Source organism: Petaurus breviceps, unplaced genomic scaffold (genome assembly GCF_028583685.1).
Source record: "Petaurus breviceps papuanus isolate PSGF00001 unplaced genomic scaffold, PetGlider_PUasm1.0 174, whole genome shotgun sequence".
NCBI classification, from domain to species: Eukaryota; Metazoa; Chordata; class Mammalia; order Diprotodontia; family Petauridae; genus Petaurus; species Petaurus breviceps.
The window spans coordinates 50552265-50695557 of record NW_027185761.1 but is presented as its reverse complement, the minus strand read 5'-3'; the positions used below and the strand labels follow the sequence as shown (position 1 = coordinate 50695557).

The 143293-nt window shown below is 45.6% G+C and overlaps 2 protein-coding genes across 4 annotated transcripts in view; one reads left to right on the top strand and one right to left on the bottom strand.

Moving 5' to 3' along the window:
- The first annotated feature begins 39478 nt into the window (after positions 1-39478).
- On the top strand, positions 39479-137951 carry ATXN7 (ataxin 7). Of its 3 annotated transcripts, XM_069084186.1 has the most exons (12): positions 39479-39847; positions 40706-41044; positions 41214-41282; positions 74583-74687; positions 111535-111793; positions 113188-113450; positions 114317-114399; positions 121934-122214; positions 126969-127167; positions 127547-127668; positions 130523-131504; positions 133908-137951. In XM_069084186.1, the coding sequence occupies exons 2-12, from the start codon at positions 40717-40719 to the stop codon at positions 133923-133925; spliced, it is 2709 nt and encodes a 902-aa protein (XP_068940287.1). In that variant the 5' UTR covers positions 39479-39847; positions 40706-40716; the 3' UTR covers positions 133926-137951. The 3 variants fall into 3 exon arrangements, with proteins under 3 accessions (XP_068940287.1, XP_068940285.1, XP_068940288.1); XM_069084184.1 differs by having other exon boundaries at positions 130523-137951; XM_069084187.1 differs by lacking the exons at positions 39479-39847; positions 40706-41044; positions 41214-41282; positions 74583-74687 and adding an exon at positions 96853-97101.
- Positions 137952-143127: 5176 nt separating this feature from the next.
- PSMD6 (proteasome 26S subunit, non-ATPase 6) overlaps positions 143128-143293 on the bottom strand; it is an 8492-nt gene continuing 8326 nt past the window's right edge. Inside the window, exon 8 of the mRNA XM_069084183.1 lies at positions 143128-143293. This exon is cut by the window's right edge and continues 122 nt beyond it. The gene's annotated coding sequence lies outside the window, so the exon portion shown is untranslated.

The window sequence follows — 143293 nt, the reverse complement described above, 5'->3', positions numbered from 1 at the left end:
GGAACACTGGATAAGCAGCGACTAACGCAATATTCTCGTCTTCGAACTTAGCTGTTTATGTTTTGTCTTCTTGGAGGCTAATATCGGACCTATTGGTTCATCAGATGTAGTTTTAGGAAATCTGTGGAGTGAAAACTGAAGACTGAAAACAAAACTAAATTGTGCCCATGGGGCTGGCTTCACCGTATTGCCGGGGTCGGGCCACAATTGTTGAAAGTACTCTGTGTATCAGCAGAGGGAATGAAAGATGCTGCTGGAGTCTTAGCTTCTTAATGTTGTGAAAATTCATGACTGGGTTTGTGTCTTGTTGTTCTGTAGAATGCCTTTTAGGGTTTTGTACCCATTCTCTTGGTACAAAGTGCTTTGGCAGAAACAAACCTGTGAGACGGGGAATGCCAGCCTTATCCCAATTTTACAGCAAGGAGACTCGGATATGGAGGAGTTAAACATCGTCTGCCCAGATTTCACACATCTTAGTGAGTCTGGGACCTGGGACTTGGCATGACTAGAGTGTTTTCCATTGTGCCCTTTTGTAGACTGAATTTTAAAAAGTGATACATAAAAAGATGTTCATTGATCTGTCATCATCAGGGGTGTGGAACAAGATGCCTTTGCCTGACACTCTCAAGTAAAACAGACGGAGGTTAAAATATAATTGGGAAATACTTCACAAAATAAATAAAAATTCATTAAAACATAAGTAAAATCACATTATAAAACTTAAGTCAATATTTGCTTCTGCCCACAGGGATCTTTATATCCAGACGAGTAGAACCATTTTTATTCGACTTTGACACCATAATGAATCTCCATATAGAATAAAAGGGTTCTTGAAGACGCAATCAGCCAATCATTTATTCCAGGCACTGTGTTAAGTGATTAATATATGCTCTTGCATTTATTAAGCACCTGTTATGTAGCAGGCACTGTATTAGATGATTTGGGTACAAAGACAAAAGCCAAACGGTTCCTGCTCTCAGAGAACTTGCTTGTACTTGGGGAAGACATTACAGAGGTTTTTAAGCATGTGCAGAATAAAAAAGGAGTGAATTTTCAGATGGCTCAAGGAAGGGCACCATCAACTGAGAGGACCAGATAGAACTTCACATAAAAGATGGCACATGTTTGGAATGGAAATTCAAAATGCACTGTATTTTATCGATGGGGAAACCAGGTCCTAAGGAGGTCACCACACTGTGAGTTTGAACAGCTGACGTCTGGGGCTCTGGACTTCCCAGCCCTGGGCATGTCTAACTATTTCATGTCATCCACCAAAATGTGTGCTAACAATGCAGGTAGGACCCGAGATGTAGAAGGTACCTCGGAAGCCATCCAGGCCAGCCCCCCATATTTCACATATGAGGAAACTGAGGCCCAGGGAAGCCCTTTGACAGAGGTGGAGTTGGAACCCAGAGTGGCTGACTCTGAATTCATCAATCATTCCACTAGGACTTTTAAAAACCGAATTTATTGAACACAATTGAGCTGTTTCTTGATGGTTCAGAGTAGAGATCATGCAGGCTGTACTGCAGCAGGTAACTCGGTGCCCATTGAGGAGCCCACCAAGGTGCTGTTGGCTCTGTCCCTGGGGGTCCTGTCTGCCCTTTGTTATTGGAAAGAGAGAAGGTGAGAGCTGACCCCACATTTTACAGAGGAGGAAACTGAGGACCAGATATGTGACTGGCTTAAGGCCTCACTGCTTGTTGGGTGGCAAACTCAGGCCCACCCCCGTGTATGTCCCCCAGCTTCCCACTCCAACACTGTTCTTTCTTCCTCTGCCTCCTCCTCTCATGTTGCTTATATCAGACTGTCCTTCCCTGCTTTGAAATAATGCTAATCATTTACAGTGAGATAGTGCTTTATAGCTCTCAGGGAGGTTCCCACACACACATCTCCAGCAAGGGAATCTAGCCCAGCAGTGTGGTTATATCTGGGGAAACTGAGAATGAGCTAAGTGGCTTTGACTTGCTTGGGGTTACGAGGTGAGTAGGATCTTAAGATGGTGAACCTAGAGCTGGAAGGAACCATGGACCTCCTCTAGGCCAGCCCCATCTTTTTCCAGGGGAGGAAGCAGACCCAGAGCACTTGTGACATGCCCAAGGTCACATGAGCAGTAAGCTGGATTTGAATCCAGCTCCTGTGACTCTCCGTTCACTGAGATCCCAGAGTAGCTGAGCTCGGAGTAGAAGGCAGGTCTCCGGCCCCCAGACACAACTGCACAGTGTTCAGCTCTTATCAGAATCAAGGCTTTCTAGTTATGTACGTCCGGTCTCCAGGCCTCAGACTGGAAGGTTTAGAAAAAGGAGGCAAGGCTGTGATTATGCTTTTGGAGGTAACCAGGTAGATAATGACCAACTGCCTTCACCCAGGCCCCTCCTTGAAAAACAAAAATCCCATAATGTCTAATTTGAGAGCCAAGCCAGTGAGCACTTATTAAGCACTTGGTGAATGCCCACCAGGAGTGCCCCCTCTCCTGCTGGAGAGCCTCAGGCTGACCGAGCAGAGGCCAGGGGATCCTGTGCCATGTTATCTCCACCGTAAAATCCCTTTCTGCTTTTGACACAGAACCATTTGATAATACCAAGACTTTGTTGGAAAGAACTTTCTGGGTCTTAGGTGATTCTCTGGATGAGGGCTGCAGGGGCTCCGATGGAAGTAGGGTGGCTGAGGGGCTCCTGGCCTCTCTCCACATGATCTGGGGCTTGGGTTTCACTCAGCTTCCTGTCTCTCCCTCATGGCAATGTGCTACTTCAGTTCAGCTCAGCAAGCTGATGGGCCAGAAGAACAGAGGTGGAGGGGGTGAATTGGCAAGGAATACAGGGGGTCCCCAAAGCCTTACAGCAGTTCTAAGCTATGAAAGCTTAAGAGCTTTTGGGACACCCTGTATAAGATACATACAGAGAAGAAACATGACCTGTGAGGGCAGGCTTCTGCTGAGGAGGCCACCCCCCCCTACTCAACCACCCAGCACAGGCGCTGTCTTGAAAGAACGCCAGGAGTGTTGAGAGGCGGGGTACAGAGGGAGAGTATTCCAGGCCTAGGATTCCTCTGGTGGGAGGATGATGGGAAGTGACGTGTTGGCTGTGAGAACAGCACAGTCCTGGCTTGGGCTTGGAGTGTCTGTGGAGGGCACTGGCAGAGACTGAGAAGGCCAAGGATGGAGGGAGGGGCCTGTCTCTTGGAGCCTGAGTTGTCTGTCTAGGCCTCCTCCGTATATCACGTTGATCACAGTGACTGACATCTTTTTAAAAAATGCTTTTCCTCTTCCTCAAATTAAGTTGAACTCTTTGAAGCTAAAAGTCGAATGTTTTGTTACAAGCCCAACAGTTGTTAGGGACGTTGTGCTGTACCCTGAATAAAATGTGGTTCCACTGATTAGGTTAGAATATGTAGAAACTTGAGTTTTGCTGCTGTGTCTCTTGGTACTTTTACGTTTGCCATGATCATTGGGTGGCATTTAGTATTCTAGCTACAGGAACCAGATAGACCCTAATAGGTATAATTTAGGGTTCTTTTTAATAGCTGGTTGTTGGGGGAAGCGGGGAATGGTGGATAGAGTGCTGGAATTGGAGGTGGGGAGGCCTGAGTTTGAATCCTGAGTCAGGTGAATCATTGAACATTCTTCAGTTTCTCAATCTGTAAAATGGGCATAATAATAGCACCATCTCCCAGGGTTGTTGTGAGGATTTAACGACATGATGTATGTGGAGCTTTTGCAAGCTTTAAAGCGCTCTATAAAAGCCCTTTTTGGCCTGGAAGCCATAACTATGTTTCATCTGGATGTCAGTTAGAAGAGAGAGCATTCATCATTACATTAGGGCAATTTCAGATGAATCACTTGTTTATATTCAATGGCTTCTTGGAGCTAGTAAAGATATTTATGATTTTAAAGATTCTCTATTAAGATTTTTTCAGGGGCGGCCAGGTAGCACAGCAAGTAAGAGCACCGGCTCCAGTGTTGAGAAGACCTGGAGATCGAATCCCCGGCTCAGACACTTAGCACCCACCCAGAAACACCTGGCCGTGTAACCTTGAGCAAGTTACTTAACCCCAATTGCTTAGGGGCGGCCAGGTGGCTCAGCGAGTAAGAGCACCGGTTCCAGTGTTGGGACGACCTGGAGATCGAATCCTGGGCTCAGACACTCAGCACCACACCCAGAAATAACTGGCCGTGTAACCTTGAGCAAGTTACTTAACCCCAATTGCTTTAAAAAAAAAAAAAGATTTTTTCAGTGTCACAAAATGATTTCTATCTATCCAGCTATCATAGATAATGAAATAAGACTTGCTTGCTGTGAATCTGTGATCCAGTATTCAGATACTGTCTTTAAAGCTTAAGAATGAGAAACCAGTATGTGGAAACTAGCCATTCATATTGTGTTGTGGTCGTTAGGTCTTTGTGTGTATTTCATTCCTACGTTCCTACAGCTAACAGCCAAGCACCATTGACTTGCTTTCCACAGCTCTGGGGTCAGGTATTAATCAGCTCTAGGGAGGGTGGAAAGTTTTTATCTGCTACCATTTGGAGTGGAAGGAACACAAGTCGATTTTATCTGTGGCATCTTGGGCACATAACTGCATCTGATTATCTTCGAGACAGTGTTATACGAAAGGAAACCATTCTGTCCTTTACTTTTATGAGATGTAATTTTATTTGAAAAAGATGAATTTTCATTTTAAAGAGTCTACAGAAATTCAGCCCAAGGCTATCATGTGTAGCAAGAGATTTGAAAGACCAAACATTCATTTTTTAAGCCTTGAATTGACATAGTAATTGCTATTTTAATGACTGACATTTATTTAGCACTTGAAGGTTTATAAAGCACTTTTCCATGTGCTATGTCATTTGATCCTTACAGCAACACTCTACTTAATAATGAAAACAGAATATTATAGATCTACACTCTGAAAATTCTTAGCATGAATGAAGCTTGTAAAGATAGGATCGGACTTGGAATTTCAAGGAATATTAAAATTGTGCTGTCCAGACAAACTCAAAGCCTAGATTGTCTGATTTGGCCAGAGAATGAGAATAGTCTTGATGCTTGAAAACTAGCCATTAGACTAATGATGAATGGCAGCAAGAGGAAACCAAATGGGAACAGCTTTAATTTCGAGGCAGATTCCTGGCCTGGCTTGTTGGTGGCTTTACACTTCCCAGAAGAGGTTCTGCAGGAAGGTGTGAGAAGAGATCTGGCTTGGAATTTGAATAATATTCAGTAAGAAGTTACATAGCACATTGTCTGTAATCGGCAGAATCTGCCTCCTTTTCTGTCTCTGTGTTCCTTTGTGATTCTAGCTGGCGGCTCTGGAATGCCTGCAAGTTGCAGATATATTTGGCATAGCCTGCTTATTGACAGAAGATGCAGGCATTAGCATCAGCTGTAGAATTCCTCATTGCAGCTCCTAATCAAAGAGCCGTATACACACAGAGATTAGATATGTATGCAGTCACACAAAGAGAAAGAGAGACAGAGACCCAGAGACAGTGGCAGGCGCAGGTGGGAGGGGAGACAACATCCTGCCCTCCAGGTGGGTGGGACCTGCCCCACCAGGCGTGCTGCAGTGGCACCAGGAGAGCTCCAGAAAAGAAGCTCAAAGCAGATTATGACCTAAGCCTGCGCCTCTGCTCCTCAGGGGGGCAAAGGAAAAGGGTTAATCTGGTCCAGTCTGTTGAGAAGAGGCAGACAAACCCGCAGCCCGGGTTTCATCTTTTTCATCCTCTTCATCTGTTGCCTGAGCTGAGTAGAAAGATTATCCTGGAGCAAAATAAGGAAAGAAGGATCAACCCTCGGTAGCTGGAGGGTGATACCTGAGGACTCGCTCTTATTTTGGTCTCTTTGGCCGGTGGTGGGGCAGCAGGTGGGTGGAGTGCTGGCCTCCCACACTCACCAGCTGTGTGGCCATCCTGGGCAACTCACTTAGCCTCTATTTGCCATAACTCAATTGAGGATTATAATAGCGCCCACTTTCCAGGGTTGTTGTGAAGATCAATAAAATTCAAATGAAATTAGCATTAGTAAAAAGTGTAGAGCTCAGTGCCTGGGGGATAGTCGTCCCTGTATGAGGGTTTATTCCCTCTTTGCCCCCTCCCTCCCCTCATTCTCCTATCATCATCATCTCTGAGAAACCAGGAAAGAGAAGTGAAAAGAGAAAGAAGAGCGGAAACCAGGCTTCGTTTCCCTTGCAGAGATGAGACTGCTTGGGTTAGCACTGAGTGTGAAGGCAGGGCTGACTCTGAGTGGAAGCTGTTTGAGAGAGGGAAGCCGCGGGGCGGTAGGAGAAAGGGGCCACTGTGTGCAGGATTGTAAGTGCCTCCTTGAGGAGGGCTTGCTTTCCCTATCACGTGCAGTTTAGAAGTTGTCATTTATGCTTGATAGTCTCAAGTGGCTCTATGTGGTGCAGAGTGGGAATGAATTACTCAGTGAAGCTCTGTCTTTCAGAATAATCAGGATAGTGACTGCGCACATGCCAGGGAAGGAGATGGCTGATTTCCAAAGACCACAGTTGGATCACTTAGGTGAGAAGTATGTAATCATGGCAGCAGCTTTGAGAGGCTGGATCTGACTCCTGTGAATGGCCTACCCTTCGGGCCACTATTTCCTGGTGTGAACGTCAGTTATTGGGGGGCATCTAGGTCCCACAGTGGATAGAGCTCAGGCCCTGGAGTCAGGAGGACCCAAGTTCAAATCCAGCCTCAGATTTACTTACTATAGCTGAGTGACCCCGAGTAAGTCACTTAGCCCCCATTGCCTCCCCGCCAAAAGGAAGCAAACATCAGTTATTGGGAAGGGTAACAAAGATCACTATCAGTATCATCAGTGGGGATGGAGAGGACATTTGAATGATTATTCATTAACTGAATTCATTTTGGCCATTTCCCTGTCAACCTGAGTGATCTCATGTAAAAGAATGTTAAAGTCGGATGACCCATTATTTAAAAATTTTAGTAGACATACCTTTGGTGCTGTCACCATGTTTATAGATGTCAAACCACTCTCTTACCTTAGAAATACATTTAAAGAAGATGTGGTAGGAAGGCTAAGGTGTTAGCCTACTAGAGAGCTTTGGAAGAAATACAGCCTCTGATCCTAAGTGTGGGCCAATTAGTTTGGCACAAAGGAAAACCTCCTCTCCTGTCCCAGCCATCCTGCAGGCGCAGGCGGTAATCACAGTGGGAATTAGGTGAGCCTGTATAGCCCAGTGCAAATCCATTATCATTACTAGAAAGAGGGGAAACCCTGACCCCCTATCTGGAGTTCAGTAGCATCATCTTCATATCAGTAATGCTAGGGATTTGGCTCCCACTCCTCAAAGTAGTTAAATCTTTCAGCTAAGGATCTTATTGGTTCTCAGAAAGGCTGGAAATCACTGAGAGACCTTTACTTGGGGTGTTTTGTTGTTAGTCAGACCTAAACTGATCTATTATCTTTTCCATCAAGTCTTGGTTTCCTCATCTAAGATACTCAAATGAGATGCTGCATGTAGAGAACAACACTTTTGCAGACCTCGTACGTTATAGAAATGTCAGTTGTTATTGCAGGGATCAGCTGGTAGTTTTTTCTTTTTAAAGCAGCATCTGAAACCTCTTTAAGGTAGGTGGGAGTTGCCTGGGTCCCCTGTGTGCTGATTGACTCTCCTTCCTGGTGGTTATATATCTACTTCATTTCAGTCCCTTTGTAGCTCAGATAAGAGTTAATTGTATGTGCTAAATACACAGATACTTATGAATACTAATTTGTAATGAGCCTGAAAGGACAGAGTAGTGGGAATGACAAGTGGTACTGTGTCTGGCTGGGAGAAGAATTGGAGACATGAAACAGAAACCTAGGAAACAGTTTATCTGGAGCAGAAACTGGAGAGACTACTTTGGGGGGAGGTGATGTAGGATTTCTGGGTATAGAAACCTAAGTTGTGGATTGGTGGAGAAGACAGACTGTTATAAAGAAATGTCTCAGGAGGGAAGGGCCTGTAAGGGAAGGGGAAAGGATGGCAAAGGAAATGAGTGGAGGGCTGCCACAGGAGAGCCTCTGAGTGTCAGATTGCCTTGGCAAGGCAAGGCAAGGACTCCTCTTTTCTGGGTACATGTGAACACGACTTTGATGAAGTTGGTGGCTGATTCATACCCCTAAGCCATATACACTCTTGGAATATGCCTTTAAGTGTGGCTTCACGGGGATGTTCAGTACAAATGGGCGATCTGGAGAGAGAGACACCAGCAAGAGAGTGTAGGGACTTACCTTGATGTTGTCATTTCTGGGAAGAAGGGTTATATATCTCCATAGAAAGGCCCATAGGTTCAGCTCAATTGGACAAGCATTTTTTAAGCTCCAGCTATATTCCTGGCTCATTTCTGGCCCTAGGGCTTATTTCTGTATAGACAAGTGCCATCTTAAGCCCTCATCGCTCTCTTGAGTCCCATACCTGTAGCACCATTTGCCTGCTGAATATCCCTACCAGAATGTCCTATAGGCTTCTCGTACTCAATGTGTTTGCTCACAAGATCTGCTATCCCTTCCTTCCTAATCCCTCCAAAACTCAGCTCTTCCCCCAACTTTCTGTTTCTTCTGAGGGGTCTATTCACCTTCTAGTCACTAGGTTTTCACCTTCAGAGTTATCCTCAATTTTTCCTTACCATTCTTCCCATCTGATTGGTTCATAAGTCTGGTCCATTCAGCCCTACCACATCTGCCATATCTGTCCACTTCTCACCACTTACACCACAACCTTGCCAGTTCAGGCCCTCGTCCCCTCAGCTCTTACACCCAGACCTGGGCCCTCAGTGAATACTTGTTAAATTGAATTCAGTATAAGTCAACTGTGATGTGACAGCCAGAAATGCTAATGCAGTCTGGAATCCTAGCTTCCAGGAAAAGGAGGTGAAAGTGCTACTCTATTCTGTCCTTGGGAGACATTTGGAATATTTTGTTCAATTCTAAAGGACCCTGGGAAGCAGGAGGGGCTAGGTAGGGGAAAGGCCTCAATTTCATGTTTAGTGAGCATGGATTGAAGGGACATGAGTGTTGAATGTAAGTTAAAGAAGAGATGGGGTGGGGGTGGGGGTGCCTGCACTAAGTATTTGGAAGGTTGTCACGTGGAGGCTGAATCAGGTGAAAAGGTAGCCAGGGGGTTTCCTGTGGGTGTGGAAATGGTGTAGGGCCATGATGAGGATTCAGGAGAGAAATGGATGGAGCCGTCAAAATGGATTTGGGGGAATGAAGGGAAGGTTGGATGAGGAACCTAAAGTTATGAACCTGAATGGACTGGAAAGATGGTGGTGCCCTCAACAGAAGTGAGGAAGATAGGAAGGGGCAAGAATTTGGAGCAAAGGGGGGTTCTGTTCTGAATGTGCTGCGTTTCAGATGCCCGTTGGACACTCAGGAGGAGAGGCCCCCAAGGCATAGTAGGTGCTTATTAAATGCTTACTTAATTAACCTAGAGTTCATAAAAGCATTAAAGATGGAGATATAGAATGAATGAGCATGTATTAAGTACTTACAGTATGCCACAGACTTTGTTAAGTGCTTTGTTAAATGCTACTCTCAAGGAGTGTATTCTAACTGGTAAGACCACACTTATAGAGAGGGGTGATATTGAGGGATAGTTTGCTCTGGAAAGTTATTGGGTTGGTGAGTGGAGCCATAAGAGAATAGATTGACACACCCTTTCCAGGAGCAATGATAGACTTGATGGTTCTTAAAGTAGAAGAGAGGGGTGTGTGTGTCTGTGTGTATGTGTGTGTATGGTGTGTTGTGAGGGCCAGAGATAGAGGGTGACTAAGGCATCCAGTCTGAATATGGGCATCAAGGAACCCAGGACAGTAGTACTGTCTCTCAGGATCTGAGACTATCACTGAGAGAGAGGATATAGACCAGGGAGAGCTGGAGCCATCTCCTAGTCAGGCAGATTGTTAAATTTTCAGTGTGAACATTTACGCTTTCAGAAATCAGCAAGCTGCAGATCAGGGCTTGATTTATTCTCGTGTTGACTGGCCAGACTTAAAGTGATGAAGAAAAATGTTAATAAGTCAGATCAGACTTAAAGGTGTATCCGAAAAAGTTTTTTTGCCCTTAGCCAGTTGTTAAACATTTGCCATCATACCACTGACTATAGAGATAGGGGAGAGAAGTGGGTCAAGGCTGCTCCTTGGGTAGTTCCTTGAGAAGGCTAGAAATGGGAGCTGCAGAACCCACAGAATGACACAGAGAAGCTAACCTCCCGCTGAGAACAGCCCGGCAGGCCGGCAGGAATCGGCCAGCGCGATGTTCTGGGAGCCGAGCCCAGCACCATGCCGAGGCTTTAGCCCCAGGGCGGGCCTGACCAGCCGCCAGCCAGAGGGACTCCAGATCAGCAGCAGCTGTGGCCATTTCCAGATTTATCAATACATAGATGTGAAGGACAAGGTGAGAGGCCAGTGCAGTCTGGACTTTGGGACCCAGTAAGTGGGAGTGCGTGGCTTTTACCCCCGGGGCGAGAAACCGCTGAGACACCAGCACAGCCTGCCAGCGCCACGTGGCGGCTTCAGCTCCTGGCCTGCAGAGTGTAGGGGGACCAAGCACCAGTCTGAGGGGTAATCGCTCTTGCTTTAACCTGCTTGGATCTGGATTGCAGTCTAGGGTGGAGGTCCTGGGGTGTGTGTCCAGCTTGCCAGAGCGTGTGGAGACCTCAGAGAGGGCACCCATCTAATACCTCCGGCAGCTGAGAAAACCCCAGCGTTTGGGACGAAAACTCCCCTGTCTGGTGGCAGAGTCCTAGTGTGGCAAAAAGCCCAAAAGTCAAATAATTGAGTGGCAAAATGAGCAGGCAAAGGAAACAAAGCAGACAGAAGATTCCAACATTACACTCCTATTTTGGGGATAAGAAGGAGCAAGGCATGGAACAGGAGGAAAACAGTGAAGTCAGAACTCCTGTACCAAAAGCTTCAAAGGAAAATACAAGCTGGTTATAGGCCCTAGAGGACCTTAAGAAGCAGATAAGAGAAGTGGAGGAAAAATTGGGAAGAGAAATGAGAACAATGCAAGAAAATTATGAAATGAGAGTCAACAGCCTGACTGAAGAAAATAATACCTTAAAAAACAGACTGACTCAAATGGCAAAGGAGGCTCAAAAAGGCAATGAGGAGAAGAATGCCTTAAAAAGTCGAATTTGCCAGATGGAAAAAGAATCTCAAAAGCTCACTGAGGAGAATCATTGCTTCAGAATTAGATTGGAGCAAATGGAAGCTAATGACTTTATGAGAAATCAAGATGCTGTTAAACAGATCCAAACAAATGAAAGAATAGATGGCAATGTGAAATATCTCATGGGAAAAACCACTGACCTGGAAAATAGATCCAGGAGAGATAATTTAAAAAATATTGGACTACCTGAAAGCCATGGTCAAAGAGAGAAACTAGAAATCATCCTCCAAGAAATTCACAAGGAAAACTGCTCTGATGTTTTAGAACGAGAGGGCAAAATAAGAGGTTGAAAGAATCCACCGATCACCTCCTGAAAAAGATCCCCAAAAGAAAACTCCTAGGAATATTATAGCCAGGTTCCGGAATTCCCACATTAAGGAGAGAATATTACAAGCAGCCAGGAAGAAACAATTTGAATATTGTGGAAACACAATCAGGATAACCCAGGATCTGGCAGCTTCTACACTGAAGGATCGAAGGGCCTGGAATGTGATATTCCGGAGGTCAAAGGAGCTGGGATTAAAACCAAGAGTCACCTACCCAGCAAAACTGAGTATCATGTTTCAGGGGAAAATATGGTCATTCAGTGGAATAGAGGACTTTCAAGCATTCTTGCTGAAAAAAACAGAGTTGAATAGAAAATTTGATATTCAGATACAAGAAGCAAGAGAAGCATAAGGTAAACAAGGAAAAGAAATCATAAGGAACTTATCAAAGTTGAATATTTTTTTTTTAAAGCAATCGGGGTTGAGTGGCTTGCTCGGGGTTGCACGGCCAGTTGTTGTTTCTGGGTATGGTGCTGAGTGTCTGGGCCCGAATTTGTTCCGGGTCGTCCCGGCACTGGGGCCAGTGCTCTTGCTCGCTGAGCCACCTGGCCAAAGTTGAACTATTAACATTCCTACATGGAAAAACAATAATTGTAACTTAAGAAACTTTTCTCAGTAGTTGAAGGGATTAGAAATATATATATATATATATGTATACAAATACATATATATATATATGTCTTTATATGAAGGTATGTGGGCATATGAATACATATGTGAATGTGTATATACATTTACAGGTATACATAGATAGAGGGCACGGGACCAATTTAACAGGAAGGGATGATACTTAAAAGGTGAAATTAAGAGGTGAGAGGAATATAATGAGAGGAGATGGGGAGAGACAGAGTGGGGCAAACTATCTCATACAGAAGAGGCAAGGGAAAATGGTTACAATGGAGGGGAAGAATAGGAAGCCAAAAGGGAATGGGTCAACCTTATTCCTATTGAATCTGGCTTGAGGAGAGAGGGAAATACACACTAAATAGGGGATCTCACCCTCCAGGAGAATATGGGGGGAAGGGGATGTGAGGGGGGATGATGGAAGGGAGGGCAGGCTGGGGGGGAGGGAAGTTGGAAGCACCCACTTTTGAAAAGGGACAGGATCAAAGTAGAGAATAGAACAAGTGGGAGGTGGGATAGGAGGGAGGGAAATATAGTCAATCTTTTACAATACATCTGCTATGTTATTGTTTTGCATTAGCCGCACATGTACAACCTATACTGAACTGCTTGTCTCCCCAGTGGGGGTGTGTGGCAGGGGGGGAAGGGAATGAATCTGGAATTGAAAGTTTTAAAATCAAATATTTAAATATATATATGTGTGTGTGAGTATATATATATACTATTATTAATACCATCTTACATGTTATTAAGAAAAAAAAAAGATATACAGGCACTGAGGCATAGAGATCCACTGGAAAAGTTGAAACGGGTATGGGAGAAAATATGGGAGAGAGCAGATTGGAGGTGGGGATATCCTGTGGGACTGCTGTTTTGGGGGGATGGGTGGGGGAAAAACGGGGAGAAAATTTGTAACTCAAAATCTGGTGGAAACGAATGATGTAAATCAGAAGTTAATAAAGCATTAAAAAAAAGAGAGAGAAGGCTAGAAATGAATGGCTGAGGAGTGGTCAGGTGGAAGGAGGACAAGGACATAGATGTCATAGAAACAGAGTAGAGAAGAGTTATCCAGAGGAGATGGGGTTAAATGATGATGTTAAAAGCTAGAGATAGGAAGAATAAAGACCAGTTGGTAAACTTTGGGTTAAGCGGAGAGGTCTCAAGTCAGATTACCAGGAGCTAAGAAGTGAGTGGAAGGTGCAGGAGGGAAAGCAAGCAGTCCAAGAGTTGGACTGGGAAAGGCAGCAGGGAGGAAGCCAGAGATAAAGGAAACTGAGGAGTCAGAGAAGGGAGGTGATAGATGAGGCAAGTTCTGGAGGAGACAGGAGCAGATAGAGTAGAGGACCCCATTAGCACGGTGATAGCCCCTTTGGAGTTGGAGCCTGGACCAAAGGAAAGAACAGGAGACCACGTGAGGTTGATTTGAGATGGGCATTATGTTTAAGAGAGAGCCTGCTTATTGGTAAATGCAGTACTAGCCTGTCTGTAAACAGAGAAAAGAAACTAATCACCAGCCCATGGCCCTAGGACCCAGTGCAGATCTTCAGATACCATTGAGGCCCATGAAGCCAGTTATGAAGATAAATACTGGACACCATATTGATGCTAAGAACATAAGATTGGACCAGGGGCAGGCTGGCATGCCAGGTCTAGGGAATAATATAAACAAAAGACAGGTAAGAGTCATCTGGACTGTACACAACGTGGATCAGGCATGGAATAAGCACTTTTGTCTGCTGAATTAATCTAAAGATGAGGGGAAAGGGACAGTAAGCAACATAAGTGGTTAGAAAAGAGAATCATACAGAGTAAGGGAAGGGAAGTGACAGATGTTAGCCTTCTTGAACCCTTGCTCCCATTCCATTATATTGCCTCCAGGACCTTGTTCACCAGTCATTCCCTGTCCCTTCTCTGCAATCTCTCTTTACTGGTTTCTTTTCCTGTGCCTACAAACAATCCTCATGTCTCCCCTTTCCTTTCCTTTTTAAAATCATTTTTTATTTATTTCATTGGATATTTCCATGTTACATGTAAAAAAAATAACAACAATTTTTTAAAATGTTAAGTTCTAAATTCTCTCTGTCCCTCCTGCCCCTTCCCCCTCCCCCCCCTTTGAGAAGGCAAGCAATTTGACAACCATTATGTGAAGTCATGCAGAGCATACTTCCATATTAGCTAGGATGCAGAAGAAGACAGGGGCAGCTAGGTGGCACAGTCGGTGAAGTCTAGGGCCTACAGTCTGGAAGACTCATCTTCCTGGTCTCAAATTTGGCCTTAGGTACTTAGTAGCTGCATGACCCAGGCCAAGTCACTTAACCTGATCTGCCTCATTTTCTTCATCTGTAAAATGAACTGGATAAGAAAATGGCAAACCATTTCCCATAGCTTTGCCAAGAAGACCTCAGATGGGGTCTTAGAGTCAGACATGACTGAAGAATGAAGAACAAAAGAAAACAGTAAACCTAAAGAAAGTTAAAAAAAGACATATCTTCAACATTTATCAGCTCTCTCTCTGGAGGCGCATAGCCCTTTTCATCATTGGTCTTTTGTGTCATTGTCTGGATCCTAGCAGTTAAGTCTTTCACATCATTATAACATTGCTGTCTCTATGTACAATGACCTTGTCCAGCTCGCTGTACTCTGCATGAATTTGTATGGGTATTGCCATGTTTTTCTGAAACCATCGTCTTTTTTATTTTTTTGGAGAGGGGAAGGTAGGACAATTGGGGTTAAGTGACTTGCCCAAGGTCACATGGCTAGTTTTTTGTGTTACATGTCTGGATTTGAACCCAGGTCCTCCTGATTTCAGAGCCAGTGCTCTATTCACTGCGCCACCTAATGCCCCTCTCTTCATTCCTTATAGCACAAAAGCATTCCATCCCAATCATATACCACAACTTTTTCAACCATTCCCCAACTGATAGGCATTCCCTTGGTTTCTAATTCTTTGTCACCACAAAAAGAGTTGTTATAAATATTTTTGCACAAATTGTTCCTTTTCCCTTTTATTTCTTTGGGATACAGACCTACTAATGGTATTTCTGGTTCAAGTGGTATACAGTTTTATAGCCATAGTTCCAAATTGTTCTCCAGAATGGTTGAGCTAATTTACAACTCCATCAACAGTGAATTAGTGTAACAATTTTTCCACATCCCTTCTAGCATTTGTCATTTTCCTTCCCTGTCATGTTAACCAATCTGACAGGTAGGAGATGGTATATCAGAGTTTTAATTTGCATTCCTCTCATCAGTAGTGATTTAGAACATGTTTTCATGTGACTATTGATAGCTTCGATTTCTTAGAAAATTGTTTATTCATATCCTTTGACCATTTATCAGATGGGTAGTGGCTCTTATTTTTATGAATTTGTCTCAGTTCCCTATATATTTGATAAATGAGGCCCTTATTAGAGAAATTTGCTGTTAAATTTTTTTTCTGGCTTCCTGTTTTCCTTCTTATTTTGGCTGCATTGGTTTTGTCCGTACAAAAGCTTTTTAATGTAATCAGAATTATCTGTTTACTTCCTATAATGCTCTCAAGCTCTTGTTTGGTCATAAACTCTTCTCTTATCCATAGATCTGACAGGTGCATTTTCCCATGCTCACTTAATTTACTGATATCACCCTTTATGACTAAATCATTTATCCGTTTTGATTTTATCTTGGTGTATGGTGTGATATGTTGGCCTATGCCTGGTTTCTACCCAACTGCTTTCTAGTTTTCCCAGCAATTTTTGTCAAATAGTGACTTCTTATCCCAAAAGCTTTTATCTTTGGGTTTATCAAACACTAGATTTCTGTGGTCATTTCCTGCTTTGTATTGCATACCTAATCTATTCCACTGAATCACCATTTGTTAGTACCAGATGGTTTTGATGATTACTGCTTTTATATTATTAATATATTATTAATTATTAATATTAATAAAAATAATATATAATAATATAGTTTGGAATCTAGAACTGTTAGACTGCCTTCCTTAACATTTTTAACTGATGCCCTTGATATTCTTGACTTTTTGTTCTTCCAGATGAATTTAGTTACTATTTTTCTATCTCTAAAAATTAATTTTTTGGTGCTTTGATTGGCATGATACTGAATAAGCAAATTAACTTCGGTAGAATTGTCATTTTTATTATATTAGCTCAGCCTACCCATGAGCAATTGATATTTCTCCAGTTGTTTGGATTTGTCTTTATTTGTGTGGAAAGTGTTTTGTCATTGTGTTTTTATAATCCTTGGTTAGGTAGACTCCCAAGTATTTCATATTGTATATATTTATTTTATTTTATTTTATTGTATGTATGGGTATACCTGTATTTTTCTTCTTTTTTCATGCACTTTATAATTTTTTTTGGTCAGGTACCTTTTTTTAAAATTTGTTTGCTTTTAGTGTACAGGATTCAGTTCCACAATTCTTTGAGTTTCACATTTTGTCCCCCTCCCCACCATGGCATCATATAGTCAATTATAGGATCTGTAAATACTTTCACATTATACATTAGTCAGGTTATAAAGACGGATTGTATCAGATGGAATGAAAAATGGTAAAGAGGACATAAAACCAAACAATAAAAGGAAAAAGATCAGGTATTTTGCTTCCATCTGGATATAAACTCAGTTCTTTCTAGTTCTTTCTCTGGATGCACACACTTCTCTCCATCATGAATCTTTTGGGGTTGACTTATAACCCTGCATTGCTGAGAAGAGTCTAGTCTATCAAAGTTGGTCATCATACATACGTTGTGTCTGTAATTGTGTACAGATTTTTCCTGGTTCTACTCTTCTCACTCAGCATCAGTTCTTTTAAAGCCTCTCCAGGTAAATATGAAGTCCATCTGCTCCTTGTTTCTTATAGCACAATAGTATTCCATAACATGCATATACCACAACTTGTTCAGCCATTCCCCAATTGATGGGCACCAATTTTTTATTTTAATTTCCAATTTTTTGCTACCACAGAAAGAGCTGCTATAAACATTTTTGTACATGTGGGTCTTTCTCCCGTTTCTGTGATCTCTTTGGGATACAACCCTAGGAGTGGTATTGCTGGGTCAAAGGGTATGAAATTATTTATAGCCCTTTGGGCATAATTCCAGATTGCTCTCCAGAAAGGCAGGATCAGTTCACAACTCCACCAACAATGCATTAGTGTTCCAGTTTGCCCACATCCTCTCCAGCATTTGTCATTTTCCTGTTTTGTCATCTTAGCCAATCTGACTGGTGAGATGTGGTACCTCAGAGTTGTTTTGATTTGCATTTCTCTAATCAATAGTGAATTAGAGCATTTCTTCATGTGCTTATAGATATCTTTAATTTCTTTCTCTGAAAACTGCCTGTTCATATCCTTTGACCATTTATCAATTGGGGAATGACTTGTATTCTTATAAATTTGACTCAATTCTCTGTATATTTTAGAAATGAGTCCTTTGTCAGAGACATAGGTTGTAAAGATTCTTTCCCAATTTCCCACCTCCCTCTTAATCTTGGTTATATTGGTTTTGTTTGTACAGAAGCTTTTCAATTTCATGTAGTCAAAATTATCCATTTTACATTTTATAATATTCTCTAATTCTTGTTTAGTCATAAAGTCTTTCCCTCTCCACAAATCTGACAGGTAAACTATTCCTTGTTTTAGGAGACTGCTTACAGTATCAACCTTTATACCTAGATCATGCACCCATTTAGACTTGATTTTGGTATATGGTGTTAGATAATGGTCTATGCCCAGTTTCTGCCATACTATATTCCAGTTTTCCCAGCAGTTTTTGTCAAATAGTGAATTCTTATCCCAAAAACTAGGGTCTTGGGGTTTATCAAACAATAGATTACTATAGTCATTGACTTCTGAATCTCTTGTGCCTAATCTATTCCATTGATCCACTTCTATTCCTTAGCCAGTACCAAGTAGTTTTGATGACTGCTGCTTTATAATGCAGATTGAACTCTGGTATAGCTAGTCCACCTTCCCTAGCATTTCTTTTCATTAATTCCCTTGATATCCTGGACCGTTTATTCTTCCAAATGAATTTTGTTACTATTTTTTCTGGGTCTATAAAGTAGTTTTTTGGTAAATTGATTGGTATGGCACTAAATATAGAATTTAATTTAGGTAAAATTGTCATTTTTATTATATTAGCTTGACCCAGCCATGAGCAATTGATATTTTTCCACTTAGTTAGATCTGACTTTATTTGTGTGAAAAGTGTTTTGTAGTTGTGGTCATATAGGTCCTGGGTTTGTTTTGGCAGGTAGATTCCCAAATATTTTATAATGTCTATAGTAACTTTAAATGGGATTTCTCTTTCTATCTCTTGCCATTGAATTTCATTGGAAATATATAGGAATGCCGAGGATTTGCGTGGGTTTATTTTATATCCTGCAACTTTGCCAAATTTATTTATTGTCTCAAGTAGTTTTTTACTTGATTCTCCAGGATTCTCTAAGTATATCATCATATCATCTGCAAAGAGTGATAGCTTGGTCTCTTCTTTGCCTAATTTGATTCCTTTGATTTCTTTTTCTTCTCTAATTGCTACTGCTAACATTTCTAGTACCAGATTGAATAAGAGGGTTGATAGTGGACACCTTTGTTTCACCCCTGATCTTATGGGAAATGCTTCTAGCTTCTCCCCATTACATATAATACTTGCTGATGTCTTTAAATAGATGCTACCTATTATTTTAAGGAAGGCTCCATTTATTCCTATACTTTCTGATGTTTTTAATAGGAATGGATGTTGTATTTTATGAAAAGCCTTTTCGGCATCTATTGAGATGATCATGTGGTTTCTGCTAGTTTTATTGTTGATATGATCAATTATACTAATGGTTTTCCTAATATTAAACCATTCTTGCATTCCTGGCATAAATCCTACCTGATCAAAGTGTATTATTCTTGTGATAAGTTGCTGTAGTCTTTTTGCTAGTATTTTATTTAAAATTTCTGCATCTATATTCATGAGGGAGATTGGTTTATAATTTTCTTTCTCTGTTTCATCTCTTCCTGATTTAGGTATCAGGACCATATTTGCGTCATAAAAAGAATTTGGTAGGACTCCTTCTTCACCAATTTTCCCAAATAGTTTGTAGAGTATTGGAATCAATTGTTCTTTAAATGTTTGATAGAATTCACTAGTAAATCCATCTGGTGCTGTAGATTTTTTCCTAGGGAGTTGACTGATGGCTTGTTCAATTTCTATTTCTGAGATGTGGTTATTTAAGTAATTTACTTCCTCTTCAGTTAATCTGGGCAACTTGTATTTTTGTAAATATTCATCCATTTCCCTAAGATTGTCAAATTTATGTGCATACAATTGGGAAAAATAATTCCTAATTATTGTTTTGATTTCCTCTTCATTGGAGGTAGATTCACCCTTTTCACTTTTGATACTCATAATTTGGTTTTCTTCTTTCTTTTTTATCATATTGACTAAGGGTCTATCAATTTTGTTGTTTTTTTCATAAAACCAGCTCTTAGCTTTATTTATTAATTCAATAGTTTTCTTAATTTCAATTTTATTAATCTCTCCTTTGGTTTTCAATATTTCTAATTTAGTATTAAATCGGGGATTTTGAATTTGTTCTTTTTCTAGGTTTTTCGATTGCATGCCCAATTTGTTGAGTATACATTTATTTTAAATGGAATTTCTTTTTCTGTCTGTTGCTTTTGGGTTTTGTTGGTAGCATATGGAAGTGCTAATGATTTATGCGGATTTGTTTTCTATCCTGCAGCCTTGCTAAAGTTGTTAATTATTTCAAATAGTTTTTCATTTGACTCTCCTTTTCTTTATAGAAAAGTACATAAGCCAGCTCTGGACCCTGTTCTCTCCTCCCTCAGCTGTTACCTGATACCTGTGTCCCCCTTTCCTTTTACTCCCCACCTCCATGTCTTCCATGGCCTACCATCTGCTTCTCCCACCCCTTGAAACTCCTTTTCCACCCGACTCTATAGAAATGGCTGTCTTCCAGGTCTGTGGCCTTTCCTCAGGCCTCAGGAGCGTTCTGCAATATTCACCACTCCTGTTTTGCAGAAGAAATCCTGTGGAAAGAACCCAGGGTTCGTAGCCCTGGGCCAAGGGTTTCGAACCTGGTGCTTCCTTCTATGATCACTGTGGAGTCATTTAACCTCTTGGCCTCAGTTTCCTTCTTTGTAAAATGAGGGGACTGGATTTCAGCTCTGCCGTGTGTTGAGCATCACTGAGTGTGAGGCACCACTTATGTTTAGAAATGGGGACAGAACCCTTTCACTGACATAGAGAGTGCCCACAAGAGGGAATGAAATGGGGAGTCTTGGAAAATGGGCACCAAGAGCTTAAGCCAGCTGGCTGGGGCACAGGCAGCATCCCCACCTCTCATTGCCTTTTGTGGCCAGAGAAGTTAGTGATTAACTCGTGGTCACAGAGCTCATGTTAGGTGTGCCCTTTGACGCTGACCCTCCATGATCCATCTCCATACCTGGGCCCTGGCCTTCTGGAATACTCTGCCCCTTTACCTCCACCTCTTAAGTTACGCTGACTTCCTTCTGGACTTAGCTCAAACCCTGCCTTCTGCAGGAAGCCTGTCTGAAGCCTGCCCCAACCCTCCTACCTGCTAGGGCTTTCCCTTCTCATACTACCTTCCATCTACTCTGTTGATTTCTTGTGTGTATTTAGTTATTTATTGTCTCTTCCGTTAAAATGTAAGCTCCTAGAGGGCAGGGACTGGTTTTCATTTGGGGGGGGGGATGGTTTTTGTTGTTCCCCTTTCTTTTAGTACATAAGCTTAGCACAGAGCCTAGCACATAGTTTGTTGACTGACATGATAAAGAGTCAGTCAGGTCTTGAACCAAGTAAGGCCTTCCTCATTCTAAAGCTGCCCTTATATCTACAACAACACAGAGCCATTTTTTAACATTAGCCTATAAAAATATAATTAGGAAGGCAAAACTACTAAAAAAATAATTATTCAATTTAACAAACACCTATTACATCCCTACTATGATGAGTATAATATAAACACAAAAATTATATAGGCCCTCCTATCTTCAAAGAATTTTCCTTTTATTTAATATTCCATAGTCAAATGTAAATAATTTTAAATTATCTACTGTTTTGGAGTTTCTACTTTCTAGTATAGCTCACATAATTAATTATAATCTGATTGGTGGGGCTTAAGAAGGAACTGGTATTACATGTTATCAAGTATATTTGTTAGCTAAGTACATGAATTATTATTTCTAACAATGAAAAATATAAGAAATTCCAATGTTCCTGAGATCTTGAGGTTATGTCATGAAAAGACACCTAATGAATGATTAATTCATATCATAATGAATCTCTGCAAGATAGTAAACCTGATAAAATTATGTTAACCATAAAATCTCATACTTAAGATTTAAGGCATCAACACAAAGTGAATTTGTTTTTAAAAGGTAAGCAGAGTAGTCCTGTATGGTAGGTGTGGTTGGTGTAGAATTTTAACAGATTAAACAAGAGAAAGGTCCTAACCAACCTTCTTAGCATGGTGGCAAGGACAAATGTTTGTAATTCAAGTTGAAGCATCCTTCATAATGAGAAGTCTGGGGCAAAAAAAAAAAAAAAGATGGCCCCCTGCAGTTCTGAACATATACTGTATAAAACTGTATCTGGCATGACACGCAGCTCCATTTGTGAAGTCCTGACAGTTTGTTCACAGGGTCAGAAGAACGCTGTGTTTCCAAATGCCCTCCTGTGGAATTTCCTATTGGCATGATTTTTTTCCTGTGCTTCTGCACAGTAGCAGTCTCTTCAGCTGCATTTGCTGTCCTAGTTAATCAGAGGGTGGGAGAAGGGTGGGGGGAACCTCTCTCCTCTCCCCCTCCCACTTTCTGTTTCAGTGGGCATTGAAAATGTAGGTCAAATTGCATCACTGGAGAAAGGAATGAACAGGAAGGTATTTGGAAAGCAGTGCCATCCTTAGCCTGGGGTTCAGGCTGCAAACCTCGATTTCCAATTGGTGGTGGATCTGTATAGAGCCAGCATTGTAAATTAGAGATAGGAGGTCAGGAAGTCATATTCTCGAGCTGTTCCCAAGGATTGTTCATTTTTAATCAATGCTATGAGATCATTTTTTTTTTTGCCGTAGTGAAAATAACTCTTTGACTTTGCAAAAGCTTGTAAATGTGAATTAAGCCATGTATGTGTGTGCACGTATTGTCTCATATCTATTATTGACACGTTACAACAATTTATAACTAATTTATTCAGAAAAATGTTTGAATTGTGGAAACAACTGTCACGTGTCTTAAAAATAACAACAACAAACCCAGCTACTTTTGAGTAAGCACACAAGTCCCATAATGTAGTTTGCAAATAGCATCTAATCATGCTGTGTATAATCCTGATCAGCATACAGAAACCACAAAGTGTGTTTTCTATTTGTAATTTATGTCGTAAGTATTCTGTTTGACACTAATGTGGCTGTCTCCCTTAATTTTTAAAATGGTACAATCAATCTTAGAGACTTTAAGAAATGAGAACTCTAGCGTGAATTTTAAGAACTTTTTACACGCTGTATGCTGCCGGTTGTTTCTGATAGAACCATTTGCCTCATATTTCTATGATGTTGCGATCAATGAGAAATATTTTGGCAGAAAAAGGCACTTAAAAACACATCCATTCCCACCTTGTTTCCCTAAAGATAATTCAGTAGTTCAGTTCCACACAAAATGGAAACTCAAAACTGTGGAATATTTTGCATAGATTTCAGCATTATTAAAGGTTGTGTTTTGAGTTTTCCTATTTCCCATCAATTGCCATAAGATATATTGCTGTATATTCCAGAATATACACAGCTATTTCAAAAGAAAAGTGGGCCCCACTTTTGTTTCAGTGATTTCTAAAAAATATCCATTTCCTGACCCTTGAGTGTTTTATCCTTGATGTTGCTATGTTCGGACGAGTAAAAGTGTGCATTAACCTCGTTTCCTACTGTGGAGGAAGATGTGTGGAAATTAACAGTAAAATTGCTGCAGAAAATTCCCAACCCACTGAGAGTATAGACACTATTATTGAAAGGGGGGGGGGGGAGAGGAAAGCCCGAATGTTTATATACTCTAATTCTATGAAAATTAATTGGCACCAAGTCAGTGTTCATTTTAACAAGACTATAGAGAAGGAAAGATTTTTTGGATATTATTTAAGTGAGCAGCCGCTGGGATATTTACATTATTAAATTAGTGTGCAGATTGTGTGAAAGAAATTACCATATGTGATAAATGTTAAATATTACCAAGTGAATCCCATACACAGGATTCAACAGTTTTGGGTAGACAGAAACTGAGTCACAGGAAGGGAAAGGAAGGGAAGAAACAAAAGATTTTACGTTTCTCATTCATATCGTAGGGAGTTGTGTGCTAGCTAACAAAGCCTAGAAAATACTCAGAGAGCCCAGGGAAAGCATGTTAGTGTTTGGCTACAAATAATGCTACCATAGCTCGAGGGTGTCCCATGTGGCTAAACCTACAGAACAGAGAAAATAGAAGCCAGATCTCAAGATAGTGCTCTGTTACTGACTGCCATCAAGAGTGTGGACAGGCTACACAGACTCTTCAGTTTCTGTAATTGATGTGTTCCTGAAACACTGGGTATAAATTAGATTTTTGTGAATGGAATTATTTTCTCATTGGTGGCTGATGTTCATTTGGTGGTGGCTCTTAGTTTTAATTTGCTCTTCTCCCTATAAATAAACTCTTAAACCCACTAGGGGCAGTCATTCAGAGGAGTTCTTTTGTAAAGTGAAAAGACCCTCTGTAAATGTAATGCAAAATTAAGCCTGGTTTTAACTGATTTTCTCATATATGTTTGGGTAGCTTGTCTGTATTTGGCATAACTATTACAACAATCAGTTGCAAATACTTTAAATCTAATAACCCATTAAAAAAGTGTCTCTAATAAGTGGGATAACAAACTTTTTGGGGGGATGTGATTCTTATGGCCACTTAGAAATTGTATTGAACAATAACTGAAAAAGGAGAATTTTATGTAAGTTTTGCTGTTTCAGTGAATAGACATTTTTATGACATTTATTTTTGAAAGCTTTCCCTAATTAGCCCACATTGAGCTCCCAGGGAGGTAGTAAAGCTGAACTATACTCATTTAATCAATGCACCCATGAAGACTAGTTGGTGCCCACTGTGTGCAAGGTACAGTGGTGGTTCAGACCATAAGTTATATATATAGAAGAGGGAAAGAGACTTCTGGGTTGGAGGGTCTTAGGAAGTGTTATTTCATATGGAGGAGGAGGGCTCTTAAAGGCTGGGACAGCTTGGTCAAAATTCAGTTGTCTTTCAGTGTATTGTGTTACATAAAGAAGAAATAGATTCTTCAAATGATCCTGGGTCCAAATCCACCTCTCTGCTTGCTACCTGTGCGGACAAATCACTTAATCTCCCTGAGCACCTTCCTCTCTAAGGTGAAGGAATTGGACTGGAAGGCCTTGGAGGCCTGGGTCTTCTCAGATCTGGGATCCTCTGATCTTGTTCCTTATGCCAGCAGGATCCCCCTTCACTTAGTAAAGAAAACAGAATTACGTGAAACTCGCTATTGTTTATTTTAAGGAGGAGCTGTGATGCTTTGTCCCCAGGGCCCATTGGAGAGAACTTGGAAGATACCTTGGCATTGGAGAGGTTTTTAGCATCTTCTCCTCCCTTCTTCCTGCTAAGCAGAGGTCCCCACTGAGAAGGAAGGAGTCTGGAGGCTGATGGATTGGGTTTTTTCTTAGTCACATAGCCTTTCATTTGCTTTTTTTTTTTAAAGTAGTATTGGCCTAGGCCAGTCAAAAAACTGCAAGAATTGGGGGTCATGCCTTGGCAGAAGAGGCTTTCTGCTGTGGATGTGCTTGGAGTTATCATGAGTCAGCATCATCAGATCAAAAATTTAGAGCCTGAAGAGAAGGTGTAGTTATAAGTGACCTGCCCAAAGTCACATGGGTAGCAAGATGCAGAGCTGGAATTTGAACCCAAGTTCTCTGACTCCAAATCTAACCCACTTTCCATTACACCATGCTGAATCTTTTCCTCCCAAATTCACGTAAATCATCCTGTGTATCTCCCTAGCCAGTTGATAGAAGCTGTAAAATGTGAATGAGTGAGTACTCGTTTGCAAGTGTACCCTAAATGTGCTGGATTGGTCTCATCATTACCAGTGGGTGGACCCCAGTAGCTTGGGAGTGTGGAAAGTCTCCTGAATTGGGAGTCAGAGATCCCACTGTTGCTTCTTCCTATGTGGTGCTTGAGTTATTTCCCTGTCAAATAAGGGAGCTGGACTAGATGGCCCTTCTAGCTGCATGACCCTGTAATTTACACTATTTAATTCAGTTTAACAAACATTTAAGTACCCACTGCGTGCACTATACCAGTGGTGGAATGGTGTTTAGTCATCTATGGAGTCAGGAGTGGGAGGATTGGGAATCGATGGCCTGCTGGATCGTTCCTGAACTCATTGTGAATCTTGTGAAGTTTAGTGGGATGAGTATGGGGGCAGGGTTGGCATGTGGGTCCTCTGCTCGGGCGGACTTGCCTGCTTGCACTTGGCCAGGTTTGAAGAGGCTTCATCACACCTTTGTTAGTAGAGGGACTTTTGCAATTTGGTTTTTAGATGGCCTTGGGAAAGTTAATGGAGGGGTCCTGAGAAACTAACTAGAGAGGCCAGATTTCTTAGGGAGGAGGTGCTGTTCATGTTGGCCCTTGTACAATAGCCAGAAGGCCAACAATGTGTTCTGACTCCACTCTAACCTCAAGTGGCCTGTCCCAAGCAGGAGCTCCCTCCCTTCCCTGCGGCAGCCACTTGGCTCTTTTCTCCTGTTCTCAGGTATTTCAAATGGTCACTTGGGTTTCCACGAGGAAGAAAAGGAAAGGCAGAGAGTGATTCCTGCAGCCAGGCTGCCATGGCAGGCTGTTCCCCATTTAGGATTTCCTTCTTGGCTGAGTTTTGGGAGAGGCTGGGGGAGGAGAATTGGCAGTTTGTGAGGAGAATGAGAGGAGGAAAAAGGCGGGGCAAAGCAGAATAAATCAGATGGAACCTGTAGTAGCAGAGTCCCAGATAGCTCGACCGTCTAGCATCTTTAAACATCTTTGTTCTACAGAGGAACAGAATAGAAAGAAGTTAAAAAAAAACACAGCTAAAATTGGAGCCTTGAAAAAGATTGAGATAAAATGTTCAAATGAAGAAAAACTCTTCACATTTCCAAGGAAACAAATATTAAATAAAGCAGCATGGAAAGACAAGTGGACTGAAAGGTGGGGATGTGCCTGTTCTGGGCCTGGCTTGGCCCAGCTTGGCACTCTGCTCTGGGATGAGTTTAATTTCACACTCATTTTTTTATCAATACCTTGGATAGATGAAAACCTACTTGGTTGGAGTTGGAAGCTTCCTGAGAAATCATTGAGGCCAGTGCTGTTACCAACCCTAAAGATCCTTGCAGATAGCTCCTTGACTTAGAAAACCACACATTAACATACTCTATACTCTATTACATTTTTTATTCATGTTGTTAGTTATTTCCCAATTACAGTTTAATCTGGTTCAGGTCACACTTAGAGGCCCTTGGCATGTGTGTCGGGCCCCTATGGCCTTGTCCATTTTGCCCACAAGGTGTTAAGTGACTTACCAACAGCCACAGGAGAGTAAAAATGGCAAAAACAAGATTTGCTCTTGGGTTGATGTGAGGTATCTATTTCTTCTTAAAATAAACCACAGGAGAAGACGAAAGTCAGTTTGGACTAAATGCTCTCCCAATCTCAAAGCTTTCAGCTCTGCCATCCAGGGCCACTGGCCTCCAACAAGCCCCTCCAATCAGACTGCAGGCCTTTTCTCTGTCTCCCATACCCGGAATTCTCTCCTTCCTCATTTTTGCCTCCTGGCTTCCCTCAAGGCCCACCCAGCTAATATCCCACCAGTTGGGAAGCCTTTGTCAACCCTTTTATCCTAGGGCCTTGTAATTTATCCTATCTAGAGCTGGTTTTTATGTATTTCAGGTTGTCACCCTCTTTAGACTGTGAACTCCTTGAGAGCAGGGATTATTCCTTTACCTTCCTTTGTATCCCTAGAGCTTAGCACAGCACTTGGAACATAGTAGGCTCTTAATAAATATTGATTGACTGATTGGAGGAAAGTCCGTTGCTAGTAGAAAGCTCCTTCATTTGTATTCCTTTGGCTAACTTTGTATGCCTGGCTAAGCCAGTTAACCTGCACATAATTAACGTTGCTCAGATCTATAAAGGTAGTCTAGCCATTGAGAGCTCTCAGAGGGGTTGCAGTACTCCGGCACAGGTAAAGTCACCACCTAGAGACTTTAAGAATATGGAACATTCAAGGCATTTGTGTGTGCAGGCCTTTACTGCGTTCTAACTCCAGCACACATGTGTATATGCAGGTATATGTATGTGTGTATGGATACTGCCAAATCACGTACTTTTAAAAGGACCGCTCTCTTGGAATAGGAAGTTGACAGAATTAGTCATTCTGCAAAACAGGAGCAAGTTAACTGTAGCAAGATGATGTTTTTTGTCTTTTCTGTGCTCAGTCAGGGACGAGGAACCTTCACCCCTGAGCCATCAGTTTCATTTCATCCGACCAATAGGGCAAATAAAGATCAAGAGATGGTTTTATTCATGCCTGTGGTTCTGAATTTTCAGTGTGCCTTCCAAAGTCTTTGACAAGTAATATTATAAAAAGACATAAGATAGGGTTGTTAATCCATGAAAATGGGCTATTTTCTCTGTGAGATGAAATGAGACAGTAACTACTTTGCAGAGCAGAATGTTGAAAATGAAGGGGGAAAAGAATTTCAAGATGTACAGGCCTTCACATGTTCAGGATTAAAACATATAACACAATGTACCCGTGTTTGCCTTAAAACATTTTAAAGAAGACATTAGCATATAATCAAACCTACATTTGAAAATAAGTTATTTGTTCATCAAAGCTTTTGAAAGCACCCATTTGTATATCGACTATTTCTCCCCTTTGTATCTTTTTTCTCCTGTAACTGACTATAATATAGAAATGAAGAATATTTAAGGTATTTTCAATACTAATTAAGTAAAATTTTGTGAGTGGAATGTTTTATATTGAGAATCCTTTATATTTAAGTATATATTTATATATTATATTTATTATATATTTAGATTATTATATGCTATTATTATATATTTAAATATATATGTATACTCAAAGCTAAAACCTAAAGCCCTAGATTACTTTGCTTTTTAGTAATGGATCTTATTCCCTCCCCCCCCCCCCCCCATGGCTCTAAGTATATCAATTCATGGTTAGTTTTACTATTTGTTTTTCTAATGACTATAACAATTCTCTAAAAGTAGTGTTTCCATAAACTAGGTGAACAGGTTTAGTAAATGGTGAATTACTTTGAGGCAGAAACCTGTCTTGGATAAGGCTTTCATGGCATCTGAGATCTATTGATCTATTGACATTGGGAGAAAGGACTGGGGTGCTCTAACCAAACATAGAAAAGAGATCTAATGTTGTAAAATTGGGCAAGAGAAGAGATTAATCTGTTTCTTATGTCATTCAAACTCTGGTCTTCACTAAAGAGATGAGATCACCCTCAGTAGGAGGAGAGTTCATTTGAATGGTAGCATGTATTATTTATTATCTGTAATTTGTACTTTAATTTCAGTGACTACATAGCTGTAAAGTTTTTAGGGTGCTGAGACATGTATGTATCTAAATGAATTTTAGCCCAGTTCAGATAGATTAAAGGAGAGCATTTTCACTGGATTTGGGGCAAGAAAGTTGAACACTAAAATGGAAATCAGGCGATTTTAAAATATTTTTGAAGAGAGTTATGGAGGGAATGGTATGGAATTAAAAATCTGGGGAGAAAAAACCATCTGGAATTCTAAGGATTACAAGAAAGATTTTAAGTCGTATTGAATAGCATTTGGTATGCAAAATAAACCCAAGGGTTTTTTGGTTTTGTTTTGTTTTTTAATGATCTAAAAATAAACTTGATAGTCAAAATAGATTATTACAAATAACACATACAAATCGTGGCATGGAATTTTATCCACAGATCTTTGAAGGATATACATACATACACATATATGCATGTATACACGTACATAATGTACATGTGTGTATATGTATATATGTGCGTATATACATAAATATATATATTTCTGACTTGCTATTTAGGTGTTTATCAGGAGTGAAAAAAGAGTGCAGCTGTGGCTTCATTCTCATGTTTAACCCCCGCAGACTATAGGAAGGGAACCCTCCACAGAGCGGATTCCCTGTAAAAGAGCTGTTTTCCGTGTCTGGCAGTGCTAGAACTGTGTACTCTGACAACCTCGGCCCTGGGCTGCTGTCACTGGTGACGCTGAAATCTCTCTCTCTCCCTCTCTCTGCAGTAGGGCCTGTTTCCAGCCTGACAGCCATCTTAGTTGCTCACTTCAGACTTTTAATCCTAACCTTAATTGATTCTTGCATTCCCCCCACCCCCCCAAAAAAGTTGATTTTAATTATAACCTTTCACTTCCATTTTTCCTTTGTGTATATGTTATAGAAAGGGAACTTCCAGGCTTTCTAGTGATTTTGCAGAAGCATGATCACAGAGATTTAAAAAAAAAAATGAGTGCTTGTGAACTAAATGGTAAAGGGCAGAGGGGATTCTGTAAATAACAATCTTATTTTTTAAAAACCTCTGTTTCTAGCTGTTTGGTTTCATAGGAAAAAATGATCTGAATAGTCCTTTCAAATTGAGGGAAAACTCATTAGTGGCCAATTACTTACAATGATTTTAATCCCCAGGAGAGTTGCTTGATATACACATTGAATATTAACGAGTTCTCAGTTTACTATAAATATATCCAATTAAGATAATTGTAAAAATCAGATTGCATTTGGTATAAAACTGGTAAAGTGCTTTTAACAGTTTGACATTTCAGAGCAATTATTTTCATTCTGGAACATCTGGTAGCTAATAAGATTGTAGGTTTCCGATTAGCTTCATGGCACCAGTCATTCCCCCAGATCTTAGCAGAAGTCTTCAGCCGCCCCCAAAGATGATGGTCAGCTGGTGAGCCAATCAAGATGCCTAACCTCACTGTAAAGAAAAGGCAATGGCTAATTATGTGGCAGCGGTAACACTGACACTTAGTAGAATTTGAATTTTGCCAATAGGCAGTGTGTCTTTTATTTGTGAATTTATTTTTGCCCAGCATCCCAGTTTCCAAAGATGGTGTTATTCGGCCCTCAGCCATTGACTCCACTCCTTTTCACTAATAGTAGCAACGGTGAAGTGGCTAGAGCCTGGAAAGTCGATGTGGGAGGCAGAAGTGACAGCTCACTAGCACTACTCATATGACCATTCAGTCTCCCTCTTCTCACCCACAAAGATGATATCCAGTGTGAACTGTTATTGTCCGTCGTGCAACAGTATTGGATTCTCCAGAATCTGCTCACCTGGTGTGGAACAGGATGAATTCAGAGATCATCTCCATGCTCCTAGCTTGTTGCCAAAAGCACTTGGTCATCATCAATGTCCTGAAACTCATCTGGATTTTCCTTTCTTCAGGGCCAGTGGCCCCAGGCAAAACGGTGAAGTCAGCTGGTGTCCTCTTCCTCCTCCTTCCTTTGTTTCTTCATCCCTCTGTGCCCAGTGCTCTTATCAACACTTTGGGGATGAAAGCTTATCCTCTAAGTCACTAACATTTTAGTGTGGGTTAGTTTATTATATTATCCCTAAGTTATTGGCATTTAAAGAGGGATAGTAGAAGAGGAGCCAAAGCACTGAATCTTCTTTGGTAGAATTTCAGACAACAGAGTGACAAGGTAGATATTTGGGATATCAGGATGATTTTTCCCATGATATATAATACATACAAAGCATTTATTGAGAAGGTTCCCAGGGGCTTGCAGGGTGACAGATATAAGCAGTGATGAAGTTTTGTCACATTTATCGCTCTGGAGTCTTTTAATATCTATGATACTGAAGCAGGCTTTCTTCTTTCTCTTTCTCTCCACCTTTAAATAGTTCTTGTTTGAAGATGCTTTATGGGCAGAAAGGGTGAAAATTTTCTTGAGGAATTGGAGTTTATGGTTTATTCTGAGTTTACTCCCCAAAGAACTGGGGGGCCGATAGGTTAAAAGAATGCAGAATGATAAAAGGGGACTAGAACAAAGGCGTGAAGGAAGGACAGACATTGTGGATGCTTTGGGGTGCTTCAGCTGGGCAGCTTCTGTCCCATGGGCTGCCAGAAGCCAGGCCCTCGGGTTGGCAGCCACGGTCAAAAGGAAACTCTTCTAAGCATTCTAGATCGGTCCCCAGAGAAGAGAATCCACAGAGGAACCTACAAAATAGACTTTTTTTTCCCTGGAACTAAGCTCAAGAAGCATTTTTTTTAAGAGAAGGTGTAATTTGAGTTTCACTTCATGGAGAGAAGGGAAAGAGATGAGGAGGTTGTGAATTCTTCATTTTGACCTTGGGATAGACAGCTGGGCACTTGAGCTGTCGAACCAGCTTTAGGTGACAGAGGTAGGTGGGGAGAGGGAGCCTGGGAGGCCATGGGATCAGAGACATAGAGGTGGGAGAGATCCAGGAGAAACAGATGGGGGAAAATGGAGGGTGCTGTCACTAGACAGAATCGAGAAGAGCTTTCAGAAAGAAATGCCCAGAGGAGGCCTTTCAGTGAACTTCCACAAAGAGAGATGGAGTGCCACTTATGAGCAGAGAGCTGCAGTCATTGCTGGGCATGAAGCCTTGCCTTGCAAGCTATTTATCGAATGCCCATGTATTTGGGCACTGTGTGGAGGTGGGTGGAGATTGGGGGATAGGCAGGAAAACAGGGCACAGGTATTAGCCTCTTCTGTGCAAGGCCCTGCTGAGAGCAGAAAAGTTGATATAGGAGCCATACAGGACAGAGGACTGAGTAGAGAACAAGAAAGCGGTGTAGGGAAGGGGAGGAAGAGAAGAATGGCTTGGAGGACCTGGAAAGGACTGTAGACAGGCAGCAGGAGCCACCAAAAGGCTTGAGTTCCTGCTGTTTTTTAACTCTAGCAAGGCTGAGGTAGGAGCACACAGTGGTGCAGTTTTAGAGCTGATTAGCAATCTCATCCAAGGAGTTTCCCGATCAGATATCCATAATCCCAGTTCAGGCCTCTGTTTCTTTTTTCTTTTTGCAGGGGGAAGGTAGGGAAGTTGGGATTAAGTGACTTGCCCAAGGTCACACAGCTAGTAAGTGTTAAGTGTCTGAGGCTGGATTTGAGCTCAGGTCCTCCGGACTCCAGGGCCAGTGCTCTATTCAATGCCCCACCTAGATGCTCGCAGGCCTCTGTTTCATGGAGTAGAGAGTGGTCATAGGACCTGGTGTGCTGTCTCAGAATATTCTCCACTTAAATAGGTGGTAGTATCCAATTCCCTTGTAGCCCTTCCTCCGCAATAGTTTTAATGTACTTTTTTTTTTATAAGCAATCCGGGTTAAGTAACTTGCTCAAGGTTACATGGCCAGTTATTTCTCGGTGTGGTGCTAAGTATCTGCGCCCGGATTTGATCCCAGGTCATCCCGACTCTGGGGCCGGTGCTCTTACTCGCTGAGCCACCTGGCCGCCCCTAATGTACTTTCTAAAAGTAGTATGAGAAGTATCATAAAACCAAATTAGAGTTGTAACATTTAAAAAAAATAGATAACTGAGATAAAGAATATGGATAGAGATCTAGTCCAGCACAGTGGAAAGACTGCTAGATTTCCAGTGGAGAACTTGAGCTTTTTTCTGCACCCTCCCCATTCCCCATAAGTGACCCATGCTTACAAACAGTGTCTGGGCCTCCCCACTGCCCTCTGCCTCCCCTTCAGCTGCCATTGGAGCTGTTACTGGGCTCAGAAGTAGATAAAAGGAAGGGGTTTTAAAACACAGGAACAGCTTAAGAGAAATAATTTCCCAGGGCCCACCACAAGCAAGATGACATTAGGGGGCATTCCCTCCCTCTTGAAAAATACTTTCTCTTACACTACTTGATTTTGTAAAAAAATTTACTTTGTGCAGCTGTATGAAATTCTACCAGTTAGAAATTAATAGACATCCTTAGGCTAATAAACATTTTATTTAAAAATGCAGATGTCTCTGGAAGAATTGAGGCCATCAAGTCATTTACACGTTAATCTGAATAAGTCTGATTTGGTTGTTTCCTCCTAACACCTGATTTCTGCTGTATTGAGGGATTGACAATTTGCCCTGGAGAGCAGCACTGGAAGAGGCAGGAGTACGAGTAAAGGGACGCAGAGATTCGGGAGCACCAACCACTTTGTCCGGGTAGTACCTACCTGCATCGTACGCTGTACTGGTGAAGGCAGCTAAGAGACGGGAGTTGTTCACAGTGTTTGTTTTTTTCAGTCATGCCCAACTCTTGGTGACCCCATTTGTGGTTTTCTTGACAGAGATACTGGAGTGATTTGCCATCCACTTCTCCAGCTCATTTTACAGATGAGGAAACTGAGGCAAACAGGTTAAGTAACTTGCCCAGGTTCACACAACTAGTAAGTGTCTGAGGCCAGATTTGAACTCAGGAAGATGAGTCTTCCTGACTTCAGGCCTGATGCTTTGTGTACTGTGGCGCCACCTAGCTGTCCAAGAGATGGGAGAGGTGTATAAAAAAGGATAGCAGAAGAAGGTGTCAAAGACAAACATCAGCCATGTTCAAAATGTTGTTTTGAACCATTTCTTCACTTGGGAAAGGAAGATGGACATCTCAGCTTTGCTCTCCGAACTCACGTGCAGTTCAGCTCTGCTAGGGCTTATATAGGCCTCATGGACAAATGTGGGAGCATAACCACTTGTTAGAGCATTGTTTCTGTGAGGAAATGAATTCTAGATCCCATCCAGAAATGAATTTTTGGGCAATACTGTATCTGCAGGTTAGGGACTTTTATCACAGGGCACGCCTTTTTATCAATGTTGTAGGCTGCATTCTGAACAATTTCATTGGAAGACTTTTAAATTGTGAGGGGGATCAGATCTGGTTTGTTTTGACTTGGTCTATTCATATGGATCAGTACCAGGGCCAAGGGACTTTGCTTGAATAAAGGTTGCATTTCATCAATAAATATATTTATAATCACACTGAAAGCTTCATTATGGGAAACACGTTATAAGGTATTCTTAAAACACGGATTTAGATTTTCATTGAGATTAATTGCATTAGGCCCATAAGTGGATACTCATTTTCCTCGTCCAGCAGACTGAAGTTTTTTTCAGGCCTTCCATTCTAAGTCTTTCCTTTGCTGGACAAATGAGTTTGAAACAAAGCATAGTAAAAGGCCTATAGCTTTCGAGCCAGAAGAGACCTTAGCAGTTCTCTAGGCCAAGGCCCTCATTTTTTACAGATGAGGAAACTGAGACCCCAAGGTGAAGTCACTTGCCTAAGGTCACCTAGGGAAAGAAGTGACTGAACTTGAATCCGTCCTTCTTTCTGCTTTCCATCAGCCTCTTTTTCACCCCAAGGGGTCTGCACTCTTATCCCTGTAGATCCGTAGAACCACATGAATGTTAGATGTGGGCTGAAGAGCCTTTATTGTCTTTTGCTTCTTTAAAGTAGTTGTCTCCCTTTGTAAAAGCTGCAAACAACTTCTTGATATTGAAGTTATCTTTGGGGAATTATTGGGAAGCTGGGTGCCAGTGATCAAGAAAGGGGAAAAGGGAGGGCTTTGAATAATTGTAATTTGTTCATTTTGAAGAATGCACACTTGTTCAGGTTGGGTCATGAGAAAGATAATTATCCTTCCACTTTAAGTCCCCAGTTTCTCAGCTGACCTCATTCTTCCTAGCTTGGTGCCGTAGAGTCAGCACTCCTGGCCACTGAGCTGATGAATTCATTTTGCCACTACCCCTCTTCCCCCTTCTCCTGAAAACACAGCTATAGTCATGGCTCGTTGCAAAGAGGTTTCACTAGGGGGAGCATCATGTCATCAAGGCCAGCCTGCAGCCCAGGATACAGAACAAAATGATGATCTGCAGCAAGAGAAAACCATGGTAAACCATATGCTTAGGGGAGCAAGAAGACAGGCCAGAAAGGGCAGCGTTGGATTCACTCGTAGGTGGAGGCCTCGACTCCAGCCACATCCCTCTGTGCCATAAAGGCCTGGGTTTACATTTCTTACCATGCCTTGAGTTCTTTAGGTTGACTTGGCAAGGAGAGCCCGCTCTCATCGCCAGACTTGTAACAGGCAAGTTGGATGGACATTTTCGGACATGAAGATGTTGGATGTGGGTCAGATTTTTCTCTCGAAGATCAATCAGGTATTGATTCCTTGGAAAGTCTTGGCATTGCATTCATTCTTGCATCTTACCATACTACTGGTCTTTGAACAAGTTTTGTTAGTGAACCTGTAACATAAAGAATCCCCTTTGTACAGAGACATGTGATTTTTTTTTTAAAGCAATCGGGGTTAAGTAACTTGCTCAAGGTTACACGGCCAGTTATTTCTGGGTGTGGTGCGAAGTATCTGAGCCTGGATTTGATCCAGGTCATCCCGACACTGGAGCCGGTGCCCTTACTCGCTGAGCCACCTGGCCGCCCCTAAGCAATTGGGGTTAAGTAACTTGCTCAAGGTTACATGGCCAGGTGTTTCTGGGTGGATGCTAAGTGTCTGAGCCCGGATTTGATCCCCAGGTCATCCCGACACTGGAGCCGGTGCTCTTACTCGCTGTGCTACCTGGCTGCCCCAAGAGACACGTGATTCTTGGCTTAAAATGTGAACATCCCTAAATCTGGACGGTGAGGTAAGGCTGTATTTTCAGCAGATCCTTAGAAGGACTAAAAAGCTCAGAATTTGGCAGTGCTGGGGTGCAGAACATATCTCATGGTGCCAGTGACACAAAACCTTGTTGGTAGTGACAGCAGTTATTTCCATAGGACTCCTTGGATGAGTCTTGGTCCAGAGTTCTGGGCATGGACACATTATAATGGGCACAGTCAGAAGATAAACTTATCCTTAGATTAGTGTCGACACTCTGTGAGAACTTCAAGAATGAGAATGAAATCACATCAGTGGACATCTGCCCTTCATGCCTTGCAGGCATGCTACTGTGTGACAGTAAATTGAGTTAAATGAAGAAGAGAAATTATTATGCAGTCTTAAACCTATCCCTTGGTATGGTTTCCATTCTAGGGAATGGGGCTCATCAGTTTTCCTCCTTGCAGGCTTGAGGGCAAACACAAGTGTTCATTGCCACAAGTCTTTCCACAAATTCAATGTCTATTGTTCTGTCTTTGCTATGGGTTCTGTGTAAAATGCTCAAAAACCAAAACCCCCAGTTAGATACCGTGTTTCCCCGATAATAAGACCTATCCCGAAAATAAGCCCTCCCCTTACTGTGTAAGATTCCTCTAAAATAAGCCCTATTGAGATTGCTACTGTAGTGAATGTGATCCCCTGTGCTACACGAAACATTATGGTACCCTCTGTATGCACCGTCCCTTCCCCCCCCCCATGAAACGCACGCCGCGCTCCGAGCTGCATCCAATCAGAGCTGCAGCAGTGAGCGCGTCATCCTGTTCTTCCCCAGTGATTTGCTTATTGAATAAAGGTACATTTTTTTGTTCACATTTACCTGTTTATTAAAATTACTGTCAATGTTCATTAAAATAAGCCCTCCCTGAAAATAAGCCCTCTGGTGTTTTTCTGTCCAAAAAAAAATAATAAGACAGTGTCTTATTATTGGGGAAACACGGTAGCAGAATCTAGCTAACTTCTGTGAATAGTCTGAAGCCAAACCTGAACCTTATAAACCATCCCATGTAGTTCTTAGGAACGCTGCTGCGTGCAAGAGTGAGGAGCGCATTGGCAGAAACAATTAAGAATCAATGGTTCCCTTGTTCCCCTTCATTTGTGTTTTGAGGTCACCAAATAAGGATTAGTTGAAATTGTTAAATTTGCTATTATAGGCATTCAACAGAAACTAATAAAATTATTATTATTTACAACATACGGATGGCAAAAGTGTTGCTATGCTTAAGGTCCAGCCTTAACTTGAATATGTGTAGTGTATGATTTTCTTTGACAAATAGAGTAACCAATGAGGAATTAGGACAAATTACTTGCTTTTCTTCTTTAATTGACATTGATTTAGGGGATAATTCACTGATCCTTGACCCTAACACCCAAATGTGGAAAACGGAATATCAGCTAGTTGTGTCTGCTGTTTATATTTTACTGCCATAGAGAGCCTGTATTTGCCACTTCTACCTTGTTTTTTGACTTTGTTGTCTTATACATGAAAATATTTAAGGCATTTGTTACCATCCTTTGATATTACTGTGGTAGAAAATTAAACATGGTATTTGAAGGCAGCTCTAAATTAGTTTAATTTTTGATAACATTATTAAATGTGGAAGTGGAAAATTATCAATGTGCTTAAATCTAAAATGTAAGTAGAAAAAATAAGGCAAAATGAACATGAGAAAGTACTTAAGGAAGAAAATTTGCTGCTTCCAGGCCTTTGGTTATGCTTATAAACATCTGGGTTATCCAATCCAGCCCTTAGACAGCAGTATGGAATTTGTACTTTTCAACCTCTTAGGCAGCAGTAATAATGAGGGTGTGCACACTGCCTTTATATGGTTTCTTTTTTGACTTTTTTGATTTAGAAGAAAATTGTCAGCTCAGGAACTGAAATATAGCTCCTTATTATATGAGGGCATTTTAGAGCTTACTTGTATAAGAGAGATTAGGTTTATTCTGAGTAACTGTGTACAGGAGAACTAGGGCCCATGGGAGGAAATTATAGGGAAACACATTTGAGCTTAATTAAAGATGTTTATAATGATCATGAAGTTCAGAATCCTTCTCTCCCTCCCAAATCACCAGTTGTCCACACAAGTAGGGCTGACTGTCACCTGTCAGGAATGCTTTAGAGGGACTTTCTGGGTGTTTGGTACTAGACTGCCTGGCTTGGCTTTTGGGGGTGCCTCTAGAGATTCTAGTCAGTTTCCTGGTACTTAATTAGCTAATACACATGAACTGGTGGGTCAGCAGGATCTAGTCACCTGCCCACAGTGACTGGCTCTCTGTCATGCTAGCAGACTAGTTAAGAGGAATAATTCTAACTAAAGTGAAACACAATTTTGTAGTTTGTGGCGTGCCTATACACAGAATCCTGAATTCCTGGCTCAATGTTGGGAAAATGGCTCCTGGAACTAGGTGATTTTGAAGGCCCTTTGGGATTCTGCTCTATTCAGGAGGTCATCATGCCTCCCCATACATTTCGATCATGCCTGCCTCTTTGTGACCCCATTTACGATTTTCTTGGGAAATATACTGGAGTGGTTTGGCATTTCCTTCTCCAGCTAATTTTGCAGATGAGGAAACTGAGGCGAACTGGGTCAAGTGACTTTCCCAGGGTCACACAGCTAGTGTGTGAGGCCGAATTTGAACTCTAGGAGATTTTTCCCAACTCCAAGCCCTTGCGCAATGTGGCGCCACCTAGCTGTCTAACTCGTACATTATAACTTCTACATTGGGTTCTGGATTAGGAACTTGTTTTGCTTTCTTTAAATGATTCCCCTCCCCCCTCATTATGGCTTTTTGTTTTTAGGATTTATTTAAGGGCGGGAAAAGTGGCAGTAATTTCATTTTTTTGAACTTAGACTTGTTTGCAACCAGTCCAGGAAATCAATGAAAGCATTAAACCATTTATTCACCATTAACCCCCCCACACACACCACCAAAAAAACCAAAACAAAACACCACACTTTTTTGTTTAAAAAAAAAGTACCTGGCCAAAGTCTCGTATTTGGAGCTAACACAGCTGCCCCCCCCCGCGGAATCCCTTCGGTTAAAATCTGGGTTCAGTACAGTGTAATTTTTTTTCTTTTTGAAAGTGTTATGCTAGCATTGGATCGTTGGTAATACTATTTCAATGGAATCATTGTTTTTCTACTAAATCTCTTATTTAGTCTCTCCAAGTGGTATGATTGTTTTTCATTATTAACTCACTGATAAGCCCACACACTTTTATGCCTAGCAGAATGTGGAAATATAGACCCAAATGTGAGATTATGGGATTTAAAAAAGCAGCTGTGCAACCCAAGACCCGAGGGTCACCGCGGAGAAGTTCTGATGTGACTTTGGGCAATTCACACAACCTCAGTGGGCCTGTGTTTCTTGGTATCATAGGATGTGGAGTTGGAAGGGACCTGAGGGAGGAAGCCAGCATCTTCATCTTACAGATGGGGAAACTGAGCCCCAGGGTGATTAGGTGAGCCGAGCGCAGGACTCAAGCCGCGTGAAAACGCCCAGCTCTAAAAAGAGTCCTTCCTTCTCCAAATCCTATGGAAGCAGAGCCTGGGAACGATCCTTATTCACCCGGTACTTAGCCGAAGAATTAAAGTCTACCCGGGGCTTTTCGGTCCGAAAAGAAGGCAGAAAAGCCAGAGCCCCCAGATAGCACGCTTCTGACTCGAGCCTTCTTCGCTCCCGAGGCCCTCCCCAGCCCCGCAGATCGTTCCCACCCGCGTCCCGGCTCTGCGGGCCTCGGCGCCCCAGGCCTGGAAGGGGTTAAACGCCGTCCCGTCCTCTCGGCTCGGCTCTTCTCCCCGGTGCCTGTGCACATACAAAGACACAGTCTAACGTTTCGCTGGCTCGCATGTGACCAGCAGACGCGCAGGCATGTATCGGGAGCTCGCGTTTGAATTCTCGCCTTCCTTGCGCCCCTCGGGCGGTAACTCCCAGCGCCCAGAGTGAGTTGTCGGGGCTTCCCCAATTCACGCTTTTGACAGCTGGGACGCCCGCTGGCCGCGCTCGGCTCGCCCTGACGGCGACCCCCGGCCACTGGGGCTTCCTCCTCCCCCACCCCCCTGGGACAGGCCGGGTTTAAAGGGCCCAGAGCGGCACGCGCGGGGCTGACCCCGCTGACGGCCAGCGGGCGGGCGGGGGCGGAGGGATGGCCCCGTCGCGCCTCGCTTCCCTACTTCACCCTCCACTCCGGGGGCTTGACGTGCAAACTTCGCCCGAGCGGAGCGGGGCGGGGAGGGGAGGAGGAGGCGGCGGCGGCGGCGGCGGCGGGAGGTGCCTCTGCTTAAGGGAGCCGGCAGCGAGCGGGCGAACGGCGCCGGCCGGCCGGCCCACCGGACCGACGGAAGCCAGGGCCCGGGGCCCAGCCCGGGGATGAGCGCAGCGGCGGCCAGGCGAGCCATGGGGGCGGGGGGGCCGGGGGGGGGGGGGGCGGGCCGCGGGGGTCGGGGCCGGCGGGCGGCATCCGAGCCCGACCGGCCGGGAAGCGCGGGGCCGGGCCGCAGAGGCGGGCGGCCCGGCCCCGCGGCCCCTCTCGGGCAGGTTGATCCGAAACTGAAAGCAAACGCCGGGTGGGGGCGGGGGCGGCGAGGCGCGGGAGCGGGGGAGGGCCGCCCTTCCCGGACTTTGTGTCCCGCTCGCTCCCTCGCGCCCGGGTGCAGCCGCCGCCCCGGGGGGCTCGAGAGGGGGCGGGCGAGCGGCCATCGGGGGCAGCTGTCAGCGCGCCCCACCTGGCCGCCCCAACTCGGCAGCGCCTCCTTAAGAAGCCCCGCGACTCTTCCCCCCCTTTTTTTGTTACATTGTAGCAGCGGAAAGAATGTCGGAGAGGGCCGCGGATGACGTCAGAGGGGAGCCGCGCAGAGCGGCGGCGGCGGCGGGAGGAGCAGCGGCGGCCGCCAGGCAGCAGCACCAGCAGCAGCAGCAGCAGCCGCCCCAGCCGCGGCCGTCCCTCCAGCAGCAGCCGCCGCCGCCGCCGCCGCCGCAGCCGCGCCTCCGGCTGGCAGAGAGCGGCGGCAGCGGCGCCTCCACCTCCGCAGCCACAATGGCGACCGTCGGGGAGCGCAGGTCTCTGCCCAGTCCGGAGGCGATGGTCGGACAGCCGTGGAACCTCTGGGTAGAAGCTGCGAAACTTCCTGGGAAGGACGGTGAGGCTCCCCTCCTCCCCCACCCTCCTGCCTTCCGCCCTCCGGGCCGGCCCGGCCCCTGCCCCCGGGGGATGGTCGTCCCTACCCTGCCCGGGGATGGGCACCGGCTCGCCGCCCGCGCCCCTCCACTGACCGGCCGCTCTGGGCGCTGTGTTTTTCTGTCTCCTAGGGTCAGAATTGGAGGAAAGTTTGAAAGAGTTTGGGAAAAACCGCGAAGTAATGCGGCTGTGCCGAGAAGGTGAGTTCTTCCCAGGCTGGACTGCTTGAGATGAGTTTGGGGGCACAACAGCACCGTTCACCTGGCCGAGGAGCCCGGGTCCCCCCCTTTCCCCCCCCCCCCCCCCAGCCGAGATCCTGACTGGGGAGCTTGGAAAGGATGGGGGGCGGGGGCGGGGAAGGGGGCGGAGCCAGGGTGATTTAAAACTTGTTTCAAAGGTACTTCCTCCAACTTGAGAGCATCTTCCTACCCGCCGTGGTAAAGAGGGTAATTAGCCCTTGAGGACGGTCCGCTCAGGAAACTGGACGTCTCCCTGCATGTTTATGAAGGCGCTTACTTAGGAGCTGGGTGCATTTAAGCTCTCCGAAGGAAAGGTTCTTTTTCAGGGGGTGCGCAGCATTTACATAGGTCTGACCGGGGCAGGACCATCACCAAATGTCACACCTAGAGGTCCTGATTAGCTGAACACAAGTTAGTCTCAGTGCAGTCTTTTTTTTTTTTTTTTAGAAATAATTTCTAAACAAAGTTGGTGAAGCTAAAAAATCAGAATTGAAACTTTTTGGATTTGCACAAGTTCGGGCATCATTTGTCCTTATTTGCATTGCCAAAATCTATTTCTGTGCCTATAATTGGGTCTGAATCGAGTTATTATAGCAGTTTGCTATTTTTTGGTGATCTGTTTTTGAGCAGGTGCTCTATGGAATCTAAAGGACTCGAAGGTCAGCTTGAAGGCTCTCCTGGGTAGTCAATGTCCAGCAAGCAGTGTGGGGACTCCAGAGTTGCTTAAGCCCCTTCCTAAGCTTATGGCCGTGATTCTAGGCGCAGGCTCATGTTGAACTTTACAAAGCTATTAAAGGGATGAAGATAACGAAGGAAATATGCCCAGGAGGGTCGGGTCTCTAAACTTTGTGGTTTCTTTTTTCCCAGCAGATACATTTTATACTTTCTCACCTTGGAGCCAATTCTTTGGCTATATGCCTTGGTGGTTTTTTTTTTTTTCTTTAGGTCCCAGAGCCCCTTGCCTAGGAACATGAAGCACCACAATAAATGTATGCCATTTTTAAAGGCCTGTTGTCACTTTCCACTGCCTTGAGTTTTTATTTGTACTGCTGGTTGGGCCTTCCCGTTGGCCACTTGTGGAGTTTCTTGGCACACAGTAACCAAGTACTACCGGTGGCAATAGAGATTTTCCGATTGGAGTGTATCACAGAACAAATAAATTGATTTTGAAATGAGAAATTGCTGTTAGAAAAGAGAGGAGGAAGCCCAGCCCTCGTCAGAAATGTTGCAATAGGAATAATCAGTTGTTAGTCCGGTTTTGGTGCTGAATTGGCAGCCTGCCTCCATGTTAAAAATGTTAAAATCTTGTGGTGAATATTCCCTGGAGATCCATGAAAATGGGTAGATGTGTAGGAAATGCTGAAGTAGAGGACATGTCTTGGCTGCATGTATACGTTCTTAGGAAGGGAACCCTGTGTACACATCATTGGTAATAATCTCTTTGTAGAGTATGTGCCCGGGGTTGCTTTGGGATCCAGCTGGGAGGACTCATTTTTAGTGCCTTGTTTTTGATTCCTGTATTCTCGGTCTTGTTGCTTGCCCATTTTCAGAAGCTGGTTTATGTATCCCTAGTTTGTAGGTATCCTACTGTATACCATGACCAGGGTGTGATACATAGTAGGCACTCAATAAATGCTTTTCGAATTGAATTGAAAAGCATTCACCTTTAAATCAGCTGTAGCTGTTTTACTGCAAATGAACTGAAGGCCTAAGGTTTTATACCACCTTTTGTCAGGCATAACTGATTGTGCATGCTCCAAATAAACGGATGTATGTCCGCATTCCAAAGCCAAATATGAATGAATTTTAGGTTATCTTTTTTTTATTAATTTTACTTGTTCTCCTTCATTAATAGAGCATTGAGAATTGACTGTGTCTTTTCTAGAATGAAATAGAGTAAGCCCTATTATGCTTCCTGTCATTCCCAGTACTCTATTATTGGGTCTTCTGTAATTTGCCAGTTCAAGGCTAACTCTTTTAGTAATGATGAGGTGCCCAGAAAGAAGCCAAATCCCTGTTCTGAATCATCGAAGATCATTTCTGTTCAGGTCAGTTTTGTTGAGTGCATTTTAGTTCTTTGAAAACTGATAATCCTATGACATGTATACCTTAACTCGGTTAAGAAGAATATTGGATTAACTAGAACACTTCATTCCCTGACAACAACAGACTTTTCCTTTTTTTTTTTTTTTAATTTTCAGGCCTGCATCAGTCAATCAGTAAGTATCCATAAGGCATCCTCTCCTATTGCTTACCTTTGTGTTAGCCACCTGTAGGGGTAAAGACACATATAACACTAACTCTGCTCTCAGGGAGTTTGTAATCTATTTGAAAAGACAGCAGTGAAAGGCTAGTGATTAACAGTCTACAGTTATTTATTCAGTTGTGTGGCATGGATTGTGAAAGTTCAGAAAAAAATCACAAGATAGATAAGTCAGCAAGCATTTATTAAGCACCTACTGTGTGATGGACATCATGGGAAGCCCTGGAAATTACAAGAAAAGGGGAAAAAATTCCCTGCTCTCAAGGAGCTCAAAATCTCATGAAGGGTCCAATAGGAAAACAGCAAGGTGCAAACAAGCTAAATAGAAGAGATATTGGGGAGAAATCAGCAGAGGGAAGGCACCACCAGGAAAGGACTATTGTAGTAGGTAGCCAAGTCAGGCAAGTTTTCACAGAAGGGGTAGACTTTGATCTGGGATTTTGTGTATCATCTGGATAGGAAGATGAGAGAAGGTACCAGGGATGTCCCTGAAGAACATTAAAAATGGCTAAATGTCTCATTCTCCAAGACAATATATGAGCAGAAGGCAGGAGGTGATCGCCATTGGGTCCACCAAGAATTTTGCCAGAGAAGGAGGTTCCATTAGTATCAAAGTTCTGTTTTGTTAATTCACATTAGCCCTTGTCTCTGCTCCCTCCTGTTACACCCCCCCCCACACACACACACACCTTTGCACAGATAGTCCAGTGTGAGCTGTAGTAATCAGTTGGGTTGGGGAGGGGAGGTCATTCTGCTCCTCTTCTTGCAATGTTCAGATTTTTTTCACCTAGCCTTTATTTTGTACTGTAATCTTTAGTAGTGTATGATGGCAGTAATGATTTCTGTAGAAATTATCATGGTTTTATGTTTTTAAATGAATAACTTGAGCCTTTTTTAAAAACTAGGATAATTCATGAAATACTGAAATTTTACCCAAATTTTCCTTGCAGGCAGTTAATAGGAAGAACGTTAATTCTCGAATCTTAGAGCCAGGGAGCTTAGGCATAATCCGACTTACTCTTTGTGCATTTGAGGAAGCTCTCACAGAAGTGATTTAGCAGCCTTAGCTTTACAGGGAAGGGACCTTGGAAACGATGGAGTCCGGTCAGTTCACCAGGCCCCCTCAGGGCTGCATGTTGACTTAGAAAACCACATACTAGCATCTTCTCTGTTCTTTGGTACTTTTGCTTTACTACATATTTCCAAATTACATTTTAATTCTGTTCCCCTGGTCTCACTGGGGGTTACAGGCTCTCCGACTAATCCAGCCCCTTTACAGATGAGGAAAAATAGAGGGCCCAGGTTAAATCATTTGGCTAAGATTAACCAGGTGGAGGAGGAGGAGGGCCAGGATTTGAACCCAGTTTCACCAGTTCCAAATCTAGTGTTGGTGCTCCCTGAGCTAAGTCATGCCACTGTTTGTTGGCAGGTCTCGTGACCTGGTGGTCTTCTCAGGCCACCCTGCCTTTGTATCTTTCGTGAGTTGTTCATGGTGCTGTATCATTGAGAATGCACAGATCTCTCAAAATGAAAAGGAGGCATGACTCTGTTAGCTTAACAGTTACTTTTAAACTTCTCCTTTGGTTGGAATGTCCAGTTTTAACTCATTCCTCTGTTTTGGAAGGAAGACTAGAAGGGTTGAGTTGGCCCACTGGAGGGAGAGTGGTTTGACTTCCCAGCCCTCATCCATCCCCAGGCATAGATCCCACCTTGATGCCAGTTAAGAGCACAGCGCAGTCAGAGGCCCTCTTCAACCACTGGGGGCTTCCGTTTGCCTCGAAGGCTTATCGCTGTCTTGGCTCTACCCCCCCGAGCCTGGGCTTTCCTGTGGCATTGAGGCAGAAGGGTAGCAACCAAGTGAGAAATTCACATTTTAATTTGCCTGTTACAAATTAATAGGGACAGAATCAAGCCAAGGGCAAAGCCTAAGTGCCACTTAGTTGAACTCTGTAGGCAGCAAGTTAGAGCTAAAAAAAACCAGGGAGTCTATAGGTTGGTCGGCAACCTCGAGAAAGAGCATGGCTGGATGGGGCAGGATGGGGCTGCCGGGCGATGGAAGGTCAGCTCCTGGAGGCCTGGGCCTTGCCTTGTCTGTTCTTGTGCTTCTAGCACCTGTCCCTGCCATCCTCATGTCTTCTTTAAAGCACACCGAGAAGACTAAGCTCCTCCAGAACAGGGCCTGTCTTACCTTTCTCTGTAGCCACAGTGCCTGGAACATAGTAGGTGCTCAATAAGTGTTTGACCGACTGAATCCAGGTTGCCCTAACTCTGGGGCTTGCGCTCCCCTGCCTCCTTCCCTTTCTCTCCCCCTCCCTCCTTCCCCTTCTCCTCTCTCTGTCTCCCCCCCCCCCCCCCCCAATGTGTGTTGTTTTTAAAGATAGGCTGGTTGGCTTACATTTTTTAAAACAAGTTTAATTCTTTGAAGAGGGTAGTCAGTTAACTCCTTTATCTCAGGTGCTCATACACATTGCAGCCCAAGCCCTAGACAGTTGGTAATTATTGCAGTTCTCTGTCATTGACTGTATTTTCACTCCTCTCTGTGCCTGACCACCCATCAGGGAGTCTCGAGCATTCCTAGAGGGCACAAAGATTTCATTAATTGCTTAAAAAATCATTGACTACCTCTTGTTATTTTTTCCCCATCTGCATCATTCTTAAGTATTAGCATTTATTCCTTTTTTTTTTTTTATGAAAAAAGCCTGTGGAGGATGATAATTCTTTGGATGGGCAAATCCATCCCATCAACATCCCCCATGGTCCCAGGAATGGAATCCTGTGCAGTCTAATGTGTACCGTTTGTCATTCAGTAACTGGTCTAAGGTAAAACCTCCTGGGATTGTGAAAATTAAGATTACTTTGAGTACTACTTACATCTAATAATAATAAGAAAAAGTTCTGGATAGGTTTATGTTTGTAGTCTTTTTCTCTTTTGCCTTAATAGAAGTTTTGAAGAAGGTCTTGCCCTTCCACCGATGCCTCAGTGGGCTCTCCTTCATTCTCTGTCCTAGGGGAAGGTCTCCTGCTAACCTCCAGGGGCACAGAAGCACTTGTGCTCAGGCCCTGCTGCTGCCCCTTCACTCTGCTGTGTTTGCCTTGCCTTTCAGTGTTCACACCTCCATGGTTTGCTTCCTCACCCTCTCCTGTGTCCCAGCACAATATATGGGGGGGGGGGGAGTTGTCATTGATTCCTGGTGTTTTTAGTTTGCCAGCCCCATCCTGGAAATTAAACTTGAGGCATTTTTCCAAAAAAAAAAATGTAAAAGTAGAGATAACATGATCATAGATTTAGTCTTAGAAGGAACTTGAGAGGCCACTTTTCATCTTACAGATGAGGAAACTGAGTCCCACAGAGATTGTCACTGTGCAAAATCTCCCCAGTAGTACATAGCAAAGCTAAGGCTTAGATCTAGTTTGTTTTGGGGGGGGGTGGGGGCTGTTGGTTTTTTTTACCCTCAAAACCAGTGATTTTTCTGCTGGATTGGAGGGAGGGATAACCAATATGTATTTTTAAAAATAATTTTTATTGATATATCTTTTTTTGATATCTACCTTTATATCCCAACATATTTTTCCCTTCCCACAAAGCCAACCTCTGCAACAAAGAATAAAGAGAAAAAAAGCAGTTCACCAAAACTGCCCAAACATGTTAAGGGCATCTGACTTAGGAAGTGTCCCATACCCTTTGGCCCCTGCCCTCCAAACTGCAGAGAAGATATGGGCATCGGGTGCACAGAAGTAATTGATTAAAAGGGAAAAAAAAAATAGAATCAATGGAAGCTAATGTGTCGGCAGATGGCAGACAAAATCATTCAGGATTTGTAGCATTTGGAAAGTGTTTCTAAAGAGAAAGGGAGAAGGGGAATTTCTCTGCTTGAATAGCATTTTAGCAATGGATTACCTCTAATCACATTGATATTCAAAATTTACAGCATTTCAAAACTAAATGTAGCCAGTCTGATTATTAGAGTATTTTTTGATTGAAGTTCTGTGCAAAAAAATCAGGTTTTGAATTGAGCCGATTTTAACAGTGTCAGTACTCAGTACTTAGGGAAACAAGGCAAGGGTTCCATTTTTATTCATCCTGTACAGCAGGGATTACTGCAAATGAGCAGAGGAGGAAAGAGAAGGATGATTTTTTTAGCCACTCATAATTCAAAAGTAGATTAGGTGTTTTTTCTCTTTATCATAAAGACTCTTGTTAACTTACCAATTCAATAGTCCCATGTTTATCAATTAGGAATACATGTTAACAGAAAATCCAGAACTTTACAATCTTGGAGGAGGAAGGGCTGCGTCCTTACTGAAAAAGCCCATTCAGGCTTGTAGTGAGGAAAAAACTGCGTGAAACATTAGAATTCCTCTTTATGGAAATTACTGGGATATGAAAATGAATTGGATTAATAAACTGTTTTCTTCTTCCTGGGCGGGCTGCCCTGCTTCTGGAGGCTTGCAAGCAGAGATTGGCTGGCCGCTTGCTTGGGGGCAGGGGAGGTGTCAGAGGATTGCTGGTCAGGTACATGCAGGTTGGACTCAGTGTGGCCTCACATATCTTCCTGCTCTGAAATCCTCAGGTGTTATTTGACTCTGAGCTTCCTGAGGGCAGACACTGACTATCTTTTGCCTTTTTTTTTTTTTGGATGTTAGCCCAGTATCTGCCCGGCACATATTAGGCACTTAATAAACACATATTGAATTACTGACTGAATTCTTGATGGACAGTGAAAGAAGGTATCACTGTTTTCCTAATGATGCAGTGCAAACCATGAATGTGGATTTTCTTGTTTTTAAAAAAATGATTTTACTAATGCAGTTCATTTTTATATCCCAGTAATTTCCATAAATTCCCATAAATAGGAAGATAGGTGGCAAAGTGGGTAAGGTGCCAGGAGTCTGGAAGGCCTGAATTAATTCAAATTGGACCCCCTGGGAGACTCACTTAACTCCATTTACCTCAGTTTCCTCATCAGTAAAATGAGCTGGAGAAGAAAATAGCAAACCATTCCAGTATTTTTACCAAAAAAAAAAAAAAAACAAATGGGGCCATGAAGAGTCAGATATGACTGAAAAACAACAATTTCCATAAATACCTTCTTCCTTTTCCTCCCGGATTGAAACCTTTTAAATAAAGAAAAATAGTTAAGCAGAAACACCTGAAAGGACATAAAGACTAATGCCCCAGGAGCCTCCTGCTCCCTATGAAGAAGAGGGAAGTAGTTTCATTGTCTGTTCTCTGGGACCATGATTTGGTTCTTTGCTTTTATAAATCAAGTCAGGCTTCAGGCATAGGGATAGAACATTAGGTCTGGAGTCAGGGAGATACTGGGTCGCTGTGTGACCCTGTGCAAGATACTTCCCTGCTCCCTCAGTCTCCTCATCTGTGAAATGGGCATGATGATAGTACCTGCCTCGCAGGGTGGTTGTAAAGTGATGTGTGTAGAGCGTTTTATTAACCATAAAACACTGTAAGTGCAGGCTGGCCTTGCCGTTCCACCTCCTTCTTAGCCCTCTCTTCATTCACTTTGTAGTTATGGAACATATTATTCTTGTGGTCCTACTTTGCATTAGTTCATATGCAGGCTTCCCTTGTTTCTTCGAATTAATGAGCTGGAATTTCAAACCTTTTTTTTTGAGTCTGTTGGAAATGGGAAGTTGGCCCTTTTCATTTCCTCTTCAGCTCTTGTGTTTTGACCTAAGGGGAGTCATTTCATTTGCATTTGGGGGGTTTGGGGTTTGGGTTTTCTGAGGCTTCTTCTTGCAAATTCTTTTCAAGCCACTCTCCCTAAGAGTGAAAAGGTCAGTGTTCTGTGATTTCGTGGTGACAGGATGGGGTGAAAATGAGCCCAGGTAATTCAGGATTGGCCCATGATACAATTTCAGTCACTGCCGGGATTATTTTTCTGCTTTAGGCCTAGCTTGAGAATCAGATATTTTTTCAACTCAGCTGTCTGTATAGGTCTTATTACGTGGTATAGTTTTCTTTGGGCCCTGTGTGGGACTGAGATTAGGAGGACATGCTGCTCCCAATTTAGGGCTGTTCACACTTGGAGAAGAGGCAGCCAGATTCGCCATCGGCCTCAATAGTAGCAGCAGTGCTTGGGGGCCAGCAGGCGGCCTGGGCCCCTCTTCCTCCCTGCAGAGACCCCTCTCCTGGCAATCTCTGGACTAAGAGTTTAATCATCCTGATTGGTTACTGTATTGATATGTTTCCAATGGTTTTAGGCACATTGACAGGCCTACCAGGTGCCATGCAGCTGTGTGAGTAAAAAGAAGATGCATCATGTTGGGCACCTGGCCCCTGACTGGATTTACATTTCCAACGTGCAGCCCTTAGAGTGTTGGAATAAGGACCAGTGGACAACTAAGTGGCCCGATGGCTAGAGTCCTGGGCCTGCAGTCAGGAAGACTCAGACACTTAGTCACTTCACCCTGTCTGCCTCAGTTTCCTCACCTGTAAAATGAGCTGCAGAAGGAAATGATGTACCATTCACTTATCTTTGCTGAGAAAAATACTGAATGGGACATAGCTGAAGAAATACAGCAAATAAGGACGGAGGGGAACAGCCCATGTGGGGTCCCTTATAACTGCAAGTCACACGTAAATGTCAGTTATTTTTGTCATTCAGATAGAAGGTGCCTTTTTCACCTCAGATTTTCTTTTAGGGCTCAGCTCTGCCTATGGGGGGGTTCTGTGATTCTGAGTACACACACCTGACAGACAGTAACATGGAGAGTCAGGCATTAAGTTACACAGATGCTACATTTGCTAGTTTTTACATATTTTATGATCAAATCCCATAAATACTTGCAAGTTAGTAAATTGCTTATTTGATGAAATTCGGGAAAATAGGTGCTTAGAACTCATTTTGTTTGTTCTCTTATCAAGTCACCTGGATTGATGGCTGTCGGAATCCACCCTTTCATTGACATCAGACATTTTGGTTTTTGTTTTGCCTTTGTCTGGAGTACGTGGCAGGATGACTTCATTCTCTCTCCATTCTTTATTGAATGCTTTAAGGTATTCCTTCTTTCCAAGGTCTTGTTGAGATGTAGGGGGGCATGCTTGCTTCTGAGCCTTGGGAGGTCCCCAAGCTTCCATGAGTAGGGTTGGGACCAAGATCCTTTTCCCTCTTCTCCCAAGTATGAAACCCTGAGGGGCAGAGGCCTGAACTAGAGACTGACAGAGGCATCCACAAAACGCAGCACCCTGTTCACGTGCTCTGGGTGAAAGGGTGGCAGCTCTGGGCCTGTGTAAGAGTTCCTGGTCATCAGTCCCGATGCTTCTCCCCCAGGCAGCTAGCTGGAAGGTGTGAGTTCTGCCCCAGCTGTTAACCCCAGGTTCCTGTGTATGTCGAGTTTACCATCAGTTTTTGCTAATTAGTGCCCAGAATGTTAGATTTGGGATATGAGCACTAAGTGAGGAGGGTTGATTCTTTGCTGGCCAGTGATGTTGCAGGAATGACCATGAGGTCAGGGGCAGTGCCAGCCATTCTTGGGGTATTCGCTGCCACAGAATTCCACCAGCTAGTGCTGAAATGGTTTTGTATTTCCCTGTTACATCGCTGCCTCGTGAGCCATCTCATGAAGAAACATGGGTTTGATTTTGGAATTGCTACCTATGGTACAAGTAAATTTCAGGGCGGCTGAAGCCATGCAGGCTTCAGTGATGTCCCAGGTCGAACTTGGGACTTCTTCAGTTGCTAAGTGTGAAGTCCATTTCATTCTTTGGCCTTTACTCATTGGGTGAAGTTGGGATCTGCTCATGATTTACCACCAGTTTAGAAGACTAATTTCAAATTATTTTAATGCTAGGAATTAGCAAAATGAAGTGTTTATCAGTTGTCCCCCAGGGTCTCCATGAGGTCCCGTGGCCCGTGCATTCTTCCTGCCACAAGTCTAGCACCCAGACATCATTTTCTTTCTGGACTTGGAGACTCTGTTTTACTCATTCTTGGCCTAGCCTGACTTCTGATTGGTCCTTCTTATTGACTGCCAGGTACATGTGCCATGTGTCATCTGAGGAACTTGTGGGTGTTAGATACAAGCATTCCATAGAAATGGACTGTCATGGGTGTTGCTGAAAACAAGATGAGTGTCTGGTGTTAATAATAAGCAGTGAATCTCATTCATGTGCTCATGGTGATAGTTCTGCCAGCACAGCAGGTAAAAAGCAAGTCATTTGAAATACCCTTTTTGGGGAGATTGATGGAGCTAGTAAGTCCTGGCATCCATCTGTGTGTTGTTGGCAAGTGAAAATGATCTAGTAAAAAAAATTTCAGAGCCATCCATTTTTCTTCATCAATAATTACAAAATAGAAAACCAAATGAACATATGACTCATAGACGTGCCAGTAGAGATCATTAAAATAATGAGGTTTATTAGATAATAGTAGCAGAAAGAATATATTTATCCATAGTTTTGACTTTTTAACCCAAAAGTGTGAAAATCATTTTTTTGTGGGGAGAAGATTTTTCAATGGCTGAGAAAAATAAGGAATAGAAAAGTCAGCATTTTAGCTGGACACTCCTTTTTGGAGAGGACAGATTGTGTCCCATCAGCAATATAAGTATAAGTCAGTTTTAAAAATTCCACATCTTCAAACAGTTGTAGACCATTGATCAGTAGACATTTACCAAGCGCCTACTGTGTGCCAGGAACTGATGGACTTGGTTTGGTTTGATGGAGTCACGGTTTGGTTGTGTGGGGTTGCTGTTGTGGGGTACATACTTCAAGTGATTGTTTTAATTTGTGTGTCAAATAAGTTTTTTTTTTTTATGGGTTCCAGGTGGCACTTTTAGAACTCTAAGTGGGTAATTTTGGTTGGTTAGTATTTGAATAGCAGACGTGTGTGGGTGGGCAGGGGATGGTCTAGCTTGTGGATTAAAAATGAGGAACATAGAGTTAATATAATGAGTAGATTTATTTAGAACCTGCAGTATGTGCAATTAATATACTTAGAATGATACAGAAAGTAGTGTTTGATGATCAGAACACCAATCTTGGTATTTTCATCTTTGACTTGGGTGATAATAATAGCATTTCTATATCACTATGTGCTAAGTGCTTTATAAATATCTTATTTGATTCTCACAACAGTCCTTTGAGGTTGGTGCTGTTATTATCCCCATTTTACAGCAGGGGAAACTGAGGCTGAGGTGAAGTGACTTGTCCAAGGACACACAGCTCAGGAGTATCTGGGGCTAGGTTTGAACCTGGGTCTTCCTGACTCCAGACCCAGCCCTGTATCCCCTGTAGCACCTAGCTGCAAAATTATTTGACATACGAGATTTCTTCAAAATGTCTTTTCTCTCTTCTGCCACTTGTTTAGATGACCACTTGTATTTGAACATGTGTATGATAGTAGACAGGAAGAATTGAAAGTCGCAGGTTTTCAAATTAATCTTAAAAGCACAACTCTTAACTCCTATCATTAAAGCAGGCTTCTGAGTAGCTAAGGCGATTGGTTGGTTGTCCACGTCCTTTGCTGGTTTCGACTCCTGACTGGAGAGAAGTTGGACGGTCAGAAACCCAGGGAGAAGATGGCAGACGACGGGCCGGTCAGTCTAAACAGTGGCTTGGCAAATTGCTGTAGCAGCTTATATCAAAGCTTGTATATCGTGGAACTCCATTGTATTAATTAGCTGAAAGAAAAGTTGATTGACCTTGGATCATTACAGAAAAATAGAAAAAAAAATCGGCTTATTTCTGACTGTATGTACTTCCCTGGACCTGTAATGTGCTCAGTGTGGACATTGCCTCTCTCGGTGCAGATTGCAACCCCCCATCCCCTCTCCTCCTGTGCAGCTTCTGATCTAGTGACCCTAGAAATCCCTGCCATCAGGTCTTTGATCATTTGGGGTTCCCAGGGTGGGCCGCAAGCCCTCCCTTTCTTTAGGCAATTGTGATCTTCCCTGCACTTCCCTTTCTGCCATTTTGCAAGTTAGCATGCACTCTCGTCCAGGGTTTAACACCATGCCCAGCACATAGTAGGAACTTAACATTGAGGTGAGTCCTTGGCCTGGAGGCTTCTGCAGGAGGCCTTATGTGGCTCTCCCAGTCGTTGCTGCGCTCCCCTCAAATTACTTCACCTCTCTCTCTCTTTTAAAGTGTGTATCTGTTCTCTCTCTATTCCCCGCCATACCATGGTAGAATAGAAGCTTTCTGAGGGCAGGGCCTGCTGCCGTTTTTGGCTTTGACACACAGCTGGGGGCTCAGTAAATGTTGGTTGAACTCAAGTACATTTGAACAGCCACATGCTTGTGTTCGGTGGCTGGTGTCGTTTATGGGCTCTTCCTGGCTCGTTCATTGTGGGGATTGTAGAGTGTCCTTCAAGCTTTTCTAAGAAATGTTGGTCATGGGAGTCCGTGTCTTTATGTGTTTCCAGGTATCAGAGTCAGGAGCTAGGTCACACTGGAGCTGCTGGGATTGCAGACAGCTCCTTCTCCCTTATCTTTCCTTCTACTTTATTGTTAAGCTTGACCTTTGCTCTGACCAGTTCTGACTGTCCTTAAACAAGTGATTGCTGAAATAACTCCCCCATTAGTAGCCTCTGATCTCTGGCCTATCAGGAGGTAGTCATTTTTACTCTTCTGTGATATTATTCAGTGTTTCCTGTGCCCTATGCCTGTCTACTTTGTTCTGGAGGAAAATATTTCTGCCTTCTGGGCCTGAAGCCCTGGCCTCTTTCATCCTTCTCAGGCCACGTTAGTGGAGGGATGGGGTCCCGGTCCAGTAATGGGCACCCAGGATGAAGGACCTAGAATGGGGAGTCTTAATCTTTTTGGGGTTAGAGACCCTATGGGAAGTCTGGTAAAGCCTATGGACCCTTTCTCAGAACAAGACTTCTAAATACCTAAGATAAAATGCATGGCATTAAAAAAGGAAAGTTATTTTGAAATGTTATCAAAAGTTTTTTTTAAAAATTAGTTCATGGATCTTAACTCAAGAACCTTTGGCCTCAGACTGTCCCACATGGACAGCGCAAAGGTGCCCTGGAGGTCCAGTCTCCATAGAGGCCTTGGACAATTTCACGCTTAACCCAAGTCCTGCTTTTCCACGAAAACTTTGCTGTCCCTTCTCCCAGGGCCCACCTACCCTGCACATGCCCATGTGCTTTGTCTCACCTGCTGGAGGGTCAGCTCTTCGGAAGAAGGGGCTCTTTTACTTTTGCCTTTGCCTAGCATGGGGCCTGCTTGGCACATAGTAGGTGCTTCATAAAAGCTTGTGTTTGATGGATGTTGAGCCTTGAGAAGAGAAGACTGACGGGGTTGTGTTCGAGGACTGCCACTTAGAAGGAAGATGAGCCCCATACGTCAGACTTAGGACCAGGTTTCCGAGTCGGAGCCCACATTGCTGTAAATTGTCACTTTCCAGGAGGCACTTGAGGACTTTGGGCAAAGGCTGGATGCAGCCACCTGCTGGGGGCAGGGTGTAGAGGGCGTCCTTGGACCAGACGGCCTCTGATTCTCTGGTTTTCCAGCACATTTTTCTCTGGATCCACCTTTACATGGAAGTTGTTGAGCATCCAGCTATATGTTGATTTGGTTCAGATAATTTTGTCAGATTATTCATAGAGTTTTTCTCCCCCTGCAGTAGATGCTGGTGCCCCAGCTCTAATTCTCCTCCTGGCTTCCTCCAAGTACCAGCTAAAACCCCCCATAATTCTAGTGCCTTCTCCCTGGGGATTGCCTCCAGTTTATCTTGGGTCTGTCCCCTGTCCCTGTTATTTGCCTGTTGTCTCCCCCATTAGATTGTGAGTTTCCTGAGGTCCGGGACTGGTTCAGCTATTCTTTCCAATCCCGTGACTTAGCCTTCTTGGCACATAGTAGGTACTTAATAAATGTTTGTTGACCTGACTTGACTCCTGGAGGCTTCTTTGAGTACATCAAGGCTCCCACACACAATGAGGGTCTTTGTAACTCTTGTGCCCCAATGAAGTCATTTTGTCCCCTCCTCTGAGGAGACCCTGTGATGCTTTTAGATGTCCTCTCTTCTCCTGCATCTGTTAGCTTGGGGAGTGGGTTGGGGAATACAGAACAGGAGTTAAATGAGTATTTGTAAAGGGTCTCAGCACCCCCTGTGACCCATTCTACTGTCCCTAAGCCAGAAGCATAGGACCAAGGGCCAATTTGGCTTGATTCCTGCCCTGAGTGCTTGGTGCACTGGGCTCTTTTCCTAGCGCCTCCTAGCTGTTTAATGGGCCGCTGTGAACAAATAACTTATTACCTGGGGGATGGGCATCCCACTGGCAATGAGCACCTTTGGACTTAGCTAGGCCAGTGCTTGGTGTGGGCCATTAGTGCCAGGCTTGAAGCTTTTCCAGTTTAGCAGAGAGCAGCCTGGGCTAGGGCAGGGCTTCTTAGCCTGGCAACCACTGACCCGGAAGGGGTTTGTGGGTAGATTTCAGGAGGCCTGCAAACTTAGATGGGAAAAAAATGGCATCTTTCTTTTCACGGTCAGCTTGCTGAGATTTCGCGTTTCTTTCAGTAATGCATGTAGGCAGCAAACCACAGCTGTACCTCTGGCTTTCCCATACATAGAAATTAGAGATCTTTTCATATCACATTGTAGTTATTGCACATCTCTCAAAATATCACTTATGCTCATCACTGCTTTGAAATGACTAGCTATTAGACTTGCCCTAGATAGTATATGATTTCAGTCATCCAGTCTATAGACCGTATGTCAATGTAATTGGTTTCCTTTGTAATTGTATGTGTTTTATGCATTGAAGAATGCATATTCTGAAAAGAGGTCTATAGGTTTTAGTGTCATGCAAAGTTTAAGACCATCTAGTCTTCCATAGCACTAATAATAAGAGAAATACAAACCAGAGGTCTCATCTCACACTTGGTAAATTGGCAAAGATGACAGAAGGCCAGACTAATCAATGCTGGAATTGTAGGAAGATGGATACACTCCTGCATTGTTGGTGGAGCTGTGAGTTAGCATTTCCATTTTGGAAAGCAATTCAAAATTACAGAAATAAATTTTCTAAAATGGCCAAACTCTTTGAACCAGAGATTTCACTCCTTGGGTTATATACCCCAAGGCAGGAGAAGAAAATCTCTCTGTCTACCAAAATATTTTAGCAACCTTTTTTTTGTGGTAGCAAAGACTAGGAAACAGAGACTCCCCATCGATGAGGGAATGGCTGCATAGAGTCTGACAGAAATGGCACAGAATATGAAGGACATCGATAAGCGTGGGAACATCTGTGTGCCTGGATACAGAGCAAAGGAAACAGACAAAGTGACCATCTTGAAAGAGGAAGCCCCGAACCTTCAGAAGGCAAGGCTGCCTGGCTACCAGGATGGTCCCCAGGAAGATCCTCGGCAGACCTCAGGGGTCTGCTGCCTACATTTTTCCATTTCTGGGCTTTATTGATGGGCTTTCTTGCTTTTTTCCCCTGATCTTGCCTTTTTGCTTTTTCTTCTTAAACTATTTTGTTATGAGATGACTCCTTGGAAAAAGGGTGGAAGTGGGAAATACTGGGAGAAATTCTGGAAAAGTGAAAAACAATAGCAATAAAAAATTACCTCTGAGAACGAAACCTGCCTCAGTCCAGGAGACTGTGTTGGACTTGGGGTCAGGAGGACTTGAGCTCAATCCTGCCTTGAACACTTCTTGGTTGTGTGGTCCTAGTCCAGTCACTTGGCCTCTTTCCAGTCTTACCTTCTTCATCCTTTAAGTGGGGATAATAAAAATGACGCTGCCCTCCCCCCTCCTGTGAGATAATGTCTATCAAGTGGCTTTCAGGGCCTCTGCCTGGAGCAGTCCTTGGTCCCCTGGCCGGGCCCCAGGGCTGGGGGCTGGCCCAGGCTCCCACTGCCAGCATTTTTAGCATTAAAGAGGTGGCTCTGGATCCCAGAGAGAGGGTGGCTTTGGGAGGTCAGGCTTTTGCTCCTTGTGTGATTTGCATAGAATTTGGTGGAGGCAGCCCTCATTCTCCATTTTAAAAGGTATCAGGTTTTTATTTTTATACTAAATCCCCAGGAAATTTTAAATGCTGTCAGTTCTGTGAAAAGGTAATTAGGGAGCATGCAGGGAATGTGTCTTACAAGTGGTTGGTTTGGCTTCATTACTCAAGTCTTTATTTGTCTGATGAAAACATCTTGTAATAGAATCCCTCTGCGAGAGAGCGGCCTTTTTACATCTTCCGAGGAAAGGACTTAGCCATGATTATCCCTCTGTCTGGGCACAAGGGTGAGGGGTGGGGGCTTCAGAGAAGCCCCCACCTTTAAAGCTTTGGCAGCCTCCCATGTCCTTTAGAGGATGGGGGGGCAGCCTGCTTTTTCAGACATCGCCAAGACCAGGACTGCCGGCCCTTGTGGCTCAGGCTGCCGGGGCTGCTGCTTCATCTGCTGTCTACACGGCAGGGATGCCCAGGTGGGCTTGGGCCTGGTTCAATTGGGCTTTGCCCCTCTCCTCTGGCCACTCCAGCCTCTACCAGGGACACGAGGGGGAGGAAAGCCCTGTAAGCCCCGTCCTTAAGTACTGCAACTTGTTAGCTTGATCAAGGGTTAATTAGTGAGAAGTGGATGATAATGGCTGAGTCTAATTCAGTTTGTGGTATGGAAAATTGGCTTTGGCTGGAGGAGAGAAGGCGACATAAAACCTCTCCTCCTTCCCCCCCCCCCATTGTCTGGGGTCAGTGGCACCACCTGGCGGCCAGCATAAGGAAGTGCCCATCTCAGCCTCTCCCCTCCCCCAGGAAAACCTCAGCCTTCCCTGTTTCCTGGTTTCTTCAGTCCTCTGCACTAATTTTCTTTCTCACACTGACCTGCCCTCCCTTCTTAGCCCCCTCCTCTTCTGTGATATTTTTCCCAGTTACCTTGGAGAACAATCTCATGGACTCCAGGCCTTTTGGGGAGCCCAGTAGCCACCTAGCCCAGCGCTTAGGCCCAAGGAATGGTCCTCTCACTTTGCTCTCAGACCTCCAGGGAGAGGGGTCCCCTGGCCTGTGGGGGAACGCACACTGATAGGCCAGGCTTCTGTGCCCTCGGTCACTCTCTGGTTCTGCCTGCCAAAGTCAGCTCTTTCTTGAGGCATCTGGGGGGCCTAGACACCACGCTGGACTTGGAGTCAGGAAGATCTGGTTCAGATCCTGCCTCAGATACTTACTGCCTGTGTAACCCTAGGCAGGTCCCTTAAGCTGATCTTGTAAGGTCACTCTCTGTGAGGGATTCTACAACAGAGGGCTGTGGGAATCGAATGGAATAGCCTAAGTAAGGTGCGTTGCCAGCCTTACAGCGCTCTGGACATGCTAGCTCCTAGGCTTACGATGCCTTACACTCGACAGCCCAGCCTTCTGATATCCTTCTCAGAGTGCAGTGTCCAGAACCAAGCAGAGCACTGGAGCCCTGGTCAGGTGGGGCAGAGCTCGACCTCTTCAGAGAAGTGGGCCCTCCTCGAGTCTTAGCCTAAGGCCAGCTTGCATCTCACTGCTACTTCTCATTGAGCTGGCTGTCCCCTAAGATGCCCGGGTCCTTACTGGACAAACTGCTCTCCAACTGTGCTTTTCAGGCTTTCTGGGGGGCAGACTGAATTTTTGAACCCAAGCATAAAACTTTACATTTGTTGATTTGTCCCTGTCAGATTTCATTTACTAGATTCAGCCCCAGGGTCCAGCCTGTCAGAGATCTTCTGAATCCTGATGCTGTCCTCCAGTGATAGCCATCCTGCCAGTGTTAACTCATCTGCATATTTGACAAGTATGTCATTGATAGAATGGCCAGCCACCTTGCCCGGGGCCCTCCTTTGGGATCTCCTTCCAGGCCAACATTGAGCTATTGAAGTGTTCTGTGCCTGCCTCTCTTTGTTGTTTGAAGCCCCCCAGATCCATCTCCAGTGCGGGTGACAGGCCTGATGGCAGTTGGGGGGGGGTACTTGTGAAGTGACAGGTGACACCACACCTAGTGCTGTCACCCCCCGAGGCCCATCAGTAGCCCCCCATGTCCCTTTCCAAAGCCCCATAAAAGTTGGCATCTCTGGCTCCCTCCGATTGGCAGAAGAAGTGACCTTTCTGCTGTACCTTAAGACTCAGAAAGCACTTTCCATCTACTCTCTCTTCATCCACACCATGGCTCTGAGGCCATGGCATCTTCTTCAGCATGGGTGGAGATTGAGGTTTACGGAGGGATTTGACCTCCACCCCCCAAGTCCAGCCTTCTAGACGTGCATTTAGTTGACAGCTCTGAATTCCAAAGACCCAAGCAGCCAGAGAGGTTTGGCAGCCCGTCCCACCACACGCTCTTGCTGTCCTCTCTCCAGGTTCTGGGAGGCCGGCTCCAGTGGGCAGTCTTCATCTGTCTGCCGCCATGCTTGTGTTCTGAGGACTTATTTTGTTCTCCGACCTTGAATGTAGGCCTTCCGGGTGTGATAATTGAGTGGGGTTTTCCTTCATTGTAGGCCTGCTTAAAGGTCAAATAAAGATGGACAGTGAATCTTCACTGGCCCCAAAGGTTTAATCAAGCCACCCCTTCTGGGCCTCAGTTTACACATCCATACTAGGAGGGAATGGGACCAGATCAGACATCATAGGATGAGAGCTGGGAGGAACCTCAGAGGCTGTCTTTTCCAACCCCTTTATTTTACAGATGAGGAGACTGAGGCCCAGGGAAGTTAGGTAACATGCCTAAGATCACACGGGTGGTAAGTGTCAGGGGTGAGATTTGAACCCAGGCCCCTTAATTACAGAGCCTGGGCTCTTTCCACCATCCTCCACCACCTCCTAATATCCAGGGTCCCTTTGAGGCCAGGCGCTGTGCTAAGCACTGACTGTACAAATACTAACAGGCAGGCAGCCCCTTGAGGAGCTTTTACTCTAATGGAAAGACACATCATAGGAGGAATGGAGGAGAAGCAGGGCCCGGGGAGGGCATCTGGCCCTGGGGCAGGCTGGCTGGCCCAGCGCTGTGCCCCGCTGGCTGCGTGAGAGGCCCAGCTCGTGTCCCAGTGGGCCTCCAGGAAGTTGGAGGGCATGGGCCTGGGCCATCTCGAGGGCCCTGCCAGCCCTGATCATCTGAGAGGCCAAGCTAAGTCTGTGCAGTGTCCGTGAGGGTTAGGGCTTCCCCCTTTTTCATGTTGCGGGTACAGAGAGTTATCTGTGGGCAGCTATGGGAATCTAACTGCCATTTGTAACGTTTTGATGAGAAAGTACATTCTGATTTCGAAACAGCCAGCCACTGAGCAGTTTGGGAACACACGTTTGTGTGCAAGATAGGGACTTCCTGTGGCTGGTGACAGGGAAGCCGTAGGGACGGAGGCAGAGCTCTGTCCGGTGGCCTCCCCACCCCGCTGTGGGACAGAGCAGGCTTAATAAATGCCCTGCTGGCATTTCCTGACCTCAGTGCAGGTGTGGGCTTGCTTCAGAGGAGCGTGCCTGGTTTCTGAATTCTGGATAGATGGAGCTTTTGTCCTCCGGGTGGAGTCAGGGTGTCTGTCCACACTCCAGCCCAGGCCTCACCTCTGTTTAAGAACACCTAGGGGCCAGAAGTAGGGAGGATACAGAGGCCACGTGCTTTGGGAACAAGTCCTGGCTCTTCGGATCAGTAACTGCGTTTGCCGGAAGACTAGGAACAGCTGGGTTAAGGCAAGGGCTTGCACGTGGATGCTGGTGGGTCGCTGCCCGCCACCTCCTTGGCATTTTCTAGCATTAAAAGCACATCTCTATCCCATGCTTCCTGCTCTGTGAAGCCTTGGACTACTCCCCCTTCTCACAGTTCCATAATCAATCCACCAGAACCCCTATATTAAGCACTTGTTATGTGCCAGATAACTGTGCCAGAGGTGAGAGACAGGAAAACATCAAAAGGACATAAAGATATTTAAAAAGCCCTCAAGGAGCATCCATTCCAGTGGGGGAGAGGACGTCTATGTAAACCTTGAATGGGAAGGCGCTAGCGTCTGGGGAGAGCAGGAAAGGCCCCTGAGCTCCGCTTACTGCTCCCTTCACAAGTTCTGACTGTGTCTGTCTGTCTGTCTCAGTCCTGCAGTTAATCCCTAGGAGAATACCAGCTTCTTGAATGCGGTACACTGTCCCTTTTGTCTCTTGGTGTCTGCAGCACCCACCCTGGGGCCTGGAATATAGTAGATGCTTACAGAATGTTTGTAAACAAACATCCACTGTGCCCCGATGGGGTCAACCACAAAGGTCTGCCTTCCCGGTTGTGGGACTGGGCAAAGGTGACTTTAGATATTATGCTGCTGCTCTCATCTGATGGATCAAACATTGAGGAAATTAGCCAACTCTCATCTTTTCACAGTCTGACCTGTAATTTAACTCGTGTAGTGGAAAATTCTGTTTTCAGATTCCTTTCCAAACTACTCTGAAGAGAGATGACTGTTCCAGAAAGCCTGTGATGACTAAGTGGTACATCTCATAACAGGATTTAGGACTGTCGAAGGAACAGATCGTAAAAATAACTCCAGACCACTGTTCTTTACCAGAAAATTCATTTCTGCTGTAGCAGTTTCCTTCCCTTCCACCCACTCTCAGTAAAAGATAGATCTTTCAGGATCATCACAGTAAATAAATATGGGACTATCTGTCTGCCATGCAAAGTGCATGAGCCCTGGTTGGTCCTGATTGAGTAATAAGGCTGATTAAGTTTCTCTCACTACTTAAGGATTAGCGGATGGAGGACTGGTTCATGTCTGAGCTGAACATTTTTCTAGGCCTGCAGTGTGTTGATTCTCAGCTACAACTTGCAGTTTTTAAAAAGTAATTGGAAGTTGTTTGGTTGATTCACAAGTCACATTTCACATGTGAAAGCTAATGATGCTGCGTCATTGTTTTCAGATTCATGCATTATCCCAATTTCCTTGCAGCTAATTACAAGAGCACTGTTTGCATTCGTAGACATAGATAGATTTGGATCCTTTCTGAAGGAAAGAGAAGATGGACCTGCCCCTCCACCCCGCCACCCAGCCTCACATCTTGGCATCCTGGTGCCATGTGGGCAGCTTTTTCCCACCTCCTACATCCCCTTCTTTCCAGTGAGTGAGTTTGCTCCTCTGGCTCATACTGTTCTGATCTGGGCCCCTGTTTCTGGGAAGTGAAGTAGGGAGAAAGAATTGCCTTGTTCTTTTGCATTGTTATTATTTTTTATTTAGCAAGGGGCACTCAGAAAAGAAGAGGATTGTAGAAAAAACAGGTGACTGAAAAGCTGTGGGGGATTAAGACATCATGATGCTTTTGTGACCAGTTCAGGGAGGTCACGTAGGAAGGAGGAAGAGGCTTGAGATGCTTTTGGGGGGAGGCAGGAAGAGTCAGGGGAAGTTTGGAGGTGAAAGTTTCTAAGTGCTGTGCCCACATTTGCTTTGGGGCACCTTGTCATTAGATAGTGGGGCAGCTAAGTGGTGCAGTGGATAGAGTCTGGGAGACTCCTTCCTGAGTTCAAATCTGGCCTTGGACACTTACTGATTGTGTGACCCTGGCCAAGTCGCTGAACTCTGTTTGCCTCACTTTCCTACTCTGTAAAATAAGCTGGAGAAGGAAATGGCAAACCCTGTCAGTGGCTTTGCCAGGAAAAGCCCAAATGGGGTCACGAAGACTCAGAAACAACAAAAATCTCCTCTTCTTCTGGTATTAATATATCACAGTCACACGAAGTGTATTGGTATGTGCACAGAACAGACACTTGGGAGCAACGCAGAGGTGACATCCTCTGAGTCACTAAACTGTCATCCAAGGCAGACTCTCCTGGTGCTGAATTTCACCCATGTGGATCAGATGAAATGATGTATTTTGTGAAGCCAGTGAGGTCAGTTCTTTTTGTTGGGTATTTCCTGTGTACGGGTTTGGTCTTCCTGAGTAGATGATAATCTCCCTGAGGCCAGGTCTCCCATCCAGGCTCCTGCTCCCTCTCTGTGAGTGGTGCTTTGTGTATTATGATCATTGACTAGCTTGGATTGATGGAAAAGGTTAAGGCCTGTGCTTAGCAGAAAGTGGGTTTGACTGGGTGAGGGGAGCCCTCTTATCTCATCTTTTGTGCCCTGGAGCTGGCTGGGGGCACCTCCCACCCCCTGCCCCAACTGAGTACTCATTTCAGTAGTCCTTTCCTGCTAAATTAAAGAGCTGGGATATTGTCATTTTAAAATGATTTTAATCTAATTTGTAATGTTCTATGGATCAGACACCCATTAAAAAAAAGAACCCTCTGACAACAAGAAATTTTGCAAAGAAAAAGAGGGTGAGGCTGGTAGTGCTTGAGCCTAATGTAATTATTTTTGCTCTGCTGTGCAGAGGCAGCCTGCCAGAAGATGGGGGTACAAATTAATTAACCAACTGTTCGCAGCGATATGGCGATGTCGTTAGTGATAAGCATGGAAGGAAATAAGGCGGTGCTACCTTGGCTGGTTTTCTTTAATGGGGGAGAAAAATTTGTGGGCCAGAATGAGATAGACAAAAGGCTTCAGAAGAGAAGAGTCTGGCTGGTTTCTGTTCGTTTGAAGGGAATTGCTTTTCTGTGGTTTTGGATTGCTTGCCAGCTGCCACTGAAAGAAGAGAAATGGCCATTTTCATGGCATAGTTTCTCAAGAAATGGCCGCGAGCGTTTGGGCCTTCAGTTGGCCGCTTGCCGGTTGCTTGTGATTTCCCCCCAGCCCCCCGGGTCATTTCCTACGGGACTATTTTCACACAGTAACCTAAGTTAGCTAGAACATATTAGCCCAGCAGTTACTAATCCAGGGGAGAGCTGATGACTCATCGGTACAGCATGACTGATCCGATGCCATGGTTTTTGCATGAGTACTCATCAGAAGGTGGAGGGTATTTAACCAAGTGTCACAGACTCTGCCAGTGGTAATGTGATGACCACATCTCTGGGTGCCTTGAAAGAAGTGAAGAGGTGTCCCAGAGGTCTTAGTGCAACCTAAAGCTCCGACTCCAAACAGCACCCAGACTTCTGGGACAACCCCACGTTTTACTTCATTTCAGTTGTCAGCTCTAGTCCTGCTGATCAGCGAGGGCCACTCACTTGTGACTGCCAAAGTGAGATTTTGGCCCATTCTTATTTATTGACCTGGGCTGTCTTGGGAAGTTTTATAAAAGCATTAAGTGAGAGGGAAAACAGCATGAAACTCCCTCAGCAACTTATTTTCTATCTAAAGTAAATTCATAAATGTACCAACAATCTCTTAAAACAACAACCACATCTTGAACTTGTGTCGGTCCACACCCAGCCAGAGTTGGGAAGAATTCTTGATCATGTTAAGGGAGATAGATGGTAAACAAACAGTTCCTTTTCATGCTTTTTTTGGTGGGGGTTGGGGGAGGGTAACATTTCTAATTTTGTCCACGCTGCTGCCAGGGAAATGCCACCGGTGTGTACCTTAGGGGGGAAGAGTCCCCTAGGGTTGCACAGCCCAGCTGAGAAGCAGGATTTGAACAGAAGACTCAGTGGCCTCCAGGCTGACCCACCGTGTGGCTTCCCCATCACACCTACCCCAGAGAAGATAGCCATGTAAGGAAGTCTGCACCGACAGGAGAATCACCTCAAGAACAGCAGCTCCAGGCACTGACTACCATAACTGAAAGGAGGAGGACTCTCATTTCAGGCTCTGTCAGAAGAAAGATTCCCTTGGCCTTATTGGCCGTCATTGCTATGACAGACAGCAATGAAGACATTAAATCCAGATGTGTGCAATGGCATCTTTAGAGACACTTGAAAAACACCTTTGTTTTTGTTTAGAGTTTTCTGTGGAGCCCCCTCAAAAATGATCTTTAACTTGCTTGGGAGCAAGCCAGGAGGCTTGGGTTTTTAGGCGTATGTTTTACCCATTCATCTGGGCACCAGTCAGTAAACATTAATTAAGTGCCTGCTGTGTTCTACGCACTGTGCCAGGCATAGCGTTGTTGTACCTTGAAGTGTGGTTTGGAATTGCTGCACACATGCTGCAGCATGTTGGATGTGGAGAAAATCAATTCATATAAAGTAATTGATAAAGCATTTATCTAAAATGGGGAAACAATAAAGGCATCAGTCTGAGGGCTGCAGCACGCTATTCCAGACTGAGCCCTGGATTGGGAGTCTCAGTTCTGCCGCCGACTGCCTATGTGACTGTGGACAAGTCAGCAAGCGAATGAGCCTCAGTTCCCTTGTCTGTGAATAAGACTCGGCCAGGTGATCTCTGGTGTCCCCTGTAGGTGCCTTCTTGCTGTCATCTGATGATCGTAATCAGGAGATGTATCCTTATTTTTTTTTTCAACACCAATGTTCTCCAGGGGATCCGTGATCTCATCGGCGTAAGAATGCTCTCCATTGATAGGACGGAGGGCCCAGCCCTTGTCCATGGCCTCCCCTACGTGGTGGTCTATGGAGCCAGCTATTGCGTTGTGACCACCCCCGCTTCATTTCTGGCCACACATTCCTCGGTGACCACCTTTCTGTGGTGTTGACACAGGAATCCCATTTTTGTCATGGGTTACAGCCTGCCTGTGCCCTCCATCAGCCTCTCTAGTGCCCTTCTTTGGGGGTCATCAGTTCTTTGGAGACTGAGATGTTCTGTGACGCACAGACATACAGTAACCCAAATGCTCAGATATTTAAATAGATCAGTGACCTCAGCCCACCCACGGCAGGTCTCCCCGTGGCTGCCTCCCTTCCCACGGGCCTGACCATTCCTTCTTGCTTTGAGAACATGCTTTACTCCTGTCACTCTTTGGAGCTCCCCCAGGTTTTGTGCTCCCACCCAGCACTTTGCTCACTCTTCATTCTTCCAGAGCAGCGATAGTGTTGTGTGTGGCAGCCCTGCTGCGATGCTTGTATTGAAAAGACGAAGCTTCCCCCATGATGGGAGGCTCTCCTCTAGATTGCCCTTTCCTAGTCTGAGGCAAGCTCATGGTCTTGTGTATTCTCTTTCCCGTCCGTCCATCCATCCGTATGTGCATACGTCTGTACCCACACATATACGCGTGTGTATTCACACACATCCACATACTGAAATCTGGGCAGGAGACATTCCTCATTCTTCTGGTCTTTCCCTTGGGTGGAGAGGCGAAGCTCCTCTGAGGGATCACAGATCTCTCCCAGGAGGCCCTGCCACATCTTGCAGCTTGACTTAGTCAATAAAATGTCATCTGTAAGCAGGAGCGCCCAGAGGACGTCACCACCCACAGAGCTGCTAGTCAGCCTGGATTACTCTGCAGGATCTTCTCCGTGCTGTCGGCAAATGGATCTCTCCGTCTGAGGACTTGCCTGATGCTTATTATCACAAGGTCATGGACCTGGGTTGTTTCTCTTGTAACATCTTCCAAGGAATCTTGACAGATCGTGCTGTCTGGGTGGGAGATGCCTTGCTGTAAAAGCCTGCAAGGCATCGCGTTGTTTCACTGGGTCGGATGCTGCTTCTGTATCAGCCAACAGCCGGTGCAGCTGAATCCTCGATTCTCTTCATCTCCCAGTCCGCTGTGAGATGGTAAAGCTGTGGTCTCTTGGTGGATATCGTTGTGAAAGCCGCTTCCCCCTCCTAATGCCCTCATTGAGGATACCCTTAATTTAGGTATCGATGACCCCCACGGAAATGGGGGCAGACAGTCGTACTTGTTTGCTGTTAGTTTTGTTTCGTTTTTCAGTGAATAAGGTCTGCTATTTTTTTCTACATCGCTGGTATTCACTGTCTAGAAAGTCAGATCTGGAGCCTGGAAGACTCGAGTTCAGATCCAGTATCTGACCCTTACTGGCTCTGTGACCTTGGGCAAGTCCTTTCCTCTGTCTGCTGCAGTTTCCTCATCTGTAAAATGGGGATGATAATAGCACCTGCGCCCCAGGGTTGTTGGGAAGACCGGATGAGGTAATCATTGTAGGTGGGAGCACAGTGCCCGGCAGGTGGTGTTATCATTGTTCTCACTACTCCACATCTTTCTGTTCCTTCAGGCACCTTAGGAGTCAGACCCTCGCTGCGTCTGCCGTTCTCTTGGCCCCAGTGCAGATCTCCATCCTGTGTTCTTGATATAATCTGACTGCCCCCCCCTTTTTTCCTTTAAAGCCATTCCTCCTTCTGTAAACGCCCTAGTGACAGTGATCTCAGAGTCCAGGTGTGTGATCCCACAGTCTGGATGGAGAAATGCTCATAGTGATTTCTGCAAATCTTTCCCAGCTTCCTGCTGATTGTGGTCTTCTTTCTGTTGTTGTTCGCCCCTCATCCTGGAAGAGGCCCGTGACCTCAGGGAGGGGATGCCATGCTCGCAAGTGAAGGGATCTGAGTGAGGCAGGCGGTGCAGAGTCACCAGCCTCCCTTGTTCCCCAGGAGCCGTGTGGGTCCAGTGGCCAGGCATAGATCAGGACGACTGGAGATGGCCTGCGATGTGGTGAGAGACCGTGGCTCTCCAGCTCCTTCCCTACGTCTCTGTGGAGTGGCTTTGCCCGGCCGAATTCTGACTGTTCTCCGCTGCTTTTCTCTGCTTTGTGAAGTGGTCCTGCCCCTCATCCTCCATTGTCCTTCACGAGATTTTACAGATGAGTTGATATCCTCACCTTGCATGGCCTTGAGAGTTCCTCAAGTAAGTCGCATGTGGACTGACGCTTTCTGCTCTCTTGGGGCCTCCTTGTTGTAGCACTTAATTTACATTGGCTCAATCTCTGGATGGAATTACTCTAGTTGGCACTGCTGTCGTTCCTCCTGTCCGTTGAGAAAGACTGGGCCTTGGTTTCAGGAAGAAGTTTGGGGTCCTCAGAAGAACTCTGTCCTTTCCCAAGGCAGTCTGGCCACCCTTTCTTCTCCCTCTCAGTTCTGGACGCGGCTCATTCATTGTCCATTTGCAGTGTGTCCAAAATCTGGAAGCTGATGGACGGCTATGGATTGGCCTTCCAGCCATGTAGCGTAACCTGGAAAACGAATGTTCTTCTCCTTCTTTCCCCTGGTGGGAATAATTAAGATAAAACTCCTGAGGACGCACTGCTCATCTAGGATTCCCTGCAGTCTTCTAGAGGCCCGACAGCCCAGCCCTTTCATTTTGCACATGAACAAGCCTAGAACCCATAAGGTAGGATTTGAACCCAGATCCTCTGACTTATCCTGGATATTGAAAGCTAGTAATGTGGTAGTCCACATCCACTGTTCCCGTGCTGGAGTGGGCTAGCTGAGCCTGCTCACCAGGCTTGTGGTAGGCCTTGTGCAACGTCTGTCTGACAGCCCAAGTGTTGGGTCAGAAGGTGCACTGCTGGAAGCTGGCCAGAGACGCTTCCCAGGTGATTTAGAAACTGGAAACACTGGCCACAGAAGTTGCTGCATCCTCCGGGGCATCAATTAGCCACAGATCAGTCACTGATTGGATTGTACAGGCATGGGGGTGGGGGGAGAAGGGAGAGGGAGGGGGGAGAGGAAAAGGAGGGGGAGAGGAGGGAGAGGGAAGGCACCTTTGGCAGCCAGTTCTGCCTTGATTTCCCTTAAGGACGCCGGGTGTGGGGTGTGACCTTGAAGGTACTTAGCCAACTCCAGTCAGACCATAGGTCATAATGGCTTTTCCTCAGCCCCTTCCTCTTCCTTGCTATTCTGCTGGTCAACAGGAAACACCTTCCCTGGGTGGAGCACACCTGAAGTTAGCTTTCCTTGGGAGGGTGGGTGGTATCACTGTATTGATGGTGTCATTGATCTGAGGACCAGAAGGGAGCATGAGACCTTACCTAGTCCAGCCTTCTGGCCTGATTCCAAGTACTGTAACCATCGTTTTACACACGGGGCAGTCTGGGACCAGGGAGATTGATCGACTTGCCCAAAGACACACAGGGCCCAGGGGCACAGAACTAGAGCAAAAGGGGCCTTAGCACCCACTGAGCCTAGTGCCCAGAGAGGGTGAGCCACCTGCCCAAGGGTGGACAGACAGCTGGAATTCAGAATCAGTAGTAGTTATTCAGGGCTCCTTGGGCTTTCTCCCCTTTCAGGAGAGGAGGCCTTGGTATGGTTCTAGTTGGGCCAGACTAGAACCTTTTTTCCTCCTTCCCTCCTTGTTCAAGGCCCAGAATTTGGAGGCCAGAGGGGAGATCAGGGAAGGAAGGGATTCTTCTGATGTCTGAATTGTCCAGATACACACATGGGCTTGGAGTGATCGTAATTCTTTAAGGGACTCTGTGTTCACTGAGCCAAGATAATAAGAATTTATGGTGGCTCCATTTTAATGGAATTCAGGCAAAATTGGGGGGGGTGTATGTGTGTGTAAGTGACAGTTGGGAAGGGATTTTTTTTTTCTTTTTTAAAAACTTTTTAGCTATAGGGTTGTCTAAATGCCTTTATGTATGCAGATATACCTAGATTTAAACAAATCTCATAAGAAAACTGGAATTTTCAGAAAAAGATGAATTAGGTGGTGATTTCATAGTTTGTTTTTTTAAAGGTCAGTACTCCCCTAAGTCCATTTAAGAGACTGTTCTATATAAAAATTGAACTTATAGACAACTTTTGTGAAATACAACTTATGTATGAAACAAAATATATCTTACATTAATTTTCCTTCTTTTATTTATGTTTTGTAAATAGTATTTTATTTTTTTCTAATTGCATGTAAAAATACTTTTCACCGTTTATTTTAGATTTTGAGTTTGAAATTTTTCTTCTTTTCCAAAATGGCAAGTTTTTTTTCCTCCCCCCTCCCCAGGATAGCAAGCATTCTGATATAGGCTGTACATGTGCAATCATCTTGCATTTTTAAGAAATATTTCTTTTTACTCAAATGATATTGTGGCTATTTATGCATTTGGGCTATTGATACTCTCTAATCAAGACAGTAATTAGGTAGAAGTGTTATGATTTTTAAAATTTAATATGTGATTAATTTAATTTGACATAATCTGTTGAACCCCTTACCCCTGCCCCTGGCAAATTCCATTTCCTAGTGGGTTTGTGTGAAGTTCCTAGAATAAAAGCTTTACAGCTGAAAAGGGGGCCTGTAGAGCTCATCTATCCCAAACTTCTCCTGTCTCCAAATGGGAACCTTGGCTTGAGATAGAAGGCCTTGCTAGATTCACACAATTACTCCCAATCCAGTGTTTCCTTCATTTGATCACACTCCTGACAGCATAAAACTCTAAGCCACCACAGCATCGGTATTTAGATGGAAATCAATTAAATACCTCTGCTTACCCTCTTGTCTCCTGGATGGTTTTGCTTCCAGAATCCAGGATTTGTTTCTAAACTTGGGCTTAGTGACTTCTTTGGGGAGAGTTGACGTGGGGCCCAGGGAACATCCTGGACTGACAGTTCCCATGGAGTGCAGGAGAGCCTTCTCCCTGATGGCTTCCAAGGTGGAGGCATCCTTCCAAGCTGCCACGGCCATGACTCACGAGGTGAGCACCCACTCACACTCCTACTTTGTGGTTTTGAATGGCCGACCTAATCCTGGGACCGATCATGTGCAGCATGCCGAATGATGGCACTGGCTCTGCTGGGATAATGTTACAGGAAACCAGCCTGACAATTCCACATTCAGCTGCCGGGCGGTCCGAGTCTTGGCTCAGATGTTCTGTGACCAAAGCTGCTTTTGGTGAGGAGTTTCACCAAAACCATGGCAGCCACTTGAGCAGACGTCTCATGGCCAAGGACCATTTGGTGTCTGGGCTCAGGAAGAGATCCTTGGCAGCCTGTGTATGCCCTGGCTGTGGCTGTGCCCCAGCAGACTCCCCTAGGCCCAGAGCAGGCAGACGCCTTTGGACTACATCCTGCCCCGCAGCCTTCAGTCAGAACGTGGCTACTGCCCCTCCCCTGACTCCAGCCCTTCTTACTCTCTGGAGACAGTATTGAAGAGGCGTGGTAGCTAGATGATTCCTTCCCCTGCAGCCAGTCTGGTGGGGAGCCTCTGCAAACTGAGAGAGGCCGGCCTTTGGAGGACAAACATACAATTTGTGGCCGGGCCCACCCTCAAAGCCTGGAGAGCTGGTGTTCTGTTGGCACAGCCTTCGAGAATCTGGGGCCACCTCCACCCCACGGTGAAGCCTGAGGGTAGGACCTCAGTGGAGACAGCCTGTCCACAAATTGCAGAGATGCTAGCGAAAACCTGAACTCTGCTAATCTTTTGGCCCACAGTTACCCAGTCCATCAGGAGCTGGGTGCAGAAATGGCCCCGTGGCCGATTGGAAGACAAGAAGAGGAGAAAAGCTCCATTCAGAACTCAAAGAACAATCAAGTCCTCAAGTCCATGAAATTTGTTTGTCAGAGGTTTACAATGAAGTTTAAATAAGTTTTGTTTTTAAAACTGAGTTAGTTTGCTTAAAAAGAATTCGTTTTGAATTTTCATCAAGTTCTGGTGTACAGAAACTCTTTACTTGTTTTTGAGCTTAGCAGAAGTTCCCTGAGTTTTTCTTAGCTTGATTTTTTTTAAAAGCCCAGAATCAAGTGGCTTTCCTATCCTTGGGTGGGTCCCAACTATTCATTTGTAACTGGACTGGTTTCAGAATGTCAGCCTTAAGAAATATGTAAAAACATCCACGAGGTCTCACACACAGATCCGTCCCATTTCCTTCTGTTGCCACAACATTCCATACTATCTTTGACAGTTACTAAGCTCTTTGGAATGTTACAGTACAGAAAATGCAGACATGTATATACATATAATGTATGTATGGGTTAAACCAGCTTAAATAAGAGACATTATTTTGTGTATTCTAGGCAGCAAAAATGAAAGAGTTTTTTTCATAAATATCACACAAAATTTCATAGGAAGTTACATAAGATTTCTACATATACCATATTTCATTTAGCAAAGATGTACACATAGAAAAAACCTCATAAAAATATACATCTAAATAGATACTGATATTTACATATACGTACCGTGTTTCCCCGATAATAAGACACTGTCTTATTATTTTTTTGGACAGAAAAACACCAGAGGGCTTATTTTCAGGGGAGGGCTTATTTTAATGAACATTGACAGCAATTTTAATAAACAGGTAAATGTGAACAAAAAAATGTACCTTTATTCAATAAGCAAATCACTGGGGGAAGAACAGGATGACGAGCTCACTGCTGCAGCTCTGATTGGATGCAGGGGATCACCTTCACTACAGTAGCAATCTCAATAGGGCTTATTTTTGGGATAGGTCTTATTATCGGGGAAACACGGTATGTGTGTATATACCTTTATATATGCATATTTGTGTATGTGTGTGTACATATATACATATATGTACACATACACACCATGTTCCTGAGAAATAACATGGCTACAAAAGTATTAATTGCATATAACTTTTTTAGATTTCTGAAGAAACCGTCCCATAGATTCAGGTTCATTCTTACTAAATGAGATTATTTTCTGTATTGTTTCCTTTAACAGTAGCCATTAGCTTATGTCACAAGAAAAGTCAAATGCCCTGGAAAAAAGAACTTGAGATCTGCTTGGCATGAGCTCCGGTGTTTCCGTGGCAGATTGAGTCCTGGGCCCTTACTGTTACTTTAGTCCTCAAAACTCAGCTGTATAAAACAAGCTGCCTCTGACTTAAGAACAATGCAAATTCACGGCGTGTTGAATGGTATTGATTCCAACTCAGCATCGCCAAAGCTATGAAAACTAGCACAGAGGCCTGAATGGCCTAGAAAGAATCCAGGCCATTCACCTGCTGCTCCTTGGATTGCTATTTATAAAACTCATTTGTCCTGAACTTTGTCTCTGATGCTCGTAGATGCTTCAGACGGAACTGGACAAGCCTCGTATCTTGCTGCGGGTTATTTTAAATAATACTTCTGGGCTTCCTGCATATTTCTTGCAAATGGAGCATTATTAAAATGTTGAAGCTAGGAGCAGATTGATATTTTATTTTATATCATTTATTTTACCAGTTAAAATTTAGCATTTTGACAGTAGGCCTATGGGAAAATGGTTTATTAAATGTTGATCATTGTGTTCTTAACAGACTTTGAGCTCTCCCATGGTGTTAAGAAGACATGAACTCATTTTTTAAAAGTATTTTGGTTTTGTCTTTATTTTTGTTAGAAATCAGTAGTCAACTAGGTACATGATCATTATGGAATTTAGAGCTGGAAGGGGTCTAAAGATCTAGGCCAGTCCCTTATTTTACAGAAAAGGAAACTGAGTTAAGTGTTTGTGCAGGGTCATAGATAGTAAGTTTTAGAGCCAGGATCTGAACTCTTGTGATCTCCCTTCACTCATGTGGAGTGGAAATATTAAAAATTTGTGGAAATAATTAGTTTGAGGATTCTGTTGTGGTTATAATAACATTTTATGGTTAGATTGTGAACTAAACATTTAAACCAAGGTTAATATTAATTTCATTTGCAAATATATTCATGTACTTTAGGGTTATATTTAAATAAGTTCAATTACTATTAATAAAAGCAGATTGTGTGAGGCTTTATTTTGTTAAATAATCTGTGATATGTATGCGTGTGTATATTTTACATATATGATAATACTTATTTTTAATACAGGAATCTATTCACTAATGACTTGATATGTTTTGTTTTTGTTTTTTTTAACTACAGGACTAAAATTGCACCAAAAAGGTGTGTCAAAGACAATTGTGTATATAAACACTTCTGGAAAGCCTGCAGATTTATTCATTAGATTTGTATGAGCTCTGACTTTACTGAGGAATCCTTTAGGAAGATCCCAGGTAGCAGATGCAGGCATGTAATGCCCAGTTACACATAAAGCCATTCTGTGATGGCATCTCTCTTAGTCATGATGCAGTTAATACAGTTGCACAGTTTTAGGCTAGAACACTTCTTGAAGACTTTGAGAGTTTCCGGAGCTGCAGAGGTGCCTTGTTCCCTGCCATCATTCGCAAGACCAGATGCTGATGATTTGTGTTACCTTGCAGTTTGCTTTAATTTATAACTACACGGATGTAGACTGACGGCTGGGGGCTGGTGTTTTATTCTTCCTCACTGTCCTCTTCCACAGAATTTACTTTGAAACTGGGAATGACGCTTCTTCTGTTACGCCTTGCAGTGAGGCACCCCCATCCCAAATCCTTTCCTCCAGGAGTAATTCCATCATAATTGTGACCCGAAGAGTGAGCTGTGCTTTGTTTCTTTGTTGCAGATATGCCAATATTTGGTCTCTGTCCAGCCCATGATGATTTCTATTTGGTGATATGTAACCACTGTAATCAGGTCGTTAAACCACAGGCATTTCAATCACATTATGGTAAGTGCTCAACCATTTAAAATCGTCATTAAAGGGGGAAGGTCAAGAGGGATTAAGCCTAAAGATGATAGCAGTGTGGCACATAATCGTACCTTTTATGTTCACAAAATGGGTTATGTTTATAATTCATAAGTATCAGTCAGTGCGCATTGCATTGTAGGTGCCGTGAGAGACAGAGCCAAACAGTTACTTAATTCTTTTAAAGAACACTTTCATGAGGTTTGGATTTTGGTTCATCAGGGATCTTTTCTGAACAGTCTTGCTCATGTACCTGTTGTGGAGTGGAGGGATGCCTGTGTTTGTGAAGACTAGGCCAGTGGAGCCTGGAAAGGCTTCAGGGACAGTCCTAAGCCAGGCTGGCCAGCTCATCCCCAGCAGACTGGCCACGTGGTGATGAACTCTTTGGCCATGGCAACCCACAAAACAAAGCAAAGTGTAAAATGGCCTTCAGCCCTGCGTGGCTCCTTTTCATTTCTGGGAGGACAGGGTCTGAGTGGCAGAAGGAGGGCAAAGGGGACCAAGAATTACAGTTTCTAGACTGTGTCTACATAGTCCTTTACCTGCCTTTATGCCCTCTACATGGGGCATCATTTATTCAGTGACCCACAAGTGGACACGTGGCCTACATCCTGTCATTCTTGACACTCATTATGATTGAGACCAGAAGACAAAAGAAAGTTGTTGATAAATTAATGATAGGCAAGGCAAATAAGTGAACTGGCAGAGTTGGTTTTCTTGTGCATCCTAAGGCAAAAAGGAATGCTCTTGCCCGGGACATTTAATCACCTTGTATTGCAGTTCTTCTGATGCATGTTTGCCAAAAGACTACTGGGAAAATCATAAAAGTGACTGGCACCTCGGTCTGCTGTGCAGTGTGTAAGGTAAAGAAATTCTACCGAAAAATTAGTGAGACCCTCCACATGAAATCAGCCCATGCTTCAGGATGGCGTGATGTATCCAAGCACCCAGGAAAGGCTTGCACACGTGCACACACACATGTGAGCACGCACACCCACCACACGTGTGCATGCTTACATGCATGTGCACACACACCATACACATACACACATACTGGAAAGCACAGTTCCAGGAGGCATGAATGAACAAGGCCAAAGGTGTGAGCCTGCTGCATCTTCTACAAGTCTCTTCTTTATAAATAATTTCTCCAAGAAAAAAATGAGAAGGTTCTGGACATGGAGTTCAATGTGGTCCTGTATCCACTGCACAGAGGTCAGAAGACCCAAATTCAAGCCCTTTCCTTGGTATTTACTGGCTGTAGGCACTTGGACAAGTCTCTCTACTTCCCTGGGCCTCAGTTTCCTCTGATATAGAAGAGAAGGGAGTGGCCTCTCTGGCCTCCAGGGTCCCTTCATGTCCCAGTCTGTGATCCCATGATCTTAATATCACAAAAAAAGAAACTGGTTATGTTTTAAATGAGAACAGCGGTCTCATCTCCAGCTGGAGAGCCTGCCCTCCCTCTGCCAGCCGCCTGCCTGTGGTCAGTCCCCCAGGGCGCTAGAACAAAGATCCAGGAGGGCAGAAGCGTAATGGAGGCTATGGTGGGGCTGTGGTGCCTGTAGCCAGAATGCTTCCATCCTGCTGAGATGTGGGCTCCAGAAAGGAGAGGCAGGTGGAGGGCAGGAGGGTGAGTGGCCCAGCTAATCCCTATATCGAGGAGACTGAAAGACCGAGGACGTGCCTGGCTGACTGGCCACGTGGAGAAGGATGGCAGCCAGTGGCAGCACCAGGCCAGAAGGTGAATCCTTGTGGTAACGCTCCTCCTCACCTTATGGATGACAAGAAACCAGAGAAAAGCCAGCAAGTGTCACCACAAACCACAGCCACCCTGAGGGGCCTGACGGCCGGAGCTGCAGGGGGACGAGGCACAGCAAAGAGGGGAAAGACCAGTAAGGGTTTTAGTTCAGAAACCCCTCACTCTGCCAAGGAGAGCAGCATCACCTGCTTGAAGCTGACGTGCTCAGAAAGGAAATGGAGATTGCACTGAAGAGAGTAAAGGTGGGGAAAAGAGAGCAGCAAGACCCATCCAGAGGCTCAGCGTCCGAGGGGGCCCTATTGTGCGGACTTTAAGGGACAGGCTCTCAAGATGCCCAACTCGGGAAGACTTGGAGGCAGACCACAGGTTCGCCGTGATTTAGAGGCCCAGGACTTACATGGCAGCGAGCCATGCTTCCTTGTCCTCCCTGAGTCGGAGTGAACGGGCCCCCCCAGAGCAGCAGAGAGGCTGTAGGACACCCCACGCTGGGGCAGCCTATGGAGGAGGCCACCCTTTCTTGATGTGAGTGACTGGCCTCCAATTTAGACAGAATGTCTCACCCCCTTCTCAGAACTTGGGCTGATCCCTGCCCCACGCGTGTCCTGGTCCATTTGTGAGGCTATAAGTGTTTTTTTTCCCATTGAGTATGATGAAGGCTAGTGGCTTGGTTACCTGCAGGGCTCTGTCTCTTGAGCTTAACATCACTATTGTAGACCAAAGTGACTCCCAGGATGGAGGAAGCCTTTCTTCAGGGCATGGAGGTGGTGCTCCATTTCTGAAGTGTGGCCCTTCTGCCCACTGTGTAACAGGCAGAAAGCTGCAGATGGACCACCCAGGAACCCAAGCTCGATGTTCACCTGGAAGACCTGGCTTGTAAAAGCACATTCCCACCCCCTACGTGAAATCTAGGAGCTGCTTGAGCCTGTGGCCCGGTGGCTTGTTCCTGATGCCCTAGGCACACTGGCGCCCACTTGGTCCAGTAATGTTCTCCAGTGTTTCTCAGGAAAGGCCCCTGTACACTGAACGCTCACCCTGTCTTCCTTATGGAGGAACATGGCCAGCTGGGGATCCATGTTGTGGGAGAGGATTCCAAGCGCTGATGACGCCACAGGCTTGTTGGAATGTGTAATCGAGACTCTTTAGTTAGGATGACCAATCCAAGAAGAAAGCTTTCTTTCTGTTTACCAGACTGTACAGGAGAGCTCTTAAAATCGTGGGGAACCTGACGGTCAGAATCTGTTTTTCTTATTCTGCAAAAAAGATTGATCTTTCGGGTCATTTTGTATGGAGATAGCTAAGTTTTCTTCATAAGATTTATCTAAAATATTTACAGATTTCTTTTTAGGAGCGTATCTCTATTCTTTAAGATGAAGTACAATGTGTAATAGTCCCTGCTGTCTTTGGGAAGCCCATCTGGCACTCACCTAGCAGATTCCTTCATCTTCATATGATCGAAAGATCAAGTAGGGAGAGAAGACATTCACAAAGTGGTACAGTCTAGAACATATCCTAAGAGGGACAGGAATCTAGAACCTTAAGGATTCAAAAGGGGCAGTGATGGGTCCCTTCTGACAGGGGTAGCCAGGAGAGGCTCCATGTGTCCCAATCCAGGCTTGTCCCCTTTCTTCCAAACCCACCCTTTTCCTGGCTTCCAGGCTCACCACCTGCTTATGGTTCAGTCCCTTCAGTCGTGTCCAACTGTTCGTGACCCTCTTTGGGGTTTTCTTGGCAAAGATACTGGAATGGGGCTAGGAGGTGCAGTGAATAGAGCACCAGCCCTGGAGTCAGGAGGACCTGAGTTCAAATCCGGCCTCAGACACTTGACATTTACTAGCCACGTGACCTTGGGAAAGTCACTTGACCCCATTTGCCTTCCAAAAAAAAAGTTACTGGAATGGTTTGCCATTTCCTTCTCCAGCTCATTTAACAGATGAGGAAACTGAGGCAAAGAGGGTTAAATGACTTGCCCAGAGTCACACAGCTAGTAAGTGTCTGAGGCCAGATTTGAACTCAGGAAGACAAGTTCCTGACTCCAGGCCTGGTGACACCCCCTAGCTGCCCTCGCTGCCTGGGAGTCATCCTTAGGAGTGAGCCCCCTCTCACTTACCGGCCAGTCAGTTCCACCTGCACAGTCCCTCTCTCTGCTCATAGGGCCGCCGCCCTGATTCTGGCCTTTGTCACCTTTCAGGGTAGAGTCCTCATTGGTGTCCTCCATCTTTCTCACCTTCAGTGCTCTCCATTCAGCTGCCACAGGTTCCTACATGCACACACACACACTCACACACGCACTTTCTCTCTCACACATGCACACACACACACACACACACCACTTTTATCTTTCCTCTACGTTTGACCTGTCTGGAGTGTGTTGCTGGCCATCTCGGGGGCACAGTGCAGCTGCTTTAGTCATTTTGTTGAGCAGCATTTCAGATGGCTTTGCAGAGTGGTTGGGCTAGTTCACAGTCTCACCAGCTACTGCTACCGGCCTGTCTCTGCACAGCCTTTCTGATGTCGACTGTTTCCATCTTTTGTCCTTGTTGCCAGTTTGCTCAGTGAGTGGTGAGACCTCGTGGTTGTCCTCATTTGCATTTCTCTAATTATTGATGAATTGGATTAGTCTTTCATGTGACAATTTATAGTTTGCAGTTGTATCTTTTTTTTTTCTTTCCCAAAACTCTACTAACTGAACTTGAACTTGCCTCTAACCCAAGCTCTTCATATGGACATGGCCAGGTCACTTGAATTGTTCTGGGCCTCAGTTTGCTGACCTGTGAAATGGGTACAGTTGTGCTTTTTATTAGCCATCTCATTGGAGTATTAAAAGGAGAGTCCCTGTAAATTCTAAAATGCTAGGTGTGAATTATTTTTCTGATCTGGGCGATGAATGGCAGAGGAAGATTGCTGACAGTGGTGTGCAGGTTAGAGAGCTCAGAATAGTAAAGACCAGTGGGGTCTGGCCGTGGGGGTGGAGGCATTTGGTTTTAGATCTGTTGGATGTCTTGTGTGAAGTGGACGGCCGAAAGAGCCGGTGTGGGTGTCAGCAGGACTGCAGACCTTTCTCCAAGGAGGGCTTCCCAGTAATGTCGGGGATAAAGTCGCGGTGGATTGGGTCCCCAGAGAAAAAGAGCAAAGAAAGCTGAGGTCAGGGCCCTGGGGAGCACACCACATACAGAGGTGGCTGGAGGAGGAGGGGGGGCCCGTCAGGGAGACAGAGGTCAGGTGTGCTTGCGGGTAGTTAAGGCATAAGCAATAGGGAAGAGTGAGTGTAGGCCAGAGAAGTCATACTGGGGCCTGCTGGCAGCGTGGGGTGCAACCCAAGCCAGATTAATGTAGAATTGGGAAGTGTTTAACAAAATACCAATAGAGTCCATCACAGATAATGTGAATTGTTGTTTTGTAAGTCACTATGAAGACCACAGAGATTCATTTCTCTTTGAGTTTGCTTTTTTTTTGTTTGTTTTTGCTTTTTTTGGAGGGGTAAGGTAGGGCAATTGGGGTTAGGTGATTTGCCCAAGGTCACACGGCTAGTTTTTTGTGTTAAGTGTCCAAGGCTGGATTTGAACTCAGGTCCTACTGACTCCAGGGCCGGTGCTCTATTCACTGCACCACCTAGCCGCCCCCTCTCTGAGTTTGACACCACCTGCATGGGCCAGAGGTGGCTGCCCAGTCTTGGTGTTGCTGATCAGGAGACTGTCCCAGAACAGAGGAAGCCTTCCGCCAGAGGGTGATGAGGTGGTAAATCATTTCCCTAATGTATCCCCTTTGCACATTGGGTAACAAATGGTGACAGTGAAGTGTGTCATGATACAGCTGCCGCCAGCCCACATGGGAAGCCAGGCTAGATGTTCACCTAGATTGTGAAAGTGTGTGCCAGCGTCCTCCATGAACTCTTGGGGCTGCTTGAGCCCACAGACCTCTTCCTTAACCGGACTGCCTTCTCCAGTGGCTAATGTGCCCTGTGGCTTACTTTCTGGTTCCCTGCTGCCCTGCGTTTGCTTTTCCTTTCTGTTACCCTAAGTGCATTCCTTCCTGCCGTCCCTGCTGCCTTCACCCCATCCTTGTTCCACCAGAGGCTGCCAGCGCCTGTCCATGCTTGGAAAAAGTCCTCCCTGACCTAGCTGCTCTGTGGTCCTTTGGACTTGTGAAGGCGGGTCTCCTCCTTCCATTCTGCCTTTGGATGGCTCTCGTGGTTGGGAAGTCTTTATCTGCACCTTCTGCTCATCGCTCCTGCTCTGGTCCCGTGGGACCTTCCTCTGATCCACACTCAGCTCCAGCTCCTTTATTCTGTTTGCCCTCTGGATGCCCTCTGGAGCATCTCTGTGTGAGCATCTCACGGGGCACTAACAGACTGTCCTGGATGGGGTGTCAGTGCTGGGAAGGGTCTCTTCCTTCATCCTAGACTTGTCTTTGTGCCGACCCCTTCCTCTGGCCATTGGAACTCCTCCTTTCCTTTCCAAACCAAACCAAACAACCTTCATCTTCGTCCTTCATCACTCAGCACAGGGCCTGGCTCACAGTGGGCACGCAGTGCTTTTGCCCAGGTCTCCTTAGACAAGAGAACGGCCCACGCCCTCCTCTCAGCCGCGTTCAGACCCTTGTTCTGCCCTCATCTGCCATCTGAGTGCACTCCTTATGACTTTCTGCCCTCACAATTCTTGGGCCTTCTCCCTGCTGTGATCTGCATCCCCGTGGGCTCAGCCCCTCGTGTCTCAGACTGGCTGCATCGGGAGGAGCTGCTGACCCTCTTCCATACTGGATCGACCGGCTCTTCGCCTTCATATGCACCTCCCGTCCCTTCCCTGCCTTCTCAGTATTGACTCACAGCAGCCCCCAGCTGACCCTCCTCGCCCCTTGACTTTCCATGGTTCCTTCCCTGCCGGCCCCTAGCCCGAATAAGTGTTTCATTTGCCTCCAATGCCCAGCCAGTCTATGTCAGAGAAAAGTCCAGAGACTAGATTTGAATCCAGATTCCCCCAAGACCGAGGTCAGTTCTCGACCAGAATGCTTCTCAGGTGTGGCTCCCGCGGCCTCAATGATTTCTTGCTCCTCCCCGCAGCCCCGGTCAGTGGCTGTGCTTCTCTGCTTCGGATCCCTGCTGACACGTGTCTGCCAGTTCACTGCTTCCCGTCACCTGGCCTGTTCTCCCCCATCTTCTCTGCTTATTTTGAGGCATCGCTGCCCCCTTAGAGTCAGATTTGACTCCTGGCTCCCTGCATTCTCGCCCTGTCAGGCCCCAGAGCCCCTCGCCCCTACCCTCTCCTCTCCTGAGCTGCAGAGCTGGTGCCTGCTGGCTGGACCTCTCCCTGGATCTCTGTAACACCGCTTGGTGGCCTTTCTGCTCTGGTCAGCTCACTCCTCCTCCCAGCGGCTTCATCCTACTGTAGGAGCCCTCCCCACCAAATTCAAGCATCCCCCTTTCATGCTGCTGCTTTCCTGTGTTTATGCCTTTGGTCGCCATCCTCATTGCCTTCTGTGGACGCCCTCCATCCCTTTTAAATGCCTCCTCAGAGCCCAGCTTGGGGCCTTCTACTGTCTCCAGGGAGTATTTCCTAGAGCTGCCCTGGCCCCAGCGGAATGTCAGCATGGTGGGCCTTGGGGCACACTGGCGCTCCTCACCCCTTGCTCTCTTGGATGTTAGAGGGCAGGTTCTCAAGTTCTTTGGAAGGCATTGGAATGGTTGGGTGTCAGTGCCTCCATCCATGTTGGGGCTCACTCTGCCCTGAGGAGGGGACGGGGTGAGACGCTTCTCACTGTATTTCACACCCAGGACACGGGTTCTTACCAAGGGTTTTATTTACTTGCAAAAACAAAGCACAGAACTGTAGAAGTTGTTGTCATTATAGGCAGCTTTACTGCTTGTTCCTGAGAAATTTCCATGTAGATTAGAGGGAAAATACATTTTCTTACCTTACAGTGAAAATTTGTTTTTTTTTTTTAATGTTATGTATGGGTCTGTTAATGGGGACAAGGGATTTCAGCTGTAAATTTCTGGTCCTATGAATGAAGAATTATTATAATATCCAGCATGCAATTCCTTCCAAAATAGTTGTCTATTGAAGAAGAGAATGATACCTCAAAAGTCAAGTGTAACGATTGTTTTGAAGTATTTCCAAGTTTCTAGTGTGTAGTAGGGGTAGGTCACATCCCTACTGCACTGTCTGTTCAGCCTTTGGGCAGTTTATGGTTCATCCATGTAATCAATCAGCCAACCAGCCTTTCTGCCTTTGAAAGTTGTCTGTCTTTTCGCAGTTTTTCCCAGTCAAGTTCTGTTAAGGTTTTTAGAGGCAGTATAAAAAGAGATCGGTCATCAACCATAATGGAGAGCCTCCTGTGTGACGGGTTCTGTGCTAGGCCCTAGGGAGACTGACCTCAAGGAGGGAAAGACATGCATCCATCCCTGTAGATACAGAACATATCCAGAGAAAATCAGGAGGGAGAGCTCGGTGTTACTTCTCATTTCTAATGGAGGATGTAGAAGCCCAGTACTAATCCACAGACTTGTTTTCCCACAGGTTTCTGTTTTAAAGGCATAGGAGTGTTCTATCTATGCAGCTCTTGCTGTGTATTTAGTGCTGGACCCAGATGTTCGGGGGATGAAGAAGAAACGTGAGACATGTTGCATGCCCTGGCAGTCCCCCTCTAGTGGGAAGGAAGGCGGGTGACAGCACAGGGTGACTGGGCTCCTTCAGACCGTAGCGTCACTAGAGGCCGTCTCCATGCAGTGACTGGGGGGACCCCTTGTATGGGGTCTGTAATTAGAGCTTTCTCAGTAACTGTGGAGGTCCCTTCTGGCTCAGATTCCGAATGTACGTCCTTAGGGCCTGAGCTGTGAGAGCTGGCACACAGGGAAAGCTTCGTGGAGAGCGGGTGGGCTGAGCTTGTAGCCCTTCTGGAGCGTGGAGATTTCTCCTACCCCGGTGGAGTCAGTGGTAGAGAGCAGAGAGGATTCAAACCCACACCTCCCAACTCTTAAGCCCAAGGCCCTTTACTCTGTCTCCAGCTTCCGCTGGAGAATTGATAGTTGTCATTTTGCCTTCTTGACTTTCTCAGCTCCTGGTATGCCAGCGACCACAGCTTCGTCATCTGTTGGAGTAGCCCAAGGAAGCAGAACTTCCTGGGAAATACTGTTATCGCCGTGCCAAAACATTGAAACGTGAGACTCGCATCCAGAAGTCTCACAGGCCCTTTGCACCTCCACCCTTCACTGATCAGTCAGCAAGTATCTAAGCCCCTCTGGTCCACCACCACCCCAGACCCAGTGGTGAATCTGACAGCTGTCTCCTTAAGTGTCATACCTATAGGTCCAGGTGCCGTCGACCTGGCAGTGCTTTTTTGTGATGGTACTCCTGTTTTTATACTGACTGGAATTGAGAACTGTCCATGCTCCCAGATCTTTTGACCCTCACAGAATGAACAGTATGGGTTCCACTCCCTTCTTTTTTGTTATTGTTGTTAATGTACTTTTTAAAATTTTTAAATTAAGCTTTTATTGATATTTCTGTTTCTTATATTAGTATAGTTACTCCAAGCATCCTTCCTTCTCCTCCCTCCCAAAAAACCATCCCATGGTATTTTTAGAGAGGAAAACAATCAGCACAGACTGTTAATAAATAGAAAAAGTTCAACCATGTGCATTGTAGCATCTCTGGTTCTGCCCCCTCCACAAAGGAGTAGGTTGGGGGTGTTCATTTGGGTCCTGCTTGATCCTTAATAATTTTGTTACATTTACTTTTAATTTTTTGGTGTGCATTGTTCTTTCCATTTATATTATATCACCTGATACTGTTGGGAAAACTGGAAAGCAGTCTGGCAGGAATCAGGCTTAGACCAACACTTTATACCGTATTCCACGATACATTCTAACGGGATCACACTATAAAAATAATTAAAAGAGATCATACTATAAATTAAAAAATTATAGCATAAAAAATTAAAAGAAATTACAATATAAAAAATTAAAAGTGAAACAGATTATGTACCTTTCACAGATATGGGTAGGTGATATATTTATAATCAAATAACAGATAAAGGTCATTTACAAATGATAAAAGAGATTACTGATTACATGAAGCTGAAAAGCTTCTGCCCAGACAAAAGTAATGTACCTAGAATAAGAAGGAAAGTGACTGAATGAGAAAAAAAAATTTGTATCACAATTCTCTAATAAGAGTTTGGTATCCAAAACCTATAAATACTTTCCTTTTTTTTTGGAGGGCACTTTGCGTTAAGTGACTTGCCCAAGGTCACATGGCTAGTTTTAGTGTTAAGTGTCTGAGGTCACATTTGAACTCAGGTCCTCCTGACTCCAGGGTCGGTGCTCTATTCACTGTGCCACCTAGCTGCCCTGTCTCCTTTCTTTATATATCCTTTTACTGCTCCCTTTATGTACCCTCCCTTGTTATAATGTAGTCCCACAAAAGAAGCATTCACATGTAGGCAGGGTATCCCCATGTTCTGTCTGTAATTCCCTTTGTCAGCTTCTTCACTGATATCTCTCCCAGATTCCCACCTTCATCCCTGTCTCCTTGTGGATATTTAGAAAGATGTCTCTTACTGGTTTCTGTTGTAACTCTGGCTGTGGTTGTCTCTGGCTACAGCATTTATTCACTCCTCCTGCATTTCTGTTGTTTGAGGTGTTAAAGAGGCAGATGAATTCTTCACTTCTGGTTTTCTTTCTAATTCTTTATTTGATGAAGCTCCATCTTTTGCCCAGATTTTCAGCATAGGTCACCCTGGCCTGCATCCTGAACTTGACTGCCCTTCAGAACACATTATTTATTCCATTCCCTCCTCCTTTTCTAATGGGCATGGAATAGCCTTGCGTTTTAAAAATTTGCTTAGATTTGTATTTGAAGGTCTTTCTTCCGATGGCTTGCAGAACTTGTTTTTTCTGAATTAAATTGTTAAATTTAGCCACCGTGTGTCTAGGAGTTTACAGCCTTGGTTTGTTTTTTTTTTCCTGGAGGTGATCTATGAAGTCTTTCAATTGGAGTATCATTTTCTATGTTCAGAAGTTCCGGGATGGGTCTCTTTTCATAATTTGTGGTGTTTGGGTTTTGGGTCTATCATGTTCTTCTGGAAGACTAACTTATTATGCTTTCAAAATCATCCTGCTCTGCTTGCAGAGGCAGCACATTTCTTTTAAAGTTCATGCTTTTTGCTTCTCTTCTTCTCGGTCGTCTTTCACTTCTGTGAATTTATTGTCCTTCCTGCTCTGGTGAGGTTTACCATCGAAGATTCCAGCTTTTCCACTCTGCCTGTTGCTTTTGCTGTGCAGGACACAGATTCTGTTCTCATCATGTCATGGCTCCATGCTTTCGTGTTCAGTAGCTTCCTCTGTCCCACCCAGTGTTGGATCATGTACTAGATCTAGAGGTCATCTTTTCTTTTGATATTAAGTGGTTTTCTTCTTGATTTATCTGCGTATGTTCAGGGTCTTTGAGTTTCCTTCTTCCTGAGATCTTTAGCAATTTCAGATTTTTTTCTTTGCTTCTGATTTTCTCTGATTCCTTTTCTGATCTTATATTTCTTTCTGATGGTGGTTTCCTTGGAGTCAGTATCTCTACTTCCTGACATGCTGGGCAATTCCTGGTTCATCAGCCTAGGTCTCTGCCCCAGGGGATTTTTGGGTGGCTAGAACTGGCCCCATCTAGATGCTGTGTGCTTTCTCTCAGGCTTAGTGAGTGCTGCATGGCATTCTGTCCTGGCAGCCTGTCTTACTCCCTCTGTTCCTTAGTTCTCAGACCTGGCACTGGCGAGCTTTGCAGCACTGGGGCCGTGAGGTTGCTGCCCTGGCAGCCTCTTTGTCTGTTGTGGTCCCGGCTGATTTATGCAGTCTGTAGCTGGGGTCTCCACAGCGCTGGAAAGAGGGAGAGAGGGGGCTAAGCTGTGGGGTCGGTTTTGTGGTAAGGGCTGCTAAGTGAGCTCAGCTTCATCAAACATCAGCTCATGGGTTTCTGGTTGTGTGTGTGTGTGTGTGTGTGTGTGTGTGTGTGTGTGTGTTGTAGTTTTTACATCTTCCTTTGGATTCTGGGTATCCTAGTTCATGGAGACCCCTGAAGTTAGTTTAACTTTGGCATAGAATTTCTGTTTCGAAGAGGTTGGAGAGGTCATGGGGTTCAGAGAAAATGTATAATTCACTGCTCACATAACTTGAGAATCTCTTCCTTAAACTTTGGTACTTTGATGTTCCTTGAAATTTGTCAAAGATTTTTTTTGTTGTTGTTAAGATGCTAGCACAGAATATGTTAAAAATGCCATTTTTGTCAGAGGATGAATAAATAGAAATTATTCATTATACCTAGTGAACTAATTAAGTCATTTCAGAATATGTTAGTGTTGGAGTAAAATGTGTAGTATTATCAGAATATGTTTGTGTCAGAGTAAAATGTGTAGTATTATAAGTGTAATGGGGATATTTTGGTTATTAATATGCTAGTTTTCATCTTAGCACTTGAAACACAAAAATCACATTATTTATGAGCTAAAAATTGCCACCAGATAATTAAGTTTAATCTGCTTTGAAATTTTCAGCAACAGGTTGCTTTTTTTGCCAATCTCCTGTTCATAAAAGCTTTACAGGACTCCCCTTTAATTCATTAGAAATTGGTTGTTTCAGCCACTTATAAAAGTAACTTCAAAGTTGATTTGAAGACTAAATAGAAAATTAAGTATTTTTCTTTCACAGTGTCATAAACAGGCTGAAAACTGCTCTAATCAGTTTTGATTCTTTTCCTTCCTTGAAGCATCCAATGGTGCCAATCTCATGAAGACCCATTAGTTTTCCTTCCCATTCACTCAGAGGTCCGTAGGCTAGGTGAAGGATTCTCTGAATGAGGCATTTCCTTGTCATCTTGTTCCACTTTACAAAGATCCCCAAGCCACAAGCACGTGCAGACATCCCCAGTTATCAGCGGATCCTCGTGGTACAATGCCACCTGTTGTCATGGAGCTCCCCGGCAGACCAGCGGCTCCTTCCTCTGGGGAGAGGCGCTACCTCACTGCAGATTTCTCTTCTTTACCCAGTCTCATAGTTCATTTTGCCATCACTCCCTTTGGTGCAGCTTCTGTAGAGATGGTTTAACCATGTAAAAATGCATAGGTCCTTTTGAGATTTAGTTGGCATAACCACAGAGACTTTTTATTTTAGAGCCATAAAAATAACATTATTTCAAGGAGGAGGTTGCCCAGCTTCTGTAGATAATTAATACCACCAAAATATCATTAATAATATTTCAGTCACTATTGAATGTAAACGACCCAGAGCTGTAAGGCAGTTGTCACATAAGTGAAAGTGTTAATGTGCACAATGGAAAATGGCATGGGTGACATTATTTTTACCCCCAAAGGAAATATAAAGTTGACCGTTTGATCATTAATTTGCATCACTCTATATCAAAATGCAAAATGAATCAATCCCATGAATTAATTTTACTTTTACCACAAACTGATTCATGCTAATTAAATTTTCTGCAAATCTCAATAGCATCAGATAGGGATTTATGCATGCCTCAGCTAGCAGAAACTAATTTTTGCTCCCTTCCCCTTCATACAATATATAGGTATTAAAATATTTTTTCTCATTGATCCCTGACATTTTATGCAATACCATTTATGGGCACATGCCTTTTAATTCCTAGCTACAAAAACTCTGATTGAGCATTCAGGCCACCTTTATATTGATTTGTGTGTTTGCTTTTCTTATTAAGATATTACTGACATTAAGGAGGTGGAATCATGGCCTCAGTATTGTGGGGGCACTTGGCCCTTTGAAGTAAGCTACGAATGTGAAGGAATTATACCAGGCTTGGCACCATGGTGATGTCAGAAGCCAACCTTGTTCTGCCTTTGTTTCAAAATTAAAATTTCAGTAAGACTTATCTGATCAAATTTAGGCTTTAGAATCAGGGAGGACCTTGGCATCAGCGTAATCTCCCCCCTCACCTTCATAGGACAGCTGAAGAAGCTGAGTGAGGCATGGGAAGATGAGGTCACTCACACCGTGACTAGGATGAGATCACCAGGGCCAGGACTTTTCCCGCTCTAGCCTGCGTAAGAATGCAGAGCATCTATAGAGTCCCTGCTTTGGGCCAGACACTGCTGGTGTGCCCTGGTCTGTTACAGGTGGGGGGGACAGTTTTCTTTCCTGACTGTGGAGCAGGCAGGACATAGCCTTCCATGTTAGGATGGTTTCTGGGTGGTGAGATTAGACCATTGTCGTAGTGATTGCATTTATATAGTGGCACTCCTGGGTGTGCAGAGTGCGCTGCAAACATTATGCCCTTTGATCCTTGCAACAGCCTAAATGTTGAGTGCTATTGTCATTCCCGTTTTACAGCTGAGGAAACTGAGGCTGGAGGTTACGGAAACCTTGCCCAGGATTCAGCTACGGTCTTCCTAATTTCAAGTCCAGGGCTCTAACCACTGTGCTGTGTTCATGTGAAAAGTACTCTCTGACCTTCCTGCCCCCACACGAGCCTCATGACTCATTTCTCATGCCTGAAAGGTGTGCCGCCTTCTGCATTTTTATCCTTTGGAATCTTTCTCCCCTTAAAGCTTCAGGTCAACATCCACCAAAGCCTTTGGTGATTCAGACTTTTTCCCTCCCTCCTCTTCACATCTTCCTAGAGCCCTTGATTTCACAATCTCTCCTGCTCTCTTCACTACCCACTATTAGATACAGCTTCTCTGGGGGCAGGGATAGATTCATTTGAGGCTTTTTACCTCCCAGGCCTACCACGGTACTCTGCACATCAGTAGGCATTTAATAATCCTTAGTAAACAATAATATCTGTGGACTTAGGTTGTTCCTGAACTTGAAGTTGATTGAATGTTACCAGTAGTCTGTGCTTCATCTTTTAAAGAAATCATTGAATGGCATGTAAATTCACATAACAATTACTCTGATTTATATAGTGCTTTAAGACTTGGAAAGCACTTTAACTAGGCGATCTCGTATTTTAGTTATATTTTCCTGATGACTCAGTTATCCATATTTCACTCACACACACACACACACACATTCATTCATTCTCTCTCCCTCTCCGTCTCTCCCCCTCCCCCTCTCCCTCTCTCCCTCTCCCTCCCCCTCTCCCTCCTTCTCCCTCTTTCCTTCCCCCCCATAATTAGAAGTTGACAGTCTGTGGTCTAGCCAATGGCCAGAAGAGGGAGTATTTAGTACGGCTTTATACAGCGACACCTGTCAATTTGGTTGGGTAACTAACTTGAGAGGAGTTTGCCCCATCTCTGCTTACGGATGGCCTTAAATTTTTTTTTTTTTTTACACAAATTTAGTCATTTTCCTCCAAGTTGGATTATGTCTATAGATTAGAAATGTAGTATCTTAAAAATGTGAAACCATATAGGTAAATATTATGGAATCACCTATTTTTTTTAGGCGTTTTAAAAGAGGGGGGAAAGATGTGTACAATAACTTTCATCCTTTGAAATGCTCTGGAAATACAAGGTCTCAGTTCTAGCCTTCTCCACTTGCAGTACTTTAATGGAGCAAGAGTGAATCTTGTGTAATTTACCTCCCAATGGAAATGGGAAGGAAAGATGTTAACTGCCCCTGTCATTTGCAGTTCATGACTAGAAACATCATTTTCTTCTTTTTGATAAATTGGTTTTTGTTTTACAGCAACAATACATGATTTTTGTCCCTTTTGGTATATGATTTTTTTCCCTGACACCTCCTAAACTGGGCATTAAAATAAAATGTTTTCTGGAATGGTGAGTGCAGACCGATGATTTGCAGCCCGCTTTGGGGTCATTGCACTGTTTTTGTGGGTGCTTAGTTCTGGCTCGGCCGTGCTTTACTGTTCTTAAAGCCCGATGATAGTCCTTTCTGGTGAGTGCTGGGCCAAAGGATGACTGAACTGAGCAGGACATGGAAGAAGCTTGGTAGGAAGATCTGAAGCCAGATTTTCATGCATCATAAACCTTCTTTTGTAGCCATTTACTTGGGGGAAAAAATTCAAAGGGTGGAATGTTGCATTAGTACTTCTGAAAGGTACTAGGCAACCAGCAGTGAAAACAGAAGTGTTAATAGACTTGACTGTGGTTTGTACATTGAAATCTTAAGAGTTTTTGTTGTTATTGTTAGGGATGGTTACTGTGCCAAGATCAGTTGTGATTTGCCTTCTGAATAAATATCCCAGAGTGTAGCTGAACTCCATGTGCTCAGACTTCTCCTCGATTGTGAGTTAGGAATGCAGAGTTTGGGGATTGAGTAGTTCATGTTGTGAGCCAAAGAGTGACAAGCACATTTCAGTCATAATAAGGCTGCTTCTGACCAGCACCTTGTGGAAATTTCCATTCCATGTGATTTGAAATTTGGCTTCAGTTCTTTTCAGCCAGAGGTGGTGGTGAGCCCACGTAAAACATGTGGTCTTTTGGAGGATCACAGGTCTGCTGTCCGGTTCATTATCCTGCATGGCGTCCGTCCGTTGGGTGCATTGTCCCTTAGTGGTCTTCACTTCATCTCTGAAGCAGCTGGGATGCTGCGCTCATGGCACGGTCGACACAAAGACTTGGCAGGCCAGACTACAAGGAGGTATTTTATTTGCCTGCCTTTGAACAGTTTGGAACAGTTAAATGGGCCCTAGACATAAAGCATGTTCCTCCTGGAAGTGTTCAGTTAGCACCAGCACTGGATGATGCCAGCTGGGGCCACAGTGTGTGCAGGCCTCCTCGGTGCCAGCCCTCGGCTGAGCGCTTTTCCAGTTTTATCTCGTCTGATCCTCACCCCAACCCTGGGAGGTAGGTGCTGTTATCATCCCCATTTTATAGGTAAGGAAATAGAGGCAGAGAGAGGTGAGTGTCAGAAGCTAGACTTTAATTTAGATCTTCCTGACTCCAGGCCCAGCACTCAAATCCCTTGGCCTATCTAGCTGTATGAAGCCCCCAGATATTAGCCCACCGCTTAAAAAAGTAAGCGCTGACCAGGGGTTTGAACTTCATTCCAACTTTATAAACAGATTGTGCATTTTGAATAACAATAATAATAATATAATAGCATTTCTTGACAAAGCCATTACTTGCCATTGAATTTTCAGGGGCACAACTGAATGAATTCTTTAGTGTTTCCAAGTTGAAAAATAATTTCTTCCCCTTTCAAGTGCCACTTGGCAGTAGGTGAGGAATGTTAAAGGTTGCATAAGTGCCAATTAGAACCAATTAGAACCTGACTGCCCTGCTCTGGCCCTGGAACGTGGAGAGGACCCCTGGGCCTCCATTCTCTTCCTCCCCCTCTGGAGAACTTGATAGTACAAAAGAAGGACCTGTCATCGATGGCCCCCCACAAGACCTGTAATGGGGCTCACAGTAGCTTTTCCTGCATTGCATTTGGGAGGTTCCAAGTGTAGTGATTTGGGGAATAGGGTGCTTTGTGGCAGGAGGCTTTTGGGGGAATTTGTGATTAATTGGTGGAGGGATCTCCTGGTAGGAAATGTGACTGACTGGGCCAGTGCAGCCACTCAACCGTCCTTGCCACTTTGTGTCAGGGAGAGTCCCGGGCAGCAGGAACCGCTGTGGAGTCGCCTGGAGGCACAGGTAGCGGTTTCAGACATCTGGGTCTTCTTTCTCATCTTAGTGGGTTTTCTCTGGAATCAGCCCCCACCACATCCTGCTGTGGGGGCCCTGGGGACATTCTGCAGAGCCAGGGCTCCCTTGCCTTTGCCTCCTGGCCCTCTGCTCGTGGCCTTGTCTTTGTGAGCAGGCTGATGCAGAGAGAGAAGAATTTCTGTCAACTCAGTGCTCCTTTTGTGCCACAGAACAGAGGGGCGTGCACAGCCCTCCCGACCACAGCTTCAGGGTTCTCATTTCAGGCTTTGGCGGTGACGGATTATCTTAGGAGAGAGTGTAAGCAGATGTCCTCCCCAGAAATCATCTGTGCCTGGAGTGTCCTCCCTCAGAGAAGGCCTCTCCTCCCTTAAGATGGAGAAGGGTCCTGCTTCTGCTTTAAGAACCCTTTCCCAGTCTACCTACCTTTAGAGGATGTGTGTGAATAGCCCTAAACCAAAGCATCACTACAGGCAGATTGAATAGCAGAAGTGTCTCTTTTCTTTTGATATCAGAGTGACGCTGTAGCTGTTTGGATATTTGATTTAGGGGCTCTGGTGAAGAGTTGCATGGTGTGTGGGGAAGGGGGGCACCTCGAGCTGTGTGCAGAGCGCTCTGTGTAGACCTCCTCACAATTTCCCTAGAGGCAGGGGCTGTCAGTACTCTCACTTTACAGATGAGGAAACAGAGGCATGCAGGTTAAGGATGACTTACCCAGGGTCACACAGCTATAGAGGATCTCCGCCAAGGTGCCTCTGCACACGTTTGGTATATTTCTATTTACATTATTCTGAGCAGAAACATCCTCTCTGTTCAGTTTATTTGTTGTTTATTTTTGGTGATTCATTCCCACCAGCCATGACTTTTCTGCTAAATGACTCAGGAAGAAAATGTAACGCGTTTTGTGTTGCAGCCCACGGGGCCCACACGGGTCACCGTGGCCACAGTGCCCGGCTCCCGTTGGCCTTTTTCTGGGTGCTAGCCTCTGCAGGCTCGTCCTGTTACCCCCGTGTCGGGGGACTGTACTACCAAACATTCTAGGTAGAGGACCTGCCGGAGCTTTCAAGAAAGTGAAAAGAAGAGGGAAGGGAGGCAGAGGATCACTGCTTTTACCAAGCATGGCCCCCCAGAGAGTAGCCGTGGTGCAGGCAGAAGAGAGGGAGAGATGAGATTGTCAGAATTTACAGAGGACAAGGCCGTAGCCAGCATGTAGACACAGACTGCTTTAAGATTTGCAGAACATTTTACTGGCATCTCATCTGATCCTCACAACTACCCTGGCAAGCAGGTGCTGTTATTGTGCCCATTTTGCAGATGGGAAGATTGAAGCAGACAGCTGTGAAGTGACTCAGCCAGGATCACTCAGCTAATAAGTGCCCAAGACTGGATTTGAACGCAGGTCTTTCTGATTCCAGACCTAGCTGCCCGTCCAAGAAGGAGCCCCTAACAAGACCCCTGGCTTCAGAGCCTGTACACAGACATACAGAGCATGAGAGAGCTTGAGATTGAGGGCACGTCTGTTTGGCAGAGGTCTGTCTTAGGCCCGGCTGCAGATCTCTCTGCAGGTGTAGATCAGGGACCTCAGTCTTTTCCTCTTCAGTCTCTGTCAGTCTTCTCAGAATACTGCTTTTAAATGCATTGAATACATAGGATTACCAAGAAAACACATTTCACATTAAACAATAACATTTAAAGCACAAGCTCGCAGACGCCAGGTTGAGAACTCCTGCTCTAGAGGCGTGCTTGGCATGCTTGTCAGGACGATCAGGGAACCCCCTGAATGACTGGCCGGCAGGACTCAGAGACATCCCGCCAACCCGGGGACGGGAGGTTCAGTCTGAGATGGAAGGCCTTTCCCTTGGATTCAGAGACTCCGCGTCAGCCGGGGCAGGCTGTGGCGGCCGGGAGCGGCCAGGGGCAGGGTGGCTGAGAGGAGTCTGGGGGCTAGGGGGTTCAGTGCCAAACGGCAGCAGCCAAAGGGCTTCCCTGAAAGGCCTGACCGCTTGGGTCCTCCCGTCCAGGCCCAGCAGGCTCTGGATCTGGAGAAGCCGGAGAGCGGTCACAGCGGCCAGAGGCCAGAGTGCAGGCCCCAGGGAGAACACCTAGAAAAGAGTAGCCTCCTGGGGGGCCATCCTGGCCCAGAGCAGCGCAGGGGCCTCCGGCTCACTCTGCTCAGCGTGGCCTCGGGCAGCAAGGCAGTTTTTTAATTCGGTTCCAAGGTGGGATAGACCGGTGTGGGCTGAGCGGGCTCCCCTGTCACCGGGGGCCTCCAGGATATGCCAGTGACCACGGGCTGGGTGAAGATGAAGTGTTGCTTCCTGTCCTGGCTGGTGGTTGGACGAAGGGCTCTGTCTCTTTGACCTCAGAGATTCCATGAGGGCCCAGGCCATGATGAAGCCCATGGAAAAGGAGTCTGCACAGGGATCCCTGGATAATGTATGTTGTGCTTTATTTGCCCTTGGAGCCTGCAAAATAAAATCTAGAAGGAATTTAGTAGCAGGTTAGAAAAAGTTGAAGTAACTATTGAAGGAGAATTCTACCAAAAAATCATTACTTTATTAAATCTAGTATTAATTTATCATTCAGACCACATTTAGCAAGTGTCTTCTGGGTTTGCGAGGCTCTGAACGAATATCTGGAAGAGAGAATCAAAGTTTAGGTTAGAGGCGGCAGTTAGAGCACAGTGGGGAGATTATAGGCCTGGAGATGGAAATCATTGTTGATTTCCTGAGTTCAAATCCAGCCTCAGAGTCTTAGGAGCTATGTGACCCTTAACTTCTGTTTGCCTCAGTTTCTCTAGATGCAAAATGGAGATAATTGTAGCATTTCCCTCCCAGGGAAGTTGTGAAGATCAGGTGAGATAATATTTGTAAGGCATTTTGTAAATCTTTATTATACTAGCTATATTATTATTTCTAAAATCTCCAAGCCATCTTTTCAGTTGTCCTTTGCTTTTAGATCACCACCAGCCCTTGGGGGCAGGCAGGTGGCTCCATGGAAGACAGAAGTAAAATGTTTCCACAAGGTGGTAAAATCATGACCAGCAGAACTTTGGGTCTGCCCTTGACTTGCCTGTGTTTATTAGGCCCCTCCTTTACCTCCTGCCACTCTCAGATGACACTGGCAGCTAAGCCCAAGTGAGAAGGAAACAAGGGGCCATGGTGGAGCGGGGAAGCGAGAGATGGTCTCTCCATGCAAGCAGGGCCACCCTGTTTTCAGTGCATTTAGTGCATATCCGCATAGATATTGCTATTTCATTATGTTTGATTTCCTTTGTCATCCTTATATCTTTGGTTTTGCCTATTAACTCGTTAGGAGAAGAGATCCCAGGCTTTGGCAAGCTGCCCCCAAAGGGGTCCAGGACACAATGTTCAGAGCCCCATGCCACATGCAGGATTCTCCCTTGTCTATGGAAGCTTGTGGAAGATTGGAAAACATTAGACGCTGCCCCCCATTGTTAGAATCTCCGTTTCTCTGTTCAGTCCCATCCACAGCCTCGCACAGAGGCCAGCCATAAATGCTGATTGGCTTAGTGGTCAGGCACTGTGCTGAGTCCCTGCAGATAGAGACAAGGAATTCATAGCCTCCGCCTTCAGGGAGCTTCCATTCTCTCTGCTGGTTGGAAACTTCAGCTTAAACCTTGAGTTTTGCTCGCTCTTCTTATTGGAGGGATTAGGAAGGAGGCCAGAAAAGTAACGGGGAGCATTCTTGCCTTTCTGTGTCTGCAGGCTAGCCCTGGACCACTCACAGGGGCCTGGATGGGTTTTCCTTGCATCTTTAAGGAAGGTGTCGGGCATGGCTGGTGCGGCTGACCAGAGGGCTTTGTGATGGTTCCGCAAACAGACTCGGTCCTCTTTCTTTTTGCAGTTTTTGGTATTTGCTCCTCAAGCTTGTTTGAGGCTCTTCCCCTTCTCATGCCTTTTCTCTATCTTCCACTGAGACTCTCTAGGGAACTTTCCCAGAAAGCTAATGCTTTTGTCACTATTCCAAGGGGGACGACAGGGTTTGGGAGGGGAACCCTTCTCGTGTTGTTGGTGCTGAGCTTGGAAAATGTTGGGAAGTTCCAAAATGAGTGGAATGCTTTCTCTCTCTAGGTTGATAAGTAGGGATTTGTGATTGAAAAGATGGGGGGGTATCCTGGAGGGATACAGGACTGCTGTGGAGAAAAGGGGTTCATGCTGGAGTTAGGGAGCATTTGCCACAGGCCTTTGGATGGGGAGAGAAAATTGAGTTCTGAAAATGACAGCGAGGTTGCCACAATTTCACTGGTCATCCAAAAGAAAGGTTTAGATATTTGAGACACACTGTTCACCTCTCTGGTGCTAGAAAAATACAAAACACAAACCAGGTGCATGTTATTCTCAGAATATGTGCAGAGGATGGGGGTGAGGTTTTTTTTTCTTTGTATGAAAAATGAAATTATTTACAATAAATTCTCTAAAATCCTACTGTTCATTGAGAAGACAACCATACCTTTGAAAGGTAGCAGGCAGGTAGGAAGATCCAGTTCCTAAAAATGTCCTCTGAGAGTCTAGACCTAAAAGGTTCATACCGAACACAATGAGCTGTACCTTTTTTTGATTTACTTCTCCGTGGTATTATGTATCACTTTAAAGGTATTCATAAAATTCAGCCTGCAAGTAATGAATATAGTAAATTGTTTTCAGTTCCTGGCAAGTCGCTTTCCAAAGAGAAGGATTACTTTACATCAGCAAGGACTCCTTGTATGACCATATTAGATAAAATTAGACTCCACCTCCTGTTTTCTGTTTATCTGCCAGGACCTTTGTAATTCAAGGGTTCCTTACAGTAGTAGCAAATGTTACATAAGCCCAAACATGGAGCGTACTCGGAGGCGGTGGGCAGACCCAAGGGCTGATGCCAGCCTTTAGCAGCAAGTGTGCAAGCAGCCCCAGCTGGCCGATGTGAATGGAAGTGAACCCGGAGCCCTCCAGGAGCAGCCCCTGCCCTGTACAGGCGGCGGGCGCAAAGTGCTGCCCAAGTTTTCTCGTGCTGTTGTCAGAGGCAAGATTTGGCCCGGAGCCCAGCTCTGCATGGAGCCTGCTACAGAAGGTTGGGGTAGGTCTGTGCAGTCAGGGCTGGGAGCCGAGAGGAGGGTGGGGGTGTGGGTGCCCTCCCTGCCCCGCAGGGCACTGGCAGGGCCAGGGACCTCGTCTGCAGAGTGAGGTGGTCACAGTGGATCATCTCGAAACTAGGGATTAGCGGCTACAATCGGCCCACGTAAGCCATCCTGAAATGTCATTGGAGTGATTTGGCCAAAGTTCAATAGCAGATGGGAGCTGGGTTTGCTATTAACCCCAGCAGAACGCTGAGCTTTGCGCTCAACTGTTCCTCCTGTGCGTCGGTCCGACACGGATGTCCCTTTTGGAGACAGGATTGTTTACATAGCTGTCTAAAAATGGAGTCACATTGTGACGTTTTTTTAAACCATGTTGTGTTTTGTTTCTTAATCTTTCTTGCGGTAGCTGTGGCCTCAGGCCTGTCCCTTCTCAGGATTTCCTGTGGAATCTGTTTTTAAAACTATCAGGACAGACACTCCAAAGCTCAGACCCGCTTTCAGAGACCTCAGAGTGGGCTGAGTTAGAGCAGCCTTTTTAAGAGATGGGCAGCAGTGACCCCGCCAGTCCTCGAGTGACTCAAACGAAGTGTGCAAGGAAGAATGAACCGGGAAGGGACAATTAGGTTTTGTTAGGAAGGGCTTAGGTTTGGTCGGTCGCCTGGGCCCCCAGCCCAATCGGCTTCTCAGTGCGGCTGATGATCAGGAGGCTGATGCTGGGGCTACCTGCAAACTTTCCTTCCAACAGGAAGTGAGGTGACAGTTTAGTTGTTTAATTCTTACTGGTTTCAAATTTCATGTCATTCCAAATAATCAGCTTGCCTGGATTGCTTTAATTGAGTTTAAAATTAGCTGCCCAGTTTGTAGGACTCGAGTGAACATGGTGATTTCTAGTCTTCAGGGATATTTGAGTTGCATTTTTCTCAAATGATTTTTCTGTAAGATATGTTTGTACCCACAGTCCAGCTCTGGTTGATTTACTTTAAATCCTTTTCAGTGTTTGTTATTGGGACATTAGCATGTTGTTGTTTGTCTGGGCAGATAGTATTCGTTGAAATGCATTTTACAATATTATGGACTTTTCCAGATCCATTGGGGAAGAAATGGACCTGCCTCTTAAGGGGTCATCTAATCCTTATGAGCTGGAGATAAATGGGCATCCTTTTGGAATATGCTGGCTAACTGTTGAGGCCGCTGTAGTATTTAATAAAAAAAAGACACACACACACACGCACACCCCCCCCCACACACACACACACACACACAACTAGTGAAAAATCTCTGTAAGGATCTGACTGAAATCGCTCAACAGAGGGTGCTGTCATTTCATTGTTCCTAGGAAGCACAGGACCTCCTACAAAAGTGTTCTCCCTGTTTGAGACTCCTGGGGCCTGGCTTTGCAAAGAAATAGCTCCTTTCCTTGAATAATCAAGTCCCTTTCATTTTTCCCCAAGGCAGGTTCTGACTTTGCTGCTTTGCAGTTTGTTTCATTTTTCATACCAAACAAATACAAAAGCAACAAGAACAATCATGATAATAATGAGACCTGATCTGTGGTGGCAGAACTTGGGGGGGAGGGAATCTCCTTTTCAAAGTCTGATGATAGCCGTGTTCCTCTCATTTGGAAAGTTGTGACCAGAAATAAAAACTTGGCTTCAGAGATGTTTTTGTATCATGACTCTTTGGGGGTATTTTTGATACTTGAGCTGAACGTGGTTGGTGCAGGAACCGGGGGAAGCTAAAATTGAAATGACAATAGCCTGTTTTTATGGGACATCTGTCTTTGTGCATTAAATTCAGAGCGAGGAGGGATTTTTAGGTTGTTTTTCCTCCTTCCCTGTTGACACACAAACCGAGCAGATAGCTATTACTCAAAGTGTGCCCCTTGAGCACAGGCTCAGGAGGGAAATGGCCTGCGGTGGTTCCGTTGAGATAGCTCAGAGCTATTGGTTTCTGACAGGGCTGTAACGCCCTCTTGTGCCCCACCCCCACCCCGTGCAGAAGCACCCGCCTGTGTGGGCACTTCAGCCGAAACGGTTTGAGAGGAGGAAGGAGCTCCTGCTTCTTTTATGTTTGTTCCCAAAGTGCAAGGGATCTGAAGCCCGGATGTCGTCCTGGGCTTGAGATGCCAAGTGGGCCAGCCCCAGGGACGACAACATCACGGAGATCAGACCCTCTGTTGGTCACTACGTGCCAGACACAGCAACAGGTGTACCTGCAGAGACGTTCTCCCTGTGATGATAAGCTGGTAAGATACCTTGACTTCTTCAGCTGAAATTCCACCAAGGCAGATTTAAGGGACCCAGGATTCGCACATCAAGATGAGTTCCCAAAACAACATATCATTTGGTAATGGCTGAAGCAGAATGATTTATTCTTTTAAAAATAGAACTAAATCCCAGATTCTAGAATATCGGGCCATTTGGGGCCCCCTCTTCATTTTCCTTTCTAGGCCATTGGAATTTCCCTGAAATTGTAGGCAGACAGGTCAGGACGGCAGCCTGTGCCTTCCAGTGAGTCTTCAGCATTCTTCTTACATACGAGGTTCCTTCTCAGCCCAAAACTGTGAGCCTACTTGAAAGTGCAAAATTAGCCAACAGCTGCCCCCTGGGGAAGACTCTTTGGCAGACCCATTATTCAGTGTCGCCATAATTCTGCGACTTTCTTAGCAACATTATTTACAGTCCATTCACACAGTTGCCCTTCCCCCACCAAAATCTTTCCCCTGGTAATGTGGCCTTTTCATGCTGCTGGTGTGAATGGGATCCAGCTGTATATGCTGTGCCCAGAGACCTGGAAACACCAGAGAGTTCAGACTATTTCAGTTGGGTATTTATTTCAGTGGTAAAGTTCCAAATTCAGGCCCTTGGCAATCTGATTAGGCAGTTTGGGGCTCCTGAAATCCCATTTTTGCTGGGTGTTTACAGACAGCTCTGTGCTCCTCACCGCTTTCCAGTGAAGTTTGCATTTTAAAAGGCCGTCTCTGGGGGCGCAGGGGGACCAACTTGATGGCTGTTGTTGACCTGTAGTAATTATTTCAAAGTTCCCTGGGTTGATAATACTATTTCTGGTTGTCGTTTTTCCTAGTGCAAGAGGCATCGAGTGCTCTGTATGGAGCACCTTGGATTTTTAAGTATTTTGTTTGTGTTTGTTTTAATATTGTATAATCTACTCGGCACAGTTTGAAATTGCCTCCTGACAATAATAATGCCTGCCTCCCGAGGGGACTGTGTGACTGGCTGTAGCAGGATGATCCACAGAAGCAGTTAGTAAAACTGTCTGTCGGTAGCTGTCGGTAGCTGTGCGGTAGCAAAATTGAAAGTTCAGTGAGAGTTAGACGGTGTTTGGTAGAGAGACTGGTTCCTTTTTGGCCTGGAGACTCAGTGTTTTGACAAAAACGCATTCGTTATTGTAGCGACATTTTAGATAATTCATACAACAGTGATAGTCAAAACTGGGGTACAGTTTTTCAGCATGAGCACTTGCAAAGTCATTTCTGTTCTTCTACAAAGTATCCATGACTCTTTCCTTTGATTTATGGATGTGTGTTGGAAAAGGAAGGAAAACTAATTCCCTTTGCTTCTTAATAATATTGCCCTCTTAATAGTGGTGACATTTTAAAAATATCGATCCCTTGTTTGAGAGAAGTGGGGGAGGGGAGATGGGAATGGCAGTAAAACTATTAAATGACAGCTTTCCCCTTGCCTTTTTTCCCCAGTGCTTCGCTAGTCTGTCTTGACTGACTGAATTCATCTGAAAGTGTTTTCTTCATTTTTAACCAAAGATTTGTTAGAACTGGCAGGAATTGCGTTTACATTTCCCAAAACTTCAGGAGTAAGTTTAAATACAGGTTTTATGAGGCTTGATCCCACTATTACAATGTGTTGCCTTTAAAAGTGCCTCAGTTAATGTCTGGAAAATCAAGGAATAGAGATGGGAACTTGGCTTGAGTAAGCATCCTTTTACCTATATTGAATATTAGGCTCTGTGGCCTTGGGCCATTCACTTCAACCTTCTGGTGCTCATTTTCCTCCCCTGTAAAATGGAGGGATCAGATCAGATGACCTCTGAGGTCCCTTCCTGCTCTGAATCTATGATTCTGTGATCTCAGTGGCCATAAATATGAACCCCCTCCCCCAGCACTGGAGATCATTTTCTGTAAAGCTAGCTGAAGTCTTAACTGAGTTAACCAAATTCTTCCTGTTCAGTGGTCAGTGTTCACTTCTTAAACTTTCTTTTTTGAAGAAATATTAATTCTATAAGTTAGTCCTTAAGGACTTGTGACTTCATTGGTAGGGAGTACACAGACCCCAGCTCTCTATGACCTATAACATCTCACCTGAGGTTTAGAGAGATTTAGTGACTTATTGAGATGACATAGCTATTACATATTAGTCAGCATGTGAACCCAACTCCTCCTACACGTACAAACGCAAACGTTGAGAGACAACATGGCATTGTGTTGTATGTGTAGGTAATTGTCAAATATTTACACTGGGAGAGCATATTTTATGGGCAAAGGTTAAGGAATAAGGAGTTTAGAGAATATAGAACTATATAATTTTTTTTCTTATTATGGGCTTTTTTGTTTGGGTTTTTTATTTTTTTCTTCACTTATTAGTATTTTATTTTTTCCAATTACATGTAAAGATAGGTTTCAACATTTACTTTCATAAGATTTTGAGTTCCACATTTTTCTCCCTCCCTCTCTTGTCTCCTTCCTCCCCAAGACAGCAAGCAGTCTGATATAGGTGATACATGTATAATCATGTAAAACATATTTTCACATTAGTCATGTTGTGAAAGAAGAATCAGAACAAAAGGGGAAAACCATGAGAAAGAACACAAAAACAGAGTGAGAATAGTAAGCTTGGATCTGCATTCAGACTCCATAGTTCTTTCTCTGGATGTGGATGGCATTTCCATCATGAATCTTTTGGAATTGTCTTAGTTCATTGCACTGCTGAGAAGAGCTAAGTCTGTCATGGTCAGTCATTGCACAGCATTACTGTTACTATGTCCAGTGTTCTCCTGGTTCTACTCACTTCACTCACAATCAGTTCATATAAGTCTTTCCAGGTTTTTCTTTAATCCACCTGCTCATTATTTCTTACATCACAGTAGTATTCCATTACATTCTTATTCCACAACTTGTTCAGCCATTCCCCAGTTAATGAGCATCCCCTCAATTTGCTGTTTTTTGCCACCACATAAAGAGCTGCTACAAATATTTTTGTACGTTTGGGTCCATTTCCCTTTTTTATGATCTCTTTGGAATACAGACCTAGAAGTGCTATTTCTGGTTCAAATGGTATGCATAGTCTGTATAGCCCTTTGAGTAGAGTTCCAAATTGCCCTCCAGAATAGTTGGATCAGTTCACAACTCCAGCAGTACATTAGTGTTTGACTTTCTAATATTGTTAGCACATAGCATGTTCAGATGCTTACCTCAAGCCTGGCTCTGACCTCTTCCTATTTGCCTAACAGTCCTACTCATAATTGACTAGCAAGAAGGATGGATACCCTGTGTTTCTGCAGGTAATACACCCACAGATAATCAGTGGATCATACATGTTTATTGCTATAATATAAAACATAAATCATAGGTTTGGAACTAGAAGGTACCTTAGGGAGCCTCCAGTCAAAACCTCCTCCTTTTATAGTTGAAGAAACCAAGGCTGAGGCTTAGAGAGGCTATAAATATTAGCGATAAGATGTGGCCCCTGCCTCCAAGTCCAGCATCCTATCCATCTTGCTACTTAGAAGTGAATTTTGCCTAACCCTATGGTGAGGGATTTTCTGCCAATCTTGACTCTTTATGGAGTGCATTTTCAGATGGGTCTTTTTATAATGTTCTTCTCTTTGTTAGCTTCTTGAGAAGAAATGCTCCGCCCCCCCCCCCCAGCTTCTTTGACTTGGTTTGTAATTCTCACCAAAGTTCATTCTAAAAGTTTTTGCGGTTTTGAAATCTATGAAAACGATGAGGAAAGGCAGTCTAATAAACCAACCTTGGCTTGAGAGGCAGAAAGCCCTGCCGCTCTCATAAACCAGCTGTGTGACTCTGGGTTAGCCCCTTAACCTCTCAGTGACTGAGGCAGATCTCTAGGATTCTTACATGATGGACAAATTGCTAATCTTCATCAATGGAGGGAATTTCCTCACTGGGAGAGTCTCCTATGTCAGTGGAATGGAGGGTCTAAGCATCCCTTACCCCTTCCTTTAGTCCTCCCCAAAAAAGCCTATAAGAAATACTTTATTAGGTAGGTGTAATGCCAGTGCAATATTTACAGTGCCCACAATCATGATAAAGACTGTGACTATAAGTATCACATGACATTTGATTGCAAAATATAGCAAACTCTCCAGATAGAGGACAGAACCGAAGCACTTATTTAGACACCAGAAAACCCAATCCCCAAACCAGTAAGCCGATTGCATCAAAGTACCAAAGATATTCAGAAGCCATAATAACGCTGAGAGCCACAGCATCCTTCAGCCTTCCCACAAACCTATACAAGATCAATATTTATTCACAAACCTCTCTGACTCCTTGCCTGAGCTCCTCTCTCCCCCATCATCTGGCTAGCTCTGACTACCAGTTTCTTGTGGGCTCTGCTTCCCTTCAGCAAACTCCTCCCAACACAGGCTCCATGCAACTACATTCAGCCTATCAGGGGGCAGAGTTTATCTTCACAGCAGGGAAGCTTCCTGTGGGCTCTGCTGCACTTTTCAGCAAATTCCCTCCATCACAGGCTCCATGCGATTACATTCAGCCTATCAGGGGGCAGAGTTTACTTTCAAAGCGGGGAGGTCTTCACACTCCCCCCCCCAGGTATATTAAGAGGCAGGGGAGATCTTCAAGTTCCCATTTTCATTACAGTAAGACCTGATCTAAATATTCATTCACATAGTAGGATTTTTGAGCTGAAGGACTTTTAGAGATTATCTAGTCCAAGGGCCTCCTTTTTCCAACTAAGGAAATGAGAAGAAGTGATTTACACAGCATCACATAGGTTCTGGCTCTGATTGTGGGACCCCAAGGGTATTTCTTAGGGCATACAGTTGTTTTCTGTGATCTTTTCTTCAGAAAGATAGAGGCGTCACCCCAGACAGCCTTGACTTCCTCCCATCTCTTGGGTATTTCACCCATCTGTCTACATAAATCCTCTTGTACTTTTCAGGCTCCACAGCATCTTAGGCTAATGAGGTGTGTGTATTGAGTACTGCCAAGGAAGGTAACATACCCTTCAGCCAACTCTTGATTCCCTGCTAGCCCATCTGTGTGTTATCCAGGTCCCTTGCTGGGGATGTCTCCGAGCCTTTCCTCCTTTCTTTGTTTGCCTGTTAGCCCTGTCATTCATTCCCTCACAGCCCCTCCACTGGAGAGGGAGGAGAGTGCAGAGTTCTTCACCAACTTGTGTGTGGGACTCAGATCTGATGGAGCTTCTGGGGGAGTGGGAGAGGCTCCTTATGAATTTCAGGCAGTCGTGTATGTTACCGTGGCCTGCTGACATCATTGTGGATCTCAAGTGACTAGTGCTTAGAAGGGGGCTCCTGGGCACCTCCATTGTTTCCTGTAAAAGTCTGTAATGCGAAGAAGACCGAGGCTCATTTAGACACAAGGCACTGTGCCACATTCTGGAACCCACAAAATGGCAGTGAGGACTAGATAGCCTCTGGCCACTAAAGTATGACGTTGAAGGGAGAGATACAGAGTGCTATGAGAGTTCAGAGATGGGGGGCATAGTTTCTGACTGGAGTCATGGAGGAAAACTTGATGGAGTGGATGGCATTTGAGCTGGGCTTTGAAGGGCTTTCAGAGATGGGAATGAGGGACATGGAGAATGGATTCAGGAAATGTTCAGTTGCAGTACAGGGTGCCTGAAAGGAAGCAAGGGGGCTAAGGCTGGAAAAGCCAGCTAGAGCCCTATTATGGCTACAGGGGCTGGGGCAGAAGAGAGGGGCTTGTTGTCCCTGAAGGTTTCCAACCCGTGGAATGATATCTACCAGAAGTGTGCCCTTGGGAAATGATAAAATAGCAGTTTGTGTGATAGCATTGCCATGATTGTAGTGTCCAAAATGAGTGAAATCATCGATCATTCCAGCATACCCTGTAGTCTTAGACTTTATCTGGAAGTACTGTGTTTCATTCAGAAAATTTCATTTCCATTGAACATGAACATTGAAGAACTAGAACACATTCAGAGAGAAGGAGCCAGCTAGGATGGTGAAGAGACTCCAGACCAAGAGTTCTTCATCTTTTTTTGTGTGTCGTGGACCCTTCTGCCAGTCTGGTTAGAGCCTGTGGCCCCTTTTTCAGAATAATATTTTTAAATGAATAAAATAAAAAACATGAGATTACAAAAGAAACCAGTTATTGAAATAGTTACCAAAATACTGTGTTTGTGCATGTGTGTAAAAGCCATGCACATGTTAAGAACTTCCTGTGGGCCAGCTTACTGGGGAAATGACCGTAGTCTGTAAAAATCAGAAGGATTGTCCTGAATTAGGAGGAAGAAAGATCACTTTTACTCTGCTTGGTGCCCTGTAAGGTAGAACTAGAGTCAGTGGGAATAGAGTTCAGTTTCACACAAGGAGACGCTTAAAATTACATAATGGGATGCGGCCAGAGATAGTTCCTGAGGTGTTAGCAAGAGTCTGGATGACCATTTGTTGGAGACTTTGTAGTGGGGCCTCATACAGCCAGTGGACCTCTACTTTCAGATCCACACGGCCCCGAATCCATGGTTCTGTCATTCTTTTGGTATATAACATGTGCACAGAAATAGGATTAATTTGGAGGGGAGAAGACCAGTTAGAAAGAAGTGGGGGGAAGCCCTATTCATGGCATTATTTATGATCACAAAAAGCAAAAATCCCACAAATATATGTTTGCCCATTGATTGTATAATCACTGAATAAATGTAAATGTAGTGTTATTTTAATGCAACACAGAGGTCAGTATAAGACCTTTGAAGTCTTTGATGGGAGAAACTTCTTGTTGAGGAAAATCCTTCTACTAGTACAAGGTGGCAGCTTCCCTATAAAAAATGTTAGAAAATTGCTCAGAGTACTGGATGTTTTAGTGACTCGCCAATGATCACACAGTAGTTATGTATCAGAAGTAGGACTAGAACATAGGTCTTACTGCTTCCAAGGCCACTCTACCCACTGTGCAACACTACCTCTTTTTATTACCAAATTGTAAAGGATGATAATAGGAAAAATTCAGAGAAACATGGAAAGAACTCTTATGGAGATTGAGCAAACAAAAAAAAAAAGAAAAGACTGCAATCATGTAAATAAATTAGAGGTGGTAAGGCAGCAGAACTGTGGTCAGCCATCAGTGTTGATACCGTTCCATCCAATTCATTAATCATTATTAAGCACCCACTTTTATGTCAGGCACTGTGCTTGGCACTGGAGCTACAGGGACAAAATGGCAGTTCTGCCTCAGTGAGCTTATGTTCTCCTGGAGGAAGGAGAGAAATTCAAGTGCAGATAAGTAAATGTGGAGGGCTTTTGAGGGGTGGCACTTGAGCAGAGCCTTGGAAAAAGCTAGAGACTGATCGAAGAGTGAAGGTGAGGGAAGAAATACATTCCTGGCAAAGGGATTGACTTCTCTGCAAAGGCAAAAGACGAGATGGGATGTCCTTTGGAGGGAGCAGTAAGAAAGCCTGTTTGGCAGGAATGTGGTGTGTGTGAGAGGGAGTAATGTGCAGTCACCCATGCTAGGAAGGGTGAAGGGCACGTCCCTCCTTTTTGTAAAAGCATCTGAAAACTTCTCACTAGCGTTTGTTTGGCTGTTGGGTTGTATTAATATATTAATTATATGTGTGTATATATGTGTGCATGTACATGTGTGTGTGTAGATGCATCATTTAAGACACCTGTTCAGTAGTCTAGGCAAAGAGAGATTGAGGGCCACAGCTAGAATGTTAACTAGGAATGTGAGAAATTAAGTTATATTGGGAATGGAGAGGATTTGAATATAGGAAATATTGTGAAGGGAGACATAAGTGATCTTGGAAGTTAATTGGATACAAAGGTTGAAGAAGGAGTCAAAAGAACCCTGAGGTTTTTAGTCTGACTGATCAGAGAATCAAAATCTCCATTAACCAGTAAGGAAGCCAGGAAAGGACGTGCTTTTGTCTGAGAAAGAGGATAATTTCAACTTGGGGCATGTTGAATTGGAGATGCCAGCACGGCAGCTAGTGGTTAGAAATGGAGGTCTTGGGCAGGTGTGTGTCTGGGAGTCATCTGAAGAGTTGGGATGATGGAAGTCCCAGATAGATGGTGGAAGGATAGGTGGCCACGGTTTGGGGAGGAAGAGACAGTGAAGTAATGACCAGAGACATAAGATGGGGACGAGGAGGTATAGTATTCAGGAAGCCACAGGAAAAAGGAGTTATTAATTAAGGGAGAGGAGAAGTCCAGGCTTCCAAGTGGATGCAGGGAGGTCAAGGAAAACAAAGGCTGAAACAAAACCACTTGATTTGAGTTAGGTCTTTAGTAGCCTTCCAGAGAATGGGTAGCAGCAGAAGCCACATTGCAAAGGGTTGAGAGGTATGCGGCAGGTGCAGAGGCCGAGAGAATCCCTGAGTGGTTGTCAGTGAGAGGAGTGGAATGGTAACCTAGGGCAGTGTCATCGTGGGGGCAGACATGCAGGAAGGGCCTCGCAGAAGTGGGAGGCTATGGGATTGAGGGCCGGACTGGGGAAGGGTGCCAGCAGTCTCTTCCTCTGAGATAGGAGGTATGAGTAGGGAAAGGACAGGGTTCGAGCTATAGCCGGCATTAGATGGGAAGACATAGCATGAATGGCTTCAGGATTCCTCAGTAAAAGAGCTGAGATTGTCCACTGCAAATGTGACATTTGGGAAATGGAGAAGGTTCATGGTAGCCAATTCCAGGAAACTGAGTTGAATAAGTAATAATAACCTATGTTTCCCCACCTGTGACAGTCACAATAGGTAGCATTTATATGGTGGTTTTTAGGTTTGCAAAAAACTTTACCAATAATTCATTTGATCCTCAAAACAACCGCAAGAAGTAGGTGCTCTCAACCCCACTTTACAGGTGAGGAGGCTGAGGTACCAGGGTCACACAGCCAGGGTAGGTCTTCCTCCACCCATTGTGAGACACAGCTGCCTGCAGAATCCTGAATCCATCTCTTAAGTGCTCTGAGATAGCCACCAGCCCTCCCCAGCAGGGCCTGAGCCAGATTAAACGTCGTCAGGAAATATTGAACAAAGTGAAAACAAATAAAACACAGGTGACACTACATTGTAAAATGAAGTCGCTTTGTGGCTGCAGGAATCCCGATATCTGGGGTAGTGGTTCCCAACTCTGAGTTCGGCCCTGCTGCTCCAAACCATGGTGCAGATCTGCATGGGTGAAGGCAGTGTCTGCATCTGGCAAGCCCAGCCCTTCTCCCAGTCTCACTGGCATGGTCGGTGCTTCATTCATCACTTCAGTTTCAATTTTGGGACATGCTTTGTGCCCCCTGTACAACAAAAGGTAAGTGCCTGAGGGCAGGAGCTGTCTCCCTTCTGTCTGGAGTCCCTAGTAGGCCCTTAATAAAGCATTATTGACTGATTATGAGAGAGGCAGGTACTTTAAGTGTTAGATGATAAGGAACTGATTCTCTGAGCAGGGCTTGCCCATACAGCAGCTAGTGAGCGTTAGGTGGAAGCTAACCCCACATGACCCTGACTCCTCTCTTAGCTCTCCATCGATGATGATGCCGGAGAACTGCCGAGGAGTGTCCAAGGCCTGCTGAGGGGCAGCAGTGTGGAGATTTAGCCAGCCAGGCAACACCAGGTTTGGCTTTGGTTACTTTGGGGCCTGTACCTTGATTCAAACACTTGGGATTTTTAAAAGGATTCTTCTGAAAACAAGTTCAGAAGTACAGGCTTCTCTCTCTGTGGTGTATCCCTTTGCAAGGCTTCCTTAGGTCTTGGTGTCTTTTCTTCTCACTCATATGCTGCACCTTTGCCCTTGGAGTTGTCTGCCCCCCTAGCTGGGGACAGTTTTCCGAGGCCTGCCCTGCCCCAGAGAGAGGGGAGCTGTGAAGACACAGCTTGGCCTCTCCCCTGGGTCAGTAAACTATTCTTCAGTTAGAGTGAGCCTCTGGCCCAGTTAATACAAGGCCCCAAGGCTCCCCTTGATTTGTCTGTCGCTGATGCAAGAAACACCCTTTCTTAGGCAGGAAACCCAGTTTTAAGCTGTCCCCAAAATGAAGCCCTGTGGATGGGGTTGATAGTGGGTGGCATTTTCTTTCCTTGATTTCATTTGAAAATTTAACACTGCTTCTGTTGGCTTGTGAGGACCCGGAGATCTCGTCCCGTTTGCTTAGACTGTCGATTGCATCAGATTAAAGAGTGGCTTGTTTGGATTCTGGAAGTATTTGAGCTGGTGCTTGCCAGCTGTCATCCCCATCTTGTTGCACATCACAAGCATCTCTGTGCATTTTGCTGGAGTAGAGGGTGCGGGGTGACAGACAGACAGCCACACCTTGCTTGACAGATCAAGTAGAACAACGTCTCTTGGAAACGGATGTTTGGAGAGTCTCAGCTGTGATGCGGCCACTGATTCTACTCCATTAGTTATCGGGTTTTTTGTCTTGACAGAGTGGGAATGAATCAAACTAAATTCCATGACAAGAAATGAGGAATAGGGAAAAAGAGATTTGGCCACAACACTGGAGGGAAGAGAAGGTCATGTAACTTGCCTCTATTGAAAATGCTGCCATCCATCATTTGGTAGTTAGAGAAGTGTCCCAGCCTTGCCCCAGTCAGGAGCCTGCTGGAAAATTCCACCACCCAGTAAATAGGAAGAGTGGTAAGTTTCCTCAAGGTCAGTGACTTTAACCCTGTTCCAACACCAGAATTGCTTATCCCATGAGTCATTATCTACTTGACTTTCCCCCTCGCATCCTTCCCCTGTTCAGACACCTGGAACATCCCTAGGATTTTACCGGATGCAGCTGGTAACTGCCTTAGTTTAATGTGTCGTGACGGCATCGCTCAAGGGTCATCCGAAATGTGTCGTCAGCCTCCTGAGAGATGATATGGGGCCTAACGGGAGATTGAATTTGATGGCAGGTTCGAAAGTTTTGTTTTGTTTTGTTTTAATTTGGAGTGACTGTGGTCGACTCTTTAGATGTCAGCTTTTTTTGTGACCAAAAACCTTTTTTTTTTTAAGTACGGTGATTCTTGCACATCACCTGTCTCAGACTTTCACATGGAGATGACAGGCATTTGGAAGTGTGGTGCTTAGTGAAGTAAGTTGGGAATTTTGTGTTCCATCTGTGGTTGTCTTCATTTTGTCTTGGTCTCTGACGGGCCCTTCACTGTCTCTCGGAGCATTGTTGACTTCATAGCCTACAGACAGTCAGATTTCAAAGCCCCTGCTGTGAAAAGACATGTGGTGGTGGTGTTTGGAGTGATTCTTGTAGACACTGAGATTTCAGTTTGCTTTGTATGAAAACTCTAGGACTCACCTGGAATGTGCCTAATAATGGATAGAAAACGTTTTTGTAAATTAAACAAACTCATCATTCAAAAGAATTTTTTATGAGACTGGGTAATGATAACTGACCAACTAGCATCTTAAAATTACCTACATGGATTAATCTTATCAAATAATTCACTTATGTAAATTGTATATTTTTTTCCTGGCAGTTCCTAATGCCATGACAGCCTTCTTGAAAAAGACTTGATACCTCTGAGGATGTTTGGTTTTGAGGTCTCTTATCAAGAATAGCCTGTGTGGTCCCTGCTTAATTCTGAATCACTTCCCTGTTAGAAGCTGGTAGAGCTACATGAGCTATTTTGTCCTGTGCCTTTGGCATCTTGATAGGGTGAACACGAGTTTGACCATATGTAGCCTGGTCAGATTATATAAAGGGAGTGAAGCGATTCACCGGGAAATTTCAGTACAAATCCTTAAGGAACAATGATAAGATGACCCCAGAAACATTTCTAATGGTGTCATGTTAGTGGGTGATGACAAAAACATGAGAAAATTGCTCAGCACGGCCTGTTTCTTAGCCATTGCCCATGTTCTGAGCCTGGGGAGGGGTACGAGGAAGAGAGAAAAGCCCTCCAGAGGCTCACTTTGCATGGCTGCAGATCAGTGGGTGAGCTCTACTCGGATGGAGAGCCTGGGTGCAGGCAGATTCATGGGCAAGAACCACGAGGGTTCTGCAAGGCCAGAACCAAAGTGTGGCCTGCAGATGGGGACCCTTGGCTAGTAGCACCAACGCCTGCTTCACCCAGAAGCACCCGTGCTCCTGGAGATCTCTCAGAGCCTGCCAGGTGTGAGCAGTGGAGGGATTTTCTTTTAAAACTCTTTTCAGGGGGAGGATCCATCTTCTAGGTGTTGATAGGAAGAAAGACTCAAGTGAGTTGGGTTGTTTGTCTTTTGCTTTTCAGAGAGAAGACACAGCTCCTCCAACAAGCCCCCTCTGACAGCCCCTCCCTCCTCCATGTATTCCTTCTTTTCTTCCCTGTCAAAAAGCAAAGGGAACAGCAGCGGCGCCGGTGGGAACGGCCGCTCCTGCGGCGGAGGCGTTATCAGCGCGCCGTCGTCCAATTCCAAGTTGTTGAAATCGCCCAAAGACAAGCCGCAGCTCAGTGGAAACAGTAGGCCAATGCATCCGGTGCAGCACAGCCGAATTCCCCATGATAAAATGTGAGTATTTTCTCTGTCACAAGCGAGCAGATAGGGCTCTGGGGCAGTGTGAGAAGTGAGAGGAGGGTCGCCTTGTTTGCTGATTGTTTCAGAGAGAGGCAGTCCTGGGTGCGTGACGCGGCATCCTGCCAGCCAAAGCAGGTGTGGAGGTGAAGGAGGATGCCCCTCCCCCCCAAGCAGGTCTTGGGCATAGCACGTGAGGGACGAGCAAAGAGAAAGATACTCACTTGGGGGCAGTTTCTTGGCTCAAGTCCGTGTTGGCTGTGGGAGATGCTAGCCTTCCAGAGTCAGTGGAGGCAGCCCCATATCTCTGTCAGCTTCTTGGTGGCCTCCCCAGCTCAGGGCAGACTGCACACGCCAATTGGGGCAGATCCCCCAAGCAGCAGGCTGCCAGCATGGGGAAGCAGCCGTGTCCAGGGGCATTGGTTTGCCATGGCTTGTCCCCTGGTGAAGCCCCCAACCCCACAGGACATCACCGCCCTGGGCACAGAGCAGAGAGCCAAGCTAAATGACCCCCCAGCGAGTGGTTTAAGACGTCATACATAACCTGTAAAAGCACATCTTGGGATTGATGACATTTACACAGAGCTAGGCTAGAGTCTACCTTTTGGTAAACCTCTTATCAAAAACATGTGTGAGACAAGGCTTTTAAAAACCATAGAATGATTTTGCATACAATTGATAGGTTCATTTGAAATGATTTTTATTCCTTCATTGGCAGTCTCCCAGAGGACCTCTGCTCTTGGCAACATGTTCGTAGCCTAGTTTGAATTATGATGTTGTAATACTGCAAACTGCTATAATTAAGATGACTTTTTCTTCCAGTTGTGCTGAATTTGTGAGACTTCTATATTTTAATTTTATCCTTTTTTTTTTCTTTGAGAACATTGTTTTTAAGAAGGTTTTCCCCATGTGGATTCTCCAGGTGGTCTTACTGGCTTTTTACAGATTTAGGGTTTTTGTGTGTTTTATTTTTTGTTCTGACCTACAAATTCCCAGGTAGAAGCCTTCCTTTGATGGAGGTGAGCATCTCACCTGTAAGTTGGCTTAGCAATTTTCCTTGAGAGAGGGCCTTGAGAACTGACACCACTTGCCGAGGGACACCCTACAAGGATGTGTTCAGACACTCAGTCTTGACTCCCTCTGCACCACATTGCCTTGTGTCTGTGGGCTTTCTACCATGGGTTCCGCTGTCTCTGGTGTGTTTCCTTCTGGCGTTCCCTCGGCTCCTGCACTCCATCCCATCCCCAAGAGGCCTTTCCCTCTTTGTCTCTGTGTCCGGTGTCCTAGACGCACTTGAGAAGCTTGGGTTAAGAACCCTTTTCTGGACCAGACCCCCATTACCGGCTCGTCTCTGAGATGCCTGTCTTCTTTTTTCTCTCCATCAATGGCAGCTTGACGCCTTCAGTCAAGGTGGAAAAGATCCACCCAAAGGTGGATGGGGCACTCCTGAAAACTGCTCTGGGTTCGGCTGCCTCTGCTACTGTGAGTTCCTCTGTCAAGACTGGCCTTAATTGTCCCTCAATACCAAAGCCACCCTTGCCTTCCCCTGGACAGATACTGAATGGTCAAGGCCTTCTTCCTGCCCCTCCAGTTTTGGAAAAGAAGTCAGAAGATCATTCAAATAATAGGAAGTTTTTACATAAGAGATTATCAGGTAACTTTGCGTCTGCTGCTCTCTCCCTCCTGCCTTTCCTTCAGAGAGTAGAGGCACTCAGGGCCCAGGCAGATCAGCTCAGGCAGTCCCCTTGCTTCCTGTTGAGCCGTCAGCATGACCAGAGGCTGCGTGTGTATTCCCTTGACTTCAAGGGATTTTTCTCTGGGTATAGGTTTTTGTGTTGTTGGGGGTTTTATGGGCTTTTTTTTTGGGGGGGGGTGTTGATTTTCTGCTCTGGGCCTGTGATTCCTTCAGTGGTGGGAAATTCCCTTTGTCAGAACTTTCGTAGACTGGCAGCTCCTGTGAAGTCTGAGGGACTTGCCCTAGGGAGGGAAAGTTTCGGTGACTTAACCCTGGTCACAGTGTGACTCCGACAGGACTCAAGGCCAGTGCTTCTGATGCCAATGGATGCCCTCTGTCTTCTCCGCCCCAGGGCCTCTTGGGTAACCTAACACAAAAGTGTCCTGGCTTAACCACTGTTGATGAACGCTATGTCATTGTTTTCAGTGTCTTTTTGCAGTGATGAGGGAGGTACCTTCAGCTGCCCTCCCAGGGATCCTTCCTTCTCCTTTCAAGTTCCTCACAAGGATCAGAGATAGGAATGAGGCCTTCAAAGCCAACCCTCAGTCGAGGCCCAGAGAGGGAAAGATTCTTGGAGAAAACACAATCACGGCTCTCTTTTTTTTTCCCCCTCAAATCAATACTGATATATGGTGGATTGATTAGTTTATAGTTTCACAAGTATTGCTAGAGAGGAATTTGTAACTTAAATTATAATTAATCATCTTACCACTGAAGGGAACAAGAAGCACCTTAGGAGTATCCCAGGGGTTATTGTAATGTGTCTGTCTGTATCTTCCTGACAGAGAGAGAGTTTGATCCTGACATATATTGTGGTGTCATTGATGTGGAGACCAAGAAGCCGTGCACTAGATCTTTGACGTGCAAGGTAGGACGCCGTCTCCCCTCTGAATCGCGGTATTGTGTGCGCTCTGAAATCGAGGCGGTTGATGAATGCATCCTGCTTCTCTCCTAAGCATCTCCTTAGCTCTTTGGTTTAATGAGCCGTGACTCAGGGAGCTCAGGAGCTTGGTCCAGATGACCCAATTCAAGCATTCTGTAGCAAAGAATGAAGTCAGGAGAAAGCAGCTGCCCCTTTCCCTTCCCTCCTCCTCTCACTCCCAGGCTTTAATTTTCAGAGCATGGGGCTCCTACTTACATAAATAAAAATGGGAGGTTCATGTCTGAAGATTGATTTTGAAGGAATATCTAGGTCCCCTTAATGCACCAAATTGAATGCTTTTCAGTATATATTAATACCTTTTGAGTCAGCTATCCCATAGCCTACAAAATCCATCCTCAGAGAATTCTTTAAGCATAAGGCTGCATTTTTCTCCACTCTCTTTTTAATGTTTGCTTTGTAGTCCAGTAGTTCCAAGCACAAGTAAACCTCCTTGCTCCCCCTCGATGAGTCTTTAATGTCAGAACAAGATCAGAAGTCCTCTAGCATGCCAGCTTTCTTCAGAAACATCTTCTCTGATACTTCCTATCTTGACTAACACCCTGATCTATAGGTTGAGCCATTGAAGGAGATAAGATGACTAAAAGCATTAGCAGATGCTGACCGTGGTTGGCTGAGATGAACTCCACAGCTATCCAGGGATAAAAGGGCTTTGCTCAGTTGGGTAGGCTGTGGTCCCCAAGGGTTCTTTCATGGGAGATAGAAAAAATAGGGTGGAAGCAGTCAGAAAAACATTGCTCCATCTGTCTGTGCATTGTTTTCTCTCTCCAAGTAGCTGGTATTTGTATCACATATTTGGAAGCCCAGGGATGACTCATGCATGAGCCAATCACGAAAGCCTTCATTTTCACGAGACCCTTAATATTAGCATAGGCAAGCACAGTCTAGTCAAGTTGTTACTCTGCTCAGACTCGGGTGCGTTTGATTCACTGGTATCTGCAAGGGCTGGACTTTTGGGAAACACTGCCCAACAGGCTAGCTTTATCAGTCCTGTAAAACTGAACTGTGTTCTGAAGTCAGATTCTTGGAAAAGCCCCAGATTCTTTGGCTACATCATGGTTTTCTGATTTATTTTCCTGTTTACTTAAGTCCTCTCCTGCCTTTCAGACCCTAACACTACCCTTGCAAGATGTCAGCCAGTCCTTTAGATGTGCACATCAAAAATTCCATTTTCACTGAATGTTGGCCATAAAGATGGGACCACTTCCACTGCCTGGGGCCTCTCAGTTAGCTCCCCCTTGGTAGAATTTGACTTTAAATTTGCAAGAATTTTACCAACTTACCTTTTACCTCACAAGTGCCTGTCTGCTGTGTATGACCCAGTCACCTCCTCTCTCCTGCAGGAAAGCATTTTGACTCTAGTCCACGCTCAGGAGTTTATCTGCCGTCTGCCCCTTCCCATCTGTGTGTAGACATGCTCGGGTCTCCCAGCCCTTCTTGTAAAAAGCCTTCCCTTGGCGCTTGGGGCTCCTTCAGCTGACACCTCCACACCAGCCTCTCCCCGCCATCTTCTCTCTTCTCAGCCCCCTCCCCTGAGGCACTGCACATACGAGCTGGCCTTCCTTGTTCCCCCACATCCCCAGTGACCTCCGCCGACCGAGCTGCCTTCCTTGTTCCCCTCCTGTTTGACTTGACCTCTGGGTTTGACGCTGTTGACGGCCCCTTCCTTCTGCCTGTTGTTGCAGGTTCAGAGATTCCACACTGCTCTGGTTTTCTTCCTCTGTCTCCTCCGCTGGCTTGTCCTCCTCTTCCTTATTCCTTCAGGTGGGTGCTCCCCGAGGTTCGCTCCTCCCCGCTGCTTCCATTGCCCCCTCTCAGCAGCACTTAGATCTTCAGGCTTGAGCTCCACACCTTCATCTCCAGCTGTTGACAGGACATCTTCCATGACTAAAATCAAGCTTGTTGTCTTGCCCTGTAGATTCGTTCCTCCTTCCCACTTGAGTCTTTCTGTCTGTGGCACCCATGATCAAGACCTTGGGGAGATCCCTCTTCCCTAACTTTCCTAGCCACGCACTTGCCACACCCATGATGCCACCTCATCTCTCTCCCTTCTCTCACCTTCATTTTCTCCTCTCCATGCTCACTCCCCCCACTTTAGTATGCAGGCCCTCATTACAAGTGGTAGGTACTTGGTCTTTGGGAACATCAGAAAAAGTTTGCTGGTGCAGGAAGCAGTGAAATTGAGCCTGGGAGCAAAAGTGGCGGGGAGGGAATGAGGGCCAACCTTTGTGAAGGTGTGGACATGGGGCTGGCAAGGCCTCCTGGAAGTCAGTGGTCTAGTTGGGTAGGCACATAAGCCTGTAAAAAGGGGAAGAGTGTGAAACAAAGCTGGATGGGGGAGGCTGGGGCCTCTAGTATCTGACTCAGGGGTTTCCGTTTTGTTCTCAAAGCAATGAGAGGCCCTGGAGGCACTTGGACAAACAGGGGACTTGGTCAGACCTGTGTACCAGGAGGACGACTTTGGCTGTTATGTGGACGGAGGCCTGGGAAAATGAGAGATGGGAGGTCGACAGGCCGGTTGGGAGGCTAATTCAGTAGTTGAAGGGTGAGGCAGTGAGGCCCTCCATTAGAGGAGTGATGGTGCAGAGAAGGAAGGAAGACATGAAAGATGTTCCCAATACAAAATCCACACTGCTCCATAACAGACGGGTCATGGGGGACGAGGCAGGATAGAGGCAGGTATCAAGTCGACAGCAACATTTTGAACCTCAAAGACTGGTGCCGTTAGGGAAGTTAGGAGAAATGGAGCAAGTTAACCTTTGGACAGGTCACTGGGTTATAATGGGCTGCAGCATCATGGATTTCTCTAATCTATATTTCAGAATAAAAACTTGAGCCTAATTCATCCATGCCTTGTCATTAGTATTTGGCATTTTTAATTGGAATATGAAAGACAGACCACATGGAACATACTTGGACTGGCACATTACTTTCCTCACTTGCTGGCCCAGGCCCACGTTTCCTCTGCTCGTTGACTTCAAACCACACAGTTGTGTCCCTCTTACAGGTGGCTTTGGGAGGCTTGATGGTGAGCACCTGAGGCAGTGCCAGAAATGATCTTGTGTCTGGATCCTGCAGCAGCAGGCCACCTGGATGGCAAGAGATGGTGGCACAGAGGTGTGATAGGTCACGAACCGTAGGGGGCTCATTTGGGAGACGAGGAAAGCAGCTCGCCATTTCTTGACTTGCTTTAAAAAGGCCCTCCTCCTTAAGATGCGGAGGAACCCATCGGCATAGTTTTACAGTGGATCTGCTGCTCACACCAAGGAGAAAGTGGCTGTCAGGGTGGAAATGGTGTGCAGGGAAGGAGGCAGGGATGGCTTCCTCCCAGGTTTTGTGGTCAGGGAGCTGAGGGAAGCTGGGAGAGTGTGCATGGACTCGATTTGGGGAGGGATGAAGATATTTACAGGGATCCCTGAGGAAAATAAAGTGATGAGGCCACAGAACGGAAACCATCTCCGTGAGGAAAGAGGGTGACTGTCAGTGGGGATTAACTGGGAACTCACGAAGGAACTCAACAGTTTTGAAGCTATCTAGGGTCTGAAAGCAGGATGGAAGGTCCGCCATGAAAAGTGTGGCACAGCCCTGTAAGGAGTGCCAGGTTTCTCTTTGCCATGAAAAGGGGGCTGGATTTGGAGTCAGAAGACCGCTGCTCAAGCCCAGCTCTGCCCCTTCCTTCCTGTGGGTCTGGATTCCTCCTCCCCTCCTGTCCTCCTGAGTCACATGAGGGGAGTGCACTGGGTGATCTTGTGTTCTGTGGCAGTCATCCTGTCTGATGGAAGGAAGGGGTCAGGGGTGGCAGGGTTTGTTTTCACCCATGTGTGCCAGGCACAAAGATGGTCCTTGGGCTTACAAGGACAGAAATGGAGCAGCTCCTGCCCGCTTTGTCAGGAAACCATCCTGATGTGCAGGTCTCTCTGCTTGCAGCTTGTCCTGGCATCTCTTTTCTTTGCCAAGAACGACTTGGGACTGGAAAGGACAGAACAGAAATGGCTGATCTCAGTCCAGCAGTGGCCACAGAGCACCAGCTGCACATGATGAGTGGCAGGGCACTTTGCTGGCCCAGATGAGCGGCCTTACCTGAGGAATGAGGGCACTGGCCAGTGTGCCTGGAGTACCCAGTCTTGGAGATGGGGAGAGACGCCCCAGGACTTTGTGGCCTGCGCTGGAGGGATGGAGCTTTGGGCTTGGAGTAAGGAGGACCAGAGCACAGATCTGGCCTCAGTCTGGGACCTGAGGCTAGGGATGTATTCACCTCCCTGGACTCCAGTTTCCTCATCTGTAAAATGAGGGCATCAGACTCAGGCTCCAAAGGGCCTTTCTAGCTTTAAATCTGTGATCTTGGATTCTGATTTTTGGGAAGAAGAAAATGAGCAGAATTCTGAACCTGGGTTCTTGAACATATTAGAGAGATGGTTCCTGAAGAGTTAGAGAGAAAGCCTCTGCCTGTGCTCAGGGAGGACGGGTCCCCTGGACAAACCTTTTTAACTCTGACAAGCATTTTCTGCTGCTCGGTAGGGACTTGCGGCTCAAGGAGTTGGCCTTGATCTTAGCCAAGTGCTTGATCAAGCCTCACTGTGTTCTTGTTGGGAAGATGACAATATAGGAAGGGTAGACGGATTTAGACCTGGTTGAATGATCCAGAACCAAAGAATGAACCCTCCCTGATTGGATGTCTGTCTGGAAGGAGGAGAAGATCTTCATTGGAGCAGTCCTGGGACATGTGAGCTTAAAATCCATCAACAAAATCAAGGGAAAGCCCATCAACAAACACTTGCTTAGTGCCTTTATGTGCCAGGAGAGTACTTGGTAGATGCTGGGGACCCAAAGATGCAGACGAGCCCGCTTCTGTATTTCATTCTCACAGGGAGAGCACATGCAGATAGAGGCCTGTCCACAGTTGGAAAGGTCCCCGCAGCCGAGGAGAGTGCTTGAAAAGGGCCTTCCAGAGACACTCCCACCCAGCCGAGTCCTGAAGCGGGGAGGAGAGGCCGAGCACGGTTCCACACAGTCTCTAGACCCTTCGTCATTCAGGCTGCCCACTACCGAGTTCTGCTCCGCTCCTCCGTGTCTTTTGTGACATGGGTAGAAGCCTCAGTGGCAACCTTCTGAGACTGGCAAGAGTCCCTACAGCTGGGATGGGGGAAACAGGCAGGATTTGGGAAGGTCTTGACCGACTGGAGCACTGGCATGGGATTCAGTAGAGGTCATCGGTACAAAGACTTACACTAGGGTTCAGAATCCACTTCACAGATGCACGGCTACATGACTCATTTGGAAGTGGTCTGGGTTTTGGTGGGCTCAGGCAGGAGTCAGCAGGGCAAGCCAGAGAGATAAGGCTGGAGTCCCAGCGTCTGTCAAGGGAGCCTTGGCCTCCAGAAGTAAGCACGCAGTGGGGCCCTGCTTCACTCGGCCCTGGCCAGGCCACGCAGGGGTATCATGGGCAGAGTAGGGGAATGGGCTGAAGAGAGTGGCAGAGTTTATTCTGGAGAGAGGAAGGTGAGTGTGGGAGAGCAGGCTGGTGACTGTCTGGACGACATGAAAGTTTCTCGTAGAGAGGCAGCTCCATGGTGTGGTGGATAGAGCCCTGAGCCTGGAGTCAGGGAGACCTGAGGTCAAAACTAGCCTCGGGCATTGCTCACTGTGTGACCCTGGGCAGGGCACCTCACTGCTGCCTGCCTCCCAGGGCTGTTGTGAGGAGTGGGTGAGATGTTGGTGAAGCCCCTAGCGCAGGGCCTGGCACAGAGGAGGCATTCAGTAATGCCCGTTCCTTCCCCTTGGCCTCCCCCCCCCCCCGCCCCGAGGGATCACCCATCACAGAGAGGCAGATTTGGGCTGATGAAGAGGAAGGCCTTCAGTGCTCTGTCAAGAGGTGGGCCGGGCTCCTTCACGAGGGCCTAAGGATGCCGGGTATGTGGTGGGGAGGGTCACTCCAGCTCTCCATTGGGCGGGGGGGTCACTGAGACCCTCTGATCTTCCCTGATGCAGCCACAGCCTCGCTGGTGGGAGGCTACTTTCCACACCTTCTTGTCTTTCCATCAGTCTTACATCTGTAATTTCACTTTGTTCTGGCCCCTCCCCTCCCATGCCTTTGATGGGTAGCAGGGCAGCGTGCTTGATCTGTTTCCCATCACAGGGTTTCTTCGTGATGTCTTAACTGCTTCCTCTTGGAAGTTAGCATCTGCACAGTCCCCTTATTTCCACCACAAATCTGCTTCCCTTAACCCCCTTCTGTCACCTGAAATGTTGGTGCTTCTGAGATGGTGACATTGTCCTGTTCCCAGCCATAGAATATCAAAGGAGTATTGTTCTTAAAAGGGGATCCCTTGGAATGATGAACTGCTTGGAACCCTTGACCCCCTTGTGCACTTTCCCAGGAGGTCTTCTCCTTGTTGTGGTCAGTTCTCTATGTAGGCCATCCACCTTCGCTGCCAGTCCCCGTGAGCACCCTGACTGGTGAACTTCGTCAGCTCAAGGTCATCTAAGCAGTTTCTTACCAGCTTTTCCTGTGGGGGGTTAGGTGGCCCATTGCCTTTGTATTGCATTGAGAAGGGCATTTAAGAAATAGGCTGTTTTGGTGGATGGATTAGAGAGAAGGCCTCAGAGTCAGAGAGACCTGGGTTCAAGTCCCCCGGCTGCACGTGCTGTCTCTCTGACCCTGGGTAGGCCCTTCGCCTCTTGGTGCGCTAGTCTCGGCCGCTCTCAGACTCTCGGGCTTTCAGGGAAGGGGCTGACCTGCTTAGGGAGGAGCGTTCCCTATCAGCAGAATCACCGGTCCTGGCCAGGTTCGGCTCTTCTTTCCTCAGTGGCCCGTGGCCAGGTTGTCCAGCCTGCCGGGGGAGAGGTGTTTGCTTTCCTTTGCTTCCTCCTCACTTTCCTTCTGTCCTTACTAACGGGCATTGCCCCTTCTCCTCGTCCCCACCGTTGGTGTGCTGCTCCAAGGCATGGTGTGTTCATGGGAAGGAGTGGGCTTGGGTTGTTTAGAGTCTGGCACTTACTAAGAGGGGATTGTTCAGAGGCGTTTTATCGCCTGAACTAATCGGAAAAAAAAAAGCTCTAGCTTTAACCATGCTCGAAGGAGGTGTTTTTCCAGCAGAGTCCTTTGAGACGGCCCAGAGAGGGGACCTGCCTCCTGGCCTGAGAGCGGGCCGGGTCTTGGTGGGCTCACGTCAGGGATATGGCCCTTTTTCTCCTGACCCACACAACAATACACTTACTGACTCCTGTTTCCTCTTGATCCTCGAGGAAAACCACATTGCATTTCCATAACAGAAGCATGGCCCTTGAGTTAAGTGTTCCTTCCGCAGGAGAGGAAAAGAGCGTCATCGTGGGGGTCATGGTCAGCTTCTCAGAGGTGGGGCAGCATCGAGCTGCCCTGGGCTCTGGCTGCGGGGCTGCGCTAAAAGCGCCGAGGGCCCTCTGCCAGGCTCTCAGGAAAGCCTCTGTTCTGTTTGCCTTGCAGACACATTCCTTGACCCAGCGGAGGGCCGTCCAGGGTCGCAGAAAACGCTTCGATGTGCTGTTAGCCGAGCACAAAAACAAAAGCAGGGAAAAGGAGCTGCTCCGCCATCCTGATCAGCAGCTGCCGCCACCGCTGCAGCAGATCCCACCTCTCAGGGAACCACACGCCTCCCCTTCCAAGACGTCACCGGAACTGCACCAAAACTCTCATGGAGTGATTCCTGCAGAATCAAAGCCTTTAGTGTCTAATAAGCCCAGACCTCACAACCCCAGTCTTCCAAGGTCAGTGGCGTCCTCACCCTTTGGAAAGCGTTTTTCCCCAGACTTTCTGAGAGACAGGGGCATGTAGAGCCTTTTGGTGTTAAATTTCTACCTGTGCTGGGATACGGTGTACACCATGACCGTATCTTTAGGGTAATGAGCTAATTTCTGATGTGCTGATTGCCCTGCAAGATTCTGAAAAGGCTGAATAGCCCAGGATTTCATTTTGAAGAGGCCTTGTTCCTGGAGAGTCCCAAGCAGTGAGCAGCGAAGTAGATGAGATTCTTGGTTTCTTGTTCAATAAAACATTACTCACCATGGGAGAATGTCTCAGCCAGTGCAGTTAATCACTGCTTGGAGCTTAGGGCATTTCCTGCAGTATGGTGGACAAAAGAAATATTTCACAGGCTCCTCTAGCAACTTAACGTTAAGGATCTGTGAGCTACGTTGCTGGTCACACATGGCAATGCCCTCTGCTGTTTTCTCTCTCCCCTCCTCCTCCCACCCCCACATATATCTAGACCCTGAGGGGAGGATGGTTTTGCTTTTATGGCATCCAAACAGTCACATTTTTCCCCTTCATTCAGGACTTCAGCCTGGGGAAGTGTCCCCGGAATTTCAGCAATGAAAAAATGATTTTGTCTACATATTATATTTGTATATTCATAAACATAGATACCTAGATAGACATAGCTACACCATATGTAGGCATAGGTCTGTGTGGCATCTATGTCTGCATTCATATAAATACATGCACACATACATGTTTGAATATACACAGACATATATTTAGCCCTGTTGATCTGAGGACTTCACATTGAAACTCTGGAGCAAAGGAGAGATTGAGAGATTGGTGTTTCCCTTGTACTGAGGAAGAGCTCTCTCCGTGTACAGCACCAGAGACTGCCTCAGTCTTTGCAGGTGCAGTATGTAGTCCTTGGGACACTTGTGTAGACATTTTCATGAGCACCTACCATGTGCCGTGCACAGTGCAAGGCCCTGAAGTCTTCTAGACAAGGTGTCCTTGAGCAGATTCATGCCGGAGAGATTTTGGGGGGTGAACACAAGCTTTGAAGAGTCTAGGCGTGGTAGCTGAAGGAGAGTGGAGAGGGCCTTTCAGCCTTGGGAAGCAGTGTCCACGGGCACAGGGGCAGCTGATGAAATGTTGTAGGAACAGGCCATTTTGTCTGGCATGTAGAGCACATAAAAGGAGGTTGTGAGAAATAGGTGGGAACCAGATTGGAAAATGCTTTGATGTCCATCTGAAGAGTTTATATCTTGTCCTGCCACAGGGAGTCCCTGGGGACTTTTGAGGAGGGCAGTGACGCGGTCAGACTTCTGTCTTAGAAGTATGAAGTTGTCTGTTCTGTGCAGGACGGATGGAAGGAGGGAGGCTAGAAGGAGGAGAAGGCTAATGGAGTAGTCCAGGCCCCAGGTAACGAGCACCTGAAGTCAGGAGGAGCCATGTTATGTAGAAGACGGTACCTGACTAGATGCAGCGACAAAGAAAGAGAAGGCGGAGGGAGTGTGGTGATTCCTGGGGGACAGGGTGGTGTGGCCAGCCACAAACACTGGGGCCGCTGGAGGTAGCTGTTTGTTCGGGGGGGATGTGGAGAGTTCCGGTTTGTCCATGTTGGCTGGAGATGCAGGCAGAGGTGCTGGGCATTGCACTGAGGAAAGGCATTTGGGCTCAATACATAGATTTGGAAGTAATCTGTGTTGAGCTCCCAATTGGACCAAGAGGCCACATGAAATCACTGAGAGGCAGAGAGAGAGAAGAGAAGGGCAGAGTTAGGAAGGAAATGCATGGATGCCTGGCAGGGGAGCCAGAGACATACGGGAGAACCAGGAGGGAGCTGTGTCCCAGAATGCAGGAGGAAGGGCCGGTGGCCATCAGGGCTCAGAGCTTTAGGGAAGTCAAGAAAAATGAAGGCCGAGAAAACTGGCTCATCTGGAGAGAGCGGTGTGAGCTGAGTGTTGGGGGTGAGGGGCAGATGACAAGGCAGAGCAGTGGTTTGGAAGGGAGAAAGTATAGGGCCCTGGTCTAGTGCTTCAACTCCCAGATCCACAGCCTGTACTGTGGAGAAGAACGGCTGGAGGATGCCAGGGGCCAGTAAAAGGCTTTTTAAGAACTGAAAGTTGGGTATGCAACAAGGCAGGCACAAGGAAGAAGTCAAGTCAGTGTGCAGAGTGAGAGGAAAGGGAAAGAGGAAGGCTGGCCAGGGGACAAGCTCCGAGAGAGGAGGAGGAGAGGATTGAGGCAGTGTAGACAAGGGGTCTGGGGGCTCACAGAAGGTAGAGGAGCTTGGGTGGGGGGAGAATTGGCCCCAGAGGCCTCTGGGAGGTGCCACAATGGGGCACACCATCAGAGATACTGGACATCATGGCCCCAGGCCTGTCTTGGGCCCTTCTGTGTATCAGCAGCTCTCAGCTCACTCCATTGTTAGCTTTCTCCAGCAGATAGATGTAGGGAGTGACCCAAGCTGGGGGTTGGCCTGGTCAGGATAGCCAGGGATGTGCGAGGTCGTGAGTTAGCGTTTTCTCCAGGGTTAAGGGAGGGAAGCCGATCAGAGTGGGCCTGAGGCTGGGGGAACAGGGAGGGATGAAGGCGGGGTGAGGATGATCAATGGTCATCAGAGTGGGGGTGGCTGCTGGGCCAGCCTGTGCTTCAGCGGAGACACAAGCATGTCAATCGTACTGTCCTCCGCAGGGTAGCAGGGCAGGGCCTCCTTCAGAAGGGGCTCTAGGGGCCTCTGAGGCCAGCAAGGACCTGGAGCCACTGTTTGGGAAGAGAGGACAGCAAGCACCCCTTAGGCCTGCTTCTGGTCCGGGCTCTGTCAGGCCGCCTGTCTTGGAGAGAGGAAGGCCGGGGCTGATTAAGCCCAGTTTCCTTGAGCTCAAGAAGGTGAACAGAGCTGAGAGTCCTGGGGTAAAGGGAGGTTTGTTACCGGTGGAGTTGGAACTCCAGAGCACAGAATGGAATGGAAAGAGGGCAGTGGGGTTAGGGATGGGAGGGTGGGGAGTGGGTTGCTGTCTCCACGGATGGCAGAGCTGAATCACAGGGACTTGGGGTTGGCCGGGTGTAAGATGGGCATCATTACCAGGATCCCTGCAGTTCTGCCATGGGGCCTGTCTTTTCAAGAACTGGGGAAGGAAGGGCTTGAGCCAGCAGGGACCTAGGCTCTGACTGAGGAAGAGATGATGTGCCCATGTCCTGGGAAGGGCTGGGAGCTTTGTGGTACCTAAAACATATGCTTGGTGTCCAGTGGAGGCTGTTAACAGCCCGACCAGGCCCTGGGCTTGGGGCCTTCATGGTGATAGATGGGGTCAGTGACCTGAGGACGAGGAGATCCAGTGGTGGCACTAAGGTCTGAGATGACCAAGACTGAGCCCTTACCACGTCTACCAGGGTAGGGAGTGGCCTCTTGCACCTGCCGAGGTCCCTAGAGACGGGAGAGGCCATGGGAGCCCTGGCTGCCACATGTTGGAGGAGGTTCCAGAGCGAGCCCCCACCAGGGGAGCTGTACTCCCCTCCGATGAGGGCCCTTCTGCTCCAGGCCAGGCAAGGAGGTGCTAAATGACTGCCCCCTAAGAAGAGGTCGGCAAGAAGTTGAGCGGGTGCTTGGGCTCAAGAGGCTTCAGGTAGTATCAGGGGGAGGTCAGCTGAGCTGGGAGAACCCCTGCTTGGGCAATCACCTGGCCAAATGATTCATCTCCTCCCTAAAGTTTTCCCGGAGAGTTCTTGTAAATAGACAGTGGTGATTGTGGCCTCTGTGGTAGAAGAGCTTGGCATCTGTGTTTCCAGGATGTGTGTGTTGGGGAGGGGTGGGAGGTAGGCTGTTCCAGAGGGACTCAGGAGATGGTCCTGGAGAGGAGCTGTGGCCGACAAAGCCATCACCATCCCTGGTGGGACAGAGCCCGTGATGAGGCCGACTCTGCCATGCCCTCAGATGTTCTGTCTTGGAGGTGCTCTGCACGGTGTCACCTACCCCTGCCTGGCCTTCCCTGGTGACAGGTCCCTTCCAGAGGGGGTCAGTGCATGTAGCCCTTCTAAGATTCATGCTCAGTCTCTTCTGGAGCAGAAAGGCACCGTGTGTAGATACATGTGTATGTGTGCATATTCAGCATCTCTGTTACATCCAGAATCCATCCTTTGTTTAGCCATCCAGACATGATTTACAGGTTGTTGAAATTGTACTTACTTATTTCAGTCCCACAAGATTTGTTAAATGCCAGGCTCACATTAGTACAGGGGCATACACAGACAAGAAGGATCCATGCCCCCCAGGAGCCCACACCCCCTGGGGTAGAGATGAGAGCTGAGGATGTGATTTGGGTGGGTTGGGGAGGGGTGGCAGCCCCCGAGCTGAGCCTCCCAGAGGGACGGGGTTCTCATACTTAGAAGGAAAGAGGGGGACGTCCACCCGTAGGACTATAGAATGTGTGGAGGGACGGAGCTGTTCGGTCTGCCTTTGATCGAGGAAGGTCAGACTTTGCCCTTGGGAGGCTTCCTTGGGCAGCTCTGTTGAGAGAGGGAGAGGAGAGAGACAGAAATAGGGAGACCTGGGAAGTCCCGTGCTAGTGATCTGTGGATGGGAGGCTCTCATCCCCAGCTGGCAGCAGCTCCCCTGCACAGAGCGGGGCCTCTCACAGACAGGGTGTCCTCAGGCCTGGGGGCCCTGACAGAGTGAGGGGCTCAGACCCAGGCGCAGGAGAGCAGGTGCAGCCATCTCTGTGTCCGGCAGTCCATAGCAGTGCCTTGTCTGCCCCTCCAGGCCTCCAGGCTTCCTGGCCCCACCCAGCGGGAACGCACCCTCCGATTCTCCTGCCGCTAATGAGTCTCCGCACCCTCCCCTGCCTTCGACTGAGCCAGCATCTCGGGGATCCAGCGATGAGGGAGAAGGGGACGATAAGGAAGAATCTGTGGAAAAACTGGATTGTCATTATTCAGCTCATCACCCCCAGCCAGCATCCGTAAGTTCTGAGTCCATCCAGCCCTCACAGCATGGGCAGGGCACTGGAGGGACAGGGGAGGGTAGGAGCTGAGACACCCCGGGACCACCCCCTTATTATACAGATGGGCTACAGCCGAGCGGAAGCTGGGGGTCAGGACCCTCCTCAGCAGGCCCGTAGCAGGCATGAACAGGTTCCATCAATGAAATGGAAGCTTGTCCTCCCTCGTGCCAGGTTTGGAAAACCAGCTATCAGTGTTTTCACTTTTTGTAGCTTCTCGCAGCCTATGCCATAGGGGTTCAGATCAGTCTCTGAGAATTAGCTCCGCTGCTAAGGACGTTAAGCGCCTGTATTCCTTTGTGGAGGAACGGACGCTCTCACTGTCTAATCTCTCCTGCAGTTTTGCACATTTGGTAGTCGGCAGATTGGAAGGGGCTACTTTGTTTTTGATAAGAGGTGGAACCATATCCGATGTGCCCTTAACTTCATGGTGGACAAGCATCTTAATGCCCAGATGTGGAAGTGAGTGCCTTTTTCTTTCCATTGATTGGGAGGGAAAGGGGTGGAGGGTTGTTTGTTTGTTCTTCATTTTCCTTCTTTCTCATGAGTCTGATTTACTTAATCTTTTCATTCAAATGAAAATTCCGATAACATGTTTAATCTGTCCTTGAGAAAGTAGGTTTTCTTGGAACCCTAGCCCACTCCAGGGTTCACTGTGACCCACGGATAATCCCAGACCATACTTGAGCCGTTTACTGTAACTGCCCATCCAGACTTCTAAGAGACCCTTTCTCAGAATCAGTGAAAAAGTCCATGTTGCTTCTTTTTGTTTTCTCTCCTAAGCCTTAAGAGGTTATGCTTCTTAGCAGGCACAAATCAGGAAGAAAAAGCCAGGAAGGGCCAAGGTAATAAACCAGTGTAGTTGTCATTTTGAAAACCCATGGCTGCCTGACCAGAGAGGGTATTCAGCTCCCCTTTCTTGGTATTACTTGTTAAGGACTCACACTTCTTGTGAAGTGCTGACATAATTCATTTAGGATTAGTGGAATTAGTGAGGAAGTCCTGAGGGTCTCCACATCCGCTCACCCCAGACCCACCCAGTTCCAGTTTCTTGTTTATTCTCCCTACCCACTGAGACTGTAAGCTGGTTTATAGTGTGTTGGTTTTATTTTTATTAGTTTTAATTGGTCCTTCATAGGATCTGGAGTTTGGAGGGACCTTGGAAAGCCTAGCCAGCAGTGAATGTGGATGCTGTTTTTTGCCCACCTGAAGATGGTTTCATTTCTGATCAGTTCTGCCTCTGTAGAAATGTTCTCTCTGAGAAGTGCAGGCATTTAAGGAAGTGGTATTTCAGTAAGTCCTTGAAGAAATTGGGCCACTTGAGCTCCAGTCTCTTGGTGTTCTGTGACAGAAGGTGACAGAAGGCTAAGGGCCTTTATTGCTGACTCCTAAGAAATAAGCAGTCGTCCTCTGTAGTGCTGCCCTGGCTATGAGAACCTAAGGTTTATTTTTGTGATCAAGTGGAATCTTTTTTTTTGGAGGGCAATTGGGGTTAAGTGACTTGCCTAGGATCAACACGGTTAGTTTTTGTGTTTAGTGCTGAGGTCACATTTGAACTCAGGTCCTCCTGACTCCAGGGCCAGTGCTCTATTCACTGTGCCACCTAGCCACCCCCTCAAGTGGAATCTTTTTAGAAGCTCATGGAAAACCCTGAAAGCAATGTGTCACCAGCCTATTGGCCCAGTATTTCTGGGCCCATTCAAAATGCATTTCTTTGTCATATATTGACTTGGTCAGATATTCATAGAGCTTAGTAGTCTTGTTATCTTTAGAGATTAAGACAAAGGAGTTCAGTTAGATAATGAAGGTAAAGATTCTTAACACCCAAGAATGGCTGTCGAAGTTGATTAAAACAAGCAGTAACAACAAAAAAAAACAGGACAAGTATCCCTTTGAAGGCCAGGTGGGTGTAAAACTTGGAACATCAGAGCTTTCAGTCCTGTGATTTATGGATTGTCTCCCAGTCGAGAAGCATTCATTTAGTGTCTACTGTGTGCCACGTGCATGCTAAGGGCCAGAGAAAGAAAAGCAGTTGCTGCTTTCAGGGAGCTCACAGTCTGTGAGCTACGTCTCTTTATTGGGGAGTAGGGATCACTTAGTTTACAGAGGAGGACACTGAAGCAGAGAAGTGATGTTGATCCCTAAGGGACCTTCAGCGTCTTGTCCAAAAGTGAGTGAGGACTTTGAGGCTCAGAGAGAGAGATGGAGGGGCTGAGCCCTGAGCCCAGGTTTTTGAGTCCAGACTCAGGCTTGGTGGGACCAGGATGAGAACTCGGGGCCTTGGCTCCCCGTGCAAGTGCTCTATCGATGAAGGACCTTGGTCTGCACCCCTTCCCTGTATAATCCACACTGGGAATGGCCCTGAGAATTCTCCTAGGCAGGGATGCTGTGGGAGCCCACAGGTCTCTTTTGGAGCCCCCTGGTGGCCACTTTTGAGCACTGCGCAGAAGCAGGGTGACTGGTCCAGGAAGAGGTTGGGGTGGGGGGTGGCTTTTCTCTGGTTTGACGCCCAGCTACACGGAGACCTTTTTTTCTTTTTCTTAACCAATAACTGGTCCCACCAAGCCTGAGACTGGACGCAAAAGCATGGATCTTGTCCACCCACCTGGGTCCTCTTCAGTGCTACTGATGTTTTGTGTTTGGTGCCAGTTACTGTTCCAGAACAGAAAGGAGGATGTACATTTAACATCATGCGAGCTGTTTAATCAGTCGATGACTATTCAGTCAGTCAGTTTACTATGCACTTATGTTATCCTTTCTTCTAAGCAGATACCTTTCTAACAGAAGAGACAAGTAAGCACATATTTTAGCATACATGTAGCCTAAATCTAAAGTCATCAGGAGAGCAGGGCTCATTGGAGAATGTCAGGGAAGGCTTCATGCGGAGGAAATGAGGGGGTTTAGTCCAGCCCTAGGAACTGACCCTGAAAGATTGAGGGACTTGCAGGGCACACAGCAGCAGAACAGGCCTTGGATTCTCGAGTACAAGCACAAGTCACAGGCTTTTATTCTGTTTTAATCTGAAGAGGGTCTACAACTCTCATTTCTTTGTAAATACTTATTGGTGCAGTCTGATATCATGCTCCCCAGTTGGAAATAACAGGAGATTGGAGACATTTGTGCGCTCCAGGGGGAGGCCTGACAAGGGGACAGTGGACATGGGCTATGGGGCTCTAGTTTTGAGCCTGTTCACAGTTAGGATCCCTCCTCCAAGGGTTCTTCCAGTAGTGCAGAGCTTAAAAGTGTCCTGGGCTCATGTGGGGTGGGCCAGTCTTCCAAGGACACTGTTCTTCTACTGCCTTTTATCTCTTTCTAGGAAAATCCCTCCAGCACCTAGTAACTCGGCATCTGTGCGTGTTCCCCAGAGGACAAATTCCATGCCCCTGTCGCCCTACGGCGTGAGCCCCCCAGGTTCTGTTTCCTCCACAGTGTCACCATCACCAGTGTTGATTTCGTCCTCCTGCATCCCCCTGAACAGCAAGTCTGTACCAGCCCACGGAACAACACTCAATGCCCCCCTACCCACTCTGGGGGCCACAGATCCCGCGTGCGGGGTCCAGGCCCGGCACGTGTCTTCTTTGTCCCCTTCGGCCCCTTCCGTGCTTTCCTCAGTACCTTCCCCGGGATCCGGGAAACCTCAGAAACTGAAATCCAACAAATGTTTGAAGCCTAAAGAGTCTCCTGCTCACAGCACAAACTGTAACAATATTGGCAGCAGCAGCAGCTCAGGAAAGAAACGCAAAAACAGCTCCCCGCTGTTCACACACTCTTCCTCTTCCTCCTCCTCTTCCTCCTCCTCCTCTTCTCCTCATTCCACAGACTCTTTTAGGAAAAACTGTGTGGTTAACTCTGGAAACCCTGGGACCGTTTATCCTTCCCCCGTGACGTCGTCCCATAGCATTGGCCTCAACTGTCTGACTAACAAAGCCAGCTCTGCGGCCATGAGGCACGGCCAGGCAGGGAGGGGCCCCCTGATGGGGAGCCCCTCAGAATCCATCAAGAGGATGAGCGTGATGGTCAACAGCGGCGACTCCACGCTCTCCTTGGGCCCCTTCGTCCATCAGTCCAGCGAGCTGATGATGGCTGCCAATGCGCACGGCGGCTTCTCCCACTCCCACGCCCCTCTCGACAAGCTCCTGGGGAAGAAGAGGAAGGGCTCCCCTGGCTCCAGCACCATCCACCACAGCAGCCAGTCCGGCAAGGTTGCCAAACTGCCCTCCATGAACAGCGTTCACACCAAGCACCCTGGCCCGATCCCGGGGACACAGGGGCTGGCAAACAACTCTCTTCTTCCTCAGGTAAGGGAGGACCACCGCTAAGCTCGTCATGCCGCTGCCTTGGTGTACATCAGTGGTTCTTTACCTTGTCTGGGCCCTGGGCCCGTGGACTTCTTCTCAGAAGGAAGGTTTCTTTGTTTGTTTGCTTTCCTTTTTGGAGAGGGGAAGGTAGGGCAGTTGGGGTTAAGTGACTTGCCCAAGGTCACACGGCTAGTTTTGTGTTCAGTGTCTGAGGCCGGATTTGAACTCGGGTCCTCCTGACCCGGTGCTCTGTTCACTGTTCCACCTAGCCGCCCCCCAGAAGAAAGTTTTTAAATGTATAAAATGAATGCATGGAATGGCAGAGGAAACCAAGTGTATTGCAATACAGTCATCAAAATATTTTTTAAAAAAGTTTACAAACTCCAGGTGAACCTTGGTGCCTTTAATCATGGTGCCTTTAAAAGAAAAATCTATCTGTGACTGATTAACACACTGCCCTGGGCCTAACAGTCATCACTGCTAAACTGGGAAGGTGGGCCTGAGGAGGGAGGGTCTGGAAGCCGCTGGACCTCCATAACCCGACTAGGGGAGGAGCGAAGGCAGAGACCTCTCTGTCACCAGTGGGTAACTTTCAAATCATTCCTCTTCGTCATCTGCCACTATTCAGGAAGAAATTAGTGCCCATTCCATTGTCTGTCTCGACCAAACACACGGAAGATAGCCAAACAGGAACTGGATTGAATTAGAAAGAAATAATTTTATTTTTAAAGATGGTTAAGATTTTTTTTAAGATTTATAATTCCTTCCCCCTAGCCAGTTTAGCAAATAAATATTTCACATCTTTCAGCTAATCACTTTTTAAGGGTTCCTGACAAAGTGCATCAGCATTAACCCATGTTTGCATTAACGTGTTAAAAAAGGAACTTACCTTTGGCAGCCGCTGTTTAAACAACGGCCCTCAGTTTCGGTCCTGCCCCTCGTCCTGAGAGGCGGCTTGTCTTTCCACCGCTTGGCTCTTGGCCTCCCTCACTCTCCTCCTTCCCACCTCCCTCATCAGCCTCATTCACAAATCAGCATCCCCCCATTGAAAGTCAGAGTCCCTTTATTTGGTCGCTCACTCAGCCATCAGTGTGGGACTTTGGATCATTTGTGCTCTAAAAGAGAGCCCTGGATCCATGTTCTTCCATCCCAGTTTTATCAGTGAGCTCACCCGGAATTCTAAAGAGAGAAATCATTGATTTCAGTCACTTTCAACTTTCACTGGCCACCGTCAGATTTCCTCTTCTGCCCTCAGAGGAACTGTTCTATATGCATTTTTGAAGGGTTTTGTTGTTTCTTTGCGGGGGGTGGGTAGGCAGGCAGGTGGGACACCCCAAAAAAAGAAGCATTCTTGAGTTTTCTGGTCACCATTAGTAATAGGTATAAAAATCAGGTGCATCCCAAATCAGAAACAGTAATCAGAGTCCCAGAGGGACCCTGCAGAGATGTGTGCCGGCCTCACCCACATGGATAAGCTGGATCGGAGCAGTCCCCTCACTCTGAGGCCAGGCTCCTCTGGGGGAACAAGCTGTATTTTGGCTTGGAGCGCTTCTGCCGAGCACATTCCAGCCTCACAATTATAGCTGATGCCGTATGGAAGGGAGCTGGAGCACCCTGCTCGGCCCCTGAGCTCGGCACCCTTTTTCTGAAGGTGACTTCTGACTTCTCCAGTCATGGCTTGTGACAAGGGGATAAATGTCAGTGCTACTGAATGCTCCTTATTGCCTTTTTCCTGAGAGTGATTTCAGTTTTTTGTTCCACATTGGAGCGAGCTTTCTCCAAAGCAGGCCACTTTAGCTCCCCTCCCCACAGGGCTGAATTGAGGACAAGGACAACAGAGCTGGTAGTTGCAGTAACCCAAGCATGAATGGAGTGCCCATGCCAAGCAGGGAAGGTTCAGATCAGGGCCAAAGGGTGCCCATCTCCAGGCAAGTTTCCTTCAGTTCTTGGCCACCAAGGCCTGCCCCACAGGATGTTTCCGGGAGCCAGAGTGGTGGCGGGCTCCCCTTTCCCCTGCATGCAGTCTGCAGGGCATGGGATCTTGTCCTGCCTGTGCCCAAGCTTGACCTTGCTTCAGTTCTAAGTACACTACCTCGAATGCCTTCAGTGAGATGAAATTATTCTTTAACCCAGACCAGAAGCAAACGGAAATGTGGGAGCTTTCTTGAGGTCAGGCCCAAGCACTGTTAGCAAGCCTCAAGGCCTCGCTTTGCCCAAGGAAAGTTTTTTTTTAGATTTCGAGGCAGTTGGAATTCTGTGGCTGGCTGTCAGGGTCATGTCTTGATGTATTTTTGAAGCCATATGCGTGCACACCACCTTAGGAATCATGTTAAATAGTAAAGGACACGTTCCATGTTGCCTAACTCACCTTTCCCTTTGTATCTTTCTTCTCTCTCTCCAAAGCCAAAGGCACGTCCCTGACAGCTGGAATAAATACCATAGTGAGAAAAGAACTGGACAATTTTCACTACAAGTAAAACCTCCACCTGGCACTCTGGACTCCACGATGCCTTTGAGTTTATCCCAGCTTCCTGTGGTCCTCAGGTGTAGAGATCTGCTGGACTGTTTGTTGTTTTAAAAAAGGAATTCCCTGAAGCCATGTCTGTAGCCGTGACACCCTTAACAGACCCTGGATCGAGTTCAGCCACAGAATTGCTTTTATCAGTGTTAAAAGTGGTCTGGACTGCTTGCTACAAACCTGTGAGATTTTTACTTGCAGAAAGACATCACATTTCCACTCTTGGGTCAAGATTGGCTGGGCAGAACATTCCCCTAGATTTCCTTCTTCCCCCAGGTCAGTCCTCCTGGGGTCATCCACAAGCAGGTAGGCACCCCCCCTCTGGAGGACGCCCCGGGAGATACAGGGAGTGACCCTCCAGAAGACAATGTGGCTTTATTGTTCGGGCAGTGGAAAATGGACAGTAGCTCAACTCAGCAGAACAAAACAGGCCATATTTTTGCCCAGCCTTTTGCAAGTAATTTGGGATAAGGAGCTGTCAGGAGTTTCTAACTTTTAAAAAGTTAGTTGTTTTAAGCCATTGATGCCCAGAAAGCGAGTATAGGCTATTTTGGAGGGATACTTTTCATGGTACAAAAGCAATTCTCTGTGCTTTTTGAATAAGATGCAACTTAAAAGGAATATGAAAATGCTAACTAGCTTTGATAGAGGAAAGCCAAATGAAAAAAAAAATCACTGTAGGGGAAAAACCCTCTGCCGAGATTTCCAAAGAAATGTAATTTCTTTTACAAGGGTATTCCATAGAGTCTTCACATTGAAACAGCATATCAAAGTAGGTTGATTATACCTTCTAGCCTCGTTCTATTTTCTAAAAATTGCCTTTTTAAGATGAAATTAATAGCATACCACAGAAATGAGCATTCATATTTTTAATGTTTTGGGAGGTGAGTGATATGAGTTCTCTTCAGCCTCCTGCAGATACTGTAACAGAAATCAGTTTTAAACATCAGCTTGACCTGACCCTGTTTGTTCCACCCCCCGTGATGTCACTACAGATAATTAATTGGGGGTTTTTGTGGAGGGGTTGGGGGGCACAGCACGGAGTGGAAAATGTCACGTGTTGCAGAGTGTTTCTTTTCATTCATGTTCATCCCAAGGATCTGTGCTTTCCCCTTCCCAAGAGGGTTTCAGATCCATCCAGGACAATTCCCATTCACTCACCCCACCCCCCAGAGTGACATCTTTAAAGGGCTTAACGTCGTCAGAATGTAACTGCTGGACAAGTCTCACTCACTTGGGGGGTGTCAGCTGTGTCTCTCAGAGGGCCGACCCCCCTTGCTACTGTGGGTCAGAAACCCCCTCGGTGCATTGTGCATTCTCGCCTCCACACCCGTGTCATGAACTATCATTTCAGGGACGCTGAAGCCAACACATGATAGAACAAAAGCTCAGGTTGCTGGCCTAATAAAGTCCCCTGCTCCAGACTCATTGTGTGTGGAACAGAACAGCAAAGACCCTTTATGCAGACCCCTTAGAGAGAAGTGGATGCAGAAGAGTCTCTTTCTTGCAGGGGGTGGGATCTTTTTCATTGATTATGCAATCAGTCACCAAATGTTTTAGAACAAAATAGGACAGCTGATAGAGGAGTGCGGACTGTGGGGAAGGGGTGCTTTCTTATGTTATTTGGACAAACCAATAGAATGACCAGGTGACCTGCAAGGCCCTTTCCAGCTCTAAATCTATGACTTGATGACCTCCGGAGCCAGGCAGGAGTGGGGAGGAGGGGGAGCGGCCACCGGCCCAAGCACCCTCCACGTCGGGCATTTGGGGTTTGGGTAGATTTCCGTTTCAGAGCCAAGAAGGGAGTGTGATGGCAATAAAGTCAGTTTTAAGTGATAGGATGTGTCTAAGATTATGTTACTCCAGAGTAAGTAAGAAGGCTGCATAGTGGCAAGTCTGAGCTGATTCCGAATAATGTAGATATTTAGAGTAGCAAGTGTTGATCATTTGGATTTCTTTTAGATTGGGTTTTTTAATTCCATTTTCATTATGTCTCCTGGTAGTACGTACATAAAGCAACCGGATTAGGAAATTAGCCATTTTGAAACCTGCCTGCCACAAACCAGCCCACTCACACAGTGCTATGGCACTGCACACTAGTGGGTTGGGGTTTTTCTTGGAACTTTTATTTTCTCCTACAATTATTTTAGTACTTATAAATAATTAAGATAATTTAAAACAGTAGCACAAGTACCTTTTGGATTAAATTAACTTGCAAAACCAAATTTGCAGTGGTTGGGTTGTTTCTAGACAGATTTTGGTATTAATTTAAAACCAAGACAATTTTTATATTCTTTCCATAGAATTTCATGACAACTCCTGCAGTTTTCTTAACCTATTTAAAAAAAAAAATTGCTGCAATGATGAACAAAGAATTATACAAAACCTACTTTTGTATCTTTATTTTGGAATTTCTTGTTCTATTATAAATATTGAAGTATCCCTATTTCAGAAAACATATTTTGTTAAAATTGATTGTACATATTTAAATATGTATTTTTGCACAGGTCTTTTTTTCTTATATCCAGTTTTGGTACAATTGAGATCATCTAGTATTTATTTATTAATTAATAAAAAAAAAGTAAGTACCTTTTTATAATTTGAAGTGGTTCACTGCCAAGCCAATAGTCCTAGAACTTGCCTACTTTACAATTTAAGGGATGCCTCTGTCTCATGAAAGTCTCTGTCCCTTTTAATGTCTTGAGTGGATTCATAGAGATTAACTAGGCATTGCTTCTAGTAAATTGCCTAATTCCCCAGAAGACTACAGTTAGTGAAATGACACACTGCTTCTCCTTTGTTCATGTTTTGTGGATGCGTGTCAGTGCAGATGTCTGCATACTCTGTATGTGTGTGTGTGTATGTGTGTGTGTGTGTGTGTGTGTACAAGCCACTAGTATGTTGTGGTTTAAAACTAATGAAAAAAAAAAACTGAAAAGTGCCTGATAACTAGTTTCAAGCTTGGACTGTGTAGACAGATTCTCCTTTAAAAGACTTGAATGTTAAGTTGAATATATTTTTATTTTATTATTATTTGGGGGGGGAGCTTGCTTTTTCCACCTAACATCATTTCCAAAATTTTAGGGGAGGAGTTAAAAAAAATTACCTAAGCTGGTAATTGGATAAAGTATTTTAAAATAAGATATTTGGGTTTGAAACAATCCTGGTGGGTGATAAACCGTCCCACAACGCCAAGAGTTGGAATCTTTTCAGCCAGCGGTTTTACAAGACATGTCTCGTTTTGTTAATTTACTCATAAAATGCAGAGTTTAAAATAGAATATGTAAAATATTTTGTACTCCAAAAATCTAACAAAAAGAAGTACCTCTGAGAACATTGAAGGAAAAAAAGCACGATCTGAGAAATGTAACTGAAGGTAAAGAGTTCTCTTGCCAAGGGACTTCCCTGCTGTCTCTCCTTCTGCCCCTGGGAAAAAGTTGGGCTACATGTGATTGTTAAGGGTTTGCTGTTTAGCAGAGAATAATCATTTTTTACCTTTTGTGCAAAACCTGTTACATTTTCAGATCATTTAAAATGAGCACTACACGCTGTCGATGTGAATGTAGGGCCTGGAAAGCATCTGGCTCTCTTTTGAGCCTGGTTCTAAAAGCAATCTCCGGTGTCAAGTGTGTGACTAGTGTGAAAATTTGTACACAAAATGAGCATCTCAGCTGGACTTTGGGTTGGCTGCTGTATAGTGTATGAACAAATGTCATGGGATAGAAAATTACTTTGGATATTTAAAAGAAAAGAAATATATGGTCTATTTGTTTTGTAACAAGTTTCTGTAAATAAAATAATTTATACTATTTATAAGAAAAACTTGTGCTTTGCTTTATGAAGAATTAGTTTGTGGAACAAACCTGTTACTGAACCAAACCCGGCAATAAAATGAGGACTTCTCAATAAACAAGGTTGGCTCCATGAAATGCAGCTTACGTGTTTCTGCTTCATTGTAATGTCACACACGGACTTTTCAGAGGACCCTTGGAACCCAGAACAGGGCTCTCTGCAGAGGGAAAGCGGTGCCTCCATCTCCTGCTGAGCACTTCTAAGGCGTTTTCATGTAGAAAAGTCCATTTTAAGAGTTTTGCCTGAGCACGTGTTACCTGGTTATCGTTTATATTTTTCACCCCCTCAGTTTTTACAGAAGCAGCAGTGGGAGTGGGATAGGCTGAGAAATGTAGCCCTGCCCTCGGTTGGGATTTGTGCACAGTCGGTTCTTGGATATTTACAGCACTTTTCATGCACAGCTCCTCTTCCCTTTTCCTCCTCGGATTTTCTGCTTAGCCTGGGCTCAGCAGTCCTTGACTTTTTTCTCTTTTTTTCTTTTTGGAGGGCAATTGGGGTTAAGTGACTTGCCCAAGGCCACATGGCTAGTTTTTGTGTTAAGTGTCTGAGGCTGGATTTGAACTCAGTTCCTTCTGACTCCAGGGCCAGTGCTCTATTCACTGTACCGCCTAGCTGTCCCAATTGGCTTTTTTCTTAAAATGCTTCAAATCCACCTGCCTAGACGACCTGTAAATAAATTCTATCCAAAATTCACTTCTGTGAATTCAGGAGTTGTAGCAGTAGTAGCACAGACCTGAACCATTTGGTTGGAATGGGAAATGTATGTTTTTTCAGTTAGCTTTCATGGCCCTTCCTTTTTCCCCTCCGAGGGAGCCATCCCAAATAACAAAGAATGGAAGCAGTCAGCCCAGCCGCCTGGTCCTTGGCAAACTCTGAAGACTGACAAGCAGTTGCACCTGTGTTCCCCTCTGCCCAGAGGCTAGGCAGGTTGGGCCGGGGTGGGGCAGGAGGTGGCTTCACTGGGGCCTGGCTTTGGGGCAGCTTAATCTTGGTCCTTCTCCCTCCTTTTGAAATTGGCTGCTTTTTCCATCTCCATGGTTGGAGTCATTGTGTGAACTGTGATTCTCGACTGCTGATTTCTCTCTGCAATTGATGTGTCTTGAGTTTCTCTGGGATTCTCAGATTCAGCATCCTTCTCATAATAAAGTTCTGTTGCATTCACACACCAGTTTGTTTAACCATTCCCCTGTCCCTGGATGCCACCTTCTTCGTCTCCATTTCTTTGCTATCACAAAAAGCTTTGCTGTATTTTGGTGCATATAACATACCTATGTATGGACTTTGTTTTCATCCGTGGTCTCCTTGGGTAGATGCCTGAGTCAGCGGGTAGAGATAGCTTAGTTCGGAAGTGTGTTAAACATATATCTGGGAAAGGCTCTTGTCTAAGATTTATTTGGAAAACTAACCCACAGCTTGCATAATATTGTAGTTGAAGACCAAAGACCCATAGGCCTAAAGCATTGAGAAATGGCCTTTTTTTTTTCCATTCTTCAAAGCATAAACCAAATTTTGTTGTAAGTATGTTAAGCACTATTTTCAGCCCTCTGGTAAGCTTGACAGGCAGATAGGAATCCAAATCCCAGAGTTGGACTTTGAGACTGAAGCATAGGTTTAATTGACCGAGGATCAGTTGTTGGCAGAAAAGGGCTTGACTTTTATATAACCAAAACACTTTCAAAACCTAGTCAATTGGATCGACCAATTGTAAGCAATATTTTTAAAATCTCAGTGCAATAAAAAAATCTCTGACCAGTATCATGCCCTTTATATGAAAAAGCAGTAATACAACTAATATCCCTCTTGGCTTATATGTAATATCTAACAATAATTTGTTCATGTTTTCCAGGTAAGTTCTGATCTTTTTAAAAAAAAGAAAGAAGGCATTACTAACAGTAATAAGTCATGATGGGGGGCAAGGGGCACTCAGACACATTTTGTTACATATACACTAAACAAATAATGCTCAATTGGAAAGTAATCTTACTCAATTAATAGTTTATCCTTTTCCAAATGACAAGAGTCTGTCAAAGTTGTCTAGAGGCAGACATTTAATTTACAGCTATTTCTCACTGACCCACTCAACTTTTACATGGCATAAAGGCACCTGAGACTTTAGAGAGAGAATGTGGTGGGTTTAATTTCTTTTTTTTTTTTTTTGAGGAGGGAAAGCAGGGAAGTTGGGGTTAAGTGACTGGCTAAAGGTCACACAGCTAGTTGTCTGAGGGAAGATTTGAACTCGGGTCCTTTGGACTCCAGAGCTGGTGCTCTATTCACTGGTCCACCTAATCTTAGAATTAATTTTTTTTTATTTTGATTCATTAGGTTATGATTCAGAAGCCTTATTTCTAATTTATGACCTCTTCAGAATAAGGAAAAGTAAAATATTTGAGAAAAATCAAGTAATTTTCATTTTTCAATTCAGAGGGTTAATGAAAATGCTCACCTGTAGCTTATTAAAGATGATTTTAAATCAAGCTGATAGTACTTAGTACGAAACTGTATCACTGATAAAAATCATTCTCATACTAGGAAGAGCTTTTAATTAAAACTAGAAAATGAATGTGGAGCCCTGAGAAAGTGGGGGTTGTATACCTCAGTTTTCCTTGATTGCTAGGGTATGGGCAACAATGTCTAGTGAAGGAAAAAGTCAGTGGGACTGGTCAGTGCAGAAGTCTAGGCAGGTTCGGCGACCACTTTCTGCAGTGTTCCATCTCCCTATGAGGACTTGGGGGAGGGAGGCCAGGAGGAAGCAGGCAGCTCTGGCCCTGCTCAGGAGGGTGGGCTCAGAGGGCCTCACTGTGCACCCTCCCATCACTCCCTGTGCCTAGTGCGAAGGAAGGCTGACTGACCGGAATGTGTGCGTTTCTGTAGCATACACGTGCTCAGATATGTAATGTGCACTCAGTCGAGTCCATGAACTAGGAATTCGGGGAAATGTCCCCCTTGGTATCCTCTGGACCAGTGGTTTACAAGTGCTTTGTAGCACTGGGTATGGGTGCCAGAGGGAAAAATAGCAGAGTCCAGACCCTGAAGAATTTGTTGATTTAAAGGATGTTGCAATCTGTGCCACACTTGTGGATGAAAAAAGGCAAACAGGTGAAGGAAACCTGCAGAACGGTCAGGGAAGGCTTTATCTAGAGAAGTGGTGGTGCCCACTGGGTCTTTGAAGAGAGAGAAGCGTTGCTGAGGTCCCAGAGCATGTGCTCCAGGCAGGGAGGACACATCTTTGTGAAAAATTAACATGGATTTTATGGCAGCTGCAGGAGAAACCAGAGAAAATGGTCACTGAGGTCAGCTTCTTGTCGACTGAAGACCCCGTTACTGGTAGGGGACAGGTAAGGAAAATCAAGGCTCCCAATCCATCAGCCCAGGTGGAACAAAGGCAGATGTCCTTGAGGACTCTGCTACCCAGCTAAGTTCCTCAGGAGTCACTACCTGTGATGCTTCAGGCAGTAGTGCCCACCAAGGGGCATTCCCTTTGGGTCAGGAAATGTCCAGCCCGAGGGGAAGTCAAACTGCTTTGGGTGCATTCTGCTTGGAATGACTCCCCTGTCATTCAGAAGTGGGCCCTAAACAGAGCTTTTTCACAATTTGGCACTGCCACATGGCGTGATTCAGTATTGCTGATGCCCCCCACATGCCCCTGGTGCCCAGAGTAACTACAGCTGTAGCACACTCGTAGGGTGCAGGGTCTTGCCCCATCTCCTTTTGTGGCTTTCAGGTCTTGAGACTGAGATTCTGTTACTCTGTTGAGCTCTGCTCGCCCTCTAGCATCGCGGCTGCCCGTCTTCACTGGACACGTCTTCTCATTCAATCCTTCCCACACCCCTGGTCCGTAGATGCCAGCCTCACACAAATGGTCTTGACTCCAGGGCCTAGGCCTTAGCTCCCTTTAGAGCCTGCTCCCCCCCCCCCCCACACACACACACACACGCATGTACACTTCTCAAGGAGCGCAGCAGTCCCTCTGGACAGAGCATGCTTGGCCCTCATGAATTATCAGTCTAGGTCAGACCTAAAGCACAGACCAAGAGACAGAATTCAGTTTTCCCAAGAAAAGTCAGTCCTCTTGATGAACAGTTTTCCCTCCATCAAGGAACTTCCCGGATCAGCATCACTTAATGTAGTGTTTAAAGTCTTCTCTCAATAAAAAAAAAAGGTCAAATGCACCCTAAGGCAGGAGGAATTTCAGGAAGGCTTTTTAACCACTGGGCACCTTTTAAGGTCATTTCATGTTCCTAAGAGCCTTGTTCATGGGGATCTTTCAGAGGCAGTTGGGAGGCAAGATTACAAACATGCACAGAACCCAGGGGTCCAGGCCCTCTCATCTCACGCCTCACTCTGCTCCCCAGCCCTGGAGATATGTGACATCTAGCTACTGACTTGCCCTAGCACTGTGTCAGATTTCAGCTTCTAAGGTAGTTCATTATTCACCTATTTCTCACTACAAGATCAAAGTCTTCCTCCAAAGGGCAGTTGTGTAGTACACCACCTTCCTGGAACCACAGCCAAAGTCAGAGTTTGTAGGAGGCCGCCCCCAAGCACTGGATGGGGGCGTGATCTGGCTCCTGCCATTTAAGGCATCCCAGACTTCAGGCCAGAAGCAAGCTTAGAGATCGTTTAGTCCAACCCCATTATACAGGGAAGGTGTCTGAGGCCAAGAAAGGCCGAGTGAGAGGCCAGGGTTTGAACCGGAATCAGAGGGCCACGCTTAATGTCTCACTAGGACAGTCTCTCCGCCTCGGGGCTCCCGCCATTTCCTCACCTGCCAAAAGAAGAGGACTGGCCTGGATAAAGGTCACTCCTAGTGCCCGAGTCCCCAGCAGACTTGGCTGTCCTCCATGTGTGACTACCAAGACAGCCTGCTAACAGGACAGTCACTATCCTGTAGCCACCATCTGTCTCCATAACAACAAATAAACCCTTTAGAAAACTGGAAAAGGAAATGAGCGACATGGTGTAATTATGCCGAGAGCCCTGCCTTGGGAGGCCAGTGGCCTGTGTGTCCCCCGGTGGCACATGCTAGCTGTGTGACTGGCCACAGGTCTTGACCTCTTAAGAGAGGTACTGGACTGGGAGTCAAGGACCTTTCTAGTTTAAAAAATTGAGAAAAAAATGACCGGGGCAGCGGGTCATCAGCCATGCTCGGTTTTAATCAATGTTATCTTTCCATTTCTTAAATAACTAGGGGGAGAGGTAATTCTATTTAGTGTATTCAACTTCATCAAAAGACCAATAGCCAAACGCTCAAAATAAATGTTGAAACCAAAAACGTCTCTTTATTCTTTACAGCTAGATTGCTTACATAACGAAATAATGACTAATACATAATGAAACGGACTATAACATGTCCAAGTCTTCACCACTGAAGGCATCTTTATTCCGACGAGATCATCAGAGGATGTTCCCCCCCCCCCCT

Bases quoted from the DNA above. Each gene is read 5' to 3' on its own strand.
- ATXN7 (XM_069084184.1), top strand. From the start codon at position 40,717: ATGTCGGAGAGGGCCGCGGATGACGTCAGAGGGGAGCCGCGCAGAGCG. The intron at 41,283-74,582 runs GTGAGTTCTTCC...TCTTTGTTGCAG, and splicing joins AATGCGGCTGTGCCGAGAAG to ATATGCCAATATTTGGTCTC. The intron at 122,215-126,968 runs GTCAGTGGCGTC...CTGCCCCTCCAG, and splicing joins CACAACCCCAGTCTTCCAAG to GCCTCCAGGCTTCCTGGCCC.